The sequence below is a fragment of the Chelonoidis abingdonii genome, chromosome 9 (genome assembly GCF_003597395.2).
Source record: "Chelonoidis abingdonii isolate Lonesome George chromosome 9, CheloAbing_2.0, whole genome shotgun sequence".
Lineage (NCBI taxonomy): Eukaryota > Metazoa > Chordata > Testudines > Testudinidae > Chelonoidis > Chelonoidis abingdonii.
Window position 1 is genome coordinate 63527540 of NC_133777.1, and position 128821 is coordinate 63656360.

Genomic DNA, 128821 nt, shown 5'->3' on the forward strand with positions numbered 1-128821 from the left:
CCCCCTGTCGATTCCGCAACTCCGTTCGGGTTGGAGGAGTTCCGGAATGGATATAAGTGCATTTGGAGATCGATATATAGCATCTAAATGAGACGCGATATATCGATCCCCAAGCAATCGATTGCTACCCACCGATACGGCGGGTAGTGAAGACGTAGCCTAAGGTGCTATAATTTACTGTTAAATTTGGCACTTATTTACTTTCTATCATTCAATACAAACAACTAGTTTTTAAAAATGTGTTTGTGCCCTATTTGATTCACTACAAAATATTGGTGTCACAGATCCATAGGTCCAGTGCTCTGGAACAGCTCTGGAACAGTCCCTGGAGAACCCCTTCAGTGTGCCAGGCCCCCTTAGGGTCTCACTCTTTCACTAGGATAAGACACTTGGCTTCACCACCTTCTTAGACCAAACCTCGGAGCCTTCAGCACCCCTGCTTCACACTATGAGCTCCCTTCAGCTAATCTACCTGAGAGAGAACTGAACATCCAAAAGGAGCAATGCACCTTCAACTTCCGCCACTGCAGTGACTCTCAGCTAGCATCGTAAAAGCAGTAGAGTTTACTAGCTGTCTGGAACACAGCACAGAAAGTCCTAGGTTAGCATATAGAACAGAAAGTTACAGCATGGTCCATCTTGGTCAGCCCAGAGCCTCTCTTTTGTGCTAGTTTAGGAGAGTGTGCCCCTTCCAACAGCTTACACTTAACAACCCCCTACCTTGTCCCTCCCCAGTCATTTGTTCTTGTTCCCAGGCAACCACGGTCACATGTGGCCCAGGCCCCACATAGTAGGCATGAATCACACCTGTATCTCTGGGTCTCTGCAGAGCATAAACAATCTTTTCCCGCTACCTAGTTAACAATATAGCATATAGGGGAAACTGAGGTACACATAATATTCATACAAAATATTACAGCAAAGCACCATCCAATTTACTATGCTAAACAATTCATTTTCACGAAAGCTTTCACTACAGCCATGTTAATGCCATTGTTATTTGAATTAATCATTCCAAACCACATCTCAAAGTTCCCCTGTCAATCTAGGATCCAGTGTTTTCCACTGATCTAACTTTATAGTTTATAGCTTAAACTTTGCACGTAGAAGTCTGAAAGGTCACTATGCTCAGAGTACATATAACTAAGATACTAGAACAATATAGCTGGACTTGAGGAAATTATTCTCCCATTTGCCAGTCAAATAGAAAACTGTATTAAGGGGGGGGGGGCGCAAGGGAAGGAGGAGGACAAAGCCATGATTTTTTGATAAATTTGACCTTTCATTTAAAAATAGTTTTTAGCTGTCATCATCACTAAAGTATTGCATTCCAAATATGAATTAATGCAGTGCTGTCCCAGTCTGCATTCAGACAACTTCAATGTCTCCTCTGCTAGCCCTAGGTTTAGTAAGCATCAGGGGAGTTAAAACATGAGACTGGTTAGAACACTGTGGACAGGAGTGAAAAAAACAAGAATCAGGTCACTCTGCTGTTGCCTGGGAAAATGATGAGCAACAACAGAAATAAAAGCACTGGAGAGAAATATTCTTATGTTACGCTGCTTATATTAGCTGAGTCATCTCAGCTACCTTCATACATCTCACCTCAACACTTGAATTATTCTGTAAGTAAGTGTGGATTGGAACTGAATGCTTAACACGATCTATTTTTTTTTTCCCCTTCAAAGACATCCCTGAGAAATTTAGCTCGAGTACCTTTAAGGACAGTTTCTCAGGACCTTAATATTTCTCTAATCATAGTTTTGTGGGGGGAGAGTTGAAACTAAAATCTTAAGCTTTACTGAAGTCACTAAACTGGTATTTTTTTTTTTTAGCTCAGATTTTAAAATAGAAGTGACATCATAAAAACAAATGGAGCTATTTGTGGCCAGCAAGCTTACAGAGTTCACTTTACCCTCAGTTGTTACTCCAGAGTCTTCTTCCAATCAGCCCTTGGATGAATCTAAATTGGCAGGGAGAGGAGGGTCTATGGGCAGATTTTATCACCATTCCACCATCAATCAGAGGCTGAAACAGTTCCAGCTGCTTAATGGAGCTAATCTGAAGTTTTCCCCAAAGGAAGTCTTACAATGCCAGCAACTTTAACCCTCAATGTACAAGAATACACGTCACCATTTGTGAACCCCACATCCTCTTTAAACAAGACTTATTAATGTATCTTCATTTATCAAAACTAGAAGAAATAAGAAGTCTATTTTAGAGAGACATAAAGGCAATATGAATACCAGCACATTCTTAGTTTAAGATTCTCGTTGTGGGATCCCTCATAAATAGTACTATGCAATACTATTTAGAGCCGTGGTCCCCAAACTTTTTACGCACAAGATCACTCTTTGAATGTAAGTGCAACCCAGGATCTACCCCACTCCTTCCCCAAGACCCTGCTCCCCTCCCTCCATCGCTCACCCTTTCCCACCGGGCTGGGGCAGGTGGTTGCGGTGTGGGAAGGGCTGTGGGCTCTAGACTGGGGCTGAGGGGTTCGGCATGTGGAAGGGGGCTCTGGGCTGAGCCTAGGGCATGGGTGCAGGAGGGAGTGAGGGCTTCAAGCTGGGGCAGAGTGTTGGGGTGCAAAGGGGGGTTCCAGGCTGGTGTAGAGTGTTGGGGTGCAGGAGGGGTATGGGGTGCTGGCTCCAGGATGGGGTTCAGGGCTGGGGTGCAAGAGGGGGTTGGGGAGCAGGAGGGGATTTGGGGTGCTGGCTCCGGGATGGGGCTCAGGGCTGGGGTCCAGGATGGATGCGGGCATCCGCCAGGTGGTGCTTACCTCAGGTGGCTGCACAGCAGGGCTAAGGCAAGCTTCCTGCCTGCCCTGGCCCCACACCATTCCCAGAAGCGGCCTGGGGAGAGGGAGGGGGTTACACATGGCTTTGCATGTTGCCCCTCTCTGCAAGTACCATCCCCACAGCTCCCATTGGCCCCAGTTCCCCATTCCCGGCCAACAGGAGCTGCGGGGGTGGTGCTTGCAGAGGGGGCAGTGTGTAGAGACCCCTGCCCCTCCCCCGGGGCCTCAGGGGTGTGCTGGCCACTTCCCAGGGCAGCGTGGGGTCCCTGCCTTAGCCCCGCTGGACTTTAAGCAGACAGAGATCGTGATTGACCGGCAGAGACTCCAGGTTCAACCAGTTGATCACAATGTACCGGTTGGTGACCACTGATTTACAGTCATCCAAACCTTGGCATTTCTGTTGACTCATCCAATCAGAGTACCAGTTTTCGAGAGTTATGGTAATTTTGTGATAGGGCCACCTACTACTAAGAACTAACATAACCCCACCAAATTGTTTCATGTGCTTGGCCCCAAAAGGGGAACCATTTTCTCTTCATAACCAATCCAGTCCTAAAGAGTTATATATCCATTAGATGGATTCCCATCTTGGGTTATACCACTCTAGTTTTTCTACAGTGAAAAGTCGTAGATTTTTCTCCCTGTAAATTTTAATATAGTTGGAGAAAATGCAGTTCACCTTATAATGAAACTTACATACATTATGCCAATTGTCCTGTCAAATGACCACAATCAACCATGAGCACTTTTCTGATCAAACTAACAGATGTCTGTATGGGCAACTGGAATCCATAACACGTAATCACAAACTCAGATGTTACAGTTTTGCACCTCCGCATAACTGCAAAGAAAAAAACATTTCCACCAAAGATTACATTTGAAAGCACCTATATTGCCCAATACCTGCTGTTTTTTCCCACCACATCAGTAAGAGCCACTGACTCTTTTCAGTTTAGCCATGTTTACTTTTTGTGCTTATACTTTTAGTCCATAAATACATAGCATTAATAAAGATACAGAGTGAGTACGGTACTGGGTTGTTTTACGAGATGGTTACATTATTCCAGATAGCTACAACCCTGCAGTTATCAGGTGGCCTTGGAAGGTGAGAGCGCCTGTGGCAGAAATTCCTTGCTAAGGTTACAGCTGTGTGTACACTTAAGGACATACACTGCACACATGTAGCATTTTCAAAAGTGATTTGTTATCCTCTAACAAAAACAGAAAAGCCAAAGTATGCTTTAGTTATAATTCTCCAGATGGAGAAATTATGTTGCATTCTCTTTTTTGCTTATTTAGCAGCGACAACCCACTAATGGCCTGAAACAAAAAGAAGAAAGGAAAACTTCACTTTAAGATGCTCCCCTTTTATCTTTTCATCTAGAATATCAAAACAAGTTTTGGCAGTTACCAAACCATTTTAAATTCATCCCACATACTTGGTAGTCTAACAATGAAAAGAAAAGCAAAAGACCAAACCCTTCCAAGTTCTGAAGGACTAGTCCATGCCAAATCATTCACCCCATTAAAGCTTCTGTGTATTAAAAATCTATACACACAATCAGTTAGCAAAATGTAATTGTATAGGATACATTAATTGTGTTAAAGTAAATTTGCTTTAAGGCATATTAACATGAAATTACCCCAGCTAGAATAATTGTTTCCACAGATACTATTTCTTTTCTTGTCTCTACTGCAAAAGGGTATTGTAAACACAGCTGTTTGAATATCTATGAGCTGAATTTTTTTTTTTTTTTTTACTGAAATAGCCTGCTCTCTATTTTCCTGTTTTAAATTACATTCCAGGATTACCCAACTATCTTCTAATTTTGCAACTGCTGATAACATGGCAATTATTTAAAAATATATTTTTTAAATATTTGTTTCTGCCTTCCTCTAGAGTTATTTTTTCTAGATTAAAGAACACAACACCATGTTTTAGAATACATTAGGTCAGGGTTTACCTTTCAGAGGCCAACACAGCAGGCTTGTTCATGAGAATCTCAGAGCACACAGAAACAGACAAGTATATGCACATTTACACTGCAAAGGGGCCCACTGAACCTTGTCATTCAAGTTACATGTCTTGACGTAAACATATCTTTATAATGGGCCTATTTCCTGTTTGAACACAGCCTCGGTGAGACATGCAGTTTTCATTACCGGAAGATTTCTACATTAACACTCCATATAGTACAAATCCTTTTGTTAAACATAGGTATGCCAGAAAAGCATTCCTTGGCAAGTAGCCTTCTAAAAATTATTTATAAGCAGTTTTTAAGTCGTAGAACATGTACAAAACAAATTTAGAGAGTTGTGTCAAAGCTGAGGAGAGAAAGAGAGAGCTCTGATTCTGCAGGCCAAGTTTTTAAAGTATAAATTGTAGCTATTTTATATGATCAGTCAGACTGATGACAGAAAGGTTAACACATACCTACTACTTGGGAAGACAGAAAAATAAATGCTTGAATTCATGTCTTCAAAACCATAAGAAAGCTAAGTGCAACACTGGTACTCACGTATATTAAAGATGATCTGAAGAAGATTATTAAAAAAATGTGATGTGTCCTTTCCACGGTTTTGGTGGAGGAGAGGCTCAGGATTTCAGAAGACATACATTGTTAGTTTGCATGCTTCACTTGAAGGGATGGGGAGGGGAACTGAATTTTTAACAAAAGGCTTCCTTTCTCCAAAATGTTACTAAGCTAAATAGATGTTATTTTAAAACATCAAGAATTTTAGAACATAAAGAGGGACTCAAACACTTTTAATGTTAAAAAAACCCACACACATTAAAAAAAGTCACCCACAGACTTTTTTTTTGGAGGGGGGGGGGCAAAAGCCATTTCAAAACCTTCTTTACACCTCAGAAAAATGCTCAACAGGTCACTAGACTAATTTTTTTCTCCCTTTTGTAGGTAACCCGTGATGATTATTCTATTACATTTTAAGTACAGTTGTTTTACAAACATATGCTTCCAAGACTAACAAAGAAAAGCAGTACACTTTCAATCTGTTGATTTAGAATGCAGGTGTGGGTGAGACCTGATCATGATTCCTGTAACACCAAACCTTTGTTTGCAAATATCTTGATTTATTATCTAATACTTAATCAACATGAATGAAGAAAGTTTTCAGACAGGGCATTTATTTTCCGGTAGTTAACAAAACTCGGCTGGAGATCTCAAAGCAACAGACCAAGGCCCCAAGCCAGAACATATCTGGGGCCGGGAGATGGACAGAATGGCTTAAGAAACAAGAAACCACCCCAAGGGTCTTGAAGGCTGCATGTTCTAACAGAGCAAATTACAATGCAAGCCGCAGAGCGATGGGTGGGGGTGGGGGTGGGAGCAGAGAGTGGGAAAGTTGCTGTTCCCAGAGCCAGAGGACAGCGAGTTTCAGGAGGGGGTTCCCTTGGTGAGACGCTAATGAGCCTTTCAAGCCAGCGGACAGATAAGGCAGCGCGGCAGGGAATCCCGGTGGCGGGAGGGGGGAGCCGCTGAGCGCAGCGACAAAGGAAGGAGGAAGTTTCCCGGGGCGTGGAGCTGTGACGCTGCCAGAGCCCCTTGGACCAAACCTCCCCCTGCTTCTGGGGACACCTGGAGTAGAGCAGCCTCGCGCCCACCTTGCGGGGAGCCTCGTGCCCACCTTGCGGGGCGCGCGACGCCTCCCCGAGACCCGCGCACCCCACCCCACGCCGTCTCCGGGGAGGCTCTGCCCGCTGCCCCCAGCCGGGCCTCTCCTCACCGCGGGCTGCGCCAGGGCCCAGCCCAGAGACAGCCCGCGCGCCCGCCACCACCTGCCCCCACAGACTCACCTCGGCACCGGCAGGCACTGAGCGCCCTCCACCTCTCCTCAGCAAAACTGTGCCTCTCCCTCCCCAGTCACTGCGCCTGCGCACCCTCTCTCTGAGCCCAGGGCACCCACAGGCATCATGGGAGTTGTAGTCCTGCGTGAGCGGAATAGCTTGCGGGATACCCAGAAGTTGTCCCGTTTTGATTCTACTGGTACAGTTAAAGCGGTGCAGCCTCCTCTGTGTGGAGACGCTGAGACCTTGTCTACACTAAAAAGGGTTTCCTACTATAGCCATACCTGGAAACGCCACACGTACCTGAAAAATTAAGTTTGCCAACCCTCCAGGATAGTCCTGGAGTCTCCAGGACCGAAAGGTTATGTCCTGTGATGAAACCTGCAGGAATATGTCCAAACAATATCAGCAATCCTACTGCAAAAGAGCCTTCTTGCCAGCGTACCTTATACCAGTTCCCTGAATAAAGTAAGCTATGCTGGCAAAAGAACTGTGTTGTCACTATAACTGCATCTATCCTGATGGTTTTGTTGGCATGGTTATGTTGATTGGGGGCTAATGTTTTTTAGACATAAACCAAGCCTTATTCTGGTATAAAGGTGTTTTGTATAGGGTGATTATAGATGCTGATCTTATTCTGTTTATTTATTGTCCTGAAGGCCTGGTGTATACTAGACTGGCAAATGATATGTTAAGGCCCTGAATTCATCTTTCTAATTTCCTTGGACATGGTTGATTTCTGACAGAAACGCTGACTTCTCTCTGATAATCTTTCTAACAAAATTATGTGTCTTCTTTTCTGCCTAGAGGATACAGCAATATTATCTCCATTTTACGGATGAGGAGACTGAGGAACCAAGTTCTTACACGATTTGCACAAGTTGCCATAGGAAATTTGTTGCAATTCCAGCAATAGAAACAAGGGGTTAAATCCTGGCCTTACCGAAGTTAATGGGAGTTTTGCTATTGACTTCAGCAGGGCCAAGATTAACCTCTGATCTTCCAGCCTCATAAGACATATCCAGTGTAAAAGGGCATATGTAATATGTCTATTATAAATTACTTGACTTTAAGTAGCTAAAATGATCATTAAATTAATATGATATAGTGGATGGAATCCTAGATCTGTTGAAATCAATGTCAAAACTCACATGGATTTTAATAAGAGCTGAATTTTACCCATTGTATTTTATTAAAATTAAGAATGTTTCTTCTCTTTAGTGTGAACTTAAAATGGAACAGTCGAATATGTAAAATGGAACAATCTAAGGGTGCTTTGTTTCACAGTATGAAACACCCTTTGTGTAGGCAACTGTGAGGTTAAGAGTGTTCAGCTAGTGAACTGACTGGGTTTTATAATAGCTGGGAGTTTCACTTGTGAATGCTCAGGCTGAGAGACCCACAAAGCAAAGCTCAGTAATTCTGGCACCCAGCCTAAGGGTGAGTCAAGAGACTTTTATAATCACAAGAGTACTCCCACAAATATTTAACAATAGATTATAATTCTTCAGTCCTTAGAATGCGGGCCTCTTCCAAGCTGACAGCCTAGTGCATGTGTCAGAGGTCAAATATAATGCCCTCAAAGGGATTAGTGTAATTTCTTTTTCAATGGTTGAAATAAATAATATTTTAAAGACTATTATACGTCTGTGTGGAAAGTGTAGCACAGGGGAGGTCTGTGCAGTACTGGGATTTGTACCCTCTCTGAAATGATTTGTATGCACACAAAGACAAACAGCAGATACTGTACAATACAGTCACACTTTCATTCATAGCATTATACAGCCTATAGAAATAAAAGGAATATGCAAAGCCTGAGCTAAATATGTTATTTATTTATTTATTACAGTCATTTGTGTGGAACTGATCTGTAGTATCTGGCTTCAATGTATATAGTTGAGACTAAGGCAAAACCAATTTCCATTTATAGGGAACTAATACACAATGACTCCAGTAAGCATCATGGCTTTAAAAGGATAGAGACAGGAAGAATATTGTCAGTAGACTAGGTATCTGTAGAAAGAAGAGCTGGACAAATAGACGTGCCTTACAACCTTTTCTGAAATGTGCTAAGCTCAGGCTGAGATCAGTTTCATGTTTTAGTGAAGAATCTGCTATTGAAAACAGTTTAGCCCTGGCTCCCTTGATATACAGTCCATATTCTTTCAGAATGTTATGTTTGATATTTCAGGATACTTAAGAAACTGGCTGAAGCAATCTTGGAACCATTAGCAATTAACTTCAAGAGGTCCCAGAGAACTAGAGAAGGGAAAACTTGGTACTTATCTTTAAAAGTTAAGGGGAGAAAAGTGGGATAAAAAGGACCCAGGGAATTATCGATCAGTCAAACTTCAGTACCTGGAAAGAGACTGTAACAAACAATTTAGCAATCAATTTATAAGCACTTAGAGCAGTGTTTCCCAAACTTGGGACGCCGCTTGTTTAAGGAAAGCCCCTGTCTGGCCAGGCCGGTTTGTTTACCTGCTGTGTCCACAGGTCCGGCCAATTGCAGCTCCCACTGGCCGCGGTTCACTGCTCCAGGCCAATGGGGGCTATTGGAAATGGCGGTCAGTACGTCCCTCGGCCTGTGCCACGTCCAGCAGCTCCCATTGGCCTGGAGCAGTGAACTGCGGCCAGTGGGAGCTGCTATCAGCCGGACCTGTGGACACGGCAGGTAAACAAACTGGCCTGGCCCAACAGGGGCTTTCCCTACACAAGTGGCTTCCCAAGTTTGGGAAACACTGACTTAGAGGATGATAGGGTTATAAGAAATAACCAGCATGGTTTTGTCAAGAACACATCATGCAAAAACAATTTAATTTCCTTCTTTGGCAGGGTTACTGGCCTAGTGGATAGAGAAGAGGCAGTATATATGATATCTTGATTTTAGTAAAGCTTTTGACACAGTTCCATGTGACATTCTCAAGAGCAAACTATCACAGGTCATGGGTAGCCAGACCTAGTAGTCAGAAACAGAGTCCACAGTTACAGACAGGAGTCAGCATACCAGGAGATCAGAACCACAAATCAGATGCCAGGAAATCAAGCCAGAGAAGCAGGAAGCACAAGTCATACAGCCTAGAAAAGGGTGAAGCTCACTTGTGCAGACAGCTTCCTGTTCCCGCTGCAGGCTTAAGTAGGGCCAACAGACCAATCAGCTGCTCTGGGACTCCGCCAATAGGACTGCAGCAGCAGAGCATCAAACTGATGTTGGGCTTTGTGGGTTGCAGCCAGGTAAGCAAGTGTCGTCAGGCTTCCAGATGGAGAGTTGGAGTATCACTGCTACCTGCTCCTAGAAACTCTCCAGACCCACGTTTGAGACCTGAGGGTCATAACACAAACAAGGGAAATAAGATCTAGATGAAACTACTGTAAGGTGGATGCACAAATGGGTAAAGACTATACTCAAAGAGTGGTTACCAGTGATTCACTGGGAAGCTCCATCTAGGGTGATCCTGCAGAGATCCAGTGCTACTCAATATTTTCATTAAGGACTTGGATAATGGAGTTGAAAGACTGCTTATAAAATTTGCAGATGACACCAAGCTGCATGGGGTTACAAGCACTTGGAAAGTCAGGATTAGAATTAAAACAACTTTGACAAATTAGAGAATTAGTCTGAAATAAACAAACTAAAAGTTAATAAAGACAAGTGCAAAGTACTACAATTAGGAAGGAAAAATCAAAGGCACAACTACGGAATAGGGAATAACTGGCTAGATGGTACTGCTGAAAAGAATCCTGGGGTTATAGTGGATCACAAATTGAATATGAGTCAACAGTTACAAAAAAGGCTAATATCAGTTTGGGCTGTAATAAGAGGAGTGTTGTATGTAAGACATGGGTGGTAACTGTCCCACTCTACTTGGTGCTGGTGAGGCCTCAGCTGGAGTACTGTGTCCAATTTTTGGTACGTCACTTCAGGAAAGATGTGGATAAGTTGGCTAGAGTCCAGAGGACAGCAACAAAAATGATAAAAGGTTTAGGAAACCTGACCTATGAGGAAAAGTTTAAAAAACTGGACTTGTTTAGTACTGAGAAAAGAAGACGGGGAGGAACCTGATAACCATCTTCAAATATCTTAAGGGCTGTTATAAAGAGGATGGGGATCAATTGTTCTCCATGTCCACTAAAGGTAGAACAAGAAGTAGTGAACTTGATCTACAGCAAGGGAGATTTAGATTAGATATTAGGAAAAACTATCCTATAAGGGTAGTTAAGCTCTGAAATAGGCTTCCAAGGGAGGTTGTGGAATCCCCATTGTTGGAGGTTAAGAGCAGGTTGGATAAACATCTGTCAGGGATGGTCTAAGTTTAATTGGTCCTGCCTCAGCACAGAAGGTTGTACCTGATGGCCTCTTGAGGTCCCTTCCAGACCTATATTTCTATGATTCTATGGTTAACACTTGCATATGTCCAAAGTGAGCCAATACACCTTGTGCTTGGTAGAGAAAGCTAAAGGCACGTTTGTTATATGTTGTTGACTTGCACGGGCACTTATCTGAACTAGGGACCCTGATTCTTGAGTGCTATTTACATGGTACCTGAGGCAGAAAGCCAGATTTCTTTTTCTGCATCCAGCCAGATGCTCACTGATCCAGTAAAAAATGAAGGCCAGACAGTGAATGGCCCTGCGCCACATTAGCAGTCTCTGCAGTCTGGCAAGCACAGAAACCACTGCTGTTGAGCAGGTCACTATAAAGGGTGCAGAAAGAGGTAGAGGCCTTGCCTCCCCTGCTCTCAGACCAGCTCATACAGTAGTGCAGGGTAGAGGAAAGCCTGTGACAGGCCAATGGATGGATCAGATTGAGCACTCCCCATGCTCATAAGCAGACTGGGGAAGCTGTGCCTGCCTAAGGAGCAGCTCACCACAGCTCCCTATGCAGGACTGTAGAAGCAGGCCCAGACTGTGACTCAGGAGACCTGCATTCTATTCCCAGCTGTGCCACTGGGCTGGGTGACACGTCACCACTCCGTGCCTCAGTTTCTCCCTCTATAAAATAGGGAAGATGATACCTCCTTATTAAAGTGCTTTGAGATCTGCTGATGAAACGTGCTTTATAAGAGCTACATACTATTATAAAACCACAACCTAGCTCAGAATGCCCAAATAGGAATATGCAGGCATGGAAAGTCTCATTCTGATCACAGAAGCCAGATTTTAGGTGCTGAGAAACTGATTTAAAATCATAGTAGAACTTTAATTATTTGTCTTACAAGACAGGCCAGGAAAAATCCTATTATCTGGCAGACCCTGGCAACTAAATACAACCAGTCCAGACAAAGTGAAATGTACTTACTCTCTGCCTGCTGGATATACTGGTGACAAGCATTTAAAGATCTAGACCAACTGGTTCAGATAATCTGAGGTTGGATTACACAAACTGGCACTATCCACCTAGCATCACGTGCAGCATTATGGGTGCTCAATGCTATTTTCATGGAAACTGAGGCAGGAAGTCAGATTTCATTTTCAGCCTCAGGATGGATGCTTGCTGGTCAGCCACTGAACCAAGGATTTTTAAATTCAGATCATACCTGACCAATAGCTTGTCCTTAAAGGAGCAGACCACAACGTACATCACAATAATCAAGACTGGATATATTTATAAAAGCTCTGCTCTAGTTCAAACAGGAATTAATTCAGGGAATTCATATGTGAGTTATGCAGGAGGTCAGACTAGATGATCACAATGGTCCCTTTTAGTTTTATAATCTATGAAACTGTGGGGGACTGGGGAACAATTAAGTTTAAACAAAGAAATATAAATTTTGGCTACAAATAGTTGTGGCAGCTATATTTTCTTTTTGGACACTGACATTTATGATCCAGGGATTTAAAATGCTGCAACCCAGATTTTACTGTTTGCACCCGTCCTCCCCTGAGCCAGTCTTCCCTACATGGGGTGGAATAACACTAGCCATTCAGAATCCATGCTCCACTCGGCGAGTTGGAGCCAGCCTGTGGATTCCCAAAAGTAAGTAGGACTGGTCCAGGAGAGGGCAGAGTTAGTGGGGCTGCTGTAGAATCCCTGCTGTTAGCATTAAAATTGCCCCGCTTAGAGGTAAATCCTCTTTTTTGCAGATGAGCAATCCCTATGCAAATTGCACTTCATGGATGGTTAATCTGGCCTGGGGTTGTCCTTAAAGAAAGAAATGATTTAGTCTGCTGTTGAAATGTCCTGGGAATACCCCCTCCAGTACAACAGAAGAATAGAGTGATCCCCCAAACAATCCATCTGGAGATTTAGACTGAGCCTAGTACATTCTAGATATACTTTTGAGAGTTAAGTGCTGTATGGATTCTCATGCAGTACAAATACAATCAATAATCAGTCTCAGAACTCTGATGCAAAGAGATCTTGGGAACCTGAGGGCACGTCTAGACTACGCACCCTATCGGAGCATTAAAATCGATTGCTCGGGGATCGAAATATCGCGTCTGGTCTGGACGCGATATCTCGATCCCAGAGCATGCTTAGATCGATTCAGGAACTCCAGCTAGACGACAGGACTTCCGGATTCGACACAGCGAGCCACGCGGATCGATCCCGCGCGGTGAAGACGGGTGAGTAAATCGATTTTAGATATTCGATTTCAGCTACGCTATTCTCGTAGCTGAAATTGCGTATCTAAAATCAATTTAATCTCGTAGTGTAGACCTGGCCTGAGGCACAACAGTTATCAGGTTTGTTGGCTGTGTTGGATACATCTGAACTGCAACCTAGTGACATTGAGAAAACTAAGAATTATTTTGCAGTGCAGAACATACAATATAAATAGGATATATATAAAGGAAAATCTAGAAATACAGTGTTACTTGCCTTTGTATATATATTGTGGTTTGGGGGAGTAGTTTTAGTCCTATATCTGCATATATATTACTATATAAATCTTTATGTATTATTGTATTATGTATATTATTGTGTGTATGGATCGGATTCAATACACTCGTTTGTGTATCATTTTATTTTTGAGATTAGGATTGGTTTTCATGTTTCTAATTGTTTGATTGCAAATTCTGTTTGTGATATAAAAGGAAAAAAGAAACAATTGAAAAAAAATCATAGTCAAAGCAGGGAAAATACTACTGTTTCCAGCCAAATCACACAGACTGTGAAGAGGCCCTAGATTGTCAGATTTGTAACAGGAAGGATACAAAAGTAATTTATTGGCAAAAACAAAACAAAAAGGAAAGGGAAAATCACTATGGGAGGGTATCTCTATGTACAAAGGAACAGATACAGTTTCAACTTGTCAAAAATATTTCAAGGTGGGAATAAAGACTTTGGGCAGAGTTGAAAACTTTAAGCAGTTTATCAGAGAACAAACACACAAAGTTAACTTTGCTTCTTTGTTGACACTTCATATTTTCGCTTATCAGTATTTGAATAAGCATGATGTCATCCTGGATTTAGCAAGGCCAGTCTTTGGTTTTGGAGTTCTGTGTCCAGTTTGCTCCCAACCTATAGCCAGGTCCTTAACCTCTGGATATTCACAATTTTCTCCACCCAGTCCCTCCAGCCCCAAGACTAATCCCGGTGAAAACCTTATCCATAGTGAAAATATCCAGCTGCAACCCTATGGCTAACAAAAGCCCACTGATTGGCCCCAACCATACACCTAACTGGCCTCAACTATGACCCTAGCCAGCAAATGCTTGCAATCCAGCATCAACTCAAACCTAATCCAAAATCCACTGACAAACATCATCTTAGATTTGAAGTACTGTTTATAGAGTGGTTCATTTCAAAGGAATTTGAATTTGCTTTTCCCCACTGACTTTAGTACTGTACACAGATACTCAAAACTAAGGGTACTCAGATCTTCTTCCAATTTTATCCAAGCTGTTCAAGACGGGGAGAAAGGAGAGATGTTGGATATATGGCTCCGGTTTTGGCCTGGCCCATTTCTTATGGGAAACGTTGGAGTGGTTTGGTATGGATCTGAGACTCATTTCATCTGAAGCTTGGGGATGTGGAGTTTCAAGGAGGTGGCTGTCTCTGTACACTGTGTTATTATGTATACTAGTATTTTCCCAACCAGAGTGACTGAAGTGTCCAAGGTAGCCCACTTCTGTCACTGTCATGAGTGAGTTTTCTCTTTTCTTCCTACCAAAGGTCCTGCCACTTGTGCCTGAAGCGTTTGACCGTATATGGAGTGAAGCTAAAGCTGTTACATTTCAAAGTTGCATTTTTTATTCCCACAGGAAAATTAAGCTCAGATCCAGCATTTGCTTTTCAGCGAGGTAAAGTCAGGCCTTGCTTTTTCATCCAGCTTTCCAGCCAGATTGTCATGAGGCACATGGACATCTTAATGATTGGTCCAGTGGCTCAAACTTCTCTGCCCCTACTGGCTCCCCACTCAAATGGCATCTGATCAACACCCAATATCGAGCTGCTCAGCACACAGAGCTCAGTACCCAGTGGCTTTGTCTCATTAAAACCCAGAGATCTCTTGTTCCTAGTCCCTTGTTCTAACCATTAATAAAACTGCCTTCATAAGAGTTAGACATTAACCAAAGAGCTTCCAAAATCGTTTTATTACCATGTAGGATCTATATTTATTTACTAAAAGCTGATTATTTTATAATTTTATGTTCACTGTAAATAGAAAGTACACAATGGCTGATTCTTCTAATAACCATTGATATTTGTGAGTGATGAAAGGATGGGTTGTGTGAAGACACTTTCCAGTATCCCCATCATAGTCAGGACATTCATAACATTACACTGTAAATATTCATATTATTTAAGTAAATGAATACATGCCTTATTACACATAAATACCAGGGAAGTTGATTCCACAGGTATCCTTGATATGTACAGTCTGTTTTAGGTGTGATACTCATGTGGAGATAGCTCTGTTGTCTATGGTTTGTTTAATGTTCTAGCAATGGGCAGTGGCAAAGTGTTTGTTCTGCTTTTACTTACTGTAAGAGCTGAGTTTGATAATGAGATTTAATTGGTTTGGTTGTGAGAGTGAATGGAGCAACCTTCAAATTGGTACATTCTTTTTTTCTCTGAAAGTTCCCAAAAGGTACTAACAAATATTTACTTTTCCATCCCAAGAACTTGTATACACATGTTCTTGCAGGATTTCATTCTACCACCCCTCTTGTTCAATGTGCATAGACAGCCATTGAGAAGACAACAAAGCCCTCTGGTCTGCAAAGCTATCAGTATGAAGACCCAGGGCTATCTTACTTTTTCATGAATACAAGTGCTCAAGTCTGTGCTCAGAGAACAGAATTTTGTTCCCATGGGAAATTACAGCATTTTGAAATTTGTTTTTCCGTTTAATCAAAACAAAAAGTTAACATAGAATAGAAATTCTGAAATAAATAATCAATTTGGAAACATCAATGTTTTGTTTCAATAATATTGAGACTTCTGTAAACACTGTCAAAACAGTATAATATAATGTAAACTATTAAATGTAATATATAATATTAAAATAAGAGATCTATATAATAAGATTCTAGGATTTTATTCCATGTTTCACTTTGAAACCTAGAGTGTCTGATTCATTGTGGAACAATGGAAACAGCTACAAGTGTGGCTGAGAGCTCATTTTTGTTTAAAATACCACCAGGTTCAATCATCCCTGGGATTCATGGTAAGTTACTGTCCAATTTTTAAGTTCTCAGTCATTTTCAGCTTTTTTTACACTTTATGACTTACACTCGAATTACACTAGGCTTCCATGTAGTATACAATGACAGGTTGCTCCCAGGGTGCCACCTGGAACTGGGGTACCACTGAGCCCGCCTGGGGTTCCTTTAATACTGTACTGCTGTGACAGGCTCTCAAGCCTCCCCCAGCACATATACAGGTAGGAACACACCCAGCTGCAGCTACGCACAGATGCTGAGATCAGCTCTACATAGGAAGGCTCAACTAAGGAACTGCCCAGTTACTCAAGTGCACACATCCCTTTGGAGGGTAAACCCAAAATATTTGATTTCAAGGTGTTCCTTATGCTCTACAAAGTCTTAAATGGATGGGAACCAGTCATTCTGAGATTGCTTTGCTTCCACTCCGTGTTCTGCATTTCTGATTAGTCTACTAAACCAATTTTGCAGTTAGGTTTTAAAACTTACCTCTGGAGGAGCCAAGCCCAAGCTTTTTCTGTGGATCACCCACACCTCTGGAATTCACTCTCCATCACCCCAGGCTTTGGCAGCTCCCAGAAGCAAGCAAGAGTTTTTTTGTTAGCCAGGTGTTTAGTGAGCCAAGGAGACTGTCCTTGAAGCTGGGTAGGACGACATTTTAATTCTGATAAAATGTGTGTTTGTCAAGCCAGCTGTTCACTGCATGTGGGAAAATATTCACCCGGAATTTCTGTGCACAGTGCCAGGACTGCGTGTTTACAAATGCACTGACGACACAACCAGGTGTATAACTGGCCATCCGCAATTACAGCTTCCACATTCCACACAGGCGCAATATGCACATGCAAGTGTGACCATCCAATCCAGACTATATTCAATAGCAATCCTAGTCTGAAATCTTGTCAGAGAAGGGGATTCCACAGGGAGAATAATAGAAGATTGCACCCAGAAGACTAGCCTGGCTGTTGAAAGAAGAGGAAGATACTGTGTGGGGACAATGAAGAGGAGGAAGGGGAAGAGAGATGGATCCCCTGATCTGGGGAAAGAGGGGAGTGGGGTGCAGCAATGAGTGATGGAGATGGTGCCTGGTCCTATGTGGTGGAGAGAGAGGGGATACACATGGGGGTATTGGGGAGAGATATTGGTCCTGTGGTGGTGGAAGGAGGAGGATACACATAGTGGTGGTGGGGAAGGACTCCGGTCCCGTGGTGGTGGAGGGAAGGGGATACACATGGAGGTGGTGGGGAGGGTCCCTGGTCCTGTGGTGGAGGGAGAGGGGATGGACATGGGGGTGGTGGGGAAGGACCTTGGTCCTATGGTGGTGGAGGAAGGGGGATACACATGGGAGTGGTGGGGAAGGACCTTGGTCCTATGGTGGTGGAGGGAGGGGGATACACATGGGGGTGGTGGGGAGGGTCCCTGGTCCTGTGGTGGAGGGAGAGGGGTTGCACATGGGGGTGGTGGGGAAGGACCGCAGTCCTGCTGTGGTGGAGGGAGGAGGATACACATGAGGGGGTGGAGATGGTCCCCGGTGGTGGAGGGAGGAGGATACACATGGCTGTGTTCGGGAAGAACCCCGGTCCTGCTGTGGTGGAGGGAGAAGGATACATATAGGGGTGGTGGAGATGGTTCCCGGTCCTGCGATGGTGCAGGGACGATGCTGCTGCCTGGGGCTCGAAGGAGCAGGGAGGCTGGAAGGGGGCTAGACCGCTAGTATTAGGACCCCCCTGGGCTTCTCGGAGCACCCTCTCCATGCCCGAACTACGAGTCCCAGCGTGCTCAGCACTCGGCGCTGGGATTGAGGTTGCGCAGCCGCCCAGCTAGGGAGTGACCTGCCTGTTGACCGCGCTGTTTGGGGAGGGCTGGCTCCGTAGCTGGGGCAGACGGACTGACGGCTGGGCGGCTGGCTGCACCCCCGGTGACACTGCAGAAGGGTAAGCCCACGACCCCCCGCCCAGTGCCGCGGGCACGCTGCCTCGCTCCCCCTCCCGGGCAGGGATGCATCTCCGCCAGCCTCCCGCAGAGACACACAGGCACTGGTGCGGTCCATCCCCTTGCGCTCTGCTTGGCTGAGCATCTGCCCTTCCCGCACCCTGGGAGAAGCCGTGCCCCGGCTGCCGCGCGGCGCAGGAAGGGTCTTGCAGCGCTCTGAGCTGCACGCAGCCGGCTGGGCGGTGCTGCCTCTTAGGATGCTCTAGCTGAGCACCAGCTCCAGCTGGAGGAGACTGCATGGGTGTGATTGCCACCGACCGGCTCGGCTGATTGCACTGCGGAACTCTGTGTGTGTGTCGGGGTGTATATATATTCTGCAGGGGATGAAAAGGGAGCTGTGGTTGGATTGTACAATTAAAGGACCTTGCAGGGATTCCTACCTTGGTATAATTGCTGCCCTGCATCGTGGAGTGGTGTCAAACCCCTTTCGGACATTCCTTCTGCTTGGAGCAGAGCTACAATCCAGTCTCCATGTGCTGAAAGCAACATGCTTAGTTCCCTGGGGTGTGTTAATGGTGGAGCGGTCGGTTTGGTACAGTGAACATTACAATGCCTTGTTTTTAAACTCCACCCCCAATCCCCTGCAAATACACTTTCACAGTATAATGTAATGCTTTAAAATTAGGGTGATTGATTTAAAGGATTGATTTAAAAAAAAAAGTTCAAATCAGGCTGCAGAATGTCTGTCCTTTAAAAATATAGACAGAATAAGTAATAATTTATTTTTAAAGGGTAATTTAAAAAATTAAAATATATTATATTCCTCCCTGCACCTATCCCAGGTACTAAGTGCATTACAAAACTTAGAGCAAACAGTGTTAAAATATGAAAACATGCTGAAGTTTTTTTTAACAAGAGAATATATCTGCCTCTCCTTGATGCTCATATTCCTATTATATGTAAAATGAGACTGATATACTGTCTTTAGATCTGGTCTCTTGGCTTGGACCAATTAAGAATACGTGTATTTCAAGATAGAACTCAGTAATGTGATATTGGTTTAATGATATTTCTAAGTGTTTGATGAAGGAATGTTTTCCTCTGCCTCGGACTATTCTCATCTTTATCTGTGACTCTCCTGTATTTCTGCTATCTCCTTTTAGAGATGTAGTGACCAGAAAAATGAACATGTGATTCAGGTTGGAGTGTACCATTAATTCAGATAATGGCATTATAATATTTTCAGTATTATTCTCCAACTATTTGCATCCTAACATGACATTTGTGTTTTTGATTGCTGCTGCACATTGACTAGAGGTCTTCATTGGTCTGTTCACAGTGATGCTCAGGTCTTTTTCTGAATTGTTACAGTTAATTAAAAAGCTAGTAAGGTATGTGCGAGTAGTTCAAATAATCCTTTTCACTGTGAATGACTTGCTTTTGCCAACATTAATTGCATCTGCTATCATGTTGCCCATTCACCTAGCTTGGCTAGGTCCCTCTGAACTTTCCCAGAGTCCTCTGCAAATGCTTCCACCTATTTGCTCAATTCCTCTTCCAGATCATCATTTTTAATTTTCAACATTTTACAGTTCCCAGCAAGCAAACTCTATGGACCTTTGCAAGTTGTTTTCAGAAATTGTAAACAAGTATGGAATCATTTATTTTCACCTGGTTCCATGTTTCACTGTATCTGGTGAAACATCCTGACTTGAGGTTGAGGTGGCTTGGCAGGGTCTTGGGCTGAAGGGCATCACGTAGCTACCCTCATCACATACAATTGCATATGCTGGGGCTGTGGTGGAGGTTTACTGGTACTCTTCATCCAGTACACACAGCATGCCTCCACCTGTGAAGCAGTGTGGTCATAGGTTCTGTTTAATGGTGGAGTTTGGTTCACCCATCTTTACTATAATTATTTCAGGTGGCAGCTGGATCCAGATGTCTGACAATTGTAATTATAAGGCAGGGGAATCTGGGGATAGCCATGGGCAAACAAGCAGCACTCTTTAGATAGCTATGGTCAGTGAGAGTGGAACAATAATTATAATATTATCATGATATATTTCTCACACTAACGTTACTAACCTGGACAAAAATCAATAGTCTTGTCTGTTCAAGGACCTCCCATCTCTGTTATAAAATTTAAAAGTACTTTGTATTTCAATGCAGAGCTCCTCATGATATTTATTGCTATAGTTATCAAGTTGTACACATCACAGATGGTTTCTATTAGCTGGTTAGCAGTCAAAAGGCACAAAACCACATACAGTAACTTCTTGCTTAATATTGTAGTTATGTTCCTGAAAAATGCTACTTTAAGGGAAACAATGTTAAGCGAAGTAATGTAAATAGGGGGGATTAGGTTCCAGGGAAGTTTTTTTGCCAGACAAAAGACTACATATATATGTATAGAGAGAGAGAGAGACATATAAACAGTGGAAGTTTTAAACAAACAGTGTAATACTGTACACAGCAATGATGATTGTGAAGCTTGACTGAGGTGGTGGAATCAGAGGGTGGGATATTTCCCAGGGGATGTCTTACTGCTTAATGATGAACTAGCACTCGGATGAGCCCTCAAGGGTTAACACGTTGTTAATTTGCCTTACACTCTACAAGGCATCAGGAATAGAGCGAGGACACACAGCATGGCAGAGAGAGACACAGGCACACACTGTGTGTGGGAGTGGGGGGAGAGAAAGCACTGTCCTTAGGATTTATGGGGCCCTAAGCACTATTATTAAAATGGTGCCCCTATGCCAGACAACAGCAGCCAGGGCTCACAGCATGGGGTTGGGGGGGGAGGGAGGGACGAGGCAGCAAGGATACCAAAACCACCTGGCTCGCCTCACGGTGGCAGAGAGTAACGGTTTCCCGCAGAGACCCCCATACCGTCTCCCTCATGCAGAATGTGTGGCACCAGTGCTTGCAGAAGGTACCTAATTAAAAGCTCTAAACTTGGGAATAAAAAATGTCAGTCACAGGTATTTTGATATACTCTGAAGTTTGTCAGAGATTTATTTGCAAAAATTTGCAATAAGAGCAAGTCATCTGTCCTGCTGAATACAACATTAAATATTATGGAATGCATAATGCAGCTCTTCTCCATTTTACATTTTCTTAACCAGTATTTCTAAGGAGATATTATATTTTAAATGTACTCTTTTTATATCTTACTAAGGTACTGATTTTGCTAGAGGGTTCTCTTAAAACTACTTCATCAAATAGTCAGACGTAAAGAAAGAGAAACTCATTCCGTTCCAGATATCTGGAAGGAAAGGGGTGCTGTCGTTTTAAGGACTCTCTTCAACAGGGGGGTGAAGGGAGAAAGAGATGGACAGAAAGGATAGGAGGACTTTGCAAGCAAGTTTTTTTGTACTATAGTAATTAAAATGAAAATGTGTGTTTTAGATAAGGGTGGTCTTTTGAAGGATTTATTTTAAAAACTATGTCTGAAGATCCAAGCATTTAAGGCTAAAGATGAATACTCAGATTGCATAGATTTTTAGATGCACAAGGATTTTTTAGAGATGTGATTTTGTAATCTTCTTCAATCTTCTAATGAAATATTTTTAAAGCAAATTTTAAACTAAGGTCCTGTAGACTAACATGTTCTGAGTAAATATTACAGTAATGCACAACTGCTTTTGTCAGTAAATTCAGAAACTGACAGTATATACCAGGGGTCAGTAACCTTTCAGAAGTGGTGTGCCAAGTCTTCATTTATTCAGTCTAATTTAAGTTTTCACGTGCCAGTAATACATTTCAACATTTTTATAAGGTCTCTTTCTATAAGTCTATAATATATAACGAAACTATTATTGTATATAAAGTAAATAAAGGATAAGGCTTTTAAAATGTTTAAGAAACTTCATTTAAAATTAAAATGCAGAACCCCCCCAGACCAGTGGCCAGGACCCGGGCAGCGTGAGTGCCACTGAAAATCAGCTCGTGTGCTGCCTAGGTTGGTATATACCTAGGGGATAGCAAATGCCTGTTAAATGGCTTCATTACTTGAATGGCTCTTTAACAGTTTCAGTGTTGTGCTAATACAGGGGTAGTCAAACTTTTTGGCCCGAGGGCCACATCTGGGTATGGAAATTGTATGTTGGGTCATGAATGCTCATGCAATTGGGGGTTGGGGTGTGGGAGGATGTGCGGGCTCTGGGGTGGGGACAGAAATGGGGAGTTCAGGGTAAGGGAGGGGGCTCTGGGCTGGAGCAGGGAGTTGGAGTGTTTGTGGGGGGGTGAGGGCGCCAGCTGGGGGTATGGGCTCTGGGGTGGGGCTGGGAATGAGGAATTGGGGCTGCAGGAGGGTGCTCCGGGCTGTGACTAAAGTGTTCAGAGGGCGGGAGGGGGATCAAGGCTGGGGCAGGGAGTTGGGGGTGAGGAGGGGGTCATGGGTGCAGGCTTCAGGCAGCGCTTACCTCAAGCAGCTCCCGGAAGCAGTGGCATGTCCAATCTTTCGCTCCTGTGCAGAGATGCAGCTGTGGGAGCCTGCAGGATGGGTCAAAAGAGGCATAGGAAGAGGTGGGCGGGTGGACACTAAGACCCGGGGTGCCCCAAATTTTCAGATGCCCTATGCAGCTGCGTCTGTCTAAGGGCAACCCTATGTGTTTGTGTGTGTCAGAGAGAGAGAGAGACGGGCATTTCCCCTTTAAGTACGTTGACCCCACTCTCAGTACTCTGCCTTATTAATTAGATCAGCAAGCAGAGACAGCAGCTGCAGCCAGGAAGCTCCCTCCTTCCTGAGCCCTGTTGCGTGGTGAGCCCTGAGCCCCGCTCTCTGTGGAGCTAAGATACAGGAGCGGGAGGAGGGGGGGACCCTGACATTAGCACCCCTTTTGTTCCCCTGCCTCCCCGCCCCAAGCAAGCAGGAGGCTCCCGGGAGCAGGGGGGGAGGGGCGGCTGAACTGTCCAAGGCAGAGGGCAGGAGCAGCACATGGCAATAGAGGGAGGACAGCTGAACTGTTGAGCAATTGATAGCCTGCTGAGTGGCTACACGGAGAGAACTTAGGGGGGCTGCTGGTCCACCCTGGTTCCAACTCCCCACCCCGTGCTCCAAGGGGCTGCTCTTCCTGCAAGCAGTGGAAAAAGAAGGCGGCTGCCAAACAACATTATAAGGGAGGATTGATTGTGCAACTTTAAACGAGCACGTTGTCTAATTGATCAGCAATGTAATAATGATCAGGATGAGGTTAAGTGAGGAGTTACTGTAATGAGAAAGGAAAGTGTAGAGGAGACAAAGTAACTTTTTTTTTCTGTTTTAGAAATGATCTGATAATTATCATTATCGATGATCACTTTTCTGCTGAAAAGAACGTATATTTATAGCCCAGCCTTTAGTTCAGGGTCTGTTCACCTTCTCAGATTGAGAAACATTTTGCTGAATGAGCAGCTTCATTGAAATTACTGAGGCTACTTAAGGAACAAGGTACTACTCAGTGAGAGGAAGGATAATCCAATGGGTAGAGTGTTCGCCTAGGACTTGGAAGACTTGTTCCCTGCTCTGCCACAGACTGCCGGTGTGACTGCAAAATAGAGATTATAGCACTTTTCTACATCAAAAATGTGAGACTAAATACATTGAAGAATATGAGGTGCTATTTAAGTGCTATGGTAATCAGGACCATGTAGGTGTGATAGATAGATAAGAGGAGCAGAATCTGTTTGTGAATTTTTTGATAATTCTTGTTTTAAAAGCTGCTAATATGTAATGTAGATGTTAGCCTTGCATTTGGGGTAAGTGTGATCACATATAATTCTTTTTACAACACAGTTAGAATTTGGGAGATTGGTAACTGGACAGCAGAGCTTTTCTTCTGCGGATCACAGGTACTTCCGTGATGTGTGTGGTATAAGAAACTGTCTAAAATAGACTAGAATAGTTTAAATCTAGTGCAGACTGGCAGTGCCTGAAAGCTCTTAGCATGTTATAGCTGGCGTTACCATGTTTGGTGGCCCATGTGAAACAAGGGGTGGCTTTAGTCCAGTTGCTATGGAACAGGCATTCATATCACAAAAGGCGCCATCACATGTGACACTGAGTCATTCCTGAGGGCTGTGCAAGCTTGATGGGATTAGTGACAGTTACTGCAGGACTCTATTTTTGTGTTTTAGGCTGTTCTGATTTCTCTGTGGGATTTGTAAGAGCCAGGCAGTACATAACAAGGTAGATGGGGTAAAGAGAGATACGCAGAATCCAAAGGATTTTTCTCCTCTTAGAACACTCACAACTACATTGCCTGCAGTAGTGCCACGGTGTTGCATGCATGGTTAGTATGGGAGGTACAGCAGGGCTGGTTTTTCCAGGGCACCCTGGAAGACAGGCCTTTGGTCCTCCAGCAGGGTTTCTGTGAAAGTAAGAACCTGGACGTGAAACTGACTCCATAACTAGTCCTAGCCTAAACCCAAAGGGCTTTCAGTAGGGGAGCAGATTATCATGGAGAATGACACGGGTTTTCCAAATTCTTTCCCTTTCAATAGTTGATTGGTGCTGCATGACCCCAACCACTCTGGGCTGAAGGGAGTGAAGAGTAGCAAGTGCATGCGCCGTCCGGAGGAGGGAGTGGTGCGCTCCAGCAGGCCGGGATAGCATGAGTTCATCATCACCTTCAGTTTCCGCAGGGAAGTGTTTGCAGCCACTGCCGTGAGTCTGTTGTGTCTCCTCGCTCCTGCCTCCATCTGTGCTGCCTTGTAAAGTGTGAGGCTACATTAACAACAACGTGTGAACTCTTGAGGGTTCAGCCAAGTGCTAGTTCATCATTTAGCAGTAAGGCATTCCCTGAGAAATATCCCACCTGATATCAATGCTGTTGCTTTAGGAGAAGTTCATGAGTATCCTCTGATTAGTGACTGCAGGGAGATTTGGGGACAGGAGAGCTCCTGCTAACGTGCGTGAGCAAGAAACAGAAGGGGTTCAAGGAGCTGACACAGGACATTGTTCCAGTGACCCTGTGCAAGTCTGTTTTAAATATAATGGTGGAGTGCTCGTTGTGATTGTATCGTACAGTATCACCCACCATCATGAGTCAAAAACGCCGAGCAAGTCATAGTGGAGTGCTTAGTAGTAGCGGTACCACTAGCAGTAAGAAAACCAGGAAAACCATTAGTTTGGATACTAAATTAGACGTTTTAAGGCATTTTGATGCAGGTGAGCGTGCGGTAGACATTGGCATCACTCTAGGTCTTACCCCAACCACTGTGAGAACAATTCGGAGTAATGCCGACAAGATCAGGGCTAGTGCTCGGTGTGTAACACCGCTTAGTGCTACTAAAATAAGTCGATCAAGAAGTAGTTTGATGGAAAACATGGAACGTCTTCTCTCAGTGTGGATAGAGGATCAAAACCAGCGGAACATACATCTAAGTATGCCTATGATACAAGCTAAAGCAAAAAGCTTGTATGACAAATTAAAGAGAGACCAAGGTGAAGGATCACAGACAGAGATGTTTATGGCAAGTCGGGGATGGTTTGATCGGTTCAAGAGACGCTTCCACCTGCACAACATGAAGATGTCCGGTGAGGTGGTTAGTGCTGATACCGCAGCAGCTAAAAAATTCCCCGAGTATCTCAAGAAAATAATTGAGGAAGGCGGCTATTCACCTAAGCAAGTCTTCAATGTCAATGAAACAAGTCTCTACTGGAAGAGGATGCCTGAACGGACTTACATTTCCCGAGACAAGAAGACAGCACCTGGATTTAAAGCAGCTAAAGACCGCCTAACCTTGCTTCTAGGTGGTAATGCTGCCGGAGACATGAAGATGAAACCGCTGACAGTGTACCAATTCAAAACACCACGAGCTCTCAAGGGATATTCAAAGGAAAACCTTCCAGTCATTTGGAGATCCAATAAGAAGGCATGGATAACTGGAGCTATTTTTTCAGAGTGGCTGACTTTTTATGCCATCCCTGCATGGAAGGAATACTGTGCCAATGAAAATCTTGATTTCAAGATTTTATTACTTATTGATAATGCACCAGCTCATCCAATCAACCTGGACGACCTGTGCGAAAACGTCAAAGTTGTCTTTCTGCCACCTAATACCACATCACTCATCCAGCCCATGGACCAAGGAGCCATTGCTGCATTTAAGGCGTATTACTTACGCTGTACTTTCGACCAGCTCATCAGAGGCACTGATGGAGAAGGCAAACCTACGATTCGGCAATTTTGGCGTGACTACAACATCCTCAAGTGCATCAATAACATCGGTGAGTCCTGGGCTGAAGTTACTCGGGCATGCATGAATGGTGTGTGGGGGAAGTTGTGGCCTGAATGTGTCAATGATGTAAAAGGATTTAAAGATGTTGTTCCCACTATGAAGAAAGATATTCTCGGCTTGGCCAAGAAAGCGGGTTTTGATAAGGTGGAAGAAGCCGACGTTACACAACTTTTGCAGTCACACGGAGAAGAGCTAACCAATGAAGACCTGATGCAACTAGACATGATGAGAGCAATGGAAGACGAGGGCCAAGAAGTAAAAGAAGAACCAACCCATCGAAATTTGACTGCCAAACGTCTTTCTGAAGCTTTCCAAATGATTGAAGCTGGCTTGCAGATCCTTAGTGATGACGATCCTGACAGGGAACGCAGCTCCAAAGTGATTAGGGGAGTTGGTCATCTAATGACTCGCTATAAAGAAATTTACCAAGAAAAAAAAAGGAAAGCAAAACAACCATCTCTAGATATGTTTTATCGAGTTGTGACAGTTAAGGAAGAACAGGAAGAGGAGCAGCTGGGCAATCCACCCTCTTTCACCTCTGACTCCACCACCTCAACCAAGCTTAACAATCATCATTGCTGAGTACAGTATTAAATTGTTTGTTTAAAATTGTTTAAAACTTATACTATACATGTATATAATGTCTTTTGTCTGGCGAATTCTTTTTTCTGGAACCTAACCCCCCAATTTACACTAATTTTTATGGGGAAATTGGATTCGCTTAACATTGTTTTGCTTAAAGTCGCATTTTTTAAGAACATAACTACAACATTAAGCAAAGAGTTACTGTGTAATCATATGAGTACCATCCCTGGCTGAATACAATATTAAATATTATGGAATACATGATGCAGTTCTTCCCTGTTTTACATTTTCTTAACTGGTGTTTCTAAGGTGATTTTATTTTTAAATGTACTCTTAAGCCTTCATAAAGTAATCATTCCAGATTACTACGTATTTAACTCATTGAAACAAAGACATTATTTTAAATTAATCAGTCACAGAGGTTTAGTGTGTTCATAACAATATTCATTGCTTTTAGAAAAAGGGAACACTAATTTATTTTGTGTGATCTCCATAACAATAAATAGAAATGTTTATGAAGTTTCACCAACTTTAAAATATATGTTTCCAAAGATTTTAGGCATAACAAAGGATTTTATATCTTACTAAGGTACTGATTTTGCTAGAGGGTTCTCTTATAACTACTTCATCAACTAGTCAGAAGTAAAGAAAGGGAAACTCATTCCGTTCCAGATATCTGGAAGGAAAGGGGTGCTGTCCTTTTAAGGGCTCTCTTCAACAGGGGGGTGAAGGAAGAAAGGGATGGACAGAAAGGACAGGAAGACTTTGCAAGCAAGTTTTTTTTGTACTATAGTAATTAAAATGAAAATGTGTGTTTTAGATAAGGGTGGTCTTTTGAAGGATTTATTTTAAAAACTGTCTGAAGATCCAAGCATTTAAGGCTAAAGATGAATACTCAGATTGTGCATCTAAAAATCTATGCAAGGATTTTTTAGAGATGTGATTTTATAATCTTCAAATGAAATATTTTTAAAGCAAATTTTAAACTAAGGTCCTGTAGACTAACATGTCCTGAGTAAATATTACAGTTATGCACAACTGTTTTTGTCAGTAAATTCAGAAAATGACAGTATATACCTAGGAGTTGGCAAATGCCTGTTAAATGGCTTCATTATTTCAATGGCTCTTTAACTTAAATGGCTCTTCAACAGTTTCAATGTTGTGCTAACACAGGGGTGGGCAAACTTTTTGGCCCAAGGGCCACATCTGGGTATGGAAATTGTATGGTGGGTCATGAATGCTCATGCAATTGGGGGTTGGGGTGCGGGAGGAGGTGCAGGCTCTGGCCGGGGGTGCAGGCTCTGGGGTGGGGCCAGAAATGAGGAGTTCAGGGTGAGGGAGGAGGCTCTGGCCGGAGCAGGGGGTTGGAGTGTGTGGGGGGGTGAGGGGTCCAGCTGGGGGTATGGGCTCTGGGGTGGGCCTGGGAATGAGGGGTTGGAGGTTCAGGAGAGTGCTGCGGGCTGGGACCAAGGAGTTCAGAGGGCGGGAGGGGGATCAGGGCTGGGGCAGGGAGTTGGAGGTGTGGAGGGGGTCATGGGTGCAGGATTCAGGCAGCGTTTACCTCAAGTAGCTCCTGGAAGCAGAGGCATGTCCCTCCTCCAGCTTCTGGCTCCTCCTCGGCGTGCTGCCCCAGCAGCAGGCACCACTCCTGCAGCTCCCATTGGCCGTGGTTCCAGTGGGAGCTGCAGGGGCGGCACTCAGGATTGGGGTAGCATGCAGACTCTCCTGGCTGCCCTTACATGTAGGAGCCAGAGTGGGAACATGCCACTTCTTCCTGGGGCTGCGCAGAGCCACAGCACGCAAGGAGCGGGGCAAGCTCCTGGCTGGAGTGCCGGAGCAGGGCAAGCCCCAGACCCTGCTCCCTGGCAGAAGCTCAAGGGCCAGATTAAAACATCTGAAGAGCCAGATGCGGCACCTCAGCTGTAGTTTGCCCACCGCTGTGCTAATAGGTCTGGCAGGTTGGATGGCTTTTTCACTTTTAAGTTACTAGATTCCCTCTGGAGGAAGACTCACCAGGCTGCAGCAGCTAGCTGTGGGAGCCTGCAGGAAGGATCAGATCAGGGATAGGAAGAGGTGGATGTGTGGACACTAAGACCCAGGGGTGCCCCAAATTTTCCTATGCAGCTGTGTATGCCTAAGGACTGACCTGTGTGTGTGTGTGTGTGAGAGAGAGAGGGAGACAGAGACACACACCATGTGTGTGTCAGAGAGAGAGAGAGACGTGCATTGCCCCTTTAAGTACGCTGACCCCACTCTAAGTGCATTGCCTTTTTTAAGTAGATCAGCAAGTTGAGAGAGCGGCTGCTGCCAGGAAGGTCCCTCCCTCCTGAGCCGTGCTTGTCCCCCACTCTCTGTGGAGCTAAGGTACAGGAGCGGGAGGAGGGGGAGACCCTGACATTAGCACCCCTCTTCTTCCTCCCCCACCGCCCAAGCAAGCAGGAGGCTCCGGGGAGCAGCTCCAAGGCAGAGGGCAGGAGCAGCACACGGCAGTGGGGGGAGGGGCAGCTGAACTGCCAAGCAATTGATAGCCTGCTGGGCGGCTGTGCAGAGGGAATTTAGGGGGGTTGATCGGGGGGGCGGGGGCTACTGGTCCATCCTGGTTCCTAGCCCCTACCAGCTAGCTCCAACAGGCTGCTCTTCCTGCAAGCAGTGGAAAAAGGCGGCCGCTACCAAACAACGTTATAAAGGAGGATTGATTGTGCAACTTTAAACGAGCATGTTGTCTAACTGATCAGCAATGTAATAATGATCAGGATGAGGTTAAGTGAGGAGTTACTGTAATGAGAAAGGAAAGTGTAGAGGAGACAAAGTAACTTTTTTTTTCTGTTTTAGAAATGATCTGATAATTATCATTATCGATGATCACTTTTCTGCTGAAAAGAACGTATATTTATAGCCCAGCCTTTAGTTCAGGGTCTGTTCACCTTCTCAGATTGAGAAACATTTTGCTGAATGAGCAGCTCCATTGAAATTACTGAGGCTACTTAAGGAATAAGGTACTACTCAATGAGAGGAAGGATAATCCAATGGGTAGGGTGTTCGCCTAGGGATGTGGAAGACTTGTTCCCTGCTCTGCCACAAACTGCTGGGGTAACTGCAAAATAGAGATTATAGCACTTTTCTACATCAAAAATGTGAGACTAAATACATTGAAGAATATGAGGTGCTATTTAAGTGCTATGGTAATCAGGACCATGTAGGTGTGATAGATAGATAAGAGGAGCAGAATCTGTTTGTGAATTTTTTGATAATTCTTGTTTTAAAAGCTGCTAATATGTAATGTAGATGTTAGCCTTGCATTTGGGGTAAGTGTGATCACATATAATTCTTTTTACAACACAGTTAGAATTTGGGAGATTGGTAACTGGACAGCAGAGCTTTTCTTCTGCGGATCACAGGTACTTCCGTGATGTGTGTGGTATAAGAAACTGTCTAAAATAGACTAGAATAGTTTAAATCTAGTGCAGACTGGCAGTGCCTGAAAGCTCTTAGCATGTTATAGCTGGCGTTACCATGTTTGGTGGCCCATGTGAAACAAGGGGTGGCTTTAGTCCAGTTGCTATGGAACAGGCATTCATATCACAAAAGGCGCCATCACATGTGACACTGAGTCATTCCTGAGGGCTGTGCAAGCTTGATGGGATTAGTGACAGTTACTGCAGGACTCTATTTTTGTGTTTTAGGCTGTTCTGATTTCTCTGTGGGATTTGTAAGAGCCAGGCAGTACATAACAAGGTAGATGGGGTAAAGAGAGATACGCAGAATCCAAAGGATTTTTCTCCTCTTAGAACACTCACAACTACATTGCCTGCAGTAGTGCCACGGTGTTGCATGCATGGTTAGTATGGGAGGTACAGCAGGGCTGGTTTTTCCAGGGCACCCTGGAAGACAGGCCTTTGGTCCTCCAGCAGGGTTTCTGTGAAAGTAAGAACCTGGACGTGAAACTGACTCCATAACTAGTCCTAGCCTAAACCCAAAGGGCTTTCAGTAGGGGAGCAGATTATCATGGAGAATGACACGGGTTTTCCAAATTCTTTCCCTTTCAATAGTTGATTGGTGCTGCATGACCCCAACCACTCTGGGCTGAAGGGAGTGAAGAGTAGCAAGTGCATGCGCCGTCCGGAGGAGGGAGTGGTGCGCTCCAGCAGGCCGGGATAGCATGAGTTCATCATCACCTTCAGTTTCCGCAGGGAAGTGTTTGCAGCCACTGCCGTGAGTCTGTTGTGTCTCCTCGCTCCTGCCTCCATCTGTGCTGCCTTGTAAAGTGTGAGGCTACATTAACAACAACGTGTGAACTCTTGAGGGTTCAGCCAAGTGCTAGTTCATCATTTAGCAGTAAGGCATTCCCTGAGAAATATCCCACCTGATATCAATGCTGTTGCTTTAGGAGAAGTTCATGAGTATCCTCTGATTAGTGACTGCAGGGAGATTTGGGGACAGGAGAGCTCCTGCTAACGTGCGTGAGCAAGAAACAGAAGGGGTTCAAGGAGCTGACACAGGACATTGTTCCAGTGACCCTGTGCAAGTCTGTTTTAAATATAATGGTGGAGTGCTCGTTGTGATTGTATCGTACAGTATCACCCACCATCATGAGTCAAAAACGCCGAGCAAGTCATAGTGGAGTGCTTAGTAGTAGCGGTACCACTAGCAGTAAGAAAACCAGGAAAACCATTAGTTTGGATACTAAATTAGACGTTTTAAGGCATTTTGATGCAGGTGAGCGTGCGGTAGACATTGGCATCACTCTAGGTCTTACCCCAACCACTGTGAGAACAATTCGGAGTAATGCCGACAAGATCAGGGCTAGTGCTCGGTGTGTAACACCGCTTAGTGCTACTAAAATAAGTCGATCAAGAAGTAGTTTGATGGAAAACATGGAACGTCTTCTCTCAGTGTGGATAGAGGATCAAAACCAGCGGAACATACATCTAAGTATGCCTATGATACAAGCTAAAGCAAAAAGCTTGTATGACAAATTAAAGAGAGACCAAGGTGAAGGATCACAGACAGAGATGTTTATGGCAAGTCGGGGATGGTTTGATCGGTTCAAGAGACGCTTCCACCTGCACAACATGAAGATGTCCGGTGAGGTGGTTAGTGCTGATACCGCAGCAGCTAAAAAATTCCCCGAGTATCTCAAGAAAATAATTGAGGAAGGCGGCTATTCACCTAAGCAAGTCTTCAATGTCAATGAAACAAGTCTCTACTGGAAGAGGATGCCTGAACGGACTTACATTTCCCGAGACAAGAAGACAGCACCTGGATTTAAAGCAGCTAAAGACCGCCTAACCTTGCTTCTAGGTGGTAATGCTGCCGGAGACATGAAGATGAAACCGCTGACAGTGTACCAATTCAAAACACCACGAGCTCTCAAGGGATATTCAAAGGAAAACCTTCCAGTCATTTGGAGATCCAATAAGAAGGCATGGATAACTGGAGCTATTTTTTCAGAGTGGCTGACTTTTTATGCCATCCCTGCATGGAAGGAATACTGTGCCAATGAAAATCTTGATTTCAAGATTTTATTACTTATTGATAATGCACCAGCTCATCCAATCAACCTGGACGACCTGTGCGAAAACGTCAAAGTTGTCTTTCTGCCACCTAATACCACATCACTCATCCAGCCCATGGACCAAGGAGCCATTGCTGCATTTAAGGCGTATTACTTACGCTGTACTTTCGACCAGCTCATCAGAGGCACTGATGGAGAAGGCAAACCTACGATTCGGCAATTTTGGCGTGACTACAACATCCTCAAGTGCATCAATAACATCGGTGAGTCCTGGGCTGAAGTTACTCGGGCATGCATGAATGGTGTGTGGGGGAAGTTGTGGCCTGAATGTGTCAATGATGTAAAAGGATTTAAAGATGTTGTTCCCACTATGAAGAAAGATATTCTCGGCTTGGCCAAGAAAGCGGGTTTTGATAAGGTGGAAGAAGCCGACGTTACACAACTTTTGCAGTCACACGGAGAAGAGCTAACCAATGAAGACCTGATGCAACTAGACATGATGAGAGCAATGGAAGACGAGGGCCAAGAAGTAAAAGAAGAACCAACCCATCGAAATTTGACTGCCAAACGTCTTTCTGAAGCTTTCCAAATGATTGAAGCTGGCTTGCAGATCCTTAGTGATGACGATCCTGACAGGGAACGCAGCTCCAAAGTGATTAGGGGAGTTGGTCATCTAATGACTTGCTATAAAGAAATTTACCAAGAAGAAAAAAGGAAAGTAAAACAACCATCTCTAGATATGTTTTATCGAGTTGTGACAGTTAAGGAAGAACAGGAAGAGGAGCAGCTGGACGATCCACCCTCTTCCACCTCTGACTCCACCACCTCAACCAAGCTTAACAATCATCATTTCTGAGTACAGTATTAAATTGTTTAAACTTATACCTGCATTAAATTGTTTGTTTAAAATTGTTTAAAACTTATACTGTACATGTATATAATGTCTTTTGTCTGGCAAAAACAATTTCCCTGGAACCTAACCCTCCCATTTACATTAATTTTTATGGAGAAATTGGATTTGCTTAACATTGTTTTGCTTAGAATCGCATTTTTCAAGAACATAACTGCATTAAGCAAGGAGTTACTGTATAATCATATGATTACCATCCCCACCTTTTAAATTGGATTCCATACTATTAGCTTTGGGTCTATAAGTAGTGCTATGCCCTTTTTCTGATGTTGATCACCCTGTTGGTTTTTTGTGTGTGAGAGATTTGCTTTCGTAGATTCTATCCAGTTTGTTTCCTTTGATCTAATTATTGTATAAAATAAGCCTATTTAAAACTCATTATTATAATTGAATTGTTTCATTTTACAGTATCCAATAATATATTAGGTGCCTCACAATACAGAGGAGACATGGTCCCTGACGGGAAAAGTTTAGAATTTAATACAAGAGTTTACAGTCACTCAAGACTCATTCTTCCAAGACTGAGAGAAAGTGTCTTTAACTAGACTGCATAAGAATATTACTCCTATACACATTTTACATCTGCTGTGTTATCAGGGCCGACTCCAGGGTTTTTGCCGCCCCAAGCAGCAAAAAGAAAAAAAAAAAATGCGATCGCGATCTGCGGCACTACTTCTGCTTCTTCAGTCTTCCGTGGCAATTCGGCAGCTGGTCCTTCGCTCCGAGAGGGATTGAGGGACCCACTGCCGAAGAGCCAGACGTGCCGCCCCTCTCCGTTGGCTGCCCCAAGCACCTGCTTGCTGGGCTGGTGCCTGGAGCCGGCCCTGTGTGTTATAACCCCTTCATACTATGGCATGTCCCCAAAGGACCTGCTGTGTTATAATCCTTACAAGCTAGTGAAGAGGGTCCTCAACAATAAGCAGTTTCTAGTTTCTGATGGTGCTACAACATTGTCAAAAGTGTTAAAACAGAAACTATTAAGCTCAAAAACCATAATTTCTCCAAATTCCTGTAGCGATAAGGTTCTTACTGTGCAGACGGTGTGAATCATAGAATCGAAGCACTGGAAGGGACCTCGAAAGGTCATCTAGTCCAGTCTCCAGTACGTCTCTCGGCCTGCGCTGCTTCCCGCAGCTCCCATTGGCCTGGAGTAGCGAACCGTGGCCAGTGGGGGCCGCGATCAGCCAGACTTGCAGATGCGGTAGGTAAACAAATTGGCCCGGCCTTCCAGGGGCTTTCCCTAAACAAGCAGCGTCCCAAGTTTGGGAAACACTGATCTAAATCATTGATGAAGATATTGAACAGAACCAGACCCAGAACTGAGCTCTGCGGGACCCCACTTGATATGCCCTTCCAGCTTGACTGCGAGCCACTGATAACTACTCTGTGGCAACAGTTTTCCCAGCATGCTAAAATCCCCCAGTTTTGCTACTGTTCTATAAACTAAGAACAAAACTACATACAGTGTGAAACACTGCTTTGGGAGAAGGACACGTGCACTTTAAAGGAAATAATTCAACAGGATTTTTCAATTTAGTAGGAAAAAAATGTTGATTTTTATGCTAAAACCTGAGAAAATTTTCATTCATTTTACAAATTTCTGAAAACACATGCTTAAAAATGAAAAAACTGCTTCACACCAACTACAGCAGCACCAAATAGTCTGTCCCAAGGACCAGAACACTAATATATTTTAAACTATTCCAGTAATATTAGTGAATGTTTCTCTTATGAATGCTGAGATATTTGAAAAAGTAGAAACATTCCTTACTTTCTCTGAATACCCTCAGACAGCTGAACAAAAGAGTATATTAAACAACAGGTGGAACAAATCAGTTACTTAGATACTGGATCCAATGAATGGGGTTGGGTCCATTATGATTAATAGCAGTATTCTTGTAACACAAATAGATGTGCAGTAAAACTGGGACGATTGTTCCACAGTTATCCAGCAAATGGAATTCTCCAAATTATACAGTTAATCTGGTACCAGACAGATTGTCTTTCTGATCTCCAAGAACAGCTCTGAAAATCAGGTTGTTGAAAACCACATGTATTGAGGAATTCTAATTTGACATTTGCTTTTTCCAAATAAAGTTCCTTATTTTGATCATTTTTAAATGTAAACACAAAAAGCAGGATTGAGATTAGTTTTACAACCATGAGCATAAGGGAGCTACACATAAGAGATCACTTTCAGCAGTACAAAGTTGTGCCTTGGTTTTGAACCTGAAATATTTCAGACACCTCAGGAGAGTCAAAATGGAACCATTTGGCCCAGCCTTTCACAGACGTATATTACTGACGTACAGGGAAGTGTTAAAAGGACCTACACCTTTTTTTCTCTGTATGATCAAAAATGACTTTAATTACAAATCCTGCCACAACAGTAAAAAGCATGGAGGAAGAAACTGAAAGAGAACTCTGTGGTTACAACATAATACATTAAGTGAATGAATAATCCAGTGTTATACATAATAATACACTAACTTTGTCAGCCCTACATTCTTTTCTGAGGGCAGTAGGGATTGATCCTTCAGGATCCTCTTTGATTTTCTCTTCTGTTTGCTTCCAGGTCTGCAGAAACCTTCCTGGGAATCTGCAAATTAAGGAAACTATATTGATACTTTCCTCTGGCTCTTCCAGTGTGATTTCTCTTATTTTGCCCCTCCTTTCTGACTCAAGTCATTCCATTAATGGGAACAGGCCTACTTAATGTGTAAAAAACTAAGCAACTATGTAAGGATTTGCAGGAGGATCTGGCTCTTAGAACGCAAGTCCCTCAGGACAGAACTGCCTTTTTATTTGTCTTGCACAGCATGAGCACAGTGTTGACACTGAACAAATGATAAATAATGTAACCTATTTTTTCACCAGACTAGTTTTTCCTCAGTCTCTAAACTGATTTATCAGGTATTTCTTTAAAATGTTTATTCCCTTAACACGTGTTCATTGAAGAGAGCTTCTCTGTGCTGCTATAAAATAACTGACTTCTGTTTCTGATAGCTAGCTTTTAGTAAACGGATGTGTCCCTTTGCTCAATGGCTACACTTATAGGGGGAAAAAAATCTCAGCTAGTGCCTTCCCTATCTGAAAATTCAGGTGGATGTTTTAGAGTTCAAGCATAACCAGCTGAGGTTACATACCTCCTGCATCAATCTCTCAATTCAAAGCAAGTGCTGAAAGTTATCAAGATGTGTATACACATGGCTTTCCCCCCCATTACAGACAAATTATAACTAATATGCATTAACACAGTCTCTGGGCTTGCAAGTCCAGGGCTGTGAAGCATTGCTTTTTTATTTGACTAATTTATTACAAACTAACTTGTTAGGTATTTGATTGTTAGTAAGAATTTAAATCCTAGCACTGTAGCAACAAGGTAACATTTCATGTCAAAAATAAAGGGTTCTTGTTTTTGTCTCTGAATTATGTCATGACAATTTCCATTGATATGTTTAAAACCTGTTTGACAGAAACTATTTCTCTTTAAATAGAGGTTTTTTCCCCCTCAGGGCAAGTTTAGTGTTAGCTTACATTATCTTCCTAGCAACTGTTTTAGTCCTAATATCTACCTAATGCCTGCATCTGTAATGCAGATATTTATGGTCGCTCGGGTCTACAGACTACTGGGGCCATTGTCCGCAGGTAGCACCTTACACTTTTTGGACATGTCACAAGGATGCAACAAGACGTTTCAGCAAACGCCATTCTCCGCGTGGCTTGTAACATCCAGGATAAAATTCCACCAACCAGGGGATAGAGGCGGCTTAGAGGCAGACCCCTTATTACATGAGTTCATAAAGTCTGTTCCCATGTTGGACTCTCAGGCCATCAAGCCTTTGCGGTTGTGCAGGAACGGACCAAATGGCGAACGATTGCTACGGCTGACTGTCTGGCTAAGCGTTGAAGAAAGAGAGAGAGAATGCCTGGTAGAACTTGGAGAGTTATTTTGTGGTAATATTAGACTAGGACTGGATTTTTAGGCTGAACATTCAGAGGTCAAATACTCTATTCCAAAGTCATGCAGCTGCCTTGTATCCTGGTAATGCATCTGTTACTTTACAATTTACATGACAATTAGTTTCTTTATGTCAGGCTTGACAGCTCCCATTAAAGTCAAATGAAAGACATCCATTTACTTTAATGAGAGTTGGATCAGGGCCTTGATAAAGAAACTAGCCGTCATGTAAATTGCAAAGGTATCCATGTGAGTCTCTAGCTATTTATAGAAATCAAATTCAAACGTTCTTTGGTCTGGATAAGATGAAAGACATTAGGGAATAAAAGAAGGAAGATGAAACATCAATGGATCCTCTCCCTTTGATGTAGAAGAGGTTTCCCATAAAATCATATAATAATTTAGATTTTAAATTGTTTTAAATAATATTAAATTTATTCATAACTATTTGAGACATGAAAGTATCTACTGGAAACAAAGTAGTTTTCTTTACTATGTCTGATCAATTTATAGTCTGCTGTAGGTTGTGATGATAAATTATACGGATTGCAGTTGTTTCCTTGTTACAAATTATGATGAATAATTATGCATTGACAATATGTGGACTTCTTTTAAGTTGATATTTTTCCTGTTTCAGTTTAAATGGCAAGAGCAGGTTCACTGGATTTTCCTTTTAAAAATATTTTTCATAGATTTCAAAACCAGAAGAGACTACTGTGATCATCTAGTCTGCCCTGTTTATAACACAGGCCACAGAACTTCCTTGAATTAATTTCTGTTGGAATTAGAGCCTATCCTTTAGAAAAAACATCCAATATTGATTTAAAAATTACTAGTGATGGAGAATCCACCACAATCCTTGGTAAATTGTTGCAATGGTTAATTACCATCACTGTTACAAATGTGCACCTTATTTCTAGTCCAAATTTATCTAATTTCAGCTTCCAGCTATTGGATCTTGTTATATCTTTGTTTGCTAGACTGAAGAGCCTATTATCAATTTTTTTGTTTCCCATGTAAGTACTTTTAAACTGTGATCAAGTCACCCCTTGACAAAAGGAAGATTAAGCTACCTAGATTGACCTCCTTGAGTAGATTTTCCAGTCCTTTAATTATTCACATATTTCTTCTCTGTTCGCTCTCCAATTTAAAGTAAGAATGGAGGAGTGTGGAGAATGCTGGGCATCAACAGAATGAAGTTGCAGTGTGGTTTATTAGTAGTCATCCCATAAGAATGAAGATCAACTTTCCTGGGTTCGATTTCCAGTTCTGCTGAGTGATCTGGGGAAGGTCACATAACTTCTCTGTGTCTCAGTTTCCCCATCTCTAGAACAGGGATGATAATATCCACTTCACCAGGGTGCTGTTACATTTAATTAATTAATGTTTGAACAGTGATTTGACAGCTTCATTTGAGAGTCATTTAGGGTTCAATCCTGCAAGGTGCTGATCAACTCCTAGAGGTTATGAGTACGCTCAACTCCCACTGACTTCAGAAGCGTCTCGGCACCTTTCAGGATCAAGCTCTGAGGTGTCCACACTGGCAAGGCACGTAGAGCATCCGGACTCCGTGGCTGGAGCGCCCCTGGTAATCCACCTCCACAAGAAGCATAAAGCTTGCTGTGCCCTGGCTGGAGTGCCATGGTGCCAGTGTGGACACCCTGGTCTATTAATGTGCTCTGATAGGCCTCATGAAGTGTCGCACAATGCCTGTTCTAGCCACTCTGATCATCACTTTGAACTCTATTGCCCTGCCTTCAGGTGACCAACCGTCAGACCTGCCCTTTAAATTCTCTGGGAATTTTGAAATTCCCCTTCTTGTTTTCTCAGCAAGTCATGTAGTGCTCTCAGTGCATCTTTCCAGGTGACCATGCCTTCGTGTTTCAGGCAATCCTCCAGTATGGAGCAATGGAGAAGTGCTGGACCTCATCAGTGTTTGGGGAGAGGAAGCTGTCCAGTCCCAGCTGTGCTCTAGCTGTAGGAATTACGATACCTATGGGCAATTATCAAGGGCCATAATAGACAGGGGCTATGGCCAGAATGCAGTGCAATGCAGGGTTAAGGTGAAGGAGCTGCGGAATGCCTACCACAAAGTGCGGAAGGCAAACCACCACGCCGGTGCTGCCCCCACTACCTGCCGTTTCTACAAAGAGCTGGACGAGATACTTGGGGGCAACCCGCCTCCACTCCAAAGAGCACCATGGACATTTCAGAGGCCATAGGAGCACACAGTTCAACAAGGCAGGAGGAGGAAAGTGGGAGTGAGGGTGCTGAAGAGGAGGGGAGCCCAGAGCCAGAGGACAGCCCGGCATCCCTAGATACATGCAGCCAGGAGCTGTTTTCAAGCCAGGAGGAAGGTAGCCAGTCGCAGCAGACGGTGCTTGGAGAAGAACAAACAGCATAGGAGGTGCCAGGTAAGTGGCTTTTATTTTGGGAAGGTAATTGTTTGGTGCAGGCTCTTGGGATGAGGAGGGTTGCAGAAAGAAGGGTTAGGGCTGCGTGCATGTCTAAATGCAGAATAGGGCGTTGATGTGCTCTCTCACATCGCAGTAATCAGCCTCAGTGATCTCACTGAAGGTCTCATGCAGAAGCTGGGCAATCCGCTTGTGCAGGTTCTTTGGCAGAGCCACTGTGCTCCTTGTCCCAGTAAGACTAACATGTCCACACCACTGTGCCATGAGGGCGGGGGAACCACTGCTGCATACAGGCAAGCGGCATAAGGGCCAGGGCGGAAGCTGCATTGTAGTAGAAAACCTTCCCTTGCTTCCCAGGTCACCCTCAGCAGCAAGATATTTTCCAGGATGAACTCATCCTGTGGAAAATGTGGGAACAGGGTTCAATGTAGGGGCCCCCTGCAGCTTTTGGCTCTCCCCAGGGACAGAACCCCAGAGGACACTACAGTCCTGAAACAATCAGTCTCTCTTGCTCCTGTGCTTACGCACCATTTTGGGGCTCTTGTGGATTATGTGTGGTCGCTTTGGAACGGGCACTTTCTGCTATTATGTGCACTCTGCTTGTCTAAGTTTGGCTGCATCATTGCTCTGTCTACTGTGAACAATGCTGCCTCTGTTAAGTGTTGCATTTTGGCTTTACAGATGCAACCTTGAGATCCCAGACGTCCTTGTTATCAACTGCCAAAAGGCTGCAAAGAATCAGGAAGCATCCGCGAAGAAACAAAGAGGACCTTCTGCATGAAGTCATGCAGCAGTCCCTTACTGAAAATCGAAAAGTACAAGAGTGGCGGGAGACCAAAAGGAGGCTCTGTCAGCAGAATGCGGATCGCTGCCACCAAAGCATGGAGTGACTCCGAAGCATTATGGAACACCAAGTGGACTTGATGCAGGTGCTCATAGCAGATGGAGCAGATCCACGCCCCTCTTCCCCTCCCCCCACAGCCCTTGTCCCAAACTCTTTCCCCTGTGTCCCCATGTCACTGCCAACCCACTGCCCCCAACATCCAGTTTCTTATCGCCACCAGCTGCCTCCAACACCTGTAGCTTAACCACCCAGCCCTGCAAACTATGACCCTTATCCACTGCACTCAACCCCCATCACCATGCGTTTTAGCCAGTCTGAAGTGCAGCACTGATTGCACAGCACTCCAGACAGGAAGGCTGACTATGATAACAGGACATATGCAAATCTGTGATTGTCCCGTTCCCCACTCCACCCCCTTCCCTCCTCCCACACAGGACAGATGTGTCATGCCATGTGTGTTTCCCCAGTTTCTTTTCAATAAATGATTTTTTTGGCTTTGCAAACGTTCTTTATTGCATTAAGTAAAAGATAGTGTAGCCCAGGAAAGCAACAGGCACTGCAAGTCAGTGCATCATACACAGCAAACACAGATGCCTAATAGCATTGGAACTCCCGTGCAGGGTACCAAACATTACTGGTGTCTTTCAGAATTGAATTGCTCCCTCAAGGCATCCCTAATCCTAACAGCCCCATGCTGGGCCCCTCTAATAGCCCTGGTCTCTGGCTGTTGAAATTGAGCCCCAGGTGTTGAACCTCGGTGGTCCATGCTTGAGTGAAGCTTTCACCTTTCCCTTCACAAATGTTATGGAGGGTACAGCAGCAGCTATAACCGTGGGAATGTTGTCATTGGCCAGGTCCAGCTTCCCATACAGAGAGCGCTAGCGGCCCTTTAAACATCCAAAAGCACACTCCACAGTCATTCTGCACCGGCTCAGCCTGTTGTTGAACCACTCCTTGCTGCTGTCAAGGATCCCTGTGTAGAATTTCATGAGCCATGGCATTAAAGGGTAAGTGGGATCTTCAAGGATCACAATGGGCATTTCGACTTCCCCTACAGTGATCTTCTGGTCTGGGAAGAAAGTCCCAGCTTGCAGTTTCCTGAACAGGCCTGTGTTCTGAAAGATGCATGCGTCATGCACCTTTCCAGACCAGCCTGCGTTAATGTCCATGAAACGCCCACGGTGATCCACAAGTGCCTGGAGAACCATCAAGAAATGCCTCTTCTGATTTATGTACTTGGAGGTTAGGTGGTCTGGTGCCAGAATTGGAATATGTGTCCCATCTATCGCACCTCTGCAGTTAGGGAAACCCATTTGTGCAAAACCAGCCACAATATCCTGCACGTTACCAGAGGCACGGTTCTGAGCAGGATGCGATTAATGGCCCTCCAAACTTGCACCAACATGATTCCAGCGGTTGCCTTTCCCACTCCAAACTGGTTAGCGACCAATCGGTAGCTGTCTGGAGTTGCCAGCTTCAAGATTGCAATAGCCACATGCTTCTCCACCGGCAGGGCAGCTCTCAATCTTGTGTCCTTGTGCTGCAGAGTGGGGTGAGCTCAGCACACAGTTCGATGAAAGTGGCTTTCCTCATCCGAAAGTTCTGCAGCTACTGCTCATCATCCCAGACTTGCATAATGATATGATCCCATCACTCAGTGCTTATTTCCCAAGCCCAAAAGTGGCGTTCTACTGTGGTGAACATGTCTGTGAATGCCACAAGCAATCTTGTGTCATCTGCGTTATACAAGTCGACATCATTGTCGGACTTCTCACTATCACTTTTTAGCTTAAAGAGTAACTCGATTGCAATTGGTGACATGCTGGCAAGACCCATCAGCATATACCTCACAATTTCGAGATCCATTCCTGCAGACCGAAAGGGAAGACAGAACACGCAGTACAAAAACCGTTGATGGCGCCAAATGTGGACAGGAGCACAGGGATTTCTGGGACGCGAAGCAATGCATCACACAGCATTGGGACAGGACCCAGAATGTCCCCTGCCCCCTCTCCCCCTTCCCTTTCCCACAATCTACAGCACCAGAATGGGAAGTAGTGCTCTGTGGGATAGCTGCCCATAATGCACCACTCCCAATGCCACTGCAAGTGCCGCAAATGTGGCCATGCCACTGCGCTTGCAGCTGCCAGTGTGAATACACAGCAGCACTTTCCCTGCTCCAGTCTCTGAGGGCTGGTTTAATTCCAGACACTCTAGATCTGCAAGTGGAGGCATGGCCTTAGAGAACATGCTCGTTTATGCTCCTTTGTTTGGCAGCTGCTTGCAGGAAGAGCAGCCCATGGGAGCTAGCTGGTGGGGGCTTGGAACCAGGGTGGACCGTCAGCCCCACTATCAGCTCCCCTTAAGTTTCCTGTGTGAAGCCATCAGCAGGCTATCAATTGCTGGACAGTTCAGCTGTCCCTCCCCGCACTGCTCCTGCCCTCTGCCTTGGTGCTGCTCCCGGGATCCTCCTGCTTGCTGTGCAGAGGGCAGGCGGGGAAGAGGGGTGTTAATGTCAGGGTGTCCCCCTGCTCGCTCTCTCTCTCTCTCTCTCTCACACACACACACTTTGTGTGTCTCTGTCTCTCTCTGCCATGCTGTGTCTCCTCCCTCCATTCCTGCTGCCTTATAGAGTGTGAGGATTGTCATAAACAGATAGCTAAGGGTTAATGTTTTTTTTACCTGTAAAGGATTAACAAAGGGAACCAAACACCTGACAAGAGGACCAATCAGGAAACCAGATTTTTCAAAGCTTAAGGGAGGGAATTTGTGGGTGTTTCTTGGTCTTGGGTCTTTGTCTGTTTTCTTGCTTGCTTTTCTAGATGGTAAGATACGGGCTTCAACTTATAGAAAATGAATAAACATAGAAAAGGGATAAACAGCCTTATCCAAAACAATACAATTTAAAGTACTTATAGCCAATACACATAAAGACTCCACCAGCCAGATACACAGATGCAAATACAGCAAAACAATTTAAAAGACTACCCTTTTGCACCTTTGTACTTACAACTGGGAAACAGAAGATTAGAAGGACTGGAAATAGATCCTCTCATAGCTGAGAGAGCACAGAACAGACAAAGACCCAAGACCAAGAAACACCCACAAAATTCACCTCCCTTAAGCTTTGAAAAATCCGGTTTCCTGATTGGTCCTCTTGTCAGGTGTTTGGTTCCCTTTGTTAACCCTTTACAGGTAAAAGAAACATTAACCCTTAGCTATCTGTTTATGACAAGGATATATTAACAACAACGGGTTAACCCTTGAGGGCCCAGCCAAGTGCTAGTTCATTATTCAGCACTAAGGCATTCCCTGGGAAATATCATACCCTCTGACTCCACCACCTCAACCAAGCTTCACAATCATCATTGCTGTGTACAGTATTACATTGTTTGTTTAAAACTTATAGTGTGTGTGTGTTTTTGTGTGTATGCATGTGTGTACATATATATGTCTTTTGTCTGGCGAAAAAAATTTCCCTGGAACCTAACCCCCGCTATTTACATTCATTCTTATGAGGAAATTGGATTCGCTTAACACTGTTTCGCTTAAAGTAGCATTTTTCAGGAACATAACTACAATGTTAAGCGAGGAGTTACTGTAGAACAGAACAGATGAGTATAGCATACAGGGGCACATCTATCTCCCTTGCGTTCTGCAGAGCAGGGTCGCAAGCCTGATTCCACATGTTAATTTTTCGTTATAAAGTACTTAAAATAGTCACCTCCTGTGGCTGTTTTTTTCCCCTCCAACTAATAGTCTTTTGGAACTAAATAAAATGAAAAAATGGGAGCAGTTTCTATGTAACTGTCTCTTCCATCTCTATAATTTAGATAGCTAATCAGGAAATGAGCTGCATGTAGCGCTGAAAATTTAGCCTGAATCATTACTTAGTGTGAATAATGATTTCCAGCAATGCAGTCAAAATTAAAGCCAAATCTAGCTCTCTGAATTCTTCCCTTTCTCTCCGGCATAATTATCCTATGATTGCCTTGACTAGGAGGGTCAGGCACACAGAAAAAAATAAATACAGTTACATGATCGTTACTCACTAGAACACAGAATTAAAAGTTTTCACTAAAAAGCAAATATTTTGGGGGTTAGATCCCAAAGTAATTTTACACACTGTTTTTTAAACCAGAAAAGTTATTACAAAACATTTACAATATTTATTAACTTCTCCAATCTATTGTAAGAGCTGAGAATGTTTCTCTGTTTATAAAACAAATAACATTACTCCAGAGCTAGTTGAAGAAAATGTAACAATACCCACAAAAACTAAAATACTATTAGGAATTGTTCAACAGGTTACGCATTTCTAGGTAATTTAGTACCTGTGAAATTGTGCGCCAGTTCAGGCCCTGATTCAGGAAAGCATCTCTATTCAGAACTGCACTTTAAAGCATATGCTTAAGTCCCACTGAAGTTAAGTACATGCTTAAGTACTTTCTTTAATAGAGATGGATTTAAGGAAGTGCTGAATCGAGGCTGGTAAAAAGTGCTAGACTGATAATCTTGGAGACTAACGTTCTATGTACCCGTAGAACATTGGTTCTGACAATGACAGCTTCTGTTGTCTTGCCAGTGCACCACAATCCTGAGGTGGATGGACAGCCTCCACTGGTGAGAGGTGGACAGGTGGAGGTGTGGTGATGGACTGCAAAGAGTTGTGTTGATGGGTGGTAGGTGGTGGTGAGTTTTAATTATACTCTTGGCTGAGTCTATCAACAAAGATGCCAAATTTTCACCAAAATGAATAAGGGTCAGTCCAGTCCAATCTGAGGTAAAAATGTGTACTACTCAGAATGATAAAGGCTCTGGGACCTCAGCAGTTATAGCTAGTTTTGTTCCTCAAAGCAATCATTTCCCTAACTCTATCTGATAAAATATTTCAACCTCTGGATTACAACTCTGTCTTTCCCAGGGACATGATTAAACTCTAATGAAATCAGCCTTTAAACCACTAAATACAGTTTTTAAAAGCTGTAATCTCCTTAAAGAAGTTTTTCATCCCAAGTAATGACTGCTAGCTAGAGTGCTCGGAGTTTAATGAGTTTAACAAAAGAAACTTTTAGAAGGTTCTTTGCAGTCTGTGTAACAGAAGTGCTGTGAGAACAAAAAGGAGTCCTTGTGGCACCTTAGAGACTAACAAATTATTTGGGCACAAGCTTTCGTGGGCTAGAACTCACTTCATCAGATGCATGAAGTGAAAAATACAGGAGCAGGTATAAATACATGAAAGGATGGGGGTTGCTTTACCAAATGTGAGGTCAGTCTAACGAGATAAATCAAATAACAGCAGGATACCAAGGGAGGAAAAATAACTTTTGAAGTGGTTAGAGAGTGGCCCATTACAGACAGTGGATAAGAAGATGTGAGTAACAGTAGGGAGAAAATAGTGTTGGGGAAATTAAGTTTAGGTTTTGTAATGACCCAACATTGCCGAGTCTTTATTCAGGCCTAATCTGATGGTATCAATTTTGCAAATAAATTCCAGTTCTGCAGCTTCACGTTGGAGTCTCTTTTTGAAGTTTTAGGTCTGTTATTGAATAACCAGAGAGGTTGAAGTGTTCTCCTACTGGTTTTTGAATGTTATGATTCCTGATGTCAGATTTGTGTCCATTTATTCTTTTGCATAGAGACTGTCCAGTCTGGCCAATGTACATGGCAGAGGGGTATTGCTGGCACATGATGGCATATATCACATTGCTGCATCTGAACTTGACTCAGTGTAAATATAATATATTTGGCATGAATGCTTTAATTATCTAAAAGGTGATTTTGCTTACAGTACAAGCTGTCAGGAACAGTATCCCTGATGATGCCACAGCACAACTGGCTGCTGAGCTCTGTGCCTTTATCCTCACACACAACTATTTCAATATTTGAATGAAAAATAATATATCTGCCAGATCAAGTTGGCCACCGTATGGGCACCCATGGCCCACATATGCCAATATTTTTATGGCTGACCTGGAGCAACGCTTCCTCAGTCTCATCCACTCACGCCCCTTCTCTACCTACGCTTACACTGATAACATTTGTATCATCTGGACCCATGGGAAGGAGACTCTGGAAAATTCCACCACAATTTCAAACAGCTTTCGCACCCACCATCAACTCAGCCTGGACCAATCGACACAGGGAGGTCTTACTTCCTAGATACCATGGTGCAAATAAGTGATGGATCCATTAACACCACCTATACCGAAAACCTCGACCACTATGCCTACCTTCATGCTCAGCTTCCATCTCGGGCCAATCACACGATCCATTGTCTACAGCCAAGCACTGAGGTACAACGCATCTGCTCTATCCCTCAGCGCAGAGAACACACCTACAAAATCTCACCAAGCATTCTCAAAACTACAGTACCCGCACGTAGGAAAAGGAACAGATCAACAGAGCCAGACGTGTACCCAGAAGGCCTTCTACTGCAAGACAAACCCAAGAAAGAAACAAACAGGACTCACCGGCCATCACTAACAGTCCCAGCTAAACCCCTCAACGCATAGTGATTCTACAACGCCATCCTGGACAATGGAATTCCCATCACTTTCAAACGCCTGGTGGCAGGCAGTCTCGCCCACGACAACCTGGCCCCTGAAACATATTCTCAGCAGTAATTACACACCGCACCATAGTAATCTCAAGCTAGGAACCAATCCATGCAAAACTCGATGCCAACTCTGCCCCACATAATCTACCCAGCGACACCATCAAGATCCTAAACGATCTAAGCCACATCATCACTGGTTCATTCACCTGGCACGTCACTCACAAATGTAATATATCGCATCATAATCCAGAATTGCCCTCTGCTATGTACGATGGCAAACTGGACACGTCTCTATACGGAGAAAGGATAAATGGCCACAAATCAGATATTAGGAATGGCCAATATACAAAAAACTGTGGAGAACATTAACTCCCTGGCCACACTATAGCAGATTTAAAGGGTGGCCATGCTGCAGCAAAAAAACTCAGGACCAGCCATAAGGAAACTGCTGAGATTCAAAGTCATCTGCAAATTGACACAATCAGCTCAGGATTAAACAAAGACTGTGAATGGCTTGCCAACTACAAAACCAGTTTCTCCTCCCTTGGTTTTCACTCCTCAACTGCTAGAAGAGGGCCTCATCCTCCCTGATTGAACTAACCTCGTTATCTCTAGCTTGCTTGCATATATATACCTGCCCCTGGAAATTTCCACTACGTGCATCTGACAAAGTGGGTATTCACCCACGAAAGCTCATGCTCCTAAACGTCTGTTAGTCTATAAGGTGCCACAGGATTCTTTGCTGCTTTTGGTTACAATGTGAATCACTTAGCCTTTTGTAAAGCTAATGCTGAATTCAGCAGCCAAAAACGAAAGAAAAAAAAGCAAATGATTTCAGTAAACCTCTTTGGCTGCTACTTTTGCATAAATTTTTCTAAAACTCACTGTGTGTATTAGGATTTTGATAACAAAGGAGTTTTTACAACTCTGAGAACTTTGCAACAGGTCAGAAGATTACCTCCTAAAGGAATCCTAAAAGTGTGTCTAGTTGTACTGTTAAAGGCAGGAATGACTTTATGATATTGTTATATTGCAATGGAAGTTGGAGTATAATGAAAAAGTTCTCTTTCATGTGGCAGGATGGTAAGGTAATTCTATTAATATTTTAATAGATTTGCCTTTATATAATTTTTTTAAATGTCCAGACCTAATATTCAGAAACTGGATCAACAGCCAAAAGAGATGTATTTAAAATGCTTATGGGCTCATCTATTTTTCTGCCATTGACTTTTCTATTTTGGTTCTAATTCTCTCATTCAGTTTTTAGTTTAAAACTATAGGTGGAAGGGAACGTTGTAAGAGTGTGATTATAATTAAATGGACTCTTTGGTTAGGATTTTGACTGAATAAAAGATAAAGGACCAGACCCTCAGGGGAAGTAAACTGGTTTCAAGTCAATGGAGTTTTACCAGTTTACAACAGAAGAGGACCTCTTTCAGAAGAGGTCCAGAAAATTCAATGTTATAGTTGCCCTATTGATATTTCTGTACAGATCGTTACTTTTTTATGTCTTAATGGGACAAAATTGCAAAAATTGAAACTCCTGAAATCTCTGCACCTTTGTGCGTCTATATTTCTAGGTGCACAAACTAGAGTTGGGCACACAAATTGTGATATGCCTAAATATGCATTCACACACACAAATATCTTCTTTTGTACATGCATTTGTACTAACTGTGCACACACAAAAATCATTGTGCAAATTCTCATGTAAAATTGCACGAAGACCACAGGGTTCATCTTTATAAATCTGATGAGTTAATGTCACTGGCCTGACCATAATTTCGAATTTTGTGCATTCAAGAATCTCAGCTGTAATCTGCACAGCTAGTATATAGTTCAGTTGGGAGGCAATGAGTTCTAATAGGTATGGCAGGGACCTGGGAGCCTGGATTATGTTTTGGACTTTGCCACTAACTGCTTCATGCATCATACATTACTGCTGCTCTGAGGAGCAAGATTGCTACCTCTTCAGTTTTTACGCAGTATTGCGAGCCATGCTACCAGTGCTAGAAAGAAGGGAATGAACAGAGACAGGGAGCCACCACATACAAATCATAGGAGAATTATTTTATTAGTTGTGGCCACATGTTAATAAATGACTTGGTTTTTGTTATTGATCTGCTGGGCAACAACTGAAAATTGACAACTGTTGAGTTTTAAAAACACAGGGTTCATGAAATGTTAAGGACTTACTGTGTTTGTCCCCAAAGTCTGAATGCAGTTAAATTATTTGGAAATGATGTTTTAAATTAAAATTGGCAATTTCCTTCAGCAGGATTTCTTGTTTTGCTGAAAAGTTTCACCATTTGTAATGCAGACAGCAGAGAATTCTAAAATAGACTATAAACCAGTGTGCCGGAAAGCTGCTTACATTACCATGAGGAGATGTGAACTGTTTCTTAAAACCTGTCAGGAACCCAGGCAGAATGGGACGGGAAAGGTCCTAGACAGAAACTCTACAATGAAGCTGAGAAGAGACAGAATAGCTTTAGGGATAATATTGCTTCCCTTATTCCAGTGTTTCCCAGACTTGGGATGCCGCTTGTGCAGGGAAAGCCCCTGGCGGGCCGGGCCAGTTTGTGTACCTGCTGCGTCTGCAGGTCCGGCCGATTGTGGCTCCCATTGGCCGTGGTTCGCTGCTTCAGGCCAATGGGAGCTGCTGGAAGCAGCATGGGCCGAGGGACGTACTGGCTGCTGCTTCCAGCTCCCACTGGCCTGGAGCAGCGAACCGCAGGCAGTGGGAGCCGTGATCGGCTGAACCTGCGGAAGCAGCAGGTAAACAAACCGGCTCGGCCCGCCAGGGGCTTTCCCTACACAAGCGGCGTCCCAAGTTTGGGAAACACTGCCTTATTCTAACAAAATTTCTTGTTTAGTGTTAGAAGAAAGTGAGTTTTTACCATTGTCACATCACACTCACCATATTTTCCCTTTAGCCAGGAGAACAAAGCAGATGCTTCTCTTTAGAAGCTACATAAAACAAATTCATTTCCCAGGTGAAGGATAATCTTGGTTCTCGATTATGTGATGTCCAAAGGTTCCCTTTGATGTTGCACATACATAGCCCCTGAGCTGCAGAAAGGATGTCCTAAATCAGTGGTTCCCAAACTGGGGTTCATGAACCCCTGGAGGTTCGCAAAATGTTACAGGGGGTTCTTGGGAAAAAATTCCCTAATGGCCGACAGAGCTGTCCCTAGGAACCCTGGGCAGCACGGGGCCAGCAGCCTGGAGCCCCTGGACTTCCAAAAGCAAAGCAGATCAAAGCAAGCATATCTATCACACTGAGGAGATTTAAACTTCAAGGCTCCTTATAAGAAATGTAAAGGGAGGTGGATATTTTTTGCTGTTTTTAAAATGAAATAGGCAGCTAGTATTGTTTTTTAAATTATTATGAAGAACATGTTTAAGCTTTGTTGTAACATGTGTTGTTTGCCTGGACTGCTCAACACCTGAATTCTTGTGTAGAAGGAACTCTTTGAGTTGGCTTCTTAAATACCTTTATGCTGTTTCACATCTGATACTCTTTGATGAAATATAGGAGCCTTGTCTTATAACAAGTTTATTCAAAGTAGTACAAGCTACAAAAGTGAGATCTTGGAAGAGTGTTGCCATTTTCATAGTGTAATAAAAATACTGTAATGATCAATAATTAATAATAAATAGTGTGTAATAAGCATGTCATAAAAACAAATTTTATATTTCCAAGATCACTGCTTTTATAACTTATACTCAGGTAAAGGAGAAAATCCCTGGAAATATTCATTTTTAGGAGGGGGTTCGCAAGACAAGACATTTTAGTGAAAGGGGTTCACAGGTTGTTAAAGTTTAGGAACCACTGTCCTGAATTAATTCCTGTTGCTAGGATACTTGCATAGGCCAGCATGGTACTGTCCCAACTCTTAGGCTACATTTGGAGCTAGGAGTGTGATTCCCAGCTCAAGTAGACATATTTGCACTCTTTCATCAAGCTAGTTTGCTAAAAACAGTAGCCCAGGTAGTGGTGAATGGGTGTGTGGGCTAGCCATCCGGAGTACAAGCCTACCCGGACCCCATAGGTACGTACTCCCAGGTACCCCGCAGCTACACTACTATATTTAGCATGCTAGTTTGGTGAGAACTAGCATGAACGTTTGCTTGAGCTGGAAACATACCTTTGGCTTCAAGTATAGATGTAGCCTGACACTGCTGAGCCAGAGAAAATGGTTCCTTTTTTAAATTAATCCATAAACAAAATACAAATGTGACCCCCTGAGCTGTAGGTGTCTAGTGTAAAAGGAGACACTGACAACCGCTTATTGTTAACAGTGAGTGGAACACCAAGAAGATTGCCTCTGAATGGTTGAAATTTCTCAGGAAAGCATTGAGTGACCCTGTGCTGCAGGAGCCATGTCGCTGCCATTCCGAAAGGAGTTAGAAAAATATAAGAATATCAATGAAGATGAAATTCTCAGCAAACTGTCAGAGGAAGAGCTGAAACAATTGGAACATGTTCTTGATGACCTTGACCCTGAGGTAGGTAATGGGACAGAAACAGGACTGATGTTTCAAAATGAAGTAAGAGAGACTGAGGCTTACTTGTATTCCAGGCACATAGAGGTGATCACATGTTCTAAAGGATAAGGCATTAGACTAGGAACTCTGAGACCTTGGCTCTGTTCCCTGCTCTGCCACTGATGTGCTGTCTGACATTGGGCAAGTCTTTGTGCTACCCCTTCTCTATTTAGGCAGTAAGTTCTTCAGGACAGAGATTCTCTTACTATGTGTTTGTACAGTGCCTAGCCTAATGAGGCTTTAATTTGGTTGGGGCTTCTAGGCACAGCTATAAGCAAATCATCATCATCATCTGTTTGTGAACATCATATTCTTTCTGAAATACACTGACTCTGTATTTTCAACTTACAAATTCTTTTTAATTGGAGAAGATTTGCTTTGCCAAGACTAACTGAGCCAAACACTAGTCATCTCCACTCAATTATATATCAGCCATATCTCTAGAGCTCTACATTAAGAAAATACAGTAGTGTTGCAGACTTGCAAATGGCATGCACAGGATGCTTAGAAACCTGTGACCTGGGAGAAAAGATTACCTTTCACTTTAAGAAAGATGAGGCTGAGGTCACTGATACGGCTGTTGCTGGGAAGCTTGCACTGTGGGTGTTTGCATAATATCAAAGCTTTCAAATTGACCTAGGAATATAGCTATCAGTTCCTAGTTTTCACCAAAAGAAAATACTGGTTCCAAATGTTGAACAAGATAGAATGGAATGGAACTGGAAAGTACTTTCAGGGACACTACAAATTATTCAAAGACATTCCATACTGCTAGCATTCCAGTCAACTCAGCTCCCTGGCCAGTAGAAATGATTCTATTTCCTAAACTAGCAGACCAGATCTGGTTCTCACTGGAGGGAAAATAAGGATGACCAAAAAAAGGTTAATCATTTCAAGTTTCTTAGCACTCTATATGAAGGTTAGCCAGTAATGGCAATGACCAACCATATTTTTTACAGTAAGTACTTTCTGCACACTCAATTTATTTACTGAATATTAGACTCTTATAGTCATCTGTACTGGGATAAAAGGGGGGGCAGAATGGAGAAAGAAGAGTGGAAATAGAAAAGAACAAAAAAAAAAAGAGGGGAGAATTGGAAAGAGAAAGAGACACCGAAAAGAGTAAGTAAAGTTAGGAAAGGAGGGAGGTTAACTCTTTCCTCTACCCTTCACATGTCCTGTTTATTTCAACTGTCAGCTGTTCAGGTCAGAAACTGTACTACTCTGTTTGTACAGAGTTTGCACAATGGGTCTCAGCTGGTCCCTTAGCACTACTGTAAAAAACACAGTTAATAAGGAGTAAGAGATATTTGGCTGAGGGTATGTGTACATTACCCCCCAGATCGGCGGGTTGTGATCAATCTATTGGGGATCGATTTTATCGCGTCTACACTAGACCAAAATCGATCCCCGATCACTCTGCTGTCGACTCCGGAACTCCACCACGCGCGAGAGGTGGGAAGCGAAGTCGACGGGGGAGCAGAAGCGGTCGACTCGCTGCCATTCTCACGGCCAGGTAAATCGACTTAAGGTACGCTGACTTCAGCTATGCTATTCGCATAGCTGAAGTTGCGTATCTTAGGTTGACTCCCCCCCAGTGTAGACCTAAGTACTTGAGAATGTAATTTTAATAGTTACATCTAGTCAATACATTGCTGTAAAGAAATGGCTCCACTTAAAAAAAAAAAAAGTACCTTATAGCTGTGTTTAAATTCAGAACATTATACAAACATGGCATCACTCTCTCTACAGTTTGTGAGCACCTACAAGATAATAGGGTTATAAGGAATAGCCAGCACAGAATTGCCAAGAACAAATCATGCCAAACCAACCTAATTTCCTTCTTTGACAGGATTACTGACCTAGTGGATAGAGGGGTAACAATAGATGTGATATATCTTGATTTCAGACAGGCTTTTGATGCAGTCCCACATGACATTCTTTATAAGCAAACAAGTGAAATGCAGTCTATGTGAAATCACTGTAAGGTGAGTGTACAAATGGCTGAAAGACTGTACTCAAAGAGTAGTTATCAATGGTTCACTGTCAAACTGGGATGGCGTATCTAGTGGGGTCCTGCAGTGGTCAGTCCTGGATCTGGTACTATTCAATATTTTCATTAATACTCGGATAATGTAGTGGAGCCTATGCCTCTATAAAAAATTTGTAGATGACACCAATCTGAGAGTGATTACAAACACATTAGGGGACAGGAAAAAAATTCAGAACAACCGTGAGAAATTAGAGAGCTGGCCTGAAATCAACACGATGGAATTCAGTAAAGACAATTAAGAAGGAAAAATCAAAGGCACAACTACAAAATGGGGAATAACTGGCTAGATTGGGGAGGGCAAACTTTTTGGCCTGAGGGCCACGTTGGGTTTCCAAAATTGTATGAAGGACTAATTAGAGGAGGCTGTGCCTCCCCAGACAGCCAGGCATGGCCCAACCCCGCCCCCATCCAATCCTCTCCCTCTGCTTCTCGCCCCGACACCCCCCCGAGACTCCTGTCCCATCCAACCTCCCCATTCCCTGACAGCTCCCCCGTGAACCCTGCCCCATCCACGCCCCCCTGCTCCCTGACTTCTCTCAGACCCCCTGCCCCTGAGTGCTCCCCACCGCCCCATCCAACCCCTCCTCTCATTCCTGACTGCCCCACCCCCAGGACCTCTGCCCTATCTAACCACCCCTTCTCCCTGTCCCCTGACTGCCCCTGGAACCCCTGCCCCTGACTGCCCCCCGCGGCCCCATCCAACCCCCACCTTCCTGACTGCTCCCCACCTTCCTGCCTTCATTCAACCACTCTGTTCCCTGCCCTCTGTCCTCCCCAATCCCTATCCACACCCCTGCCCCCTGCCCACCACCTCGAACGCCCCTGCCCCCTTACCGCGCTGCCTGGAGCACTGGCGGCTGGCGGTGCTAAGCCGCGCCTCCCAGAGCACTAGGACAGCCAGCCATGCCACCACCCAGCACAGAGCACTGGTTCAGGCTAGGCTCTGCAGCTGCACTGTCCCAAGAGCTCACAGCCCTGCTGCCCAGAGCATTGCGCCGGTGGTCGGGCAAGCTGAGGTTGCAGGGGAAGAAGAACAGCAGGGGTGGGGCCGGGGGAAAGCCTCCCCGGCCAGGAGCTCAGGGGCCGGGCAAGACAGTCCCATGGGCCATCGTAGTTTGCCCACCTCTGGGCTAGATGGTACTGCTAAAAAGGATCTGGGGTTATAGTGGAGCACAAATTGAATATGAGTCAACAGTGTGATGCAGTTGTGAAAAAAGCTAATATCATTCTGAGGTGTATTAACAGGAGTGTTGTATGGTAGGACATGGGAGGTATTTGTTCCACTCTACTTGGCATTGGAAGAGGCCTCTGCTGCAGTACTGTGTCCAATTCTGGGTGCCACACTTCAGAAGAGAAAATATATGGATAGCTTGGCAAAAGTCCAGAGGAGAGCAACAAAAATGATAGAAGATTTAGAAAACTTGACCTATGAGGAAAGGTTAAAAAAACAGGGTATGTTTAGTCCTGAGAAAAGAAGACTGAGTTATAATTATAAGTTTTCAAATACGTAAAGGGCTGTTATAAAGATGACATGATCAATTGTTCTCTATGTCCACTGAAAATAGGACAAACAGTAATGGGCTTGATCTGCAGCAAGGGAGATTTAAGTTAGATATTAGGAAAAAGCTTTCTAACTATAAGGATAGTTAAGCTTTGGAATAGGCATCCAAAGGAAGTTGTGGAGTCCCCAGCACTGGAGGTTTTTAAGAGCAGGTTGGACAAACACCTGGCAGGGCTGGTCTAAGTTTAGTTGGTCCTGCCTCAGCGCAGTAGCCTGGACTTGATGGCTTCTCAAGACCCCTTCCGGCCCTACATTTTTGTGATTCCTTGATTCTATGAAATGCTACATACCCAAAGCTTCCTCATCAGGGGCCAGATTCTCAGCTGGTGTAAGTTGGCATAGCTCAAATGATGTCAGTGGAGCTATGACAATTTATGCGATCTGAAAATCTGGCCACAGGTGTCTGTGTGTTAATACTGTCATGAGACTTGAGGACTTCTTGAGGACCTCCCAGACCAGCATTTTTATGATTCTGTATCTGCATCTCATATATTTTGGTAGAATGCACTTCTGCCGGCGGGCTTCCGACAAAAAGACCAGACCAATAAAGCTGCCACAGGCCCTTTCGACAGAGATCGACTGCTTTCATACTTGGAGAAGCAAGCACTGGAACACAAAGACAGGGAAGACTTTGTGCCCTTTACAGGGGAGAAGAAAGGTAATGGTTCACCCTCACCAATGCCTGCAACAAGGTGGTATTTGAACATATTAATTACTAGCTGTGGAGCCTCTCAGGGAAATTAACCAGGGGGAGGTGTATGGAGGCCAAATCATAGGCTTTAAATTTAGAGCCAAAAATACTTTTTAAAGCAAACCAAATAAAATGCTAGTTTTATCTGTGGTCTAGTGTCCTGTCCACAAGACCAGGAGCCAACAGCTCTGGAGTTCTAATCCCAGTTCTTATAGTAACTCTCTCTGTGGGCTTGGGGAAGAAGCTGCCAGTCCAGCCAGGTGTTGGGCACTGTGCCCCTAATTCAGCAAACCACTTAAGTACTCCCATTGACTTCACTGGGTCTAGTCACGTGCTCACAGTTAAGCATGTGCTAGAATACTATTATGGATCAGACCCTTAAATAGACACTGTCAACTCAAATATCACACTCCTTTCTGAATAATTGTTACCTGCTATTGCTATAAGTAACGCCTAAGATCACTGTAAAGGAAAGAGATTAGAGCAAACAGTTATTTTTCCAGTTGGTTTCTTTGTACATTTGACAGCACTATTCACACATTCAGTTTCATCATTCCTCCTGTTTTTATAGGGGTTTGCCATATAGCCACAGAGGAGAGAAAAATATTTTAAAACACAGGAAAGAGTGATTGTAAAACCCCAAACATTGGCAAGGTGACTTAGGCAGGAGTGGCAACTACTTTTAATTCACTCCTTAAACAGCTGACTAGATTTCAAGTATACTCTGTCCCTTTAACATCACTGCCTCATTTTCCTCATCTGTACATTGAAAATAATATTAATACTTGCCTAAGGCCTCCTATCAGCAAGGTACTTAAGCATGTGCCTAACTCTGAGCATGTGAATAGTTCCATTTATTTCAATGCAGCATGCTTAAAGTTAGGCATATGCTTAAATACCTGGCCAACTCAACGACTAAATGATTAACAACCTACTCTGACCCCTAGGAAAGCAAATGGCAAAATTATTGATTTTAATGGGACCAAGATTGGGCTCTAATTACTGTTTACAAAAGTGCTTGGAAGATATAAAGTGCTTAGGATGACCAGATGTCCCGATTTTATAGGGACAGTCCTGATATTTGGGGTTTCATCTTATATAGGTGCCTATTACCCCCACCCTCTGTTCTGATTTTTCACACTTGCTATCTGGTCACCCTCAAAGTGCTATTTGTATGCTAAGTGTTGTAACTATTATTACATTTCATGTTCCCCCTTTTTAAAAAAAAGGACATCATAAAAAAATCTTTTCGAAGAGCGATGACACCTAGATCTCTCTAACTGAAGCATTATTTTAGATCATTGCACATTGTCGTCCCTATTTTCTTCTGCAGCACCTTATCCAGTTTTTAATTTTAATGACGTAAGGGCTGATCCTAAGCTCATTCAAGTCAATGGGATACTTACCATTGACTTCACTAGGTCAGAATTGGGCACATATTGTTTAGAAAGGAAAAACCAGTCTATCTGAGCAGGGATTTATTACCAGCCCCTCCTCTTGTGTGACCTCTATGCAGAATCTGTTAATATCATGTTAAACTGTTACAGATTTCCTTTCTACTATTGACTAATGATTCTTCTTATGAGGCCTGTGCATGGATTTAAAAAAACAAAAACAAAAAAACTTGATCTGATTTTTAAACAATTATAAAATCATATTTTTAATTTAAATATATTTTTCTTTTATAAAATAAACCTATTTAAAATGTAATTTGAAATTATGGCAACCTATGTTAACCTATACATTTACCATAATCTATTTAAATTAAATAAAAATAATATTAAGCAGTAAATGCTAGCTGCTAAAATTTTAAAGCAAGTCAAATTGTTGAACTGGAGGAAGTCACTGACTAAGCACTTGGAACTAGAGTTCGCTGAAGTGCTAAACCAGAGCTTTTGACACAAGTAGCCTCTTCTGTAGAGGTGCAGAGAGAATATTTACTTCATTTCCGGTTATTCAGCAAGTTCACGGCAATAACTAGCTCAAAGTTGAGAAACAGATTGGGAGCTAAAAAGGCAGGAATGCTTATTTTCTTCATCCAATCTATAAATAAAAAGTAGGTATGAAAGGACAAGATCTCCTAGTTCTAAAATCTTGAAGGATATGGTGACTAGAAACAACCAGTTCAATTCACTAACTACAGATGATACTTCCTTTATTTAATAAAGCAGTTAGTTTTAAATACAAAATGTATTTTGATAAACTTTTTTCTAATGTATCCAGCACATTTAAGGCAGTATTTATTTAACCAGTAACATAATTTTAAAATGCTGTTTTTGTGTATTTTTAACTGAATTCCAATTTAGATCCATCTAAAGTTTGAAACAAATCACAAGTAAAAAATCATGTTAATATATAATTCATAATTTTCTAACATAAAAAGTGGAAAAAATTAAGAATCTGAATAAATGTGTTAAGTTATATAGTTGCTTAAATAAATGTATGTAGATATTGCATATCATTCTGGGTAGCAAAAAGTAGCACTAAATTGTGTAAAGGCTACATTTAGTTACAAATTAATGTGTTTTAGTCAATGAGAATCAATCTTTCTTTAGGACAGTAACTAAAAGGTACAAATGCAAAACATGATTAAAATTGATACTTTAAATCAAGTTTCCTGCTTGCTGATTTGAATCATGATATAAGTTGGTGATTTAAATCACTGCTTTAAATCAATCCACCCTGGGCATGTGCATGTTAGACTCATAGACTTTAAGGCCAGAAGGGACCATTATGATCTTCTAGTCTGACCTCCTGCACGACGCAGGCCACGGAATCTCACCCACCCATTCCTATAACAACCCCCTGACCTATGTCTGAGCTATTGAAGTCCTCAACTTGTGGTTTAAAGACTTCAAGGTGCAGAAAATCCTTCAGAAAGTGACCGGTGCCCCACGCTGCAGAGGAAAGCGAAAAACCCCCAAGACCTCTGCCAATCTGCCCTGGAGGAAAATTGCTTCCCGACCCCAAATATGGTGATCAGCTAAACCTTGAGCATGTGAGCAAGTCTCATCAGCCAGGCACCCAGGAAAGAATTCTTTGTAGTAACTCAGATCTCACCCTATCTAGTGTCCCATCACAGGCCCTTGGACATATTTACCGCTAATAGTCAAAGATCAATTAATTGTCAAAATTAGGCTATCCCGTCATGCCATCCCTTCCATAAACTTATCAAGCTCAGTCTTGAAGCCAGATATGTCTTTTGCCTCCACTGCTCTGTCACTGTCATGTCTGATTTTTAATAATTAGTTAGTGTTAGAGGTAAGATTGGTTTCTTTTTTGTCTTGTCTACATTAGAGAATTTGAACTTCTGCTGCTTGGATCTCCTAGCAGACCTGACACACACAACACAAAAAATTGCTACCCTTGAGGCGCAGGATTTCACACCACCCTTGGGATTGCACTTGTTCTGTGTAAGGCTAATCATTGTGTTGTCCACCACTGGGTCACTCTGCAATGAGATATTGGGTAGTTTTTCATCTTTAGGTTTTCTTTGGATACTCTTAAAAACACATGATTCTTCAACGTGTCCAGGTTGTATTAACCCTGATTATTAATTTGCAGTTTCTGTGATTTAGTAACATCACTGTTACACAAACCACAAATAACTGTACTTCTCACCTATCCCTCAGCATAGAATCAGCTGAGCCTTTCTTGCACACAAAGCTGCTGTTATCTTAGTTAGTTAGTGTAAAGTAAGTGCAACACAAATGCTGATTCAGGGGGTTATTAGAATATAGTTATATCAGTGTTTTTATTGCTAAAGCAATTATTCCCTTGATTTCTCTTGTGTCTCTCATTTGGGCTCTTTGTCCCAGATTAAGTCCCCAGTGTGAGCCTTAGCAGATTAAAACATATGAAAAGAAACTTCATGACCACTGCATTATGTAACTATTTGGCAATTATCTAAACAGGGAACTCTGCTCTATTCTCAGAGAAGTTGGTGGCCAAATCCCTTGAAAATATCTGTCTCTTCCTTTATTAAGACTGATTATATTCCTATATTATTTTAAGATTTATCTAACTAGATCAATAATGACAATTATGTCCCATTCAGCACCATAGCATCTGAGAACTTGGTGGTTTGTCCACCAATTTGTGTGCTGGTTTTAGTGCATGACTTCAGGAAAGAATCATTCCCTCATGGTGGAATTGCTGGAGCCTGCGTGTGCTGTCATCTGACTGAAGTGCATGTCTTAACAGGAGCATTCCATAGAGGTTGTTGGCGCGCACACACACACACACACACGCACACACACCCTGGCTACACTGAAGTCAGTGGCTAAACTCTCATTGACTTCAATGAGGCCAGAATTTCATACTGTGTTCACTGCCTTATTATGTTCTCCTCATTCCCTCTCTGCTACATAGAGGGGGAGATATGGCACGCTGTAATTTGAATCCAATAAAACGATACTGAGACATTCATCTACCACATAAACAAGCACTGTGGGCTTTCTACAAGCTGTAAAATGAGTCTTTTCTAATGTGATGCTGATCAAATCTGATGAATGTTGTGTAAGGACCAGGAGCAAGTAGGACTGGCTGTAGATCTTAGCACCAGCGTTCCTAGTCTCAGACTTACTTAGCTTGGCAAAACTCATTGAATAAGTAACTATGGCGTGATTGTTTTGAAAGATTAATGGCTAGATTCTCAATTACATTAGGGGCTTATCTACATTGGGAAATTGACTGGAATAGCTATTTCTGTGAATTATTCTGCAATGGCTGTTCCAGGAGAGCTTCCCAGGGGGACATTCTATTCTGGAATAAAAGTCACAAGCCCTAAGGCCCCCTTAAACTCTACTGCCAATATAAAGAGGCTGGAAAGTGGGTGTGCATATAATTTAGACCCACTTTCTGGCCCCTTTACACTGCTGGAGCAGTATAAAGAGGCATTAGTGAAAATGAGAATCAGGCCCTACAATTTCATCTTAATTTTAAGGGTATCCTGTTAATTAAAAATTAAGATCTTGGATCTCCTGTTCTGGAAAATTAGAAACGGAAGGCACAGAAGCCAATATGCCATTCAGCACAATTCCCCTTTGAGGAATGTCTGTATGTCAGTGGGATTCAAGTGCATCAGGCTTTGTTTAAGGTTTTGTCACTATTTTGCACTTTGCTATTTGTCTTCCACTAGGAAATATATTCTTTCAAGATTAACCTTTGGAGGAAGCATTCCACTTGCTAAGTGACATTTCTACATGTTGCTATGGGCGTGATGCAAAGCTTACCCTGCCACAGAAGGTCTGTGGCAAGCTGAAAAGAAAAAGGAGATGTATTTTAAAATCCAGCTCCTCCCCCTTCTCCTGGAAGAGTTTGTGGTCCATCATTTTTCCTTATTCAGTGTTTCTGCCTTCTTTTGTTAGCTTTTCATCAGGGAGTTCTTGACAAAGAAGCATCCAGCATCAACCAGATAGCTGAAAGATGAAATTTAGTTGCCTGCATTGGTTCTTATATATTTAACACTGCCATAAGGTTTTGATTATGCTACACAACAAGCCAAAACAAATTCCAAAACTAATGGGGAGACATTCAGAGGAGTCAGAACACAGGAAGGATTAAACACTAGCTCAAAGGGGACTTACAGGTATGGAGAGTTGCCTTGTAGCTTATTGTAATCACGTTATGTGGGACTTGCAGTATTTGGCAAAAACAACAGAGCGTATGGCTTGCATTATAGTTTTGGGCCTCTGCCATAGGCTAGGAACTAAAGGGTCAATCCTGTAAATGTTGAGTGCTCTGCGCCCAGTTCAGCAAAGGACTTAATCATGTGCTTAATTTTAAGCATGTGAGTAATCTCATTGATTTGAATGGGATTGCTCATGTGCATGAAGTTAAGTGCATGCCTAAGCGCTTTACTGCATAAGGGTCCAAGTATTCAGCACCTTTGAGGACTGCACCCTAGATGGCCAAGAATTCAGTTGCCACAGAGACCACATCTCCGCATATGCTCCATGATAGCAGTTATCATTGTCCAAATGGTATTGGTTGTCTGTCCCCAGATTGGAGCCTGAAGAGTGTAGAAAATGGGCACTGCTTTTGTAGGTTCCTCATCTTTGGAATTTGCTCCCACTTGCAGGCTGCCAAAGCAGAGGTTTGGTGACTTTCAAGAGCTGATGTGAAACACTCATTTTTAGTCTGGCCATCTCACTAGCAGGGAGTTCATTACTGTTGAGCAGCAGTGAGATGGTGGGAGATAAGTCTGATTTGTGTAGCCACAGGGAATGGCAATCTGTAATGTTTACTTTGTAGGTTTTTGGACTAGCTACTATCTGTAACAGATGCTCTAGCAATTCTTATATCAGAGGCAATAAACTCCAGTTCAGGAGATACGCCTGCTGACCCACTGCATTATATAAATACAGCTGGATCAATTGTCAGCCATGTTTGTACAATTATGGGGCCTGTCCCTGCATCACTTGTAAGTTAATGAGAGTTTGGTGCACAGGAAAAGCAAGATTAAGTCCCAAAATGTTAAACACTGACGATGATACTACATAGGCGCAATCATATTAAAAAGGAATCTTTTGGGAGGACACAGGAATGAGACTATGTAGGGGCCGTATTGTGGCTAAAACTGAACAAGGTTCAGGAATGGAAAGGATGATCGTGTGGCTCCGCCACTTGACTGGCAATCAAGTAACCTGGGTTCAGTTCTTGGCTCTGCCACAGACTGCACAAATCATGTCATCTTTCTTCCCCCCCATCTTCTGTATCTAAAAGTAGTACAATAATCCTGCCTTTCTCTTTGCCTTTGTTTAGACTACACACTCCTTGCAGCAGAGGATCTCTCTTACTATGTGTATGTACAATACCTAGCCTGTTGGAGCCCCGACCTTACTTGAGGTCTCTCGGTGCTACCAGAATACAGGTTTATTTATTATTAACAACATTTCCCCTTCTGCTTCCCTTGCAGAGGTTGCCCCTCTGTGACACTAACAAACAGTAACTGAAAAATAACCCAATTATTAAACATTCTAAGATATGACCTTTCAAATTTAGAATGTAAGTAGTAAAAGTTGGGTACATCCTTGCTTGCATCCAGCACTGCTGTTTCCAGTCAGTCCTGCAGCATTATCCTTGTTTTCTATAATATCTCCTGCTGCTTGCCAAACAATTTCATGTTGGGTCTGATCCAGCTCCCATCAAAGTCAGTGGAAAGACTCCAATGGATCAGACCCAGGAGGACTAGTGCTGGGAAGGGAAGGGGAAATCCACACTCTTTGTATGTGACTAAATGTGAACATTTTTCGATCAGCTGAAAAACAAAAGAAAAAAGGAGGAAAATAATGACTAAACAAGAGCTTTTTTCACCAAGCTGTTGTCATCAGCCCCCCTATCCGCAAGAAGAGACCATCGATCTTTCATGTACTAATAGTGCCAAGAATACCGTCGGTGTTCAGCAATAAAAATGAGAGTCATTTTCAGAATGAATATGGGCATTTTTCCCAACCCTAGGTGCTTTTCTGATAATGGAGTCACGTTTAAGGGTTATATAGCCTTTGGGAGGAGAAACCTAACTAAAATATCAAACAGCTGATAAAAGTGAAAAGTTTATGTATTTTAATAGGCGATTCTGGCTGGTGGAAGGTTTTGTTTGGAAAGACTCTCTTATTTATTTTGTTTTGGGATGATAAACAAAAGTCAGTTTTTACTCTCCAAAACTAAAATACTGTTGGCTGCTTTGCCTGAAATGTTATCAGCTTCTTCAGGCTTTTTGGAGCTTTAAGACCTGTGATCAGAGTTGACTATAACCTCTAGCATAGACTCCCTTACAATATTGTTAGCGGTGAAGCCTATGGTTAGGGTTGCCCAACAGTTTCCATTATAAGACCTTGTTTTCAGTTACTTACAACTTTGCCAAATTTATACTGCTCAGGCTGAAATGTCCACGCTGAGTGTCTACTCCAGGCTGATTTTTTTTTGAAAGTTTCAGCTAAGTGGTCTAGCTGTTGCCAAGAACAAAATTGAGAGAAGAGAGGAGACATTGTTTTGTTGCTCCAAAGTACATTTTTCCAGCCATTTAGTTGAGTCTCCATGTTTTAGGGCAGGGGTTTAAAATTGTATGGTGAGTGTCACCCTGGTATCAGGGCTGAGCCTTTTGTGATTCCCATGAAAATTTGCCTGAGTTATAAGCCTCTGAAAATCTTAGTTGGTACATGCTCAGTAGAGACGTGGTAGTCTGGCAGCTAAATTCTCCACATGACTTTCCCTTTCCTCTTGCCCTGCCATGCTCATCTCCTTCAACCTCAGAGACTGCTTCTGCCTATTTGACTGCCTCACCCACTGAGGCAGACTAATATTGCCTTACTCTGATCTGAGGTCCCATGGGAAGGGCCCTTACGAACTGTTCCAGGATGACTTGGTCCATCATTTTCTCTACTGACCTAGTCTCGGGACCTAGCCACGAGCCACAAGGTCCCAAAATCTTTGAGCCACTACACATTTTAGTTCCCCCCAGGGAAATGGTTCAACCCAAAACTGGATTCTACATGTCTTTGGAATCAGTTTCAGTCTATCTAAGAGGCAGCCTTCAACACAAGCTAGGTGCCCACCTGCTTGTCGCTTACTGCTCAGTGGGCTTCCTGTGTCTCACCCATCAGGAAGGTGCTGTGTTCTTTTTTTCCCTGATGCACTTGTCATTCTTTCAAAGATACGGAGGAAGGCTCCAGATCATCACCTGGCCCTAGATTCACAAGACCAGTTACCAGCCAGACTGAGCTTCTCTCTCAATCACTAACCACATTTCCCTAGTCCCTTGGCCCAACTGCTTCTGCAGCCACTTCTCTTGCTGGAAGTGGCCCTCTTACCACTGCTGTTGAGTGGCAAATTGTACCTGTTGTTGCTTTTGCAGACTGCCCATGAACTGCAGGACTATAGCCTGGATCTGCCGCTATAACACAGTTGTCTGCTGCTGCTGTTGTACCATCACCAATAAGCTGATCACCTCCTCCATCTTCTTAATTAGCCAAGCTAGATGGGGTCAATCAATTCTCGATGCTTCACTTTCCCCACTTTCTTTTTTTCCTGGCACCAGCAATCCTCCTCACTCTTCTCCTGTATCAGAGACTGATTGCAGTGCCTGCCTTCTCCACCACATATAATGTGGCAGCTTCTCCCAAGCTCTCAAAGAAACAGTGCAGCACTCACAGTCCCTTTGAGGCAAGTTTCCTGTCCAGACTTAAACAAAACTGCTTCCCCTCCCAGAGGATTCTGGTAGTGATAGTGTTAGTGGTCGGTGAAGCTGCTACTGCTTCATCAGCCAATGTGGACTCTCTGACCCTTTATAGACTCAGATGCAGCTCCCCCTCCTTAACTTTGGAAGCACTTGTTCTGGCATAGCAGAGCTGGACCTACTTCAGTTACAGGGGCCACCCAGCCACACTGTGACAGCAACTTTTAAGCTATGAGAACTTTTGAGTGGTTGACTTTGCAAACTTAACGATCTTTAAATATAAGATTGTTGTGGGGCGGGGGGGTTGTATGTTTATTTGTTTGGTTTTGGATAAACTCTGATACAGGGTAAGTAGTGCCTGATGGAAAGGTGTATTAATGTGACAGGAGTTATACTAGACTGTTTTTATATTACTAGTTTTCAGCTTTCAACCGAATTGAGCCTGGCCAGTTTTCTTGTTTATAACTCAGTGTATTGCTGGTAAGAATTCATTTAATTATATTTTAATAGAGTATTTTTAGAGAGGAATTTAAGCAAACATCAAAAGGAAAGAATCCTTTACTTTAGATGGAAAATATGAATCTTGTGTGTAATTTATGTCAGGCAGAGTTCCAAGATTATTGAATTTCACATCAAAGGTTACTCAAGCATTCTGTAATCAAGAATAAATAGGACTTCATTTTTCAATGATTCATCGAATGTAAAAAGTAATAACCAGAAAAATTTAAAGCAAGAGAACAAAAAAGACTCAGGCTGCAATCTGAGAATCACATTTGCCTGATAAACGCTTTTTATACTTTATATATATAAATACGCACACACACATATACATACACACAAGCTGCATGGAAAAAATATGAACCAAAACTCCCATTTGTATTTTACACTCTACTGTTTTCATCAGTATGGATTTCTCACTGTGGAATAGGACATTTGGCCCACAGTAAGTGGGGCAGTACACAGATCCAGAAGTGTGTAGAGAGGAACAAAAAAATCAAATGCACATTTTGTTTAGGTTATACAAAAGCTGAGTGTGCTGTAAGCCATTCAAAAGATTATTTCATCTGCATTTTATCAATATAGGATTCTGGAATGGCAGCTCTGACCTACTCTGTAGGTCCTTATTGTTGAACATAGTTATGGCAATGATTCCTCTCTATGGTGTTGGAATGTGGCTGAGAGATTGAGCAGTGTTGCTAGGAACTATGCAGCTGGACAACTGGCACAGCCATTTCTGGGGTCTAGGGGCTCTCTAGCCCCTGATGAGAGATATGAAGAGCCCAGGCAAGAAGATATAGACAATATTGTCAACATTTGTCAGCCCTGCTGTCCTTGTTTGGGATTTCATTTCTGGAGTTAAGGGCATTGTCTGGCTAGTTCATGCTGCTCAGTGCAAGGTCAGTAGCCTACTGGTATCACCATCATGGATGAAGACAGGTCAGGTCCCCTCAAGGTCTTCAGTCTACCTAACTTCAATGGGCTTAAGTGGCTGTCATGTTTCTTTAAGGAATCATACTTGACAGCCAGTGGCCCATTCTACTGATAGTTTAATTAGATATTCTGATTACTTTTGGTCCTCTACCATTGAAAATGTGGGTTTGCTCCTTCTAGGTCATCCTGGTGCACAGATGATTCATGACAGATGGGTGCATGGTGACAACCAGACACTAAGTTTGATCAGCTATAGCCTAGAGGGATTTAAATCTTATGGTATGGCTTGGAGCATTTGCTTTTTCTTCACCACAGCATCTGCAAATCACATCTGTCAGCACAGTTCTGAGTTGTGGATAATCTGACGAATGTAACCTGCCTTCATTTGGAAACAGAGTTAAAGTATTTCTGGCTGCAAGTTTTCTATGTACTACACACCCAACACTTGCACTTGACTGTTTTCTTTGATACTGCCGGGATGTCTCTGAATCATCTCATCTGTAAAATGAGGATACTTACCTACCTCACAGGAATGTACTGAGGGTAAAATACATTTATGCCTATGAAGTGCTCTGAGATCCTTGGGGTAGCATGTGTGACAGAAACACAAAATATTATTTTATCAGTCACTTGTCAGCTGGCATTTTAAGCAATTCTTCATGTAGAACAGAGATTTTTTTGTAATAAGAATGGAAGAATGGAAGAGTTTGTGGGCAAGAAGGGAAGTAAACTTCTGGGCCAGCCATCCTTGACGGTATGTCTTCAGTTTTCATTTCAAGAGTTTCTGAGCCCATTCAGTCTTTAAATTCATTGCTGGAGGCGGACAGTATTGAGATTGGTGCAGACAGACTTGCTGGAAGAGATAAATGAATCTGGGTATTATCTGCCTAAAAATGCTAATCTTGACCATCATGGAAAAAGATTTAAGCCACAGAAGCATGCAGCTATTGAAAAGCAAAAGACACAGGAGTGTGTAATGGAAAGGAGCAATATCAGAAGAACATTTATTTATGGTGACAGAATGGCATTGCTGAGACAAATGAAAATAAAGCTGTTTTGGAGCAGTGTCAGGAAGACCCAGGATGTACTCCAAGCATTTGATTTACAGTGTCAAAACTTGCAAAAAATAAGACAATTTAGAACTGACAATGGACCAGATCCACCTCTATCCAAAGGTCATTGCAGTCTCAGAACAAAGGAATTATCTAAAGCCTGACAGAAATTTAGTTGTTTAGAACTAAGGCACAAAGGGAACTGCTCAGCTGTATTTCTACTAAATGAGTCTAAAAGCATTATGGACAGTAACAAATTGGAAATCACTGACTTACCAGATCAATGGTATTATCCAGTGCAGTTACTCCATTGCTTACAAGCTGGTGGCATGGCTTTTAATGTTGTCCAGTTCCTCATTAAAGTGACCTAGATTTTTGTCTGATTCAGCTGTCATAGACTGGAAGTACCATAGAGATTGATGGTCTTGGCCTTTGAGAAAAGCTACATGGAGCCACCTGCTAATGCCTATAGAGGAGCAGTGTCCAGTGGGGGAAGAATTGAAAGGGTCTAGGATAGGTTGTACAAGGGTCTGTGGCAGGGAAACTACTTGGTCCTTTGAGAACATGTGGTTAAATCTAGCTCAGCTTCCCCAGCCTTGCAGAGGTGGTCATGGGAAGACTGATCATATGATTGGCTGATGAGACAGAGGGGCCAGAATGCCTTTGGGAAAGTTGGAAATTACACAGAGGCAGTTGGGGAATTGAATCCTCCTTCCCACTGTTACCTGTGTGGTAAGCTCAAATAATGGCTGTAGCTTATGGGAAGTAGCAGCAAATACATCTGCTTCACTCCTAGTTTTGTGCCCTGTGGTCCTGGGATCAGCATATGGGCCTTGGGAAATGTACTTTTCAATGAATATCAGAGAGTGCTGGATTAAATAAGAAATCTACAGGGCTACTGAAGGAGGAAGTACAGTCCCTATGAATGGTTTCACAACTTATGTGCCCTTGAACAGGCTTCTGTTGAATGGAAGTTTCCTGGAGAGGGATTTTTTGAATTGCTTTCAATTCCTCAGAAAACACTGTCCTTAAACAGACCCACATCTGCCTGGGATTAGCACTCAGCCTGGTTCTACACCCGTACAAGTGTAGAACCCAATGCCCAATGGTGAGTACTTGAAAATCCCAGCTACTGACACTGCAGGGTATCAATTTTATCGATAGCAGTTTTTATCCTATTCAAAATGATAATGTAAAACACGTTTTCAGGTACAGATAGAAGGGTCACCTCTTGTAGCTGATTGGTCCATGGGTGGTCATGCCTAGTGATGGAAGCAAGAGTTCAGCCTACTAGTTAGAGCTGGGTCCAAGATGGGCAGAGTCCAGGAAACAAGCCAAGGGTCAGTACCAGAGAGATAGAAGCCAAATGCCAGAGCCATAGGGTAAACCAGAGCCATAAGGCAGAGGGGGAGCCGTGGATCAAAGCTGGAAGTCTGAAGCCAGAGGGGAGCAGGGGTGGAACAAGTTTAGAACAAGGGCTGAAAGAAAGCAGAATCAAGGACTGAACCAAGAACAAGCACAGCTGCAGGCACGGTAGACATTGAGAAGCTGCTGACCTGCTCTGGGGGCCAGTATTATAAGCTAAACCAGCAGCCAATCAGGGGCTCTGTCAGTTCCAAGGCATTGTAGCTGGGCTTATTGGTTGCCTAGCAGCAAAGTTAGTCAGGGAGCAGGCCAGCAGCTGGTCCTAGCTGATCTGGTCCTAGACGCCCCTCTCTAGTTTTCACAAATAAATGGATCCCCCTTTTAGGGATGTTGCAGATAACACTTCTGCAATCCTTAGGATGGATCTCCTTTTCCCAAACCATTCTGTCCAACCTGCACATGGAATCCTCCACCACTTCCTCCCCAGCTTTTAACATTTCAGCATCTATCGTAAGCCTGGCGCTTTCTAACTGTTCAGTTGGCTTATAGTCTTAGTTACTTCCTCAAAGGTGATTGCTTTTAGTGATACAGGTAAGTCCACTGTTTCATCACATCTCTCAATGAGTGTTAGTGGTTCTGACTGGTTAAGCACAACCTGGAAACGTTGCATCCAATGGGCTCTCCCTTCTTACTCTGGTTAAAATTGTACTATCTCGAGCCTTCACAATGCCACAGCAGTTCAAGAATTGCGATGTCAATTATTTAGATCCTAGAAAAAGCTTTTTTAGAATTCTCTTTCTTGTATACTTCCTCAGCTTCTTTTACTTTATTTTCCATCAATTCTCTTCTGTGGCTGATATTTTAACTTCCTTGTCTTTGTCTGCGTAGTCTTGTTGCAGAATAGCTCTTTTGCTGCGGCCCTGTGCTTGTTGAATTCTGTTCTTTAATTCTTTCCTCTCTCCAGGGATTGGTTGGAGACAGACATTCTTCTTTCTTACATCTTCCCGTCCCCACTGTAGTCCTGGCTGCATCAACATTTGCTTCTTTGAAAAACTGTGATTGTTCTTCAATGTCATACATCAGTGGCTTTAACTCTTCAAATCTATCGGTTTAAGGTTGTGACTGTCATAAGGCAAGGTTGCGTATTATCCCCACTTCTCTTATGCATTGTTATAGACTTTGTGATGAGAACAGTGATGGCTGCTGCCAAGAACACTGATATTGTTTGGACAAGAGATAATATATATGCGAGACTTAGATTTTGCAGATGATATAATATTGGATTCCAACTTGGATGCAATGAAAAGACTCTTTTTGAGCATAAAAGCAGAAGTGGTCAAAGTGGGACTTTGTATCAGTATATAGAAGACCATGATCACTGAGGCAGGAGAGAATGCTGTCAGCACTGTCAAATGAGTGACTGATGGAGAAGAGTTTAAAAGAGCTGATGACTTTGTCTATTATGGAGGTACAATATCTGCTAATGGTCAGCTCACTAAAGAAGTGAGGGCAAGAATCAGCAAAGCCAGGGGGTATTTTTTCAGCTTGTCAAACAGCTGAAAGAGTAAGAAGATACATCTACAGACTGAAATGAGATGGTACAATGTTACTGTTCTCCCAACGCTACTGTATGCCTCAGAAATGTAGCAGATGATGGAAGTACACAGCTGGAACTGACTGCATTCCGCCAGTGTTGTTTAAGACTAATCTTGGGGATTCACTGGCGAGATCGTCTAACCAACATGGAAGTGTTGTGTTGCACAGGTCAGCAGACTGCAGACTCAATAATCAGACAAAGACAACTACAGTGGTTTGGCTGTGCCAACAGGTTACCCCATTGCAGAAGCACAAGCTATATCTTAGATTGGATCCCCCCTGGAGGGAAGAGAAGGAATGGAGGACAAAGAATACCTTACTGTAGGATGATCACGAAGAATGTGACCATGATGCAGACAGCTTACCATAGAGTCAAATATCTTACTCTGGACGGACAGTAGTGGGAAAAATGGATTGTTGCATGTTCCACCACGCACAGGAGATTCCAGAGCTAAAGTATAGATTTTAGGACATTTGCTTCCACAAAAATAAACTACTCCAACATACAGTAGAAATGTGCTGAAGGTGTAGAAATTAATAGGGAAACATACATTGGTGCACAATATAGAACAATACTGTTTACGTAGGTCTGCTTCCTGTACGATCAGGATAGGGAGGAGTTGTTACAGTAATTCAATATTCACTTTTGGATTTTTCCCCTCTCAGGAAAAATATTTATCCCTAAAGAAAAGCCCATAGAAACCCACACCGAAGAGAAGGTAACCCTGGAGCCAGAATTAGAAGAAGCCCTGGCCGGTGCCTCTGATAATGAGCTCTATGACCTTGCAGGTTAGTTAATGTGTTTGTAAGTATACAGTCTTCTTCAGCCCAGCACTGCCTGACCCTTCCACCAGGAGTTTGAGTTGTCACAGCATGCTCTATTCTTACACTGGTTAGACCTGTCTTTCTTCAGCCTCTCTATTACTCACCCTATTTTTAAGCCCTTATGAAATCTAGGCCTCTAAAATGCACACAGATGTTAGAAATGTGGAGCGAACAGTGGTGCATAAGTGTTAGTATGGGCTCAAGCCTGCACCATTCTAATGGTATTGCTAATGCACTTAGTTGTATGCACTTCGAGCAAGGGATGTGATTCGCAGCTTGAGGAGACACTGTGTCAGCTATCCTCGAGCTAGCATGCTAAAAATCAAGTGTAGATGCCTCAGCACGAGTGGCAAGAGGGGTAAGTGCCCCAAGTACGGACCCACCCAAGACCCTAGGGACATTCTCGAGGTGGTTAGCTGCTCAGGCTGCTGCTGCTACATTCTATTTTTAGCACGCTAGCTTGATGAGAATTAGCATCAATGTCTCCTCAAGCTGAGACTCATACCCTCAGCTCGAAGGGTAGATATGCCATAAGTGTCTTTTCACTCCAAGTGCATTTAATTTCCACTGTATCATTGGAGGTACTCAGCACCTTCTAGAATTGGGTCTTCAATATCATTCAGAGCATTTGCAACTGTTTTCACTATTTTGTAAAAAAGACACAATGGTGTGTACCTGCAAACATATTTCAACCAACCAGAACACTGCCCCACTACACCCAGTGTGCATCTCACACAAAATATGCTATCTACAAAGTTTCTGGTTCATATTGTATCCTCATTTCACACACTGTTACCACTGGTGTGAATGAAAAGACTACGGATAAAGTGTGGCTCTACATTAGGTTTTTTGTTTGTGTTTTACAATGGTCAGTACTAGAGCTGGTTGGGAATTATTTTTTGAACAGAAAGTTCATTTTTCAGAGAAATAAAATTTTCCATGGAAAATTTCAGCTTTACTGATTTCTTTTCAATTTTTTATTGGGAAAATGTAAAAATATTTCAGTTTGTTGAACTGAGTTGAAACATTTTGTTTTGAGTCAATTCAACATTAAATGACATCTGCCTAAGGTGCTGCATTGCAAAAGGAGTTGTAGTTCAGATGCTGCATGCCCCTATTCTCTCCTGTGTGCTGAGCTCCTTTACCAGACTACATCTCCCATGATGCATTGCGGTTTCTCCTCTGACCAAACCTTGCGGTGAATCATGGGAGCTGTATGACTGCGGTACATCATTCAGCCAAAACAAATGCAGAAATATCAGAATTTGATCTGCGATGGAAATTCCAGTTTCTGCTCAGCTGTAGTCTGTACCCAACTCACTGTACAGCACAAATAAAGACTAATATATGATTATATAATGGCCCTACCAAACAGAGGGTTGCAAATAGCCCGTAATGGCAGTGTAATAGTCACAAGTGAGATTGTCTGTAGACAGTCACTCTCTTCAGTGTCTGTGAAGGAAAATCTGAGTGTAAAAATCCACAGTGAGTCATTCATTCTCGAGTCATAGATACCTGTACACAATAGAAAGGTTCCCTCAGGTCCAAGCAGGCAGCAAATCCAAGGAGAAGGATCAGATACCCAACCGTTATGTTGTTTCTGACAGAATACTGTGGAAATTGCCTCTATACTAAGATCATTTTTATTTGCTGCTTCTTTTACTGAAGTATGGTTTCTTTCATCAGCCTATTTCTAGTTCTCATATAAATCCTTATTGCTGGGTCTTCCATTATGTTTAAATGTTTTATTTCTCCCTGCCCCATACTTTAACACCCACAGAAATCCCAAAATGGTTATGATGCGCATGTATGAATGTAAATGTACAAGGTTATAGACACATAATATGCATGCTCCACTGGTGCATTTGTAGGAAAGAACCTACAGTCAAGTTCTGTAAACTTTCAACTTATAGTTCAAGTTCAAGCCTCACCTATGAACACATATGACCCAAGACAGTAACAACTCTCTGACTGATAATCTAGCTAGGGAACTAAATTGAAATTAGTAAAGTGCATGTTTCTTTTGTAAACTTTATTAACATTGGATTCTACTACTGGCATTTTTATGTTTATAGCTGTTCTTGGGGTGCACAACATGGTCAACAACCCACAGTTTGATGAAGAAGGAACCAGCAGTAAAGATAGAAAAGGAAGTGTGAGAAGTAAGTAAACAGATTTCCTCTGCAGTCTGCTTGTGTTCTTAGGTAGTTATATACATGTTGGGGCTTGTTGGTCTAATAAGTATAATATCATTGGACCAGTCCTTGATTAACCCAACATCATTAATCATGAGGAGGAGCTCTTAAATTAAATACAATTTAAATTAAAAATTCATACTATCGACAGTGTGCTACACAAATAAATCACTCTAGCAGGGAGCTCAGCTTTTCTCACAATCAAGGCTTGCCAGATAGTGGTGGCAGAGAGGATTGGGAGTGCCCAGGATAATAAGTGTGGGAGTGGAATGGGAAGCTAAGGCATCCAGGGGCATATGGATGTGGAATTCCAAAGGCAGTAAGTAGAGCATTGGCATCTGCACAGTTACTGAGAAATGACCATGTGATCATTATGCAAGTCAGAGCATCTCATCCAATCACAATACATACATTTGCTTGCCCTTACAGCTGTGGGCCACTAACTGGGTAGTATCCCTAGCTGAGACAATTCCAGGTTAGTACAACCTGATGCTTGATGTTTTTCTAGCACAGTTCACAATATGTCAGGTCCACCAAGCTGCCTTCAGCACTGTGAGGAGGGTACTTGCAATAATAGGGAAAGCATTATTTTCATCTGATCTGTCACTTGGGCTTTTTTGTTGGACTTAAAAATAATACCCAGTACACTTTAAATGATATATTGTGTGTTCTTTCTGTGGTTAACTACATTCTGCAGGAGGTGTAAGCACGCAGAAAAATAACAACAGTCATAGATGTTAAAAAAAACTAAACAAAATTCAAATCTTATAAATTCTTTTTCATCAGAGATGATTCTGAGCTGCAGAGTTTAGCTCAAGATCTGAACTTCCCCTAATGTTTGGAGTTCTTTGCTCCAGGGGTTGGGCTCAGCCTGTCCGCAAACTTAGGGAGAAGCTGCAAAGTTTGGATCCAATGCCTTTTCACATCCTGAGTTCACGGATGTTCAGATCCAGGGTTCCAATTCTGCGCTCCTCCGTGCATTTCAATGCTAGATTGTGATGGGCCTTTGCCTGAATGCACAGGAAAAGGTAGCCACACAAGAAGTCTCCCCTCTTATATGAGCTGTGACAATAGCAGTTGTTGTCAGCAGGGACTTTTCATCTCCTCCCTTCTGTGTGTGAAGAGATCACCCAAGAGTAGGGTGACCAGATGTCTCTGTTTTGTAAGGACAGTCCCGATATTTGGGGCATTTTCTTCTATAGGCACCTATTACCCCCCACCCGCTGTCCCAATTTTTCACACTTGCTGTCTGGTCACCCTACCCAAGAGGAGGGCATGGAGGTAGGCAGAACAGGATTGAGATATCTCTGCAATCCTTCCCAGTGGGAATCTGTGCAAATTGCAGGCTATCTCAGAACATGCAACTGCTTATGGTGCTAATTCACATATATTTGAGATTATTTTTGTTGTATTGGGTCAAAAGGTCAACTCTGTGGGTTTGCTAAACTATGCTCCAAACACAAATTTAACACCAGAAAGTTGTTCTGTCAGATTGCTTTGTTCCTTGGTCCAAAAGCAATAACTTTTCCTAGCTAAGTGTAATTTTTCAGTAAAAAAGGGGAACACATTTCAAGAGCTGATTGTTAACATGACAAAACAGTTCCCTAGTTAAAGAAATAAAATGAAATTCATAGGCAGTGGCAGGCAGCACAACAGGAGGAGAAAATCACTGCTAACTACTCATGACATGGTGTCATAGTATAATTCCCCACTCTGAACCTTAGCATCCAAAAGATGGAGTACCAGCATGAATTCCTCTAAGCTCAATTACCAGCTTAGTACTTGTAGCGCTGCCACCAACCAGGAATTCCAGTGCCTGGTACACTCTGGTCCCCCCAGGCTTCCCCTCCCTGGGTTACCCTGGAAGATTACTGTGATTCAAACTCCTTGAATCACAAAACAGAGAGGAAAATTCACCTCCACCCCTTCTCTTTCCCCCTCCCAGACTCTCCCTGAGAGAGAAAGTAATCCTAACACAGAGAGAAATTAACCTTTCTCTCCCTCTTCCCTCCTTTCTCCCCACCAAGTCCCTGGTGAATTCAGACCCCGTTCCCTGGGGTCTCACTAGAATAAAAAAAGCATCAGTACTTAACAAGAAAAGCTTTTAATTAAAGAAGGAAACAGTAAAATTATCTTTATAGATTTAAGATGGATTAGGTACACGCGTTTTCAGCTATAGACACTGGAATACCCCCAGCCTAAGTATACAAGTACAAATTAAAATCCTTTCAGCAAAACAAATTTGAACTCTTCCAGCCAAAACACAATTGAACTTCTTCCAGCCAAATGCACATTTGCAAATAAGAAAAACAAAATAAGCTAACTCGCCTTATCTACCTAGTACTTATTATTTTAAACTTATAAGCTGTATCGCGAGAGATTGGAGAGAAACCTGGTTGACGTCTGGTAACTCTCAGAACCCAGAGAAACAACAACCAAAACTAACAGCATGCACAGAAACTTCCTCCCTCAAGATTTGAAAGTATCCTGTCCCTGATTGGTCCTCTGGTCAGGTGACAGCCACTTTGAACTGTTAACCCTTTACAGTCAAAAGAGATATAAAGTACTTCTGTTCTATTAACTTCTACTATCTGTTTATGACACATGGTAAAGTAGAAAGTCTACTCTGTGAACAGGGTTACAGTCTTTAACAAACAGTCCTTCAATGGCTGGTCCTTGGCTGTCAGCTTGGTAGAGTGCTGCTACATATGCAAAAATGTTTTGGTACAATTTTTCGTTCGAATCCAAAGGGTGGTGAATTCTCCAAGTGCATTTTATTAGCAATCTCCAACATCAGGAACTCTCTGAAGGCTGCCACTGGAGTATTTATGGAGGTATTGGGAGGTTCTGTGGGGAGTGGACTGGGACATCCTCTATAGCAAAGAGAGCTGGCATCTGCTCAAATAGTGAAATCCAGTTCAAGGTGTATGTAACACAAGTTCTACAAAGAGCTTAGATGTGATTTAATTAGTGCATTGGCTTTGTCCTGTCCCAGTGCACCAGGATGAGTGTCACCCATTGCACCTCATGGAAGTGCATGTAAACTTTCAGGTTTCAACACAAGCCCCTTGAATAGAATATGACTTTCTGAACTACAAAATAACCATGTTTAAACACAGTTGTGGTCAGTAATGCATTCCTTTCTTGGCTGTAGCAGCTCGGGTGGGCAAGCTTATTATTCATCTCCACAATTATAAGCTGGGGAATTACAGGTATTAACTGTGTTGTATACTATGATTTTTATGCATCTCCTGGAATGATTGATTTTCTTTTATAGTACATGGCTGCCAACATTGAAAATTGTATTGCTTTGGAACAGGGATATGCAAAGACTTCATAAATCTCGGTGCTGGCAAAGAGCTGCTTTTCATGCTTTGATAGTTTTATGATTTAGAATGTGTGGATGTTGCAATTTTACAAGAGCTAATTGAATTTATAGATGGGCTGCTAATGTTAGAGATGGAGGTGGACGCTAAAGGGCCTCATCTAGTCTTTGATGTTAGCACTGTGTGTTTAGAGGGAAAGGGGCACCTTCTCAGAATATAACCAAATATATTCATAAGGACATCTCCCTTTGCAGGCTTTATGGCAGGACCATAAACCCTGGGTTCGTTTCAATATTGCTATTTTATATCCTGTGCAATAGACTACATGCTTCCCTCAGAGTTGGCTGCACATGGCTGGGTCAGAGTGACTACACTGGGAGCTTTGCACATAAAGCTGAGGACAGAATTTGTCCCTAATGATACAGCTCAGGACTCTGGTCACATACCAGAGGCTAACATGTTTCCCTTCCCAAGGACAGATGCACAGAAGGGGCTGGAACTAACCTGACCGTACCTGCATACACTCTCCTTTGTGGTGATGGGGCCAGAACTTCCAGGAGATGGCAAAGATCTGCAGGAAAGGCAGGGTCCAACCCAAAGTAGCTCATAGGGTAAAAGGGTGACTGTCTACCCCAAAGAGCACAATTTGGGTTTGGTTTTAATTTCAAGGAAAATAGATGTTCATTAGATTTGCTGGGCCGGAATGCACACTGCAGCTAGAGTCTCCTCCTGGCAGCCCACCCTAGCAAGCACAACGGCTCAGCATCTACACCAGAGGTGGGCAAACGTCTGGCCCATGGAACCATCCTGCCCGGCCCCTGAACTCCTGGCCGGGAAGGCTAGCCCCCAGCCCCTCCCCCACAGCCTCAGCGTGCCACGTCACCAACGCTCTGGCCCACCCCTCCTGCTGGGCAGCGCGGGTGGCGTGGCTGGCTCCAGATGGGCGGCGGGGCTATGAGCTCCTGCTGCTCTGAGCAGCATGGTAAGGGAGCGGGGAGCCGGGGGGGTAGGGTTGGATAAGGGGCAGGGGGCCCGGGGGCAGTCAGAGGACCCCAGGGGCCATCAGGGGACAGGGAGCAGGGGGGGTTGGATGGGTCGGGGGGTCTGAGGGGGCAGGAAATGAGAGAGGGCGGATGGGGGCAGGGGCCAGGCTGTTTGGAGAGGCACAGCCTTCCCTATCCCGCCCTCCATACAGTTTCGCAACACTGATGTGGCCCTCGGGCTAAAAAGTTTGCCCAGCTCTGATCTACACCATGCCTGGCCTGAAGGAGGTGCAGTATACTCCTCCCTCATGCCAAATCAGCTGTGCTGGCCAGTGTGGAGAGGGGAGTGAGGTGTGGCCACACCCTTACCTAGCTCCTACCATTTGTAAGAGCTGCAAGGGCACTAGAAAAGAGAAGGCCTGTTCTCCCAACTGTATTGTAGCTGACCCCTACAGAGAGATGTAAGAATGGGGGAGAGCACGGTGCTGGTCACAATTTGGTGTATAACACTAATTCTAGTGTATATAGCACAGTGAATGTCATACCATACACTTCATGTCACCTTCATCTGGTTGTGTTAATGGGTCTGCTAGAAGGTTTCCCCCCGGGAAAAGTATTTTCTACTACTTTCCCACAAACTGGGAAAAGAAGTGTTCTAAAGTGTATCTCAATAATTATTCATCTCTGCACTTTAGCTGCACTTTCTTTCTTGCGTATAGCTGCACAAACTAATAAGAAACAGTGGGAGAAACAACTGAATGTGATACCATTCTTCACTGGCCACAAAAGCATCAGCATCTCAAAGAAACACTAGTCAGAAATCCAGAACCCTTCCTCCACAATGCTCCACAGCTTACAAGTATTCATCACAAACATGAGATTCGCCACAGCAACATCCAGCATGCCTCAACCCAAACATAAGTGAGAGTTTGGAAAAGCCAGTTTATTTCCGATGATGCATGTTTAATTCGATCCTGTGTTTCAGATGTGATCAAAGGTGAAAAGGTCAAGCCAATTTTCGAGGAGCCACCTAATCCAACTAACGTGGAAGCAAGTTTGCAAAGGATGAAAGCAAATGACCCTAGCCTCCTTGAAGTCAATCTGAACAACATAAAGGTATTTGGATCGGGGTTGTGGCTTCATTTTCTTTGCTGCAGGAGGTTTCATCTGAGATGACAAGATTTACAACATTTTTTTGGAAGCATGGGGTTTTGTTTTCCAACATGTTGCTGCATTTACAATATTTGGGAGGAAGAGAACACTGAGGAGAGAAAGAGAAGCAGACAGGAATTGTCCCAGTTTTTTCAAGGGTTACCAACACCTGACATAGAATTAGCTGCCAATTAGAACTCTGAGCAAGGGTTCCCTTCTGCCTTCATTTCTCTAACAGCTGGTAAAGCAAGATACCTCATGGGGCACCCAGGGGTGCTGGCACAATTTGTATAGTGAGGGTGCTGAGAGTCATTGAACCAAACTATAAACCCTGTATCTGATGGAAACTACTTCAAGCCAGTGGGTGCAGTAGCCCCCCTTGTTCCAGCACTTATGGGGGTACCACACAATTGTTGGTCTCGTTCAGTTAGTTCACAGATGAAAAGGAAGAAGTTAGGAAGCTCAGACACTGAACAAGCCCTGCCCCCCACCCTGAGCTGGAGAAGTAACCTTTGTCTGCACAGTTTAGAGTGGCTGGTTGGATCTAGGAATAGGATAAAGCTTTGTTAATGTTTGCTGTGAGCTCAGAGGTGGTGACAAATAGCAGCTCATTATTTTTTTTCCTTTCTTCTTTCATCTTGCTTTAAAACTAAGTAATTTTCTAAGAGGACCGGCATGTTGAGTTGATTCATTGTATCCTCCTCTTTATCAGTACAGCTTGTTTGGTAGCAATCTCACCTCCAGGTGTCTAATTCCATATCAAGACTTAGGCTCATGCCCGAAGCTGCCAGTGCCTGTTGTACTAAGGGTTTATGGATTGGTTATTCACCCCTCATCACGCTGTTTCTGGGCCTGAGTATATATTTGAAAAAAAATAAGCAATACCAATGATCCAACAGTACAACCACAAAGCTATACCACAGCTCAGCACTTACTCTCACCTGCCGGTAACAAATCCACAACCAATTAATAGACCTCCTCGCAGCCAGCAGCAAATTTGTGTCCCAGCTAAAAAGCCAGATTTGACAGATACATTTTACACTCCAGCCCATGGGGCCAAACTCAGGCTTTGTCAGATTGCAAGAGGGAGCTTATGCTGATGATGGGGGCCTGCCAATGAGAATATTATGGCCATGTTTCAACCCTGGAGACAGACAGCAAGAGATTGGCACCAGCCTTAATTTCCAGGATGGTGCATGGTAGAAGAGATGCCTAGAGGATCATCAGTTCTCATACTGTTTAGGACTTTACAAATAAATCAGCACCTTTCATTGCACCTGGAAATGAATATGAAAAACAGTGCAGAGCAGTATTTTCACTTTGGCCTGCCTTGCTTAAAAGGTGGTGGCTGCATTCTGCCCTGGCTCAAGGCATTGAGCAGTCTTCAAGGGCAGCCACAAAACTGAGCAAGTTACAGTACTCTGGCTTGATGGGATTTGTAGAGCAAAGGGAATAGCTAAGAAGTTGTACAGAGAGGCAGTGTTAATTAATGTAGCAATCATCAAAATAAATGTCTGGTGATGTGATTGGCTGTAATGTTTACTATGTTTTGTCTTAATGTAGAACATCCCAATTCCAACGCTGAAAGAATTTGCTAAGGCTTTGGAAACCAACACCCATGTGAAGAAGTTCAGCCTCGCAGCCACTCGAAGCAATGACCCTGTTGCTGTTGTAAGTTGAAACACAGCTTGAAAAGACAGAATTGTTCACTAAGGTTGCATTTGTATCTAGGAGAGTGTGGCAGGGCAATGACTCACTGGTGCGGCACCTCCTGCTGGTCATCCTGGGAATTAGCTCTTCCAGCCCAGAGCTCCAGGCCAGTGTCTCACGTGCCACTGGCCCCCCATGTTCCTCCCAGACCCCGGTGGCCTTTACATCAGGGTTCTTCCCCCAGCAGTAACCCACAATCTGAGTCTCCCCACCCAGGGGAACCCCCAACCCGCTATCCCCACCTCGCCTCAGTGGCTACTGCCAGTCATCATCTAGCCCCCACTCACTGGGGCAGACTGTAGTCTGTAAACCACTTATCAGCCAGGGGGGTTAGGATCTGCTGCCTTCACCTATCTCTGGGCTGCCCCTCTGCAGCCCCAGTACCTTTCATGGGCCCTTTTCAAGGCCTGCAGCCTGGGTTTTTTTCAGGCTGGAGCTCCCCAGCTCCCTCTGCCCTTCCCCAGCACTCCTCCACCTCAGGTACTCGTCTCAGCTGCCAGGCAGCAAGGTCCTTCTCTCTCAGACAGCTAGAGAGAGACTCCTTTTGAGCCCCTGGCTCACAGCCCTTTTATATGGCCAGCTGTGGCCTGATTGGAGCGTGGCCCCAGCTGTGACTCCTTCGCCAGTCAGCCCAGCCTTTTGCTGCTGCAGCCCTCTTCAGGGCTGCTTTTAACCCCTTTTCATCAGGAGCAGGGTTACTGCCCTGCTACAGAGGGGCTCGTTTTTCAGATGCTCTTCTGACTGTGCACAGTGGCATTATAATCTGTTCTGTTCTAGGAATACACTCTTCCTCTATGACTGTTTGCAATGCTTTCCTAGGTATTAACCACAATTCAGATTCTTGGTGTTATCTGAAGCTTTCAGAGTTTCAAACTCATACCACCTCTTCCCTGACTCTTCAGGCTTTTGCAGATATGTTAAAAGTGAACAAGACCCTGAAGAGTCTAAATATAGAATCCAATTTCATCACTGGGGCTGGCATTCTGGCACTGATTGATGCACTAAAAGAGAATGAAACCCTGACGGAGATCAAAATTGACAACCAGGTAAGGAGCGGGCAGTAAATTGGTGCCTACTTTGTTTAGTTTCTGGTAGGTTCCATATGTTCTTCTATAATAATTTAGGTTTGGGATCTGTCAAAGAGGCGAGGCAAACTCCTATGGATCAGACTTTCTGCACCTCATTCCTAAGCACATGCTGCTAAGTAATAGAAAAAAAAACTGACCAATGCTAAAAAGAAAGCCCAGAGGAAGTTCTCCAGAGATGGGTTTCTCTCTCCAGTTTGTAGCACATTACTGAATGTAACCACTTCTCTCTCTTTTGTGAGAAGATGTTTCCTTTTCTTTTCACTGTGTGTCACCCAACAGAGGCAGCAGATGGGGACAGCGGTAGAGATGGAGATTGCCCAGATGCTTGAGGAGAACTCCAAGATTCTCAAATTTGGATACCAGTTCACAAAGCAAGGGCCAAGAACCAGGGTAGCTGCAGCTATCACAAAAAATAACGATCTAGGTAAGATGCTACAACATTCATAAGCAATTCTTGCAGGCCACCTCCTGCCCTCCTTATACATTTTGTCGACAAAAAATAATCAAATAGTGCTAGATCCTGAGGTCCTTAATCAGCTGAGAGATTTAACCAGCCTTTATCCTTCTGGGGACAATTAGAATTTCAGGAAATAAAGTATATTATGGGAATTCAGCAGGAGGTTTAAGTATTGCTAAAAAATAAAGTATCTGCACCAAAGTATGCATTTGCTCATTTTTTCCTAAGTCCTTGCTGAGGCAAACCCAGACTGAAGTCAATGGGTGTTTGCCTGAGAAAGGACTTAGTAAATCTTGTCATTTAGACAGTTACTCTAGAATGTTGCCTTCTCCTGATTTGCATCAAGTCAGTTTTCCTCTTTTGCACTGGCAAATTATCACTGACTATTTAGTACAATAGACTACTTCATAAAACCATATCTGGAAAAGCAAAACGTTGGAAGCAGAGGCAAAATGACGGACATTTGCGCTGCAAGGCTTTGGGATAATGCAGTCTCTTTGCCAAGAGCTTTAATGTTTACATTAAAGGAGGTTCCTAGCCAGACATTGTCATTGCTGGCATGCTGCAATGAGAAGTATTCTTCCAGCTCTGCCTGTTTTGTTCTATATTTCAGAAAGCCAGTATCACAAACATGGCATCTCAGTGCAGTTTGGTAACACCAAAGCTTATCTAGTATGAACAGCATTAATCTGGCCTTATGGCTCAGTGCAGACTGAACAGGATTGCAGAATAGCTAATGCTGTGGATGGCAAGGAGCACCTGCACAATGGACTAGTTAGAACTTCCCAGGTCCTCTTACAGTGCATTGCTGAGTGCCAGGAGACTCCTCCATTGTGTTGCAGGGAATAAGACACAGGGCCGCCCAGAGCAGGGGGCAAGTGGGGCAATTTGCCCCCAGGCCCCGGCCAGCATTTCAGTGGGGGGGGGGGGGGGCTTCAGTGCTACCAAAGACGCAGGGCGACTGAAGGGCCCCCCCGACGCCAAAATGCCACCAAAGACCTGGACCGCTGCCGGCAGAGTACATGCGCCGCAGCTTCCCTGCTTTGCCCCAGGCCCCCTGAATCCTCTGGGCGGTCCTGATAAGACATCGCCCAGAGTAGTCCTGCTCAGGGCACAATAGTAGAATGTCATTGATCCGTGCTTCATTAAACTGCATTCCCCCCAAATAATCCATTTTCAGTGCAGATCCGTGGGTTAATTAAGGTTTACTGTATTATCCAATGGCCCATGCAACCCAGAGATCTATTCTGAGACTAAACTGTTTCCTTTTGGGTCTGATTTGATATTTTCCTTGTTGTTAGTAATCAGTACCATGTGCAAGTACATTATAAAATGCCTGATTCTTTCATACAGATACATTTCTCACAAAGCCATCAAATGACTTAACCATGCATATTTGCATGTAGTGTTAGCATATGGAACAACAGAATTTTTACTTATTTTGTAACCCCACAAGAGAAACTCTTGCAATTGGAACAGCTGTTGATTTTTGGCTACATCACACTTAAATGAATCCAGTGAGGAGGATCTAGCACTCCCACACAGTCCACAATACCTGTTTCAATTTAGTTGGAACAATATGGCTTTTAAAAAAAACAAATGATACAAGCCATCCTGATAACCTAAATTTAACCATTGGAACAAAATGCCAAGAGGAATGGTGGATTCTCCATCGCTTAAAGTTTTCATATCAAGACTGGTTGCCTTTCTGGAAGATATGCTTTAGCCAAACTCAAGATTTGGAGCTCAATACAGGGATAACTGGGTGAAATTCTGTGGCCTATGGTTACATGGTTACTCAGACTAGATGACACAGGCCCCTTTTAGCCTTAAACTATGAATCTGTGAAATCTCTGGACACAATCCTGTACCTCCTAGATCAGGGATCGGCAACCTTTGGCCCACAGCCCGCCAGGGAAAGCTGCTGGCAGGCCGTGCCGGTTTCTATCTGCAGCATCTGTAGGTTTGGCTGATCGCAGCTCCCACTGGCCGCGGTTCGCCGTCCTAGGCAAATGGGGGCTGCGGGAAAGGCGGGCAGTATGTCCCTCGGCCTGCGCTGCTTCCCACAGCCCCCATTGGCCTGGGAGGGCAAACCGCAGCCAGTGGGAGCTGCAATCAGCCAAACCTGCAGACACGGCAGGTAAATAAACCCGCTTGGCCTGCCAGCGGCTTTCCTTGGCTGGCCACATGCCAAAGGTTGCCAGTCCATGTCCTAGAAAATACTGATGGGCCAACCCTCCCATTGATTTGAGTGATAGTTGAGGGTACTATGCACTTTCCTTAACTGGGTCCTGGAGAAGGGAAGTACGAATAACCCAGTTTTCTAGTCCTAAATAATGTCACATTGAGATGTGTGCTCGGATGCTTAGTAAGTTAACGCTGAGAGATGGTTTTTGATTTTACTGGCATAGTTCGTAAAAAGCGAGTGGAAGCAGACCGGCAGTAGCCATGCCTTGGAGGATGCGAAGTAGTATTGAATGCAGCCGACACAACGGCAATCTCATAACATCCACTGGTCAGAAGGGAAGACACTGGAAAATCATTGTAATGAAGGTTGCTCGTTTCCGTTACTGTCCCCTTTAACCATTAAAGTTGTTAACTTCCATATTTAGTTTAATGTTTATGAAAATATGATTGCGTTATCGGAATATATGAAGCTGATATCCACAACCTAAGGTTAAAATATGTCTTACTGAGCTTCAGCTGGAATCACACTGAATCTTTTATAGTCCTTTTTTTAAACTCTGTTAAAAAATGATCATTTTACATTGATAAAGCATTCTCTATATAAAATGGGGCTTTACCACCCTGTCCTGCAATGCCTTAAGCATGTGAATGATCCTCACTTGTGAGAGCAGTTCCACTGAAGTCAATGGGCTGCTCAGGTGAGTAGAGACTACTTATGCCAATACCGGTTTGCGGGATCACGCCCTTAAGGCCCCAGTCCTGCTTTCAGATCTGTGCAGTTGGAACTCTACACTTGTAGAGATCTCCACTGACTGCAGCAGGGTTCTGCCTTTGTGGATCCAGATGTAGGATGCATTTGTAAGTATTGTCAAAGCCTATTGTTTACATGTGTTTAAGTTAGGCTGATCACGTCATCAATATTACACTGACGTGTATTCTTATTCCATGATGTAAAGTAAAAATATTAGTGTTGCCAAACCTAGAATACCTTAACAATGTCACTTCATTATTTTTCTAATCCATTGAGGATTTTTTTTAAAAAACAGAATGCCAGGTTTGCAGCGATAAATCTCATTAATGGAAACCAGTATACTAAGCAGTGCTTGTTTTGCTTTGAACCATATTGTTGACTGTTTTTTAATTTCTGGTATTTATGTGCATTTATTAGTATAAATGACAGAATTGTTCTTGGGACCAGTTAGATAAAGAGTGAGTAAAATATTTAATCCAGGGTGGCAGCAGCTCTACCTGGAGATGGATAACAATCAGAAGAGTAACATGTACCAATCACCTAGTTTACATTTTTAGCATCTGATTCAACACTCATTCTTTGTTAAGCAAAGTGCTTAAGCCTGTGCCTGATTCCAATGGGACTTTAGCAACAGTGCTTAAGCACTTTGCTGAATAAGGGTGGATGTAAGTACGTGTTCCAGTGCTCTGCTGAAACAGGGCATTAACCCAGAATTCTGCACATTGTGCTGAACACATGAAAGATACTTGTGCAGCAGCAAATAAACCCAACAGCATTAGAACAAATCAGTGGGGTATTGTGAAAAGATTGTGTTAAGTGTTCAGTTTGCAATATAATTTCATTGTATTGTGTATAATTTTATAGTATCAGACATTAATTTCTAGCCATATATATGTATATATATATATTGTCTTTGCCAACATCTGAGTCTGTTAAATAGCCAGGGGTTCACTTTGGTCATATTTAAATGTAATGCAAGAATTAAGGAAGGATGCTATTAACTGGTTTAGTTATACTAATTCTTTCAGAAAGCTTAAGGTGTTTAACTGGGACCAACAACCTGCGGTACCCTTGAAACGTTAGCCTCTCTTCCCTCTTTCTGGCCTACACACTCCCCATCATTTGTGCTGGCAAAAGAGTTCTGGCCAGGGGACTGTGGAAAGGGAACGAATGGTGCGCTGACATCTTTGAGCCCGCAGAAGACATTGGTCTGGGGTCTGTAAATTAGGAGGGGATGGAGGCAGGGGAGCAGTCAGGGTATGTGGGATATTCCCCTCTGAACCTGGCAGATTCCTGAACAGAAATCTGCATGCAAGTCAGTGCTGCTTCAGACAGTATAAATTCACTCTCTATCCATCTAGTCTTATGTCATCTATGCCTCTTTTAAAATAGGTGGGACCAATGGCAGCACTGCTCCTGAGGGGTGCAGTGGGGTAGGGCTGGATCTCTGCACTATGGCCCTGGTTGTATAAAGCACTTAAGCACGTGCTTAAATCCTATTGACTTCCAGACAAGCATAAGTGCTTTGCTAAATCAGGGCCTAAGAGTAGTATCCTCAGTACAACCATCTTCCCTGAGGAATCTAGGGTTCTAAGGGGCTTTCAAGGCCCTCTCCCTCCTCCAGTGCAAGGTTAGAAACTCCTCCTCCTCAAGGGAAGGATGGGAAAGAAATTCTATGAGAGGACTTTGTGGCATTACCAGAGGGTTTTCTCCATCCCCAGGCAGGATTTGGTGTGAGAATGGATATCGACCCACATAGTCTTAAAAAAAAAAAGGGAGACTGAATTCCTTCATATGGTCCAGATTGTGCATACCCTTATGTGAGCAGTCCTTAAAACCAATGGGGCTACTTGCATGTGTCACAACTACTCTCGCATGATTGTGGATTTGCAACATCAGGCCCGGTCTAGGGGAAGAAATTTGATTCAAGTATCCTTATCCCCAAAGCCAAAGTTTTCTGACATGGACAATCTTCAGCCTGAAAAGAAATTTGTTCTGACTCCCCCCTTTTCCCTATTCCCTTCTTTAGGTTTTTTTTTGCCGGGGGGGGGGTGGTGGATTAGAAGAGCAGGGGATTCCCAAGTACATCTGGATATTTTTTTACATTTTAATGATTTTTTTAAAATCAGTTATGTTTTTTAATAGGATCTAGTGTGTTCAGAACAAACGAGCATGATGAGTTTATAGTCTGAACCTCCACTCAAAATGTAAATAACACTGTATTTGCATGCAACAGTTCTGTAATGGGTGGACTGGTCTGGCTGCTTTGTGATGTATGGCAGCATCTCCCCCTGTGTCTATTTGAGCAGAGCCATTGTGAACTGGCTACATTCATGTCAGCAATGGTTTGTAACATTCCACTTGATGGGCTAAACAAGGAAACAGACTTTGGGAAGTGCGGGTAGTCTCACTTTCCCTTCATCATCCATGACTGCAGGCATCATGGACAGATAGCTGTTTTCTAAGAGTGAGACTCTTCAGGCACGTGAGAGTTTCTCCTATTAAGAGCCAGATGGTGCCCATGCTGGGGGTGGGTAGGAAAGGGATCGGGGAAGCATTGTGTATAGTGGAGCTTTCCAATGTATGACATCCCTTTTCTGGCTTGCCAGCTCTGCCAGCTGGCTTGGGGTCATAGCTGAGCCTCCCTTCTACCCCTTTTTATCTCTTTTATCTCAGGAGGGTTTGCTCCTGAGGGGGCACTTGCAGGGAACAGTCCTTAGCCTCAGGAAGGCACAGGGACTGCAGTGGCGACAAGTGACTGCCCAAGAATCATAAAGGGACCTCCCCTTCTTGCACATCCACATGAGGGCTGGCCATGATCTAGCCTTAAGCATTTTATAGTGAACATAGTGACAAACAATGTATGAAAATATAAGGCTGTATTCACTATAGCTATAGCAAATCTAGTACAGTTATCAGTGGACTAAATATTAACCTTAAAACAGAAGCAGTTGGCCAATTAAAATCCCCTCTCTTAGTATTAAGGGGGTTAATATTTGACTAGGTCATTTTTAAGTACAATTCCAAGCAGATGGTCATATTCCCAATCCAGTAGCTCTGACGCAGAGCATAAGTAGAGGTCCCTTTTTAAACAACACACAGACTTGGAGTAGTTGGGCTCATTTGCACATTGCTTCTCATGTTGATAGTTTGGGGTTTGTTTGTATTTTTTATAACATTTTTCATTGAGAAACTCAACATGTGCATATCCTAACATTTGTGCGTGTTATAGAGTGCACTAAGGAACGTGAAGTGTATGTGTTAAACACTAGAAGAAAATGTTTGATCTGGAATATAAATGATTGCATGTGCACAGCGTGGTGCATTTTACACAAGGGAACGGGAATCACCAGAATATGTAGCAGTGACTCCCAAACACCTTGACTTTTATAAATAAACCTTCATAAGGAAATTGGCTTTCTGTGTTTACTTGTAGCTGTGCTAAGTGGCTGTCAATGCATTGCCACAGACCCTGGAGTAAGCAACTTTCCTCACCCTCACGGTTTTCACTTGCTCTTGAGAATCATTTAAATTTCACATTCTGTCTCCCAGGTAACAGAACTTTAATGGGAATTAGGCATGTATTCGACAGATGCCCATCCAGGTTATGCCAACCTGACTTATGCAAATCTGCACTTACAGAAAAAGTTCCGTATGGTAGAAATAGGAGGGGGCAGGGGGGTTGTCTGTGTGCGCATGAGTAATGGTTGGGTATATGTTTCTGACTTATGCAAAATTCAAGTTACACAAGGCGTTCCGGAATGGAATGCTTGCCTAAGTCAGGGAGCGTCTGATGCTTTTGAAAATCCTACATCTTTAAGTACTTAAATACCTTTAAAAGGTACCTAAGTCACTTTTGAAAATAGGCCATCGGCTCCTTAGCCACTTAAGCACTTTTGAAAATGTTACCCTAGAGCTATTCCAAGGCCAAAATGTGAGATACTGACCTTTTTAAGATGACATGGCTCCCAGATTAAGTATATCGCAAAAAACAGGAAGCAGGAAAAAAAGGGGCTCGTTTGTAGAAGCATAACTAATGTTTTCTATAACCTCAGTTTCAATTTTCTGCATTTATGATCCCAATAATTTGTAACTAAGTAGTGAATGATAACAGTAGGTTTATGCAAGACAGTGGTAAGTATTGCTTCAAAGAAAAAAGTGCAATTTACAATAAGGTGCTGGTACAAAATCTCATCTGAGCTAAAAGGTGGCTAGATTGTTAGGTGGCCATGGATATATTTTCCTCATTTTAGCGTTGTGCAAGATCTAAAATCCAATTCACATTCTTGGCTTTGGGATTTTAAAATGAATCTCAGTTGTTCTCATTGCAGACTTCTGCAGATGTGTTAGTGATCGAAGTTTCCCAACGCGTCTCAGCAGGGATGAAAACTGATCCAACAGAAAGTCAAAAAGAGCTTTCTAAAATCTAAGCAGCAGCTCTCTGATCCCCTACAAGATTAATCAATCATTTATCAGATTAGCAATAAAGCCTCTCACTGGTCAATGGACAGTGACGACTATGACATTTTCTTCTGTAGAATATTTTTATACAGCAAATAGCCCTTTGTATTCACAGCAATTATATGTGGTGACACTCCTGTCAGTAGTAGCCTCATGCGGGTTATTGCTGATGTGTGTGTGTGGTTGTTAGCACACGGTTGCTATTGCCGAATCAGGAGCTTAAATCAAAAACATACAATATGCCATATTTCACCTTGGGGTATCCCTCCATAGCTCATTTTATGGAGAGCCTGTAAAATGGGCTTTCCATAGGTTTTGGATGGAATACATCTTTCCTATGACTCCCCACTGAGTGTGACCTTTCAGTGGTCACCCTGCCAGATTTTGCCCTTATTAATTTATATTGGTTTCTGCCAATGTGTAGACATCTACCAATGTTCATTCAATGCTCTACGGGCAATGGGAGTTAGGCACTTTATCTGCTCAGGTGCTTCTGTAAATCCTGCTAGAAACCAATCTGCATCTTTTGGCAAATAAAGGACTGTGTAAATCTGGCCCTAGGGGTCTACCCCATACCTTACAGTACACAATACAATATCAAGGACTGCCTTTACATAAATAAATAGTTAGAAAAACCCTCCAGCCTCCCAGCCAAAGCCCAGTGAGGAGTGCAGCATGCCTGCAAGGCTATCAGATCCAAGATCAGGAATCCAATCCAGAATGCCCTACAGCAGCGAAATGGCTCTGACTGAACCAGAGCATGTACAGCACTACAGATATTTTCTCAACAGGAAAAAAAAAAAATCTCAAAAACACTTTTCAACTGTTTGGGCTCAGATTTCCAGCCAAAGCTTTTACTCAATCTCTGGAGTAAATCACACTCACGCTAGCTGTAACAAACCTTTCCGAGTTCGTGTTACAATAGGGTCAGCCCTTGCCCCACATGACGTTAATAACTAAACATTCACTGATCCTCCCTCAGTTCAACCACCAGCAGATTTTATTTTGCCTGCAATAGCGGGATGACGGGCTAGATTTACTTGTCTAATAAAGATGAGGGCCCTTGGGTACCTGACAGGCAGCCAGTGCAGCTTGGGTGCCCCAATTTAAAACATTAAGGCAAATCCAACTCCTGCTCCCCACTCTTGCAAGCATGCAAGGCAGAAATGCTGCTTTTCTGTTGTGTGAGGGAGGGGAACGGAGTGCAGGCAGCTGGGAGCCAGCACAGGGCACATTCCCATCCCCATGCGAGCCCTGGGATGGGGGTTGCACTGCTCACTAGGACTCGTTGTCAGAGCATGTGAACAGTGCGGTCACATAAGTCACCCCTACGTCTCTCAGTCTCCTTGGTGATACCTCAGTGGCTTGTAATGGCAGCAATAACATAAGCTTTAGGGAGAAGATGAAAGGGCTGCGTGCAGTGGGAGCTTTGTGGGGGTGTTAGGAAACTCCTAGAGGAAAGGCGGAAAGGAGAGAATTGAAGTTGTCCCCATGCTGGCTGAATGGGTCTGAAGGCATCAGTGAGGTGCTCTCTAGAAACACAAGCTATTTCCTAGTCTCTACCTAGACCCAAATGAACCCACCCGGCCTAAGCTTCAGCAGTGTCCACCTAGATAGGTCACTAACCGTTTATTTCATTGTCATCTGATCTCCTCTCTCTATTCTGAGTAACCCTGGTTTTGAATTGGACCAGTTGGGCTTTGCTTTGGATTCTTTGTGGTCTTCACACATGCCAGCCTTGAGAGGCAGCCCCACCTGCCATCCCAGTTCTCCAAGGTAGTGAAAGGGGAGGTGGTCCAGCTCGGGATTCTGAATTCATAGGGCATGTCATGTGCAGGGCTGTGTTGACAGATGCAGGGGAAACACTGAATGCCTCTAGGTGACTGTAAGGGGCTTAAGGGGACACTCCTTCACCTTCAAGCTTCAGCACAGTTGCCATCACCCTTTTACTGCGTCTTTAATTGAAGGCCAAGTTTTACCCTTGACCAATTAATGTTACTCCCACCCACTTGCCCAGACACAGGCTGTGAGGAGACAGTCATGAAAAATCTTCACTGATCTTCTAATTTCTGCCCTTACTCCCACCCCTACTTTCACTGCCATCTCCCTTGCTGTCTGTCATCTCACGGCACAGCTGCTGTGTGTTTTGATGAACTTCACAAGAAATTACAGGAGGAGCTCTTGTTAATGGCAGAAAACAGTGCTAATGCGACAGCTGTTTCTGTGCTGCTATTTGCAAGGAGAGTCAGTTGCGAGAAGAAATTGGTGAGACAAGTGCTTTGAGATCTTTGGGTGTAAGAGGTTACAAAGGTCAGAGGATTATTGCTCTCTGCCTTTGGCTCCTTCACACAAAGGTAAAGGGCTCTTTGGAGAGTGGTGCTTGGTCCTGCATCCTTCTCACCACATGGCTCCTTTTGAAGTCAGTGAGAATTTTGGCTGTGAACAGGCTACAAGACTGGGGCCAACGATTATTCAAGCCCATGCTGTCAATCTGAGTTTCCATTTTAGGAGTCAACGTCTCATCCCGCTCCTCTGGCTTTTCAATATTAAAGAGTAACGTAAAAACAGCAGAAGATTCTTCACTTACAAAAAGAAAAAAAAGGATTGAAGCTATTTCCACAGAATCTCTGAGCATGTGTCTTGAATGCTTGGCCCTCATTCCTGTCTACTCTAAGTTCTGTCCCACATAGAGCCTGAGCACCAATGATTACAAGCCAAAGTAAAATCAAGTGGGAGTTTTGCCTCTACAGAAGGTGCCATGTGAGTGAAATTCATGGCAGCATGAATGCAGCAAGCTGAATTTACCCACGGACCTTCGCCTCCCTCTGCTGCCATTCACAGCAGTAAGAGCTCCCCACCCCTGTCTTTTTGTGTAATGATCAACAAAAACAAATTTTAATCAATTTGTATTGACATGAAAATGTTTGGTGTAGCTTGAATCCAGCATTTCAGTGGCAGGGATGTGACTCTGCCAAGGCATTTAAAGTAGCTCTGGTCAATTTCCTTCTCTGTGTGTGTCTTGATTTCTCTGTATGCATCCAGGGCACCACATTCTGTTCCCAGGGACAAGTTGCAGCAAACCTCTCTGAAGGCTGGTGTCCAAAAAGCAGTTCATGGTCAGCTCTCACTGCTGCTGGTTGGGGAGGGGATGGGAGGGGAGGGGGCAGAGACAGGGAATGTAACAAGCATATAAATATTCTAATTGTATTTTTAATTAACACAATTCCAGTAAGTGCCAGTATCTCTGCATAGAAATCAGTCAGTCAATCTCTGTTGTAACAGGCTTTTTCTTCACCCTGACATCCTTTTAGAAACCGATAAACATCCACTATAGCTGAAACAGAGGAGGCTGAGCTAACACATGGGGTTTGCTGCTGCAGAACCACCCTCCCTGCCCCCCACACGACCTCCATCTCATTCCTGCCTGAGTGGCATTTTTAAAGCAGAGTTTTGCTCAGGAGGATCCAAGCCACAATGAAATGCTTTAAAATATTCATGCTATGCTTGGCCATTCTAGTAAAGCAGATGAGCACAAACAAAAGCAGGACGACGGGGACTCCCTTAATGAGGGTCTGGCTGCCTCCTAGAGCCATCTGCCTGATTTAATTGAATCTGACAGAGAGAGAGACTCTGGTGAGCAAGAAAAGGCAGCTAGGCTACAGCACTTGCACAGATCATTTGCCTCTCTGGTCTTTGCTGATTTCAGTTGGTATTGAAAGCCCTTTCAATATACTGAACCATGTAGAATCCGAAAGCTACATTTCAAATTGTGCAAATTAGATCTGGCATCCTGTGCATCACTACAGGCTCTGGCCCCCACTCATATGCTCTTTGGAGTGCGAGTCAAGCTGTACCAGTGAGTGCTGTATAAATGAACAAAGATACAAAATTATTCACTGTTAACGCCGTCATGTTCCCAACTGCACAGAACATGAATCTGAGACAGTGTTCGGAGCCATGGGATAACAAGGCTACAGAGCTAGGAAATGACTGAGTGGTACCTGTCCAGTAGGCCACTGTTAGCATTTCCTGCTAGTCCACACACCCAATGCGGCAGCTGCACACGCTGGGGGCTCATTTCACACATTGATTAGGGTTTATCGGAAGTCTAATGGGCATTTCAACCATATCACTAAACCTCCACACTGCTGGGCGGAATAGAGGGTCTGCAGGAACCTACCCTGGAGGGATTTCCTCCTCACTGTTACCTGACAAAGACCTGTTGGTATCTAGGTATCTACCTTTGTCCACTAGAGGGCATACTGGCACTTTAATACAGTGCTGTATGTTTTCTAATTTGCTTGCCTTTTTTTTTTTTTTTTTTTTTTTTTTAACATTTCTTTAGCTTCATACTGTCCAGTGTATAGAGCATGGGATTAGGAACAGCCCAGACTTTAGAAAGTAAGAGGGATCCACTCAAAAATCATCACTTCTAAATAATTTACTCAACGATTATTGCTGTGTGTCCCCCCGTTGGATGTAGGGGACAGGGTGTATCAGGAAGTGTAATTGCCCCAACCAGGCTTGGGCTTTCCAACGGGGCTGTGGCCTCCCTGGGGCCCCCAGATGGACCTAATTAAAGGGGGTCCTCCTGTCTGTACCAGCAAGACCTGTTTTGGACTGTGTTCCTGTAGTCTAAATAAACCTTCTGTTTTACTGGCTGGCTGAGAGTCATGGTGAATGGCAGGAAGCCGAGGGTGCAGGGCCTTGACTCCCCCACACTCCGTGACAGATGGAAAACCCCAACTCCAGCTGGTTATCAATCCCTAGGACACAGCCTCTGCTGAGGGCTATATCCTTGTAAGATCAAACACATTTTTTTAAAAAAATGCCCTAGAAGAGGAGGTGACTCCCTGTTGTACTCCCCATTTTGGGCGTGCGATTGGCTGATACAGGCATTGGGTCACACGATTCCGGGCATTCCTAGCTCATTAATAAATACTAATGCTTTGCACCTTGCTTAGCACGTTACATCAGAGTTCAAAGTGTTTCACAAAGGTGAGAACTGTACCCTTCCCATAGTACAGATGGGAAAACTGAGGCATAGAGAGGTTTAATAATTTGTTCCAATTCACACAGTGAGTCACTGACAGAAATCTGTGAATACAAGCCAGCTCTCTGAAACCTCATTCCACTAGATTGTGTTGCCCGGTATCTTACCCTGTCAGACTAAATTCAGTTATCAGCCATCCGTTTGTTTCCAGTATAATTATTCCAGATCTCAGCCATATTCTCTCTTTTTCTCCCTCTGGTTCAGTGAAGCCTATGCTCACTGTAGACAGTTGAGTTGGGAGATTAGCTCCCATCACATACATATGCAAGTAGCTTTTGAACGTAAGTAGAGCAGTAAAGGGAGCGTGACTCATCCAAGAGCATCTGGGGGCGATGTTGTCATGACAACAGAGCTTTTAACTGGGTATCTTTGTATTATTCAGACTTTGAAGCTTTTAATTAATGGCTGGATTCGTCTCCCTCCATTTTCCCAGATTCTTAATATTTCCACCTCATTCACAGTGCAAGGAAGCCTCGTCCAGATTTCAAACAAGCCAGCCAACGATCAGCACAACAGACAGCCAGTCCACAGAGCCCATGAAAAAAAAAGGGCAGGTTTAAAGAGAAGCACTAAATAGGGGGCAGGCTTTCCAGACGAGGCCAGGTTTAATCATCATCCCAGTTAAAGGGCTTCCCCTGCGAGTCACTGTTCCTCAAATCCTCTGTAAAGCAGGGGCTAAGCATGGAGGTACCCTCCACGCAGCCATAAGGGCAGCCCCTGGCCCAGAGCAGATCCCCTGCCAAGTCGATAGGAGTGAACGAGTGTGTTCAATGCTCTTCCTTCCCCAGCCATCCCCTCATGCAGACACTGGACCTCATGGAGAGCCCTCCACAGGCTGGATCCCAAGAAGGGGAGCAGCTGATGTCAAGGAGGCAGCTACACAGACAGGGAGAGATTCAGAGTTGGTGTGTTCCGTCCACACATGGATCCGAAGGGAACGATCCTCTCGCTGCTTTGGACTGCAGTTGGCCCTTCATTAGAAGTCACGGGGGAGTTGTGAGTATGGATGTCGCTGGAAATGAAGTGCTCTTCAGGTGGGAAGTTCTGTGCAAAGGCACATGTTGGGCCTGGTGTACACTACAGTGTTAGGCAATGCAAGGCTGCTTATGTCAACCTAACTCTGTAAGCATCCACACTAAAATTTCACTCCCACGGATGTAACTGTCCCGCGAGGTTGACTTAACTCCACCTCTGTGAAAGGTTTAGCATTTAGGTCAACATAGTTGAGTTGATGCAGTGTTAGTGTAGACACTGCGTTACTTACATCATCTTTAGTGGCCTCCAGGAGGTGTCTCGCAAGGCCCCACCTTGACTGCTCTGGTCACCATTTTGAACTCTGCTGCCCTGCGGTCAGGTACATGACCCTCCCCTTTAAAGCCCCACAAATGTCTGAAATTCCATTTCCTAGTTGCCCAGCTTGCAGAGCTTATCTAGTAACTCTTGAGCATGCCTAGCAACTGCCCAGCTGACCACACCAACTACACACTGCAGACACACTTCTCTCCGGAGTACGCAGGAGGTGTTGGATCTCCTGGGTCTGTGGAGAGAAGAGGCCGTGCAAGCACTGCTCCGATGCAGCCACAGAAATGTCGATATCTATGAGAAGAATGCTAGAAGTATGGAGAAGAAGGGCTACAAGAGACCAGCAGCAGTGCTGCGTGAAAGACAAGGAGTTGCAGCAGGTGTACCAGAAAGCAAGAGAGGCCAACAATCACTCTAGTGTGCACACTGACTTGCTTTTACAAAGAGCTGCATGCCATCCTCGATGGAGATGCCACCACCACCCCCAAGAGCTCAGTGGATACCTCAAGGGAACACGAGTTACAGGCCCCAGCCATGAACGGTGAGGCGGAAGCGGAGGAGGAGGAGTATGGGGGCAGCCAACCAGCAGATCCAGCAAGGCAGTGAGCCAGGACCTGTTTTTGACTCCTGGACAATCCAGCCAGTCCTGAAAGTCCAGCACAGGTGAGCCGGATGCAGGGGAAGGAACCTCTAGTCAATATGAAGTTTGCTTAGGTGGACATAATTTTGTAGTGTATACATGGCCTGAGTTTCTCAGCTCTGATCCTGATGGCCAAAAGCGACACAAACCCTCTCTCCTCATCCTCAGGTTTATCTCCCTTCCCTGCCTTTTCGTTATGATTTAAACAGACACTCTTTCCCCAGGGATGTTTCCATAAACATTTGAGATCTGCATGAACAGTTTCACTTTACCCATCCCTAGTCGAAGATCCAAACTCTGCCCTCGGACGGCTGCACCTGGTTCCATTATTGTTAATGGGGGCGGGGGCATCTCAGGGCACGAGGTGGCCTGTCTCAGCAGTTCTGGAATTAGTACCTCCTGCCAGTCACTCAGCTGTCCTTAATTCAAGAGCACAGCCAGCAGTCTGCAAATGAATTGTATCCCAGTTCTGTGCAACAATCCGGAAAGTTTGGATTTAGCGTGGGCAGAATAGCTAGAATTCTTGCCCGTTTCAATTGCTGTAATAATTTGGGTTCTTCGCAACAGATTCAGACCGAGACAGAGCTCCTTCAGCTGGGATTTAGTCTACATCTGGGAAAACTGGGCCAACTGCAGATTAAGTGACTTGCACAAGGTTAAAGGTTTAGCACGATCCAAGACACAAAGGCGGCTCAGCATCTTGCAGGATCAGGCCCTTTATTTTATGTCCCCTCATTGTAACATTTTCCTTTTAGTAGCGACAGCATGTTAGCAAACAATTCTGTGAACAGTGTGAAACAAAATGGCGTTATGTTCTTTTTGAAATTTAAATAGGTTCCAGAGACACTGGCTGCTGACGAGAAAGAGACTCTGCACTCTGGGGGCTTAGATGCACACCCATAACCTCCAGGCAGGTCAACTGGAGCTGGGCACCCACAGCTGAGAGCAGGGTTTACTTTACCTGCAGCATCCCCAGAGGTTTAAAAACCAGCATCAATTCACCATTAATGTATGCAACACACATCTGTTATGGCTTGTTTTCTGTGAACTGTGCTTTTAACTGGAAAGACCTCACACTCTGCTATTTATTTTGTGTTCAGATGCAGTATAATATCCCCTGTGCTCTCCCAGGAAGCCCTTAGTTTTGTAGGGCAGCAGCCTAGATAATTATTGCATAAAAAGGAGACTCTTTTTTGGTGGTAGTGGAATATACTGCAAGGAGTCCCATTACTGTGAGATGATTGCCATTCTTGTGTTCTGGGCCATCAGTTTCATGAGAACTGTGTACCACCGATGCACTAACTCTTGGGATTATGTATATGAAAAGTGTGTTCAGATGGAAGGAGCAGTGGGAAAAGAGAGAGGGTCTGAAATCTACCCCAGTGCTGTTAGAGAGAGGGAATGCGAAATGTGAATCAAAACAGGGAAGGAGGAAAACTAATCCTGGGGAAATCTGTCCTTCATGGCCAGGATAATTAGCTGGAAAAGGCTTCATAACAAAGGAAATGCTGAGTACAACATTGGTAGATGTGCAGGTGAATGAGCCCCTGATGGTGTGGCTGATGTGATTAGGTCCTATGATGGTGTCACTTGAATAGATATGTGAACAGAGTTGGCACTGGACTCTGTTGCAAGGATAGGCTCCTGGTTCAGTGTTTTTGGTGTGTGGTGTGTGGTTGCTGGTGAGTATTTGCTTCAGGTTGGGGAGGCTGTCTGTAAGTGAGGACTGGTCTGTCTCTCAAGATCTGTGGGAGTTAGGGATCATCTTTCAGGATAGGTTGTAGATCAGGGTTCGGCAACCTTTCAGAAGTGGTGTGCCGAGTCTTCATTTATTCACTCTGATTTAAGGTTTTGTGTGCCAATCACACATTTTAATGTTTTTAGAAGGTCTTTTTCTATAACTCTATAATATATAACTATGCTATTGTTGTATGTAAAGTAAATAAGAAAGAAAGGAGATATACCTATCTCCTAGAACTGGAAGGGACCCTGAAGGGTCATTGAATCCAGCCCCCTTCAAGGACTGAACTCACAACACTGGGTTTAGCAGGTCAATGCTCAAGCCACTGAGCTATCTCTCCCCCCAATAAGATTTTTAAAATGTTTAAGAAGCTTCATTTAAAATTAAATTAAAATGCGGAGCCCCCCAAACCAGTGGCCAGGATGCGGGCAGTGTGAGTGCCATTGAAAATCAGCTCGCGTGCCGCTTTCAGCACCTGTGCCATAGGTTGCCTACCCTTGTTGTAGATCCTTGATGATGTGCTGGAGACAGACTAACACAGCTGCTACTCTGAAACCTGTCATTGACTTCGTTCATCCTAGGAGCTGAGCACGCCACCTCCGCTGCACTCACAATTGACAACTGAAATGGATATTCACTACCAGTGCAGCTAAAGAAAACTTTTTGCCAAAGTTAAAGATTCAGGAACAGATTCTGATCCCAGTTACACAAGCATAAATCAAGAGTAATGCTGCTGGCTTGAATTTCTCTGGCTTTGCACAGGAGTAAAAGGGATCAGAAGTTAACCTTTATTCTTCATTCAGTTCACGAAGGATTTTATGAAAACATATTTTGCAGCATAGGTGAATCACAAGATAGGTTTGTGACATAACACGAAATGCAGAGATAGGAAGAAATTACTAGATTACACTACTAAGGTGTCAGAGAAATAATAGCCGTACTAGCTTGCAAAAGCAGCAGGAAACCCGTTACCTTAACATGAAAAGTGCCACCTTAAAATGAATCCTTGTGTACAACTAAAAGGCTATTTTTGTACATAGGTAGGAGAAATTAATAAAATTTCAAGCATAGGGGCTTGTAAACAGGACAATCATAATGTGTTTGCCACTAGGATACTTGTTCAATGAATGCAATTAGATGACTAAGAGATACAAATATGGTATTACGACATCCATTAAATAGAAATATATTTTAGTCACATCATTTCTTGGAAGACTATATTCAATGGCTTTTCTAGTGTTTAATCCCAAGAGGTTCTACCTTTAAAATCCCAAAGTCACGGCAGGTAAACACATTGAATTTGTTTCATTCACTTGCAAGGATTAACATTCAATATGGGAAGCTTCCACTTTATACAAACAGGTGACGAAGTTATTGCTGCAGAGATACTGTTGTGTACTCTTACAAGAATGGAATCAGTGAGATAGCCCAAGCAAGGGTGAGTAATGATGCATATTTCCCGGAATGAGGGTCAAAAAAGAGCAATCATGAAGAGGCTGGGACTGCAAAAATCTCAAGATTTGCAATGCTGTTAAATGAAAAATTATTCAGTGGCAAAGGTAGGTATGATTTGGAACAAAGCTTTAAGGAGATGAGCCCAAGCCCTGCATTGGAGCAGCCCAGATGGCGTTCAACAGTCCAGATAATTGCTTGGGTCAATTAAAGTCCATAGCTACAAAAGCAAGAATACAAGTATATGAACACTATTTGTATGTAAGTAGTGCCTAGAGGCCCCAGCTGAAATCGGGGGGGCCTGGACTGGGCATTACATAAACACATAGTAATATACAAGACAGACAAAGGGTGAGAGAAAGGCAGTATTATTTCCATTTTACAGATGGGGAACTGAGGCACAGAGGGATTAAGTGACCTACCCAAGGTCACACAGAAAGTCTTTCTGGCACTCCAATCTCTTGAGTCCGAGCCCAATGCCTTACATACAAGACCATCCCCCCTCTCTATTTGACACCTTAGTTATTAAAACAAGAAGCTTTCTAGATCAAACTTCTGCTATTATAAAAACAAATGCAGGAAGTTGCAACAATATTTGAGAAAATGGCCTGCTTAAAAGAGAAATCATTTGCACTTCCTGTTTTACTCTAGTTATCCCAGAATGCATCAGATTCATTTTTTAAGAGAGAGAGGTGATAAAAATGTTGCAAGTTTACAAATCAAAACTGAATATTATTTGTTTTTTCACTGCCCTTGCTCGTGTATTGCGAAAAATGCTATCCTTACATGACATATATTTTTTCAAAGACACTAAAATAAAATCAATACTGGCAATTAGCATGGTCTTTAATCTGATGCTGCAATATCTGGACAGAAGGGTGTTAAGTTTTTGCAAAAAGTCCAATACTGAAAACAAGTTTTTATTTATACTTAAACAAACCTAATAGCTGTGATCACTATGGATTGCAAAGGTCACTACATAAACCAGTCCCAGTAATTAGTGTTATTTGTTTTTCTTTCTGTAACAGTATTAAGAGAACAATTATAATGTACAGAATGATTAAACATTTCAATTAATATTACTTCCTCTTGTCGAGTGCATTCTGGATGGACTGTTGTGCAATTTACGTGGTTAGTCTGCAGGGCACAACTTCATTTCCTATACATGGAACAAATCTTCATTTTAAAATCTATGCTTTTTGTCACTCAAAGTATAGTCTGCAATTTGTTATTTAGGTCATTTTAAATTCACAGCCCGAGTCTCAAAACTACTGCCGAACACTGTCTACCTGGCCTCTTATTCCTTTTTAATGCACTTATCACTGCAGTGTCTAATCCCTGGCTCTCTCAGGCTCTATGAGTCATTTTTATAAACATTTATAGAAATTACTAAGTACACTTGGTTTCCATGAGAGAAAAACACAACTTTACAAAATAATGTTCTCAGCAGACCCATTTTATACCCAAGACACTTCCAGCCTTCAGTGATGATGATGTTCTTGGAAGCAGGTTCTTGGAGATTTTAAATTAGATTATTGAATGTATGCCTCCTCTGATCCTGCTTGGTTTGATCACAGGAGCAAATTTTACTTTAAATCTGAGAAGGTCACATATATAAAACGTTGCCTTTAAAAATATCCTTTTTTGATTACTCTGCCTTCATTGTTAAAACTCCTAAATTACTATTGACTAGGTACATGAACCATTACATGGATTGGGTAGAACCGTACTTGTAACAGAAGAAATGAACACGTGCGATAGCTGAAGTTAAACCATTAACTGACTGATGAGCGCACATGAGAAGTGGGCCCCTTTTAACCACTTAAGGAGGTTGCTATATTCTGTATATTTTAGTCTTCAATTTATGGCTTCCATATTATCTTATCTAACAACCTTCCCTGCCTAATATAGCCCAGATATCAAAGTCCATGGGCAGGGCCACGAGAGCGGGTTCAGGCCCTGGTGAAAAAATTTTTTGGGCTCCCCCGCAAGGACAGACCGGCTAAACAGGGCCGATGAAGCCGGGGAAGCTAGGCCCTGGGTCCCCTTCCAGACCACTGGACCCCAATCATTTGTACTGGTTTCCCCCCGTCTGCCCTGTCCATAGGATGAGGTTCTGAAGGAAAAAGATGCTGCTAGGATCTCCTTGCAGCAAACTCCTTACACTGCAGTGAAAAAGTCATACAGGGACCATCCCTAAATCTGGCAGACCGCTCAGGATCTATGGAAGGCCAGGATCAATCATACAGGGACTCTGTACTTTTGCAACAGCTGAACTCCCTTGTCCCTCTGGCCTCATGGCTCCATTGGAACCCCATTGCCAGAGACTCTCCCTGGCCACAGCTCCAGAGACAAGATTATACAGCCCTAGGCAGTAATATCTTTTCAGTGTAAGGCCCATCTCAGCATGCCCCCCTAGAGCTACACTGCATGCTCCTCTGCTGCAGAGTCATGGCTGGTGCTTTCATTTAGGCGGCCTAGGCAATCGCCTAGGGCGCCAGGATTATTGGAGGGCGGCATTTCCGGAGGAGCCGGCAGGCAGCTCTGGTGGACCTACCGCTGGTGTGCTGGGGCTGCCGCAGTCGTGGCTGCGGACGGTCAGCTGCTCGCGCAGCTCCGGTGGACCTCCCGCAGGCACGACTGCGGCAGCACCACCAGAGCCGCGGAGCAGTCGACCGTCTGCAGCCACGACTGCGTCAGTTCTACCGGAGCCGCGGGACCAGCGCGCGGGGTGGCGAAATTGCCGTCCACCTAGGACGCTAAAACCCCTAGCGCCAGTCCTGTGCAGAGTGTGTGTGCATGTGTACGTACACGTTCAGGACTCTGACCAAAGGAAGTTATGTTCTCAGGTCACAACAAGACATCACACATGGATCACTCATATCAAAATGCAATGGCCTCTTCAAAAAGGGAGAGACGCAGAGGGGATGGGCCGACGTAGCTAGGAACATCCAAGGGCAGGATTCTCCCAGTGTTGGTGGGGAGAGAATGATGGCTGAATAGACAAGTTCAGCCCCTTCACCTGCCCTATCCCCAGGTCCACCCCAACGTATGTTATAGCTCACATTATACCCACTGAGCAATGCAATGACAGTGAGTGTGTATGCACATGCAAGAGCATTTTAAAAATATTAATATATAAGCAAATACTTATGTGTTCTCTTCCCAAGCCAGGAGCTCTTTGCATTCCTCCTCTCAAATCCCCTCTTCCCAGGCCAGGAGCTCTGTCCACTCCTCTACCTGCACCCCACCCCTCAGGTCAGGGCTCTAGGTACCTTGTGTTGCCACCTCTGAGGGGGAAAAAAAAATCAAGGACATCGGGATGATTCTGAGCTCATAAACTGGACAACTGGCACCATGTACAGAGTACTTTGACAGATACCTCAAAAAAAGAATGGCCCTGGGAAAGCCTGGAGAGGTGGCAACCATACAGGTATCCTCCTCCCACACTCCCCACTTTGAGCAGGACTCTAGATACCCCTTCTTCTCCATCTCCAACACCAGGGGCTTTTTATCACCCAACGGGGACAGGGGACTCACCCCCTGGCAGAGGCACCTTGCCCTCTGGATTCCAAGTGGGACCTCTCTCTCTTCCCACCTGTGATGAAGTGGGAATTTTTTGTAATTTTTTTATAAATCCCATGTATGTCTCAGGCTCCCGCTATATTTTATATTGCTACCCATTTTTTTCTTTGATGTATTTCTCTGTACTGGGATGCACAGGCAACCAAGTTCTTTCCTTATGCCCAACCTAGTTCCATAGGCCAACATATCTTTGCACTTTTAAGGGGGTGGAAAAGCGCTGGAGGAAGCTCAACACACAATGTTGTAGGTTTCTCCCTCAAGGATTTTAAATCCACTTCTTAGCAGGCTGTGATAGAAAGACTGTCTGAATAGGCTAAAGGCAGGTTCTGTCCATTTGCTGGTTCGCTAGCAGTTCAATCCATCATAAAAGGACCTCACATTAGATTTTTTTGAGTTTCATTCAGAAACTTCAGAGCTAAATAAACCTGAAGTTAGTCCTCATTTTTTCTGCCCCAATTCAAACTAACTTTTTCCCAAGTGGAAAATGTTGGGTAAGCATGGAATGAGATTTGAGAAGGGAATGAGAACACAGGCCAATTCCTGTTGACAGTTACAACTGTGTAGCCTTAAAAAGCAGCAGAGAATCCTGTGGCACCTTATAGACTAACAGACGTTTTGGAGCATGAGCTTTCGTGGGTGAATACCCACTTCGTCAGATGCAGACATACAGACATGCATCTGACGAAGTGGGTATTCACCCACGAAAGCTCATGCTCCAGTACGTCTGTTAGTCTATAAGGTGCCACAGCATTCTCTGCTGCTTTTACAGATCCAGACTAACACGGCTACCCCTCTGATACTTGTGTAGCCTTACTGACTTTAGGGAGAACAGATTTTTGTACAAGAATAGGTTTTGGTCCCCTCTGCTTTTTCACACCTGGGTATAAGCAGAATCTCATTCACTTTCCTCCCCTAAATTCTGAGCACTTTAAGACAAAAAAAAATAAAAAAATAAAATAAAAAGCAAGATCTGCTTGATTTAAACATGCAAATGAAACAGGAAGCTCTCCCCTTATCTAAATCAGCCTTAAACCAACACAAGATCTGATGTAACCAGGTATCACTACAGCAGGCTTGGTTGGACTGATCTTTTGAAGCTCCTTAATGGTTCTTTTAAGATGTGATTTTCAGTGAAAGTCTTTTGTTCAGAGGGGGCAGAGAAACAACAGGGAATAGCTTTGTTTTGTCAACTCCTAGTCATTTAAAAGCTGAAAGGCTTTAGATTAAGTTGTTTAATGTTTTACCGTGATTTTGAAAAGCACAATATACAGGTGCTAATTATGATGACTGGGCCACCATCTAAAATCTGTGTCCTTTTACTTGTTACCTTTTTCTTACAGAAAGCTTAAAACAAACAAATGCAAACAGTAGGACTTGTTCACACAGAACTCATGCTTAAAAAATCTCATGTCAGAGCTGCTGATCACACATTCTAGAATAGACGGGATCGGCGCTAGGGTTTGAGCGCCCTAGGCAGACAGCAATTTCGCCGCCCCACGCATGGTCTCGCTGCTCCGGTGGAGCTGCCGCAGTGGTGCCTGCGGGCGGTCCCGGAGCCACGCGAGCACCCGACCGTCTGCAGGCACCACTGCGCAGCTCCATGGGAGCTGCCTGCCGCCCCCTCCAGCAGTTCCCTGACCCAGGGGGCTCGTGGGCTGCCAGCTGCCGCGGCGGCGCCCTGACCCAGGGAAACCCGGGCTGCCGGCTGCCACGCAGCGCCCTAACCCAGCGGACAACCTGGGCTGCGCTGCCGTGGCGGCGCCATGACCCAGGGAAACCCGGGCTGCCAGCTGCCGCAGCGGCGCCCTGACCAGTTAGAGCGTCTCGCGCCGCAGCGCAGCCTGGGGTTTCCCTGGGCCAGGGGACCCCTTGGGCTGCTGGCTGCTGCGGCGGCGCCCTGACCCAGGGAAACCCCAGGCTGCTGGCTGCCGCGGTGGTGCCCTGACCCAGGGGACACCCTGGGCTGTCGGCTGCCACGGCTGCATCCTGACCCAGGGGACACCCTGGGCTGCCGGCTGCCACGGCTGCATCCTGACCCAGGGGACACCCTGGGCTGCCGGCTGCTGTGGCTGCACCCTGACCCAGGGAAACCCCGGGCTGCCGGCTGCTGCCGGCAGCTCAGACTCCCTCTCTGTCTTAGCAGCTGGGCTGCTCAACCATTTAAAAAAAAATTTGGGGACGCTTTTTGGCGCCCCCAAATCTCGGCGCCCTAGGCAATTGCCTAGTTCGCCTAAATGGTTGCACCGGCCCTGAGAATAGATAATACTTAGTCCTGCCATGAGTGCAGGGGACCGGACTAGATGACCTCTCGAGGTCCTTTCCTGTCCTCTGATGCTAATTGTGGAAGAGCTTGGTGACAGAATGGTCTGATGTGGTGATTAACTACACAAACTGGGTATCATCCCACAAATGATATTTGAGTTCACTGTGAAAACAAAATTCATTGTCCTTGGCCAGTGAAACACTGGGAGGCAGCTTTCAGAGCAAGACAGCCTAAAATACAATGCCACCGCATGTAATTTCCCCACTACTATTTCCTCTATTTCAGTGGATTTTACACCTGAGTGGTTTTCTTTTACATAATAAAAGCTGGCTGCCTCCCAGGCTGCAGTCAGAGTGAGATAGGGTGTGTGGTGTAGAGGCCACAGCTTGGGGGAAACACCTGCAGGGCTTGGCTTTGCACTGTGCCCGAGGAGAGCTGAGGGTAGAAGCACAAGGCTGAAAGAGGTAAGCAGGATGGGGAATGTTGCACGGTTTACCCTCATACAGCTGAGCACTCCACTACTTAAGAGGAAGGCGGTTTATGAGAAGGATAGTGTAGCATCCCTCATGCTACCTCTTACTCAGAAGTATTTGAAGAATTGAGTGTAGTGAGAGTAGAATAAACTTGTTAACTTTACATAAATAAATAATATGTAAATATGTGTGTAGATAAATGTTCAATGACTTCATAATTTTTTTGCAATATGTAATTCATACTTAGGCCTTTCCCTCCCATTAGCTGTAGGCCCCTCCTACCCATAATCTGTCCCTGCCATAGGATCTGGCAGATTGCAGGGGATTCCTCCAAGAGATATTCCAAAACTGGGGGCATCACACTGATCCTGTGAATCTGTGACACCTCCACAGACACAGCATAGGCTAGTGGGGACGCAGCCTGTTGGCAGAAAGAAGCTCCCCTCTGCCTTCTAGCTCCCCCTGATGGCTGAGTGTGGCACTGCTGAGCAGAGCCCTGGCACAGAGCAGGGGAGAGAGGAGACTGTTCACAGATCTGAGACAGTTTTGGTCTTCACTTCTTCCCCTTCCCTCCCTTCTGGGCTGGCTGAAAGTTGGAGGGAAAGGTCCCTTCTGGTTCCCCAGTAAAATTACGGCCATTGGAATATCTGTTACAGAAAAGCAAACTTGACTTGGATTCTCTTGTATGGTCCTTGACACCCAGGCTCAATTAGGACCACGTGGGTATGAAATTATACCAACAGAATTCTCCCTATGCTTACAGATATGGTAGCATTTACACCCTCTCTGCTGTCTCTGCATGTGGGGCAAAGCAGTGCAGAATCAGACCTTCCCACCACTTTTTGCTTGAAGGCAACACAGTGAGAGTCAAATTCTTCTCGGTTACACCTAAAGGCAGTGGAGTTGCACAGGTGTAACTTAGAGAAGAATTTGGTTTCCAAATACCTACACTGGTTCTAATCCTTGCTCTGATGTTGACTCCTTCTATGGCTTTGGACAAGTGGGCATAATCTTTGGATCACTGTCTGTGAAACATGTTGTAAAACCATACAGACATCTGTGTCTAAAGCCATGGAACTAACCTGACATATCAGAGAGACAAGCTGGGTGAGGTAATGTATTTTATTGGACCAACTGCTGTTGATGAGAGAGACTAGCTTTCTTCAGGTCTGGAAAACAATTTGTTCCACCTTGAATTTAGATGTGACTCTGAGCATGTTTCCCAGACCTGAAGAAGAGCTCTGCAGAACCTCAAAAGCTTGTCTCGCTCACCAACAGAAGTTGGTCCAATAAAACATATTACCTCATCCACCTTGTCTCTCTACTATGTCAAGTTAGTTCCATGCCTTTAGATGCAGATTGTCTTTATGATTTTACCATGTTTCACCACAGCTACAACAACACGGCATTTATCTGCTATCACCCTTATCGCTACTCATCTGATGGAACTCCCTCTCCAGGGTCTGTATGCTCTTTTAAGGAGCAGGGATGCCTATGTAAAGTGCCTACCACAGTGAAGCCCCAATCCTGTTTAGCTGCTACTGAAATATAAACAATAATAATGAGCGAGGGAGTCTCTCATCACACGTAAACTGGAGTGCTGCTAGTATTAATGGCATAATGCACTTTTTGATGAAGCAAAGTGCTCTGGAATTTTCAGTTAAGGAAGGTGTTTTATACCAATGGCTCTCATCTTTTTCAGTACAATTTTGGAAAGAAAAATACAGTAAGCTCAAGTTTGACACTAAATGCTAATGAGTTCAGTGATTGTTTCATGCTACATGAAGAGAACCTGCCAGGTCAACTAATCAGGAAATAGCAGAAAATTAATGCTGAGAAACAGAAAACACCTTTTCAATCTCACAAACCTATTTATGTGGCCAGGAGTTAAGAAACTAATTCAGAAAAGCCTGAAGCAATTGCCTCAAAGGGAGTTAAGGTGTGAAGCAGGTTACAGAGTATCTGTTTGATTATCTACAGGACTGGAGTTCACAGAAGGTGGGTTTGGATTCTATCAATTAATTCTTCTGATGGCCTAACAACTTTGGAGACAAATGAAAATATCTGTTCAGCTGCTGAGAGCTAGCTGACCAGATACCACAGTAATGAACTACTTCCTGTGGACAACTCCATTCGGGTGAATTAGCTAATTGCGACAGTTAGTTCTGCAATTCTGCTAGGTCCCCTACCAGCAATGGAGTTCATCTTCAGAAAAAGCAAACTCCTCATGCCAAAGAATAGAGCAGGCATAGTGGGGCAGACTATTAAAAAAAAAAAAAAAGAAACAGCTACCATGTGTTGTTAATATCATTTGCAGAGACACCACACAAGAACAGATGGACGCTGGACTCTGCAGAAATTAAAGGGGGGAAAAAACGTTGGAGAGGGTTTCAGCAAAGAAAGGAGTAAAAAGAGGGCCAACTTTCAGTAGTCTCAGAATCAGCATTCATACTCTCATTCATGTGCTGTATTTTGCTCCCTTTTAAATCACTCCAGATACCAGGAGTAACACCACTATGAATAAGTTGTGGGGTTTGAAATTCAAGGGACTTGCCTGTCACCAACAGTAAGCAGCAATTTGACACAAGTCTTACCACCAAATATCTTCTGCCATCACCATCTCCTCACCCTACAGCTGTGAAATGGGGCTTAGATGCAGTAAGCTTTCTAGAAAACCCTAAAAGGGAGTGACAATCCAGAGCAATACCACAGTAAACAGTCATGAGAATTAGAGCTGGTGTCTCCATTTCTTCCACTGAATTATTAAACTTTTCCTCTGTACAATCAAAAGCAGCATCCCCTTTCTGTTCTATTTCAGATTCTAGCGTTCCCCTCCCTGTACTTTGAAACACAATTCACTCCACTCACAGACTGATCTATTTTATTCCTTTCCTTTAGGCTTAATCTTTTCTTCAGAAGCCCAGGTGATGGCTTTATGTCCCTTCGTCACAGGGCCTGGAAACTCAGATTTCTAATGACTGTCTGTGCCTTCCAGGTGACCTCATTACTCCTGGGTCACACTGTTGTTTAATACCCTGTGGTACTGTTTATTCTACAGCTCAGGTCTGCTTGTTGCTTTGTTTGCTTTACTCTTGGGTGCCTGGGCACATTTCTGGTAGCCCCATATTGTAAGGCTTACCTGCAGTGTTGTTTAGAATATCTAGCTGTGCGAAACATTTGTCAGCAGAAGCAGCTCATGAAGTTCCAGTGATTTAAACATTAAACCCCACCTCAATGCAATTAAGCAGGGGTTGGGGGAGTGTTATTTCATCATGGTGACAGGGATTGAGTTTATCTGAATATTTTGATTTGATAATTGAGTTCCTATTCTGACATCTTAGCTCATTCACTTTCAGTCTAAATCAACATGATTGGTTTATTTTAGCTGAAATAATTCACCAAACTCTAAAGAATTGGGCTCAACCAGAGCTCTGGATACAAGCATCCCTAAAGGTTTGAGAAGTTTGGGGTCTGGTTCCTAGCCTTGTGGCCCTAGCCCATGTCTATTGTTGTAAGGTAAGGCAGATGCTATCATTTTTTGAGTCTGGTGAATGAAACATAAGCTGCCAGGAACCCGTTCACTGTCTCCTTCAGTAAGGGTGGCAAAGGCAGCCAACTCCTACATGCAGCAATACTTAAATAAGCAAGATCAACACTTCTCTAAAGTTCCCAAGCTGTTGCCATGGACTGATTGGCTGGACAGTAGCTAGCACAGCACAGAGAAAAGCTGAGTTTTACAGTGCATGCCTCCTGGAGAAATACTGGTCCTTCTGAAAGATGATATTGCTGACGGGCAAAAACTGGGGACGAGGACTTTGCTTAATATTTGGATACAACACAACAAACAATTCCTAGCTGTAGCCTGACTTCATACAATACATACAGTCTACAGCAAACACATCTGCCTTAGTTATTTAATATCATTGTTGCCATACTACACCAGACGTAGTTCCTAGAACTTAATTTACACTTTAATATTAGAGAGACAAGGTGGGTGAGGAAATATCTTTTATTGGACCAACTTCTGTTGGCAAGAGACAAACTTTTGATAGAAGATATTACCTCACCCATCTTGTCTCTAATATCCGGGAACCGACACAGCTACAACACGACTGCATACTTTAATATTAGTAAATCAAACAAAGTCAACAGTATCCGACTATAAAACCTCAACACTGTACTTGTAACTGTAACTTTCTGAGCATTCCTTGACTTTGGAATAGCTGAGAGAGAGACTGCCCCCCAGAGAATCTATCCCGTTTACTCTAAGCCTGGACAGAACTTCAGGAGTTTAGTTAGTGCTGGGTAAATATCATGCAGGGTAGAAATGAGCAATGAAGGTCATATTTTCTGTACATCACCATCTCTAGTCTCAGAGCTTTGATTTAAGGTGCTCCCACTAACTGGGAATAAGCAGATTAATGAGGAGTTATTTTAACAGTAACAATTGACATTTATATTTCATCCCAAACGCTCACAGAAAGCTCCACATACTACACACATAGCTTTGCACAGAGAAACATGCACATATAAATAACACTCTTCAATGTAATATTTTCAAAATCAAAACTAGCCCAAAAACAAATAGAACAGCAGATTAAATTTACTATTGATGTAGGTGTTAAAATAGAACTGGAATCTTGGCTCTATAACCTTTTAATAAAAACTAAAGATCTCTCCGTTCCAAACTGTTGATGCAAAGGAAATTAAAGCTGCTATGTTATAAAGGCACTTGGAACACTATGCGGAAACTACGCGTAGCTGGAAGTCGAAGTATCCTAGTTCGACTTATCTGGCCGTTCTTATGGCGGCGAGTCGACTGGCGCGGTTCCCCTGTCGACTCCGCTTACTCCTCCTGCCGAAGTGGAGTATGGGCGTCAATTAGCGGATCAATTTATTGCGTCCAGACGAGACGCGATAAATCGATCCCCGATACATCGAACACTACCCGCTGATCTGGCAGGTAGTATAGACGTACTCTCAGAAACACTTTGAAAAAGTAAATACAGATTCTAGTGAGGAAGCAGGTGGGATGAATCAGCTGCTCCTAGGGTGACCAGATGTCCCAATTTTATAGGGACAGTCCCGATTTTTGGGCCTGTTTCTTATATAGGCTCCTATTACCCCCCACTCCGTCCCGATTTTTCACATTCGCTGTCTGGTCACCCTAGCTGCTCCCTAGGCACCCACTGGGGGGCAGTATATTTCAGAAAGGCTCAAAGTGCAAAGGGATAAAAGGAGGGAGGAGGACACTGAACTTCTAAACTGGTTCCACTCTCATTCTGTGAAATTTTGTTTGCAAGTTAGAATGTTGAACTGCCCCTCCTCCCATATTAAAAGGGAGATGCTTCTCTGTGGAAAGAGTGTTACTAACTGGAGAATAGGAAGAAATGAAGAGGGTAAAGCACTTTAGAAGGGTAAGAAATAGCACCCAGAACCCCCACACACACTGGCAATGCCCCCTCTCCACTCTCCCATCTCCAATAACACCGTTAAACACATTGGATCCTAATTCTCCACTGCCTTTCACCTAGTGCAAACATTTTCACCCGTGCACACTAGGGGTAAAACAATACCTGATGAAAAAGATTTCATACCCACTTTGAACAGAAGTAAAGGGCTACACTAGGTGCCGGAGAACATCACCCACTTGTAAAACTGCTTATGAGGCTAAAAGAGCAATAGATCACTCCATATTCACGCTCAAATGCTTCCTTAGAATTACCTCTGCCCTCCGACCCAAAATAATGCCCCTCTTATAAGAGTCATACATACTGTGTGGCAAAAGCATCCCCCTCTAAGAAGAATCCCCTCCTGGTTCCAGGTGCTGAGCCGTTTTTCATTTTCCATTGAGGCTAACCTACAAGAGCACTTTTATAGCCTAGAAAATGTCACTACTGCTACTGATGAGAGCAAAGTCTCCTGGGGTGCATTAGCTCCATATCAGGTGGGCAGGCAGCTGATGGAAAATTAGCAGCCTCAGAGCTCTGGGACATGAGTAGACTAACAAGTGGAAGAAAAAATGCACATCTTGAACATTAAGAAAATTGTTTGCTTTTGATTGTTTATTTTAAATGATACATTGGGGAAGCAAACTGGAGTCTAAGGGACTCAATGCTTCCCAGACATGATGGCCCCGATTCTGTTCTCATGCCACTTTTACAGCTGGTAATGCCACTGGAGCTACCTGACTTACACTAGTGTAAATGAGATCAGAACCAGGGCCAATGCCTGTTATGCAGGTGGATGAAGAAGAGGGGAAAAATGGAGTGAAAGAAAAATGAAAGAATGAGAAAAGAAGACCAGACCAGGGGATGGCAAGGAAAGGTAGGGAGAAGGAAGGTGTCATGGTGGAGGTATTGGGGAGCATAAGAATGGTCCAGTAGTTAGTACATGCAACTAGAAGCCTGAAATCCTGCGTTATATTTCTTCTGTCCACTGACTCCATGTGTGTTCTTGGGATTCTCACCTGCAGGACCTTGAGGGCTTCCAAAACAGGGGGCATTTTGAAAGTCAGTTGATGGGAAAGCATTGTTTTTTGAAAGTGAGATGTGATTGCTGGAGACCCTGTGTTAAAACCTAGAAGATGGGGGAAGTAGGTTAAAATCTAGTTAGAATTTTCAAAAGCCTTTCCGATGCCAAGATGGCAAAGAGGTAAAAGATCACCTTGACCTATAAACAGGTTATGTAAAGCTGTCAATAAAAATAAGCACAAAACGAAGTCAAAGGAATTACATGTATTGAGTTTACTTAAGCTGAACTGTGGTGATGGAATGACCTCCAAGAAGCCTGATGTCTGAACAATAGATCAGATTCCTTAAAATGTCAAGATACTCCTGAGTTTGGAGCAGGAGAAATAATCTGGATGAGAGATGAGACAGTGGTAATTGATCAGTTGGAGGAGACCAAAGCATGGTAGCCAGATAGAGTCCCAGCCTAGGAAAGTAGTCAGAGTCTGGAGAACAAAGTTCATCTATTTGTGGCCTGCAGCACATGAATGAGGTTGCACCAGTCAGAAGCTTATTATTCTATTGTATCTGTTCTCTTCAGCTCTTGCAAAGTGCATAGCCAGGGCCCGACCAAATTCATGGCCATGAAAATTGCATCACGGACTATGAAATCTGGTCTTTTGTGTGCTTTTACCCTATACTATGCAGGTTTCACGGGGGTCACCAGTGTTTCTCAAACTGGGAGTCCTGACCCAAAAAGGGGACTGCAAGATTATTTCAGGAGGGTCACAGTATTGCTACCCTTACTTCTGCGTTGCATTCAGAGCTGGGCAGCTGGAGAGCGGCGGCTGTTGGCGGGGTGCCTAGCTCTGAAAGAAGCACCCCGCCAGCAGCAGCGCAGAAGTAAGGGTAGCAGTACCATACCATGCCATTCCATCATTACTTCTGCACTGTTGCCTTCAGAGGTGAGTGCCCAGAGAGAAGCAGCTGCTGACCAAGGGCCCAGCTATGAAGGCAGCAGCACAGAAGTAAGGGTGGCAATACCATACCATGGCATCCTTACTTCTGCACTGCTGCTGGCGGCAGCTCTGCCTTCATAGGTGGGCTCCCGGCCAGCAGCTGCCACCTTCTGGCCGTCCAGTTCTGAAGGCATCCCCACTGCCATTAGCAGTGCAGAAGTAAGGGTAGCAGTACAGTACAATAACCTTGCGACCCCTCCCCCCGAACTCCTTTTTGGATAAGGACCCCTATAATTACAACGCTGTGAAATTTCAGATTTTAATATTAGAAATAACGAAATTTCTGATTTTTAAAATCCTCTGACCGTGAAATTGACCAAAATGGACCATGAATTTGGTAGGGCCCTATGCATAGCAAATAACTGTTGTGTGGGAATGACTGAACCACTCTTCTGAGGGTCAGATCAGGAAGATTTGCACTTCCTTGTGCTGCTCCTTTTTTCAGCACCCAGAAGCAGCTTTTCACTATGTGACATTCCTCATTCATTGATGCTGTAAAATTTTGCACTAGGTTTAGCATCTTCCTTTAAAGACACTACATAACCATCACTAGGGAAGGTAAAGTATCCACTAAAATCTAATTCTTTCTGAAGCAGCTATTCAGAACCAGACAGGCCAATACTTTTCTCCATGCTCTGCTTTTTGCTTTGGGTCGCAAAACCAGATATGCGGTTAATTTCTGCCTGTCATACTCCAGTGAGTAGTTCAACTGAAGTCAATTGACTACATGGCTGATGAGTATATTACAGTGCCACTGAATTTAGTACATCATAGGAGTGAGTTGAAGTCAATGCAGCTACTCACATTAGCAGTTTTGGGCCACCTCCATGGTGCCAAAGGCATGTGCAGAGTCTGTGGATCAGCAGCCATGGAATTTACTATATCATAGCATTAGATTATGCTAGATTATAGCACTATAAATGGAAGGAAGAATTGTCTAGTAGTTAGAGCATTAAGCTAAGATTTAGGAGACTTGGAGTTCAATTCTCAGCTTCTCTGCATACTATGTGACCTTGGGCAAATCACATAGGCCTGGTCTACACTATGGGGTTAGGTCGAATTTAGCCGCATTAGGTCGATTTAAAAATGAATGCGTCCACACAACCAACCCCGTTCCATTGACCTAAAGGGCTCTTAAAATCGACTTCTGTACTCCTCCCTGGCAAGGGGAGTAGCGCTAAAATCAACTTTGCTGGGTCGAATTTGGGGAAGTGTGGACACAAATCAACGGTATTGGCCTCCTGGAGCTATCCCAGAGTGCTCCATCGTGACCGCTCTGGAGAGCGCTTTGAACTCCGATGCACTAGCCAGGTACACAGGAAAAGCCCCGGGAACTTTTGAATTTCATTTCCTGTTTGGTCAGCGTGGCGAACTCAGCAACACAGGTGACCATGCAGTCCTCCCAGAATCGTAGAGTGTAGAATGTTTCTATGCTCCCCCTATCATCTCTGTCCCTGAGGTTATCACAGATTAGAAGGCAAAAAAAATGCACTCACAATGAAATGTTTTCTGAGCTCATGCAGTCCTCCCACACTGATAGTGCACAGCCTAACGCATGGAGGCATTCAGTGGCAGCGGCCAGGAAACAAGTGAGTGCAAAGAGTGGAGGCAGGCCACGATGCTGAGGCTAATGGGGAAGCAAACGGACAAGATAAAGCAACTGTTGGGGGAGAAAACGGACATGATGAAGCATCTGTTGGAGCTGCAGGAAAGCCAACAAGAGCACAGACCCCCACTGCATCCACTGTATAACTGCCTACCCTCCTTCCTATGTTCCATAGCCTCCTCACCCAAACGCCCAAGAACGCGGGTGGGGGAGGCTCCAGGCACCCAGCCACTGCACTCCAGAGGATGGCCCAAGCAACAGAAGGCTGTCATTCAAACAGTTTGATTTTTAGTGTGGCTACAATAAGCAATGTGGCCTTGTCCTTTGCTCCTCCCTCACCCAGGCTACCTTCTCCGTTATCTCATTTTTTTTAATTAATAAAGAAATAATACATGGTTTCAAAACAATAGGTACTTTATTTCAAAGGGGGAAGGGTAGTTGGCTTACAGGGAATTAAAATCAACAAAGGGGGCAGGTTTGCATCAAGGAGTTACACACACAGCTGTCACATCAAAGCCTAGACAGTCATGAAACTGGTTTTCAAAGCCTCTCTGATGTGCAGCGCGCCTTGCTGTGCTCTTCTAATCACCCTAGTGTCTGGCTGCTCAAAATCAGATGCCAGGCAATTTGCCTCAACCTCCCACACCACCATAAACATCTCCCCCTTACTCTCACAGATATTATGGCGTACACAGCAAGCAGCAATAACAATGGGAACGTTGGTTGCTCTGAGGTCTGACCAACAGCGCCAGTGAGCTTTTAAATGTCCAAAGGCACATTCTACCACCATTTTACACTTGCTCAACCTATAGTTGAACTGCTCCTTACTACTGTCCAGGATTCATGAACGGATCCCCCGAGCAGGAGAGCAGAGTTGCAGCGGGAGCAGTGGATGAGGATGGTTAGCAGTCCTACTGCACCGTCTGCTGCCAGCAGCACCCAGGAGGACCAGAATGGATCCCCTGAGCTTGCCGCTGGGGAGTAGGAGAGCAGAGCTGCAGCGGAAGTGGTGGAGCCATACACCATGCCCTGGAGGTTGCTAGGAGCCGGGCAGGGAAGACGTTCCCAGAACCCCCGGCCAAGCTACATGTCCGATGAGGACAGTTAGCAGTCCTGCTGCACTGTCTGCTGTGAAGGCAAGCAGCTGCTGCTGTGTAGCAACGTCAGATGCTGCAGGTGCTTCTGCATCGAATGCTTGGAAGTCCGAGTAGGGCAAGGTACCTTGGCCAAGGCAAAAGGGCAAGAGCTCTGGACCTGTTACATGTGTCAACCATGGGGTGTTACAGCGCCGACTGGACTGGAATGTACAACTGCAAGACTTCTTCACCAGCGACAAAGGACAGGAATATGATGCACCTAAAATCTAAAAAGGCCCACACATTTCCCAGAGTCACTACCCTTGATCACAGAAAGTTAATGATTGCATTGGCTACTTGGATCACAGCAGCCCCCACAGCAGACTTGCCCACAACAGGAGCGGTGATGGTGAGCTGAGTGGGCTCCATGCTTGCCATGATATGGCATCTGCATGGGTAACCCAGGAAAAAAGGCCCAAAATGATTGTCTGCCATTGCTTCATGGAGGGAGGGTACCCAAAACCACCCACGACAATGTTTTTTCCCCATAAGGCACTGGGAGCTTAACCCAGAATTCCAATGGGTGGCAGAAACTGTGGGAACTCTGGGATAGCTACCCACAGTGCACCGCTCCGTAAGTCAATGCTAGCCACAGTAGTGAGGACACACTCCGCTGACTTAATGTGCTTAGTGTAGACATACGCAATCGACTGTATAAAATTGATTTCTAAAAATCGACTTCTATAAAATCGACCTAATTTCATAGTGTAGACATACTCTAAGTCTCTCAGTTCTCTATTTGTAAAATGGGGATAACAGCTCTTCCTCATCTCACAGTGGTGTTTTTAATAAGATGTTAAAGATTTGGAGGCATACTAGGGACCATGTAAGTACCTCTGTCTGGTAGCATAAATATTAAGATTTTTTGGAAAGTTAAAACTAATACGACTTTCTCATAAGTGTCACATATGGGACTCTGCTTTTAATAATTTGTATTTCAATATTATCCCTATGCAGTGGAAACAACCAACCAAAACAAAACAGGAAGAAAGACCAGAATGGTCTATTCCTGGGAGACGTGTAGGGGGTTCCACCTAATTAGGCATGTTTCCTCTTAGCCCACTGGCTCTTGGCAGAACTGACTAGAGCCTCTTTAGTAAATAAGGAGCATAATAGCACTTCAAAAACACCCACTCAGAAAAGTTAATACATGAAATGTCATTATATTATATTCTCCATGGGAAAAATAAAACATTTCGTTTAGTGAATCATCTGCTCCCCACTCTGTCAGCTGAGATATTTTGTCATCAAAAAGGTTAAGCTGAAAACAACCCTCTTGAGGTACAGTAGAGAACAAATGGGGTGAAGAGGGAAATCTATTTCCATATTTTTTTTCTTCTAGCTATTTTACATGGGCTGTTCCCCATGACACAGCTGCCTCTGTTATCTTTATTGCTCATTTACATTTTAATGGACGTCCTGTTGAATATCCAATTACAGCCAAATTTGTTACATTTATTAATCCTTCTAAATGAAAACTGCAGAGAGATCAGAGAAGGTTATTTTCACTGAAAACATACCTCTGTGCATGTTTACATTTTCTATGGGACATAAAGGCATTATGTTAATCCAGAGCACATCTAATTGAAAGGATTAGTAACTATGGTGCAGTGGGCTGATGTTAAAGCTATTGCAGGTGCATGGCTTAACTGGGAGGCAGGTACACATGAACAGAGTACATTGGGAAACGCAGTTGCAGGGAGAATGAGGCAGTGTGAAAGCAAAGATCTGTAATCAAAATTAAAGACACATTTAAATTTTTCCCTACTGTGCGGTAACCACCAATGTTTTACATTTCCAGCACACTCTCAGCGTGAGTTCTCACAGATCAGTCCTTCTTTAGAAATAAGAGTCTGTAAAATGGTATCATGGGGATTCCATATTATTATTAGAAATGGTCAAATCTGGGAAAAATTCCCAGGAAAATGTTCCCTTCCTTTGTAAAAAAAGTTTTGCTTCAAAATTTTCAACCTACTCCATTTATTGAGCCTTTGTCTCACTACTCTGCATCTGGGATAGTCATTTTCCACTATTTAAAGTGGGTGTAAAACCCTACCGCTCAGATGCAGGAGCATGTTACAGTCACTTGGCACAGGTATAGATGATGACACAAGGTGTGAGGTTATGAAGAATCAGGCCCATCAGGTGGAATGGGAGTTAGGAGTCTAAATACCTTTGTGAATCTCACCCACCATCTCTCAGTTACTCCAGTTTAAATTGGCTCAGTGTGCAAAGAAAATGATGCTATTTTCTAATGGCAAATCTGCAAACTCAGCTTGGGATCTGAATGGCAAAATGTGTTATTTCAAATTTATTCCCCATCCCCAGGAATTGAGTCAACCACAAATGTTGTACTAGAGGTGTATTTAAGAATTAGTTGAAGTGTGCCCCTCTAATACATGGCATGTGATGATACATTTCCAGTGATGATGCACGAATCCAGGAAAGAGCCCAGCGGACTATTTTAATTGTAAACTGAGCACATTTAGTCTGCAATTCACTGAGAAACAATACACATGGAATCCCAGAGTGCCATTTTAACAATCTCTTCTCAGAGTAGAGCAGTACTTTATGTGGTTTATGGGACTAATGAACATATGCTGCCTCCAAACACTTCCTACTTCTGCTCTGTTGCCTTCTTCATTTGAGGATTCATTAACCAGAAAAAGCTGTAAACTCTCTAATATCCTAGGAGTTTCTGACTCAGATGGAAGGTTGGCAAGCAATAAAATGGCAAAACACAAAACAAAACAAAACAAAACACACACACACATGCACACACACAAATACTGAGTGTACAGACCTGGAACCACAATTCTGAAAAACCACATGGGTGTCCTAGTGATTCCTACCCAGCTGCACTGCCAGGGGCAATCTCCTCACTTAACAAGCTATTCCAGTGGTGCCCTAAGTACAGCCCACAGGCCCAGTGTGACCCATGAAATTTTACAGGGTAATCAGTGCATGGCCTTCTCTGTACTGCAGAGATGCTGACCTACAGGCATTCTATTTCGCTTGGAGCCACATGGCTGTGTTGATTAAGAGGCGGCATTGCAAATGCGGGCTAAATGAGTTGCACATTGTATTTAAGACAAGGGCAAATGTAATCTAGTCTATTTTTAAGCAAACGTAAACTGAGGCCCCACGCTCCTGGATAGCTGTCAGTGGGGCCCTTATTTGGGCAAAGTTTCACTACCACTGCACTAAGACACTGGATTCTATTATTTTTTGTGTCCTCTTGGACCAGATCCTGAGACCAAACTCCCATTGATGTCAATGGGAGCACCATCAAACCCTCTGCATGTTCTTCCATATTACATACCTCCTTAAGCCTGGAGTGTAAATGAGATGTAAAGGTGATCTCTTGCTGCAGGGTGCCTTGAAGGACTGTTTTAAAATTCTCCATCAATTTTACAGACACTCTTAATATTTTTGTACCCAGAGTTGGCTCCAGGCACCAGCTCAGCAAGCGGGTGCTTGGGGCGGCCATGAGGAAGGGGTGACATGTCTGGGTCTTCGGTGGCAGTTCGGTGGTGGGTCCCTTGGTGCCTCTCAGAGGGAAGGACCTGCTGCCAAATTGCCGCCAAAGAAGAAAGTGGCGTGGTGGAGCAGCCGCCGATCATGATTGCAGCTTTTTTTTTTTTTCCCTTCCGCTTGGGGCGGCAAAAACCTCAGAGCCGGCCCTGTTTGTACCCACCTAGGTGCAGCCTCCTACTGCAAACATTTAATGTTCACCTAGTCATTTGTGTGCTCTCCAAGCATGACAGGGAAGAGAGGGACATCTTACCGAGAAACAGTCTGCAGTAGAGGACGAAGAGTGGGTATGGATTTAATTAGGGTCCTCATGCTATCTTCAGCCTAATCACTTCACTTGTGCAGTCAATTGTTTTGCTTTGAGAATTAATCTAAAAAAAACTGCAGTACTTTACCAATTTGTGCTGGGGGACAGGCATGCCCACCCATTTAGTAAAATAAACATTGCTCCTCTCAGGTCCTGGGAGAAGTTTTGCTACCTGAAGAGTATGCTGTAATAGCATGCTACAATTGATGATGAGGGTACTCATCGCATAGCCAAGGCCAGCTCTGCATGTGGAATGCTGTCATACTGCCTGTGGAATGATAGGGGCATCAAAAGAAGGACTGAGCTAAACGTCTGTCGGGTGCTTGTGCTCACAACACTTCCATATAGTTGTGCGACATAACAACATATCACCACCACATCAGGAAATTTGGTCATCTCCACATGTGCTGTATTCAGTCTATCTGCAGGGTCAAATGGTGAGACAAGATTCCCAATATTGAAATCCTTAGTCATTGTCGGATGTTTGGCATTGAAAGCATGCTCATAAAAGCTCAGCTGTGTTGTATGGCCAGCTAAAGAATACCCAAGGCCATATTTTATGGCCAGATACAGCAAGGCACCTGTTCTCAAGGGTGGCCAGCACAAGCGAGATAAAGACTTGAGTGAAGTCAAACTTGAAAGCATGTCAGACTGACCCAAGCAACTGGGAAGAAACAGTTCATGACAGAGCAAGGTGGAGGCAGATCTGTCATGTCATGGTTAACTGCTTTTAAGGAAGGCATATTAACACCTTATATGAAAAATGTGAACAGTGCAAAGCAAGGATATAATTGCCTGCAATGGTCATGAACAACTTTATCTTTCTTACAGTAGGGCGTTAGAAGGAGATTTGGCACAAACGGCAGTTATGGTAGGCACCTACATTTCATTGACTTTCAGAAGGCGTCAGATGCTTAACAGTCATTTTACCTTTGAAAATCTCTCCCTTATCAATCAATGCACACCAACTGGAACAGATTCTGGCCTCAGTTACTCCCCCATAAATCTGGAAGAATGCTACTGAAATCAACACACTTGTGTAGCTGAGATCAGAATCTCGCTTCTAGAATTTAACATGGAGGCAATTAGTGAGGAGAACACCTCATTTTACTTTCTTTTTATAGAACTCCTTGAGGAGATGTCTTTGCAGAAGGCTACTTCCCCCATTTCACATTCCACCCACCTATACATTCACACTTATATATTCTATTCACAGGTGATGCCTATATATAAGCAACTCTGCCTTGAACTATTTGAGAAAGCTTTTTGGAGCTGGGACCACGCCCTCTACTCTCTCTGAGAAGCACCTAGCACATTCTGGGTGCTACGATAAACAAAAGAGAAAGAACCATTACATTGCAGTTACCCAGTATCATATAGAGCAATTGGTATGATTTGTATTACCTTTGTTTTTACATGAGAGTCTAGCTTGTAAAACCTTACTCACGTGAGTAGTCCTACTGATGAATGAGGGCTATTGGCATGAGGAAAGGCTGCAGTATTTGGCCCCATAACATCATTCCTTGTAGAATATCCTGACATCTGTGAAAATGTGATGTTTTGAATTACAATTTGAATTGTTAAGGTCTCGGATATTTCTGATGCATCTCTGACCTGAGTACAATCAAACCTCGCAATAACGCGCCCCGCCATAATGCGAAATCGCATATAATGCCATCATAATTTGGCTCCCTTTTAAGGCCTAATACCAGTGATCCCCAACACCAGGAGAGAGAAGCTGCAGCCCCGTGCCTGCCGGGGACAGAGAGCACCGGCGCCTGCAGCCCTGGAGTTCTCTGTCCCTGGCAGGCACAGGGCCGCGGCTTCTTTCCAGCTTGGAGAGAAGCTGCAGCCCTGGACCTGCCACGGACAGAGAGCACTGGCGCCCGCAGCCTCGGAGTTCTCTGTCCCCGGCAGGCACGGGGCCAGGGCTCCTCTTCAAGCTGGAGAGAAGCTGAAGCCCTGCGCCTGCCGGGGACAGAGAGCACCTGTGCCCACAGCCTTGGAGTTCTCTGTCCCCGGTAGCTGCGGGGCTGCGGCTTCTCTCCCCTACTGGGGACTAGGCACCAGGGGCACTAGGCGGCGCACATCAATGCACTGCATGGGGGACCACTGACTTAAACTGACCGGTTTGAAACCCCGCTATACCACGACCCCGCATTTATCGCGATGGAATTTTTTGGACCCCAAACATCGCGTTGTAGTGGGGTTTCACTGCACCAATATAGAATACAACCACCATAAAATCATGCAGAAGAAGTGGAAAAAGAGATTCTCCACTCTTCTCTTCCCTCTTTTGAGACCCCACCCTTAGGAACCCTCAGACTAGGGGTGTCAAATACAGCCCACATGACATACTCGGAGTCTCCAGAAACTAAGCTTTCATTTTTAAGAAAGCCAGTTTCTAGCTCTCACGGTTGCAAAGAACACTTTCCAAATGTGACACAAGTGTAACCGATGCAGCGATGGCTGCCTGAGCCCAACGTCAGCTCAGACAATGACTCCGAGGAGCGAACTTCCCCATCCCATACGAATCTGGTTAGAGAGTCAACTCTAAAGCCCAATGATGAGTGTAAATATTAACTATGTGATCACTCATTATTGTAGAGGAGGGCATGGGATGGGGCAAGTGAAGCCCATTGGTTTGGGAATTGGGAGTTGCTTCAGGAAAGAACATGCAGAGAAAATAACAAAGATATGGGAAGGAAATAGAGAATGGAGGCTGGGAAAGGAAAAGAAACAAAGGGTAGGGACAGCAATGTCCGTGGATTCTCCTGCTGAGCAGTGAATGCAATAATAAGGCACTAAACAAGAAATAAATAATACTCAACCTTTAGTTACTGTGGTCGTAAGCCCCCCTGGATCTCTATGCAAATGTCTTACTGACATCAGTGAGCATTTCACTGTGTGGAGCATATAGTCCTGAATCTATAGGCTGGCCCAAAGATCCTAATTAAGTACAGAATTCAGTCCACTCTTACAAATAAGTGTGACACCCCCGCCTTAGACATAGAAAAAGCCTAGTTTTCTACCCAGGCATGAAAGGGATAAGAAAGCATCTCTGCCCGTTCCTCAGAACATCCTACCTTCTCTTACATTCTTAAACAAAAAAACACCGGCAGGCTGATATTTCCCCAACAGCAATCAGCCCATTGCAGCATTCTATATTATGATCTCTGTAGTTTTCAGTAAACTGAATGTGGTATCATCACTGCTAATCAGGGCTGGCTCTAGCCATTTTGCCGCCCCAAGCACGGCGGCACGCCGTGGGGAGCACTCTGCTGCTCGCTGGTCCCGCGGCTCCAGTGAACCTCCCGCAGGCGTGCCTGTGGATGCTCCACCGGAGTCGTGGGACCAGCGGACCATCCGCAGGCACACCTGCAGGAGGTCCACCGGAGCCACCTGCCGCCCTCTTGGCACGCTGGAGCCTGGAGCCGGCCCTGCTGCTAATAATACATACACTTTTTATTTTTATTTTTTTCTTAAAAATACAACCTCATGATCAAAGCACTTTAGCATCTTTTATGCTGTATTTTTAGGCTATAAGGATACTTATTATAGCAAAAAATGGTTTAGCAAACAGTTCTAGTTCAAATATTGTTTCGTGTAATCCCCTGTTTTCCTGTGCATTTACCTTCTACTGCAGAGGAAGTGAGAGCTAGTCAGATCAAATATCATTGCCACATCTTAGATATAAGGATCCCTAAGGAGATAACATGGATGGAAATTTCCTATTGTGGATTTCTGAAAATACCCACTAAGAGTGAAAATCCACAGTGTAATCCATGTTACTTTGTAACTGGAGACAATACCAACATTTAAGGGAGAACAGGCAGGGTAATCATTTCAGAGTCAGAAACAACAATCTCTGAAACATGCAAAAACTTGTGTGACACATTCAGAAAGAGGAGGTCATACATAGTCTTCAAAAGGTTTATTACTAAAATAAATTTGTCAGCAGTAAAATACCGTCTGATGAATTTAAAAGAATATTGCATATACCTAACCTATAAATAAAGCCTCTTAAGACAACTGAATGATATTTGCTTTACCTGTCAAACACCTTTTAACATTGATTCATATTGCATATTCAACTCACCCTATCAGCAATATTAAACAACTTTTCCATTTTGGCTGACTCTTCCTGAAAGCTTCTTTAGCTGAAGTAATTGGTCTAAGAGTAATTCCATCTCCAGGCAAGTGCCCAGAAGTTTGTAATATCCATTGATCAGCCCAAGAGGTAAAAGCTGAGATGAGAGACGTGGTGCTGCATACACAGTAGGCATTTTTAGTAAATGCTAGAAGGCAGTTCTTCAATTCATTTGTTAGATGGGATGTGGTTGAGCTGCAGAAATTCTGGTCAGGCTGAATTTAGTGGGGAAGTGTATATAGTAAAAACAGTGCAGGAAGTGATAAGTTAATTTTTTGCCATCTCTTTGTTTGGCTGTCACACTCAACTGGACAACACAGGCAAAGCCTCATGTTTCTTCAAACAACAAAATACATTGTATGACTGAGGATAAATGAAATAACTGTTCCCTGCAATCAGGTTGTGTCCATTTGGCCTTTTGTGCTGCTGCATAGCTGTCCTAACACTGGCTTATTTAGCCACGGGATTTAATCAAATGAGCTTTTTGGGGGATGCAGAGCTGTTGTAGTGACTCCTGAGGCATCCCTCCTATCGCTGGTGCAGATTAGCAAAGCAGCCTTTACATTTCTCGAACTTGTGCCTGAAGATTTGAATGGTACATATCGACTCCAGGATCAGCATAGGGTGCAAGGTCACTTTAAGTCACTTTTAACACACCTATTTTGACTTATGTGGAGTGTTCCTAGGATCTGGACCAATAAATGTGACTTATTTAAAACCCTACAGACTATCTGATGTATACTGATGCACTTGATTTTTCCAAATAGTATATTTATGTGAATGCAGAGTTATATTTTATATAAATGTTCAACCAGATGGAGCCCCATCAATGAATCAGCCTATTCCCACTCTGGTCAACACCGCTCTCTGACTGCCACAACCTTGGCTGTGAAAAAGTTTCTGCCTTAGGATCCCTGCACTTGAGTCTGCGCCAGTTGAAGCCAGGATAACTTTGGGCTGAATCTAGCTTCAGGGCTCTGTGTGAGCAAGAACTAAGCATGTAAGAGGTGCCACATCTGCTTATGCTGTTATTGCACTTCCCAGGCTACGTTCACTGTTTTGTGAAATGCTTTATATTAGAATACATTCAGCCAGAAAGGCAAAAGGCAATATATGAGACTGCATTCACAGTGTGCTAGGAGTAAAGCATGCTGTGCATTAGACAGATTTTTGTTGTAATGATGATAACAGTACTTAATAAATTGTGAATCCATTCCTCACCATATCAAAAAAGTGTACAAAAACCCAGCTGAAGGCCAGTCTTACTCCTACTGAAGTCAACAGCAAAACTGCCACAATGTGTCATGTTACAAAGGTGAAGAATCACAGACAGAGTAACTATCTCTGCTTCACTAAGAGTCTGCATAGAACCTTCCCAAGCCCCTTCCACAAGACTTCTGCTACAGATGTAAAGAAATAGTATACATATCCTTATAGCACGTGATGGGAATACATGTTTTCTGTGAATTGCTTTAGCCCAGTGTTTCCCAAACTTGGGATGCCGCTTGTGTAGGGAAAGCACCTGGCAGGCTGGGCCAGTTTGTTTACCTGCCGCATCCGCAGGTTCGGCTGATCACAGCTCCCACTAGCCACGGTTCGCCGCTCTAGGCCAATGGGGGCTGCGGGAAGCGGCAGCCAGCACATCCCTTAACCCTCACTGCTTCCCGCAGCTCCCATTGGCCTGGAGCAGCGAACCGCGACCAGTGGAAGCTGCGATCAGCCGAACCTGCGGATGCGGCACGTAAACAAACCGGCTTGGTCCGCCAGAGTCTTTCCCTACACAAGCAGCATCCCGAGTTTGGGAAACACTGCTCTAGTCCATAATCAGAAATATAGATGGAATATTCATTATCTGAATCAGCATGAGGTACACACTGGTCTGTGACATAACACCACACTGCATCATAAACGCTTTTGTGAAGCTTTACAATACACCTTCACTGTACACAAGGAAATCAGACTTTAAACCAGAGGATTTTTTTAAACTGAGTATCCAGACTTAAGGGAATAAGTTAGACCCTGGGCTGATATAAGATTAAGTGATGCAAATGCTAAAAACACATCTATTTTCTTCTGAAATTCTTTACTAAGTGCCAGAATACAGTGAGTCTAGTTTGTAGGTTTCTACATTGCTCTTTAAAGCAGGCTTTCAAACTGGAGCCTGGCCCCAGAGTTGGAACCTGGACAGTGTCTGGCTGTGGCCTGAGACTCTTTTTTATTTACAGTCTTGAAAATGAAAAATGTAAATTGCTGTCTGCAGTTTTCTGAACAATTCCCTTCGTGCTTATTGCAGCTCCAGCTAAGAATTCCATCATGCAACCAGCAGAATTTCAGGGACTGAGCAGGGATTCCCTTGCAGTGACTCCTCTTAGCCATCAGGGATGCTGTGGTGCCAGCATGGAGAGCTGGTAGACTATCTCCTTCTCTGATTTCAGTGCCCCCAGAGCTACCCAATCAATCTAGGGTTGCCAACTGTCTAATCGGACAACATGAACACCTTGCCCAGCCCATTCCCGCAAGGCCCCTCCCCTTCCCCCAAGGCCCTGCCCTGTCCCGCTCATTTTCCAAAGCCCCGCCTTGCTCACTCCGGCCCCGCTCCCTCTGTCGCTCACTCTCCCCCACCCTCACTCACCTTCACTGGGCTGGTGCAGGGGGTTGGGGTGTGGGATGGGGTGGGGGCTCTGGGCTGAGGGGTGGATCTGAGGGGTTTGGAGTGTGGGAAGGGGCTCTGGGCTGAGCCTGGGGCAAGGGGTTGAGGTGCGGGAGGGAGTTAGGAGTGCGGGAAGGAGCTCAGGGCTGGGGGTTGGGGTGGAGGGGGTTCGAGTTGTGGGCTCTAGGAGGGACTTTGGGTGTGGGAGGGGGTCCCGACCTGGGTTAGGAGGTTCGGAGTGTGGGCTCTGGGAGGGGGCTGCGGCAATGGATTGGGGTGTGGGAGGGGGTTCAGGTTCTGGGCTCTATGAGGGACTTTGGGTGTGGGAGGGGGTTCCGACCTGGGTTAGGAGGTTCAGGGTGTGGGCTCTGGGAGGAGGTTGGGGCAATGGATTGGAGTGTGGGAGGGGGTTCGGGTTGTGGGCTCTACGAGGGACTTTGGGTGTGGGAGGGGGTTCCGACCTGGGTTAGCAGGTTCGGGGTGTGGGCTCTGGGAGGGGGCTGGGGCAATGGATTGGGGTGTGGGAGGGGGTTCAGGTTCTGGGCTCTATGAGGGACTTTGGGTGTGGGAGGGGGTTCCGACCTGGGTTAGGAGGTTCAGGGTGTGGGCTCTGGGAGGAGGTTGGGGCAATGGATTGGAGTGTGGGAGGGGGTTCGGGTTGTGGGCTCTACGAGGGACTTTGGGTGTGGGAGGGGGTTCCGACCTGGGTTAGCAGGTTCGGGGTGTGGGATCTGGGATGGAGTTTGGGTCCGGAAGGGGGGTGGGGCAATGGATTGCAGTGTGGGAGGGGGTTCAGGGTGCAGGCTCCTGCTGGCAGCACTTACCTCAAGCGGCTCCTGGAAGCGGCAGCATATCCAGCAATGGCTTCTAGGCTCATGGGCAGCCAAGCAGCTCTGCATGCTGCCCCTGCCTGCAAGCACAGCCCCTGCAGCTCCCCGGGCCGGACAGTGCACAGAGACGCCCTCCCCGGCCACACCTCCTCCTAGGAGCCAGTGCTGGACATGCCGTCCGCTTCCAGGACTGGCACAGATCCAGGGTAAGTAGGGAGCCTGCCTTAGCCCTGCTGTGCCTTCGGACTTTTAGTGGCCTAAAATCTCCCAGATTGGCTTCAGTGGCCTCCGGGAGATCGAGCCTAATTCCAGGAGACTCCTGGCCAAACCAGGACCCTTAGCAACCCTAAGCCAATCTTAGAGCTGTCAAAGGAGGGGTATTAGGAGGTGGGAGGGTGCAAAGAGGGCGGTAGCAGCTGGCTAGCTCAAAGTCTTACCACCAGAGAGGTGCGAGGGACAGAATGTAGGAAACGGAGGCATAAGTGGGGACAAACTTGAGAGGATGAGCATAAAATTTGTAGGTAAAAGGCTGGTTGGTGATTTCTCCCCTTGATCTCCAGTTACAGCTTAAGCCCTTGTACACATGCTCCCAGGGCTTAAATTCTAAGAGATTATTTCCTGGAGCCCCCCTCTCCCATTTGGGGATCCAGGCTTCAGCTGTAGGGTGGTGGGTCTCGTGTCTTTAGCATCATGTGCGTAGAGGGCACTGGGGCTTGGGGCTTCAGCACCTTGGGAGATGCCCACAGGTTTGAAAATATTTACTGGAGCTCCACCCTGGAAGGCTCCATCTGAATTTAAGCCCTGCATATTCCATGTAGCGCCCTCTCTCCACCCCGTTACCTTCTTTAA

At 44.0% G+C, this 128821-nt stretch overlaps 2 protein-coding genes across 9 annotated transcripts in view; one reads left to right on the forward strand and one right to left on the reverse strand.

Annotated features, from left to right (window-relative positions):
• Positions 1-6704, reverse strand: part of LOC116823786 (tropomodulin-3-like) — a 50619-nt gene extending 43915 nt beyond the window's left edge. For both annotated transcript variants that reach the window (XM_032778619.2, XM_032778618.2), the window contains exon 1: positions 6618-6704. The gene's annotated coding sequence lies outside the window, so the exon portion shown is untranslated. The remainder of the gene's footprint in view (positions 1-6617) is intronic.
• An 11372-nt stretch (positions 6705-18076) lies between these two features.
• On the forward strand, positions 18077-88733 carry LOC116823789 (tropomodulin-2). Of its 7 annotated transcripts, XM_075069642.1 has the most exons (12): positions 29249-29330; positions 30309-30364; positions 31016-31178; positions 51475-51681; positions 55836-55992; positions 71314-71436; positions 73548-73634; positions 78962-79092; positions 80692-80799; positions 81741-81884; positions 82206-82350; positions 84795-88733. In XM_075069642.1, exons 4-12 carry the CDS (start codon positions 51556-51558, stop codon positions 84827-84829), a joined length of 1056 nt encoding a protein of 351 aa, XP_074925743.1. In that variant the 5' UTR covers positions 29249-29330; positions 30309-30364; positions 31016-31178; positions 51475-51555; the 3' UTR covers positions 84830-88733. The 7 variants fall into 7 exon arrangements, with proteins under 7 accessions (XP_032634518.1, XP_032634516.1, XP_032634513.1 ...); XM_032778625.2 differs by lacking the exons at positions 29249-29330; positions 30309-30364; positions 31016-31178 and adding exons at positions 18078-18154; positions 45196-45292; XM_075069643.1 differs by lacking the exons at positions 30309-30364; positions 31016-31178 and adding an exon at positions 45196-45292 and having other exon boundaries at positions 29255-29330.
• Positions 88734-128821: the final 40088 nt, after the last annotated feature.

Bases quoted from the DNA above. Each gene is read 5' to 3' on its own strand.
- LOC116823789 (XM_032778622.2), top strand. From the start codon at position 31,556: ATGAGTCAAAAACGCCGAGCAAGTCATAGTGGAGTGCTTAGTAGTAGC.